Here is a 144,179-nt window from a genome sequence, read left to right on the forward strand (position 1 = left end):
GGGAACTGACTCATTTCAATGGGAGTTATGAGGAGGTCCTACTCTATGCTGCTGTATTCATCAAGAACATACTTTAGTCTCTGTTTAATCAATATTTTGATAAATGACATTTCTGCTTTAATTGATGTAAATTTCAGTGAAACAATCCAAGGGAATGTTATTTACTTCTGATCATTGAAGTGACATGCGAATGAACAACACACATTTTTCATGTCAGAGTTGCATTTATTGATTTTCCAAACAAACTAATTGTTACCAAAATGAGACAACTTCCATGGCTGACTTGACAGAAATTTATCCCTGCAGGTTTAACCTTTCCTGTTTGTGTTTTTTGCTGATTGTCACATGTGTCCAGAAACAATCATCAATGAATGGAATTACCTAATCCCAGCTAATCCATATTGTGTCATCATGGCCTTTCTATTGGACTGAGACACATTACTACAGCTAGCTGAGTATACTTGCCAATCTAAATCTAGGTCCTCAAGTCTTGATGGATATTACTGGATGCCGATGAAAGAGCTTGGTGAGAGATAATTACCTCCGCCAAGGGAGGAGGTTATGTTTTCGTTACCGTTGGTTTGTTCGTTAGTTAGTTCGTTTGTCCGTGTGCAAAATAACTCAAAAAGTAGTGAACGGATTGGAATGAAACTTGCAGGAAAGGTTGAGAATGACACAAGTACCAAACGATTAACTTTTGGCAGTGATCCGAGAATTTTGGAGGGAATTTATGAAGGATTTTTTATATTTTGGCAGGTAGGGTCAATGAACTTGGGAGTTCAGGCTGCGCGTATTTGAGGTTTGCATGCGCGCACTACAGTGCGTGCCCCACTTTTTGCTAGGGCGAGGCGCGCAATGCAGCTGAGGGTTTATGACGTAACAAGGCTTCTATATTGGGAAATTTTTCAGCATGTAGACCTATGGGTGGAAATCACTTATCTCTATGGAGGAGCCCAAAGAGCTTTTCCCCAGTGGTAGACAGGAGAAAAAAAAAATCTCTTTTGGAAGAGCAAGATCATCAGTGGAAAGTAACTGCTTGGCGGAGGTCTGCGCTCTCAGAGTGCTTTTCTAGTTGTTTATTTGTTCATTTCCATCTGAGAAGATGGCTGGATAGCCCATATTCAGCTACGCTGGTCTTCCATGGGGTCCAGTTGGATGTGAGGTGGGACCGCTTCACTGGGTTAAACACCCTGCTCTTTGCGATGAATGAATGAAGCGGGATCTTTTACGTGCATGAGTTGTGACTCTCTCATACACGGGACCTCCATTTTATGTCCTATCCGAGGGACAGAGTGTTTTGCCTCTTGCTGGAGGGGACGATATGTTAACACACAATATTGCTCAGTCCAGACTTGGGCTCGAACCCGGGTCCTTAGGATTGTGAGGCAGACCCGCTACCGACTCTGCCAACTCACCACCCTCTACGTCCATGGCACACAAATGGTTGAAGGATACCTTCAGGGTATCATTGTCACATGTTAAGATAGCACGTAATGCATTTCTCATGTAATTTTCAAGCAAGCACATAAAATTTATGAGACTTTATCCATAAGATCGTACAGAAGTATAAGACCATAAGGAGAGAGTGAGGCCAAGGAATGTAAAATCTTGAGCTGGGCACTGCTTTCCCTAATATGAAGATCAAGGTTGCTCAATTCATGATTATGTTTCTATTTCCATCATATGAACATGTTTTGTATACCTGGTACCACAATTTAATAGATAAGTACATTGAGTCTTCAGCAAATATTCATGACATCATTATCATCATCCAAAGCATAAGAGAGAAATGTAAAGTTCAGGGGGGTGTTTCATCAACTTAGTCAGTGCTGACAAGTTGTCATTTTCTGACAATCACCATGGTAACAGTCAGTGACCAGAGCATCTCAGCCAATCAAAACCAAGGATTTTGCTGAAATTGTCAGTGCTGACTATATTGATGAAACACCCCCCAGGTCTTCAGGCAGTTGTTATTGTTTTCTTGTAAAAATCAGGCCTTATGATATGAGTTTACCATGCTTTCCACTACACTCTACACCATTACACTTACACAGATGTCACTCCAGGAACATCCACTGTGAAAGGCGCATATTTTACACCATTCGAAAGTTGTACACCACACACAAAACACCAACACAACTAAAGAGATGACCACTATGAGAGGCACATTATGACACTAATTTGTCTTTCACAATGAAGAAGTTTCTTTGTACATGTACACAGTGTGAACACTGCTGTTACACCGGTGTAACACCGCAACAGAAATGCTCACTATGGAGGCACTTTGCAACATTTCGTCCTTTGTCACCAAACACACAGAAGAGAGGAAGTGGTAAAATGAAGATGTGAGAGATGAGGTGTTCTGTGTACATGAGGATGTTCATATCAGCAGTAGAAAGCAATGTTATGACAGGTGTCATACAGCCTCAGTAAACATACATTATCTCTTTTCATCAAAGTAAGCAATCTTTAATGCGAATACATCTGTACCTTTGTGTTGTATCATATAGGCAGATTGTCTTTAATGACTTACAATACATCCATTACTAAAGCACTAATCAAATGTGAAAGACACATGTCAGCTTCTTCGCAGATATTTCCAAGATCCAGTCTCCTACATCCAGAATTTGACTGCAAATTTTGGGCTGTTCATGCCATGCACATTATGCAATTCATCTCGACTCTAGCCTGGGGCATTTATTCTGAATGAGAGAGGGAAAGAGATAGAGGTAGATAGATGGGTAGATAGATATCTAGATAGACAGACAGATAGAGAGAAAAGAAAGAACAGGAGAGGGAGTTGGGGGGGGGGGAGACTTCTTCATTTATGAGAGATTCTGACTGAAAAACTTTGGGTTGGGGAAGATTCATTCTTTACCGAGGCAAATTATGTTGTTAGAGTCTCGCTCGATTAAATCATGCGACAGCCACCTAGAGAGCTGACTGCACTGGTGTACTGACATGCTATTGACATGAGCATGCTAATCTGATGAATGAGTTGCCATGGAAATGTGGGTACAGGCAGTATATTTACACATTACATCACATTCCTTACAAGAGTATGAACATATGCTAATCAGCAGATTTGATATACATTGCTTGGTATTACAAAATCTTAAATTAATACTGACATGATGACACACACATACACACAAAATGAAAAACTATATTATTCAAATACTAACATAAATAACTAATATTGATGAAATAATAGTGTAACTTGGCGACATATTGTTTTTCCTTATTTCTTTCTCCACTATTTGGAAGATGCAGAACTTTTTACTAGTGGCAAGTTATATGATATGATAATAATAAAAAAACCTAGGACATTTAGGTATTGTTGCTTATTTCCATTTGAATCATGGTCTGTTTTACATGACCACTAATGACTTAATGAATGCTTGTTGGAAAAACAACCACAGAACTCATGGCTTTAAAGGGAAATTCTATCCCAATAGTTGCTTTATATCACAAAAAACAACAACAACCAAGTAAATCAGTGAAAATGCATTGAAGTAAAAATGAAGTGACAGTTTGTAAAGCAAAATAAAATTGGCAACTCATTGTGATGTATGCGTGGAGCAGTTCTATTTGTTTTGTACACCAAATTTCACTAAATTTCCCTATAATGTCTTGTATTTGAAATGACTGGACACTGTTCAGGTATCCAAAATAATTATCATTTTGGAGCTGAAATTGTTATTTTTTCACCTCACTTTTAGTAGGCAGGATGAATATAAACAGTTCAATGTTTGTACGCCTATTCATTTTACTAGGACCCCTTTCTACATGTTCAAAGCAAATGAGCAAAACAAGCTTACATAGAAAGAGCCAAGAGTCAGTTATTACCTTATTACTTGATTAATCTTGAAAAATCTAATTTCCTGTTTTGGTAATATCATTTCCTGTTTTTGTAAAATTACTCCACCACTTGATATAAAAATATCTACCCTGTGGAATCAGCTCACATATATTATTCATTGTCTCAACACTTTTTTTATCCTTACACTGAGTCGACAGACCCACAAAATTCTGTGCTAGATAAAAGGTTCAAGTAAACAGTGACAATAAAAATAAAACAAATGAGAGGAATAGAAGAAAAAAACAATAAGACGAAAGAAAATCCTTGAAGATCATAACTATCTGCAATATTGCACAGCATAGTCTATGCATTATGGAGTGCAAATAGAATTTGTAATGGTTTCTTCCTTGAAGGCAGAAAGTAGAGCAGTTCAGGGCTTATCAGCATAAGTAGCACACTTCAAATTGGAGAACGTACCTTTGCTATCTCTTCTCTCTCATCCCATATCTCCCCCTCTCTCTGTCATCTTCTCTTCTTTTTCCTCCTTCTATTTCCTTAGCTCTCCCTCTCTATTCTTATTCTTCTATCCCTCTCTCCCTTTTGCTTTCACTAGTCCTGTTACTGTTTCTTTTATCTCATTCTTCTTCTCCTTCAATTCATTCCCTTCTCTCTCCCTCTCGCTCTGTGGGACACTATCTCTTTACGTGTCATGGTGGAAACCCCCCTACGTGCCACATTATTCTGAGACAGCAATGTTGTCATGCTATGAGAAAGCATGCTGTTTGTCAAATCTATGTAACTTTTATAGATTTCTATTAAATTGGGCATGTAGTGAGCGAAGTTGTAGAGGAAATGCAAAGCTTTGCTTTGGTGTAAACTGAGTGATAAATCTATGAGCTTTTTTTTTCTATCACATGACCAGTAGCTACATTACCGTTTAAAGGCATGATTTTTGCACACAAAACAGTAACAGAAACTTGCCATAAATTTCACGCAAATTGAGTTGGGAACACCGCTTGCTGGTCAGTCCCCACATAAAAGGTAAGCTAAAAATGAGAAGAATGGAATCACGAGAAACACTTTCATTGCACTGTGGCATTTGGTGATTTATTGATCCGTTTGGGCGAGTTTGTGCGTTTGAGCAGAATATGCAAAGTTGGCATGCCATCCACTGAGCTGGGAGTGTGAACATGGCACTTAAAGAGCTAGATTATAATGGTATAGTTACACTTCATGCGACATCAGAATCAGATCACTGAGCAAATACATAGCAGAGCATGACATCTCTTAATCCATTGAGGACCGACTGATTTTGCTACAACATGCATTTCCCATAGACATCTGCCTTAGTATAATTGTGACTTTTCCTCAATGGACAAGTACAGCATTGGCTCAAAATGGCCTTAACCCGTTGAGGACGAGTCCCGAGTATACTCGGGTAGGTATCTTTGGGAAATGCGTGTTGTAGCAAAACCAGTCCATCCTCAACCGGTTAAATAACCCTGTCAAAGTACAATTTTGCTCTTTATTAAAAGTCAAAGGAAAGAGACATCAGTATGACACATCAAAAGTTTGTACCAACTAGAAAAAAGCAGCATATCATACTCTCAGGACATTTTTCTCACGAGCAAATATAGAATCACATACTGAAAATACAATACATTCGCAGCATGAATTTTTGCAAAATGGAGCTGACAGCCTTTTTTGCGGCATGAAATTTTCACGAATAGCCACTGGCATTCAATGCATATAGTGCAGACAAGAACTTTTGCGTGCATTTAAATTTCGCGAATCTTGGCGCTCGCGAAATTCGCGAAATTAAAATGGATGCGAACATTCCTCATTTTACAGGAATACATTACAGATTTTCTCTTTTTTTGCAAATCTCTACTGATGTTACTTTAATCTCAAAAATCTATCTATACCTGAATATCAAAGACAACATATCTACCTCCCCCCAAAAAACAACAACAAACAAACCAGTTTTTTTGCACTCATTTACAAATTATTTTTAAAGGAAAACTTACACTTTAAAATATTTTGCACTGAGTCAGTGATATGAAATCAATCAACTGATGAAAGGTTGGTCAAAACCTTAAAAATTATAAAGAACAAGAAATCCCTTGCACAAACATATCTGTAGTATTTAAGTGAATGCCGTTTTGTTAACATTCCAATACAACACATTTTGCTTAACATACTGATCCATGACACTAGATGTATTTGCTGCAACCTGACTGTGCTAGACTGCTGGTGCAGAAATAAAATGTGTAAATTTTAAGGGATAATTCTGCAACAATTTTGGATTATTAAAGGGAAATCATACACAAGAGAAGGAATTAGTATTAGAGAATTTATGCTTCCACTAAACTCCGCTTGCAGAATCAAGTTAATTAGGTCCATTTTGTGACTTGTAATGTCGTGTTTTGCACAGTGCTTACGAGATATCACGCAAGCATCGTCCTGGTTTCCAAATGATGGGAAAACTACGGTGAACACATTTGAGAACTCTGCTACGAATGATGAGCTCGTCATGATACCACGGCATACCACAGTCCACTAGAGAACGTGCAAATCAAAAAGTCCCTAATGTTACAGTCACACCACGCACATAAAATACTCTGGGATGTAAACGCAAGCCATACAAGCTGAATGATTGCCTCTTATGAGGTACCATTTTATATTTCTTTTAATATTTTGATGAAATACGTTCACTCCTCCATTTCTTTTATTCGACCAGTCAGTCAAGGTAGAGTGTAACTCATTTTTGCAAATTGATTTTTATCGTGACTGCCACTCAAGAAGTCACATAAACTTCCTTTAATATTTTGATGAAATATGTTCACTCATGCATTTTTCTCCTTGTTCCGCCTGTCAGTCAAGGTAACTATTTAGCAAATTGATTTTTGTTTTCACTCTTTTTAGCAAATCAGTTTTCCCTCTTTAAGTGGTGCTGCTCACATACCTGAGTAGTTTGGCATTGAGCCAAGTTTTGCACTCTCATCTAAAGCAAACATAAAGTGTGTACGCTCGTGATAATCTAAAACAATATGCCGAGATAAAATTGATTAGCATGGGCCATTACATCATATGCCATCCTTCAATCAAGGAGTATGCATTGCACAGAAGAAAATTCTTCAATATATAAGAAGTAGATGCTGAATTTCTTATGTTAATAAAAATTTACACTGATGAAACACTCAATAAGAACAGTAACAGCTTTAAAATGAATTGAATTCTGGGTAACTTTACAGGAAGCATCCTAATGTATTGACATTCTAAATAACAGCAGACTAGAGTTGCCAAAAGCTGTAAACATCTCAGTTCTGTCCGACATTTGACCCCATCTACTGAAATTCTTTTTCCGTACTGACCAATAATTCTATGCATTGCAGAAAACACCATCATCTGGAAGGAAAGGAAGAGAAAGAGCAAATGCATTTTGCCATCTTCCTTACCACAAAATATTGTTTACACTTTCTCGTGGATCAATATTTTTGTGATGCAAAAAACTCGAGGTAACAACAACAACAAAAAAAGATTCCTGCCATTCAGTGGAACAACATCTCTATGCGTTGCCATGGTATTTGACCCACTTGACATTATTATTCTAGTCCGTTAGAGCTAACTCATTCAGTCCAGCCACACAGCGCATCCCCATTGTGACATGAAGGCAGTGATAATCACGTCACAGAGCCTTTTCACATCTTCTTCTACAGTTCACATGCCACATCAACCCCGGAAAAAAAAAAATTTGCTGGGGACGACACATAATTCAACCTTATTTTTACAGCACAGACTCCTGCACTACTGTGTCATCTGGAGCTATCCTTCGAGGTGCGTTTAACTCGCTTATAATTAGGAACCTTTCCTAACCTTAAAGGGATGGTATGGTTTTGGTTGAGATTGGGATTCAGATTTTCTTTTTCAGTTTTTGTCAGGTAATGAGAAATTACTTATGACATATGTAGGAGCATATTCATCAAATGAATCACTTATAAACTATGAAAGAGCATAAATTTCTAAGAGGAATTCAAAGTTTACTTGATGGGAATTGGTTTTGAAATGGTTGAGATATTAAAAAAGAAAGTAGTGTGGTACCCACCTTTATTTGGACAACAACCAAAATTATACCTCCCCTTTAATACTGGAGAACTAGAGATTATCAATTCAGACCCATGAAGAATTACAAGGAAAGATTACATATTTCAAAGTGACTTTGTGTTAGTGAAGTACCTTTAACAGCTCAGCAAAGCTTCATCAGTGTCCTTGTCAGTATTTTCAATCAAGCATGCATCAATCTTACTGGCTGCTGTGTCACTGTACTTCAAGATCAGAGTGTTTGTAATTTGTCAAAACTCCAGCTAAAAAAAGTCATTTGTTTCTTTCTATACAGGTTTACATATCTATATTATTTTGTTGTTGTTATTTTATTTTTCAACACAAGTCTCCTTTACTTGTACAGAATATCATTAAACCTAATTCTAAAAGCTTTAATAGCTTTGGCTATTCAATGATTGAGGGAAAAGTCATCAAAAGAACTGTTCTGCCATTATTTGAATGGTCATCCCATGAAGAAAATGTTTGATCGTAGATAGTAAAACTTAAAAGTGAAAAAATTGCGCAAAGAAAATGGGATTCCATCAGGTTGCATTTATGGTTGGTTTTCCTATGTTTGCATTTATATAGTATCTTAAACTATAATATTGTGGTGATGAACAGAATGTCCACTATACACCATGTATATCTATGGCATGTGTAGCATCAGCTATCAATAGTGCATTTAATGTTTTTCAAATTGTCTTTTCTCTCCTAAGCGTTGCCGCTGATGTCAGTAACTCTACCAGACATGGCATTTCACCATCTACATTAGATTACAGGCTGTGCAACTCCATGTGCAAATGGTAGAAATTCTGCGGCATTTCTAGCTGTGATGTATGCATTGCACATTTTGATACTGAATTTGTCTGAACATGACAATGTACATGTAAGACCACTAACATCTTCCTCAAGATACTCCTTATAGTTTTGTTCTTTTTTTTTTTTGGGGGGGGGGGGAATAGGGGCAACAATGTGTTCAACAGGCACTGTGAGTGACTCTATACTTGTGCATGAAATATGACATTCAACTAATGTCCATATCCACTCAAACATACAAATGATGTGCTTTTGTGGCTCAGTGGACCACAGACTATCAATCACAAGGTCTCTGGTTCAAGTCCCCTGGCTGCAGAAGCTGTGCCCCAGGCAGGCCACTTTATCATCACTGCCTGGGCCCCGTTGCTAGAAACTTTGCGTTTAAACGCAACTTGCAACTGATAGTCACTGGCCAATCAAAATCAGACTTGCATGCATGTCTTCTTAATAGGGCAGACCCTGAGCCAATCAGAATGGTTGTTTCAAAACTAGCAATTATTTGCAATTGATTGCAACTTTCTTGCAATGGGGCCCTGGTCTTCTGGAGGGATTTAAAGGGATAGTATAGTATTGGTGGAAATGAGGATTGGGCTTTTAACTTTTTGCAAGATATCAAGAAACCACTCATGAAATAGTACAGAGTATACCATTGTAAAGAGGAATTCAAAGTTTATTTGATGAAAATTGGTTTTGGAATGGCTGAGACAGCCAAAAACAAAGTAAAACAAAGCATTTGTAAAAAAGGTGGGTTCCACCTTTTATTAGGATTGCTCCATTTTGGATATCTCAGCCATTTCAAAAACAATTTTCATCAAATAAATGTTGAATTCCTCATGAAATTACATGGTCTTTCACATTTTATTATAGGTTTCTCATTATCTCACCTAAAAATGCTAGAAACCTGAAGTTAGGTCTCAACCATAACTACACAATCCCTTTAAAGCCGGTTGTCCCTTTAGCAGCCATATTGATTCCCTAGACCGTTTCTGTAATTTATTACAATTTATAGATATTTCTTTTCCCTTAACAGCCTTGTATCGAAGCAATTCATGCACCTACTCCTTCTCACTGTCAAAGTTCTTTAGGTAGGAATTCACATAATTGTTGCTAGGTTGGGCAAGCCTCCGGCAAGCTTTGCTGTTGTAAAGGGAAACTTTTATGAACAAAGTATGCATAAAATCTGAATATATTACAGAACCCGTCTATTCAATTCAAAATGGCAGCACAGTGGTACAGTGGCATAGTGGGAATGACTCGGGATTCCAGAACAGTAGACCCTGGGTTCATATCTCAAATGGTACACATATATGTACTCGGATGAGACGTTATATCCTGTAGGTCCATCTTCAACACACATATTAACAATTTACCGTACTTGGCAACAGTAGTAGGATATGTATCAACCAGTTGAGGACGGACTGATTTTGCTACGACACACATTTCCCATAGACACCTGCCCGAGTATACTCCGGACTCATCCTCATCGGGTTAAAGTAAAGGGTCCTCCGGGAGAACAGTAAATTGTACTTTCAATACACTGGAGAGGTTTCCCTGGATATTAAACCAATCCCATATGCCATCCAGAGACTAACATACACTGTAGGAATACTGCTCAAGCTACCATTTGCAAAATTATGCTTCTTCAGGCATTACAACAACAACAACAACAACAACAACAAAACATTGTTATGATGCTGTGTAGCAATAATTAGAGATAACTCTGCGTATTTGCATTGTTGTTGTTGTTATTTGGTGACTTTTGTGTGTGTGTGTGTGTGTGTGTGTGTGTGTGTGTGTGTTTCTTCAAAATAAATAACAGGAAATCTATACTGTTTACATCTTACCAGTTAAAGAAGGGATTTCACCCCTCAAAGGTTACGGTGTAAAGAAAAAATGGTTTCATTAGGCTTATTGCATCAGATAATGTGATCTAAGGATCTTCATGTGTACATCACTTCCTATTTGCAGACAAGAATTATATGACAGAATGGAAATATTAAATATTCAAGAAGCTCCTTTTGCAGGAATATTTCCTGGAGTAGAATCCTACATATCCATCAAAACTAAATGCAAGGAATTGGGTGTAATACATCACTTCAATTCTTCCATTAGAACTGTCAAAAACAAGTTTTCATCCTGACGTATATTGGATATATTTCTGTAATTCACAAAACATTGAAAGAAATGGTTAAAACATAATATACACATGTAGTTCTGTATTATCTTGATCTTGATAGGCAGCGCAGCTCAGTGACATCATTTTGATATCATATTCTTCCATTTCTCATCCAATGTGGGTTAGAAAAAATAACCGTATTCATAGAAGCCAGATTACTCTATCGATCACTGGAAGAATCCTTCCTTCATCTCCATAAAAACACATCTAGTGGTGGATCTATGGGGGGGGGGGGGGGGGGGTGTTAGGGGGTTTTAACATCCCCCCATCCCCATGGGCTGTCAAGTGAAAATGTGATCTGCATAGAAAATGCCATCTTGTGTCCAGACCCTTACAATATGTTCCAAGCCCTCTGCCTTGGGCTTAACCTCTCAGACTCTTGCATATATTAAAAGTAATACACAACAGCCATACATTTCTGCATCCCCCCCCCCAACTCTCCCCAACTCACTGCTATGCGGCTTTTGGACATCGCTCCACATCTTCACTGGATCAACCTCCACCCCCCTTAGCAAAAAGCTACATCTGCCCCTTGTACACCTTGAGATGTGACATCTTTGCCAAGTCCAGCTACTACAGGGTGCCTGAAATGCCAATGAATTTGTGATGTAGAATAAATGAATGATGTATTTCCCAGTATTAGGACTTTCTAGCAATCTGCTGTAAATCTCACACTTTGCATAGAAATTAGAACCCACTCCAAGATATCATCATCTTCTTCTTGATATTATGTATATATCACAAATACATTGAATAACACTTCCTGAAATGAAAAACAGAGTCTTCAACAGAGAATAGAGGGACTGCATAGTTCAAAAAGGGTGTGCTAGTTTCCTGCATTATCACAACAGAGTTTAACTTAACCTTTGTAAATTACTCACAACTTATTGACAACTCCTGGATACTTGTCTCTTTTTCAACATTTGAAACTCTAAGCATCAAAACCACTACTACTTCCCTAACCCTCACTGTGCTTTATTCAGCAACTGGCAGACACACTGCTGTAATTTTCTCACCGATTAGCACTGATGTCTGGTAACTAAATTAGTTGTCAATCAATACAAAGTATGTAATCCCCTATTAGCCTTACTGTGTCGCCTCAGCCTTCCTGTTGGTTTGAGGCACATTTGTACACCTGAGTAGACAATGCACCTTTGCAACTGCAAATGTTAAGTTTGGAGGAATTACTGGAAGCTGATGAAAGAGTTTGGCAAGTTTAGCTAAATGTCTAGGCAGATAAAGGGATTAGCAAGTCTACCGAGTATTTGCAAAGATATTTTGGCCATCAAGAAACATGACTGCAACAATCTAACTTTGACGAAATTATTACTCTTGACAAAAAAAGAGAAAATCATGCCCGTGTTTGACAGACATCGAGCACTTGATGCATGGGTTGTTGCACGTGAAACAACCCACCAGCATAAGTGCAGAGACAGTATCGTATTTCTATCTGCTTGTAATATAACACACACAAAAAAGGATTATACCCTGCTATTGAGTGACTATTCCCTGCTTGCCTGGTAATCACATTATAGTTTTCCTTGAATTTTTGCTACCATGAACACTTTATCAGTACTGAGGAATAGATGGCTGGGTGGTGAATGTTGCCATCACACCCAGCTTGTCTGTTTGTTCAGCTCTGCACTACCCATACGTCCACACTCCGTATGTAGAAGTTCAAGTCAGGTCACTGCTTGCTGTGGGTACAAATTATTGAATTTTCCTCTCTTATCCATTCAAACGGACACACAACATGACCACAGAACAATCTCGGTACATAAGTCAACACCCTCTGACACCACAAACCAGCAACAGACTGAACTTTGCCAGAATCGCACACAGCACAACTTCTTTGGTATATCCATGAACCTCATGCAAAGCAGTCATTATGGCCTGGACTTTTAATTCTATTAGCGACGCCTGACTTCTACCGAAAGCAATCACCCTAAAGTCCCGAGGTAATTCATAATTTTTGCAAAACAGCATCTGTAGCTGGCATTCTGTGGGAGAACACTCCTCTGACATCGAGTTAAAGCCAATTTTGTTATTAGATACTGAGAGAGTGTTGATTCAATTTGGTTTATCCCCACCCTCTCACGTTCTATTACTTAGCGGTCTCTAACAATAAGTACTTTAAATACAGAATAAAGAGTTCTGCATCTTTTCAGATACTAGGGAGCTTAAAGATAATATAAAGTTTTGGTACCTCAAAAGTTTCCCTGAGGTTCCTTGTCTTAGTTTGTGTTTCAGGTTAAAAGTACCTTTCATATAACTAACACTGTGAGACTTACTCGCACCAAAGTGCTCTCATGTCTTAGTAATCATGCAATAATGGTTTCGTACAATACGTTGTCGCGGTACCGCGTCGAGTCAAATTAACGGCTCGTTCAAATTTTTCAGAGCGCGCTCTGCTCTGGTACGAAACCATTATTGCATGATTACTAAGACATGAGAGCACTTTGGGGCGAGTAAGTCTCACAGTGTTAGTTATATGAAAGGTACTTTAACCTGAAATACGAAACTCAGGGAAACTTTTGAGGTACCAAAACTTTATATTATCTTTAAGATTTGCGATGTGGACGTTTAGACAATGACTGCATTGGCCGTTTTCTTCTCTCCCTGTGCTGTGATGCAAAGTAGCTTGCTTTAGATTGCGCAAGGATGCCACAGATCAGTGGGACGCAGCCTATACAATGTAAAATGGCGCCCCCATATGATCATTGCATCATGTAGCTCTCTGTGTAGTGAATTTGAGCAGACGCTACAATGGCCCAGACCCGATTGTGAAAACTCAGACAACGCGAGATCAATTTTGATAAGCAATTTTTGCTCATGCGCAGAACAGGTATTTCTCTTTCCTCTGAATGTCCGTGTCGTGAAAATCTAAAGCTCCCTACTACATTTAAAAGGGCAAACGACCCCTGACGACATTTTGCAAGATCTTTTTTCACGCTTAGCCTCGCCAGTGAGCTGGTTTGCAGCAAAGATGCATCGCAACAGAGCTGATAGAAACAGCCAGGGTTTGCTGCATATGAAATTTATCCTTCCCGGTGATAACCATCAATCATTGGCATGGTCATGAAAACATTCATTACTCTCGCTACTCCACCAGAGCTCAGATAAGAAAGAAAGGTGACTTGACCCTCCCCTTCCAAGATATGTTTTTTCTTCATAGACTAAACCTACCAAACATTTGTTTCCCCACAAGCTATGGGTTAATCATGTGGGATATCATTGAGTTCATTTCTCCTTTTTGAGTCCACAGACAATGCAACTGATGAGAAATGAGATGTTTTTTTCCATTGTGATCACGGAAGGAGATATGGAAATGTCACTTACTTGTAACTTGACTTTCGAGCCATCAATGTCGACAACTTTATTCTGAAAGAGCAAATGGAAAAAAGAACAATCACGCATTATGCTATGTATTGTAAGACATTAAAAATCTATCATTTTTTAACTGAAAGAAAAGATGAATTCAGGTCAATTTCCAAAGACATCATATCTTCATTTACGACAAAAAAAACCCAAAAACCTACATACAATATAACTTTTAATCATCTATTGATATCATATTCATACTCCTTAAACAAAGGACAAAATTTCTCTTTGCACACTGATGTCTGTGAACAATGCATCTGGATATCATTCCTTCAGTAGCAAGGGGCTAGGACAGATCAGGGAGGTTACCTTCCTAGACAGATAAAATCTACACAAAAATAGGTTTGAATTTAAAGGGAAAATCCAGTCCAAATATAGATTAATCTGATAAGAAAGAGTAAAATATTACCAGTTCAATGGTAAAATTTTGATCAAAATCAGGTGAAAAATAAGGAAGTTATGACATTTTAAAGTTTCTCTAATTTTTCAGGAAACAGCTCTTGAACAGTCAATATGACACTATGCAAGTGGCAAAGTGAGCATGTCATACCCTCACAACTTGCCATATAGTTTGTACATTATATACATATTTGAAATTTCCAGTTTTTCATTCAAACTCGATTATGCCCGAGGCTCAAATCCTGGTATATCCAACTGATCACTATTCTGAAGTTATTCAATCCGGAATAACATCATATTTTCAGACTTCAATTACAGAAACACTGAATTTTCATCATTTTTTTTTTTTGTACAGGATCAATCGAAAATTGTGAGGTTATGACATGGTTAGCTCACTCATTTGCATATTCATATCCACTGCACAAGAACTGTTTTGAAGAAATTAGCAAAACTTCAAAGTGTCTTCCTTAATAGCAGCCACAGAATGATCTGTTTCTCACTGCAGTGGGCCTGTCGAGCCACACAAAAATGGGTCAGCAGTGCAGTGAGGGCATACAATGCATGCCAATGATGTGGGTGTCTGTCCACGCCCCGGCCTGCATCGAGCGTGCTACATTGTACGATGCATGAATGCATGCGAAACATATAATCGTGGTGCATGCTGTGGGTCAGGCTGAGGTCATGGGTCTTCCCCTTGAGTGGACTAGTCGAGAGGTTTTACGTCTTCCTGAGAACAGCTGCCCCCCTAAAATTGATGTTTCGATCGCGATTATTCAGTACAAATTTTTGCCTCGTTCGACCAGTGATCTGAAAAATAACATTCGGATCGCGATCCAAATCTCACTAGTTTTGCCGTCGGAATGTGCCCAGCATCATGTTGAGGGGGGTCCGGGCGTTCTGTGCTTGGCCTAATCAATACCTCAACCAGCCAGCCCCCTGGAATCTCCAATGTCTGATGCCAAGAAATCACATGTTTGTACTGTCAACATCAATCAGAGTGAAGAGTTCTGCTGCTCCCAGCTACGTGTTGACCTAGTCACTTGAGATTGCACGGCTTAGCTCCAACGCGGCCACTCAAATTGCTGTTTTCACTTTACCACGATCCCACACCTCTTACGATTCTTTCCCTGCTGGCCTAATTACCAGGAATGTCAACAGTTTGGTAGCAAATGTTTGACAGGTGACTAAATGTCAAAGGTCAACAGTGTAAAGAAAGTTTTGTTGATGGATAGTCACGATACTGTTGCTTTGCAGATGCACATTCACAATAATGAAACTGTTTTTACCTTTACTATGCATTGTTTGCCAATTGGCACAAATATCTGGAAAGAAGTTGTCAGCGAAAAGCGATTACCCCGATTCCCCAAATCCTTATTGTGTCACCACCATGGCCTTATTGTTGGGCTGATAGAGGCACTTTGCTACAACTGAGAGGGCCTTGCTGCAGGTATAACTTGTAATTAGATTAAGTTTGGAGGGATTACAGAATGCTGAAGAGAAAATCTTGGCAAGTTCTGCTACATGTTGGCCACATAACAGGTTGATGAGATAACATCAGGAAGCAAATGAGAAAATTCAAAGGAGACGTCGCAAAGAAATGAAAGATACGTTCGAGGATATATTCATGGTAAAAGCAAAAAATAAAATGTGACAGTTGAACGAGTGAAGGACTAACAGAGTCAGAAAGAAAGAGAGAAAGGAATTACAAGTAAAAAAAAAAATGACTTGATAGACTTAAGAAATACAATGAGAGATTGACATATGAACAGAGAGATGGACTAGACAGAAAACAGACAGATAGACAGATAGGCAGACAGACAGACAGACAGACAGACCAGACAGATGGATACGATAAAATGGATGAAAGGGCAAATTGTCTGATGGATAAATGGATCTGTCTGAGAGAGATACTAATGTACAGAAGAAGCAACAGTGAGGTAGGTATAGAGACAAACAACGCTGGATTGGGAATGATTACTGCAAATAGAAACGAAAACAGCAGGGACTGCAAACGTAAATCAGGAGAAACGATCCGAACAGGGGCGCAGACTAATCAGAGAGGAATTAGAATGGCAAACTATTACAGGTGATAAGATGGAAGGGTCGGGAGAAGTGAGCTCCACCTGCAGTGCAATGGTATGTGAAGCTATCATTGCCATAGAAACAGATACCCCCCCCCCCCCCTGCAAAACTTTCAAACCTAAATTTCACATCTACCTCGGATTGTTTACATAAACACCTGTCAAACAGGACATTAATCCTCATTCCTCTGTATAGAGGGGGGAACAGGCATGTATTATTGAGTCTATTTGCGGAAGAATTTTCTCCGCATGTCTTGCTGCTGCCTCTCCCTGCTGTCGGATCACATTACCACGCCGGGGCAAGCAGGCACGGTGTATTTTGGTCCACTTTGAAATGTCAGGGTTGAGTATTGTTGATGCACAGAAAAGGACTTGAGTGTGCTAGAGACAGAAAGAGAAAGAGAGAGAGAGAGAGAGAGAGAGAGAGAAAGAAGGGGGGGGGGGCTGAAGGAGAGAGAGAAAATGAATGTGTGCACAAGATTTAACAAACGGGTTACCCTTGCCTATTGTGATTCGTCTTCCACATACTAATTGCTCGCAGCTACTAATTAAAACTGATAATGCTGGAGGGTGCATTTACCAGGGATTTGAAAAAAGAGAGGAATAGATATTACATGTATATGCTTGGTTTGAATATTTGAGAGTCTAACTTCAGAAATGTTATTTTTGGGAGGGATAGAACACCAACTGATCAGTGAGAGCTGGAGCAAAATTAGACAAGTCAGGAGAAATTTATCGCTGTTTCAACACACCAACAAGTCGTATAAATAGCATCCAATGAGAGCTGTAAAGTGGCCTTTTGAGTTCATGTGCTCATGACACTTTTTTATAACACTTATATCATAGTCCTGGAAAATCTGACTTCCCCGGTCTTGAATGGTGTTGTCAAGTGTAGAGTCCCCAGATGCGTATGTATCTTGAATAGAACCATACAAGAACTTCACCGAAAAAGAGAAGCCACTTCAGGGACATTACAGCAATAAACCGTATGAGTAGCCCCCGGCGATTGTAAGCATCAGTCATTGGACGGGAATAGTTGTTAAGCTGCCCCATTACGTTACCATGCTTTACTCAATGTTCTTCAAATGATGGCTTTTTGCTCAGGGAAAAGAGAAAAGACATCGGATGCAAAAAGACATTAAATTGCAGTCAGGAACACTTTCAAGAAATATGCCAATGTTTCACATGCAGGTTGAAAGTAAGCTATTATCTAACTCAGACCTTTATTGAACCATTGCTTTTGGGTCTCCATCTTTTTTAGTCTGATTAATTCTTCCCAAGGGGTGCATTTTTCTTTACATTTTGAACCACATGAATATGAATCTATTGTACATCATAGTGTTGGGCATTTCTGCCCAGGTCATTTTTTCTTTTCTTTGAATTTTGATACAATAAACTCTAAGTGGACACACACATGCACACATAATTGTACACACACATGTACAAAATAAGAAATATCCTAAAACCTGTCAGGAGATGGTAACTAAAACAGTGGCATCACCCCAAATGAACAACTTAGATAGAAGAAATCTTGTATTGACATTCTACTGTTCATCTCACAAACATATCAACCATTCTTCATTCATTTTCACTTCTTTTTCTGTCCTATCTATCCATGCTTCCAGTACATTGCTAAATACACCTTTTTTTTTTAACATCCTACCTTTTTACACCCTCTTTCTCATTTTTTCTCTGATTTTTTCCCCCTTTCACTTATCCCAATATCATCTGTGTGATTAATCTTTCCCCATTCATATACTTCAAAGTTCATTATTTTTTCTACCATGTTTTCATTTGAGTATTCTAAATTCTTGTCTTTTTCACTTCATTCATTGCCCTTATTTTAATTCCTGTAATTTGTGAACATTTTTCTCACATTGTTGCTGGGTAGCTTCAATATGATTCCATTTCTTCTCTCCACCCCTATTCTACTACATTGGTTTTTCCATGACTATGAAATCATTAGGTGGTGACCTTTTTTAGCTGTCTTTGTTTTTCTCTCTCTCATTCTCCCTCCCTACAATATCTATCTTGCCCTCTTCCTTTCTTTTGTTAGAGGCTGTGATTGTGATCGTGCTTACAGAAATCATATAGTTTAGATTGAGACCCAACTTCAGGTTTCTAACATTTTTTGGTGAGCTAATGAAAACCTCTTACAAAATATGAAAGCGCATGTAATTCCCAGAAGGATTCCATGATTATTTGATGAAAATTGGTTTTCAAATGGCCGAGATATCCAAAAACAGAGCGATCCTAATACAAGGTGGGACCAACCTTTTATTAAGGTTGCTCTTTTTTACCCTGTTTTTAGATGTCTCTGCCATCACAAAACCGATTTTGATGTGGTAAATTTTGAATTCCTTTTACAAAGGTATGCTCTGTATTATTTCATAAGTGGTTTTTTAGTATCTCACCAAAAGTTAAAAGCCCAATCCTCATCTCCACCAATATCATACTATGCCTTTAACCTAATTTCTACATTTTCATGCAAGTGCATGGTGCGTCCCAGCCAAAACCTGACCCAATATAAATTGCACTCTTGACTTGACGTGATATACCATGTACTTTCAGCTGTGAATGATTGGCAGGCTTAAAGGAATGGTATCATTTTGGTTGAGATGGAGGATTCAGATTTCAACTTTTTGCAAGTTAATTTTGAAACTTCTTATGTAATATGAAAGAGCACACAATTCTGAGAGGAATTCAAAGTTTATTTGATGAAAATTGGTTTAGAAAAGGCTAAGATATAAAAAAAAAGTTTAAAAATGATCCTACTAAAAGGTGGGTCCAAACTTTTGATATTTGAACATCTTTGTTTCTGAATACCTCAGCCTTTTCAAAACTATGTTCATCAAATAAACTTTGAATTCCTCTTAGAATTGCATGCTATCTTACATTTCATAAGAGGTTTTTCAGTAACTCATAAAAATGTTGGAAACCTGAAGCCCCATCTCAACAAAAACTATACCATCCCTAAAAAGGTTAGTCAACCTTTCTGAAATCTTTCCCACAATTTTCCATCTTCCACATACAACGTAGTGGTGACTCAATTTGCCAGACCTCATCACATGCTTGATTAGTAAGGAAATGACTTTTGGTCTTCCTGATACACGTCTGATGAGTCCAATCTGTGTGTCATCATATTCCTGTCACCACCTGCCTTGGTTATACCATACTTGATTATACCAAACTCTGACCCATTAATTTGTGTGCATTGTTCGGTGATTGGCACACATTCAGGGGTGCTTTCTATGCCCATTGGTACAGACATCTGGAAACTCATTATCAATTAAAAGAGATTACCTAATCCCCCTAATCCCTTTTGTCCAGTAAAGTTAAGTCTTATTCCTAAATTCCATTTCCAATGCTTTGTACTGTGATTTAACCCGTTGAGGACGGGCTGATTTTGCTACAACACGTATTTCCCATAGACACTTGCCCGAGTATACTCGGGACTCATCCTCAATGGGTTAATTAACAAACCGTTGGCATAATCATAATAATGGATGATATGCATTCATATGCAATATGTGTACAATCTTAGAAGAAACATATTTAAAGGACAAGTTCACCTTCATAGACATGTCGGTTGAGTGAATGCTGTAATATGAATAGAACACATCAGTGAGAGTTTGAGGAAAATTGGACATTCCGTTCAAAAGTTATGAATTTTTGAAGTTTCTGTTCAGTCACGGCTGGATGAAAAGACTACTGTAGCTTGTGATGTCACATGTGTACGATATAAAGAAAGTATAAAGAAAATTCAACATATTTTCACTTTTCTCGCATAACAGAAGAACACTCAACTTCTCTCTTTCAGTAGGCAATGGGAATAATATTACCCTTAACATACGTCAGTAACAAGTCAAAGAAATGTGCACTTTGTTCAAAAAGTAAAGTTTTGTGAAATTCTCTTTTTATTTTCCTTATATCATTGTACGCATGTGACATCATACACTGCAGTAGTCTTCTCATCCAGCAGTGATTGCGCAGATAATTTAAAAATGCATAACTTTTGAACAGATTATCGGATTTCCCTGAAACTTTCACTGATGTGTTCTACTAATATTGTTGCATTCACTCAATCCACATGTATATGAAGGTGGATTTGTCCTTTAAGGGTAGGACAAAATGCAATGTCAGATGAAAGATACACTAGCAAATTGAAGGTATACTAGCAGTGTGTCACCATGGCCTTTCTGTTGGACTGAGGCACTCTAATACACCTGAGTGGGCTTCCAAACTTCACACAGAGGTCGAATTTGGATGGATTTCAGAATGCTGACAAAAAAAGTAATTAATAGATAGTAGATGGAACAGTTGATATGTCTGCTGCTGAATTGTAATACAACATTACAAACAACGCTATTATTATGGGGCATTATGCTTTTATCCTACTTCCCCAAGTAGACAACGGGCCAAGCGCAAACTCATTTCGCTTGCCTAACAGCCACATTTATTTGTCCTTGGCAAGTGTGAGTATGTTTTTGTAGCCCCCTACATGTAACATTTGCAAATAATTCATCATGGTGCTTTCAATCATCATGACCTTTCTGAAAATACTCTGTGCAGATTGACTCATGAGAAAGTCAACTGTACTAAAAAAAAATGAGCAGAAAGAAAAACCATTTTGAAAGCAGTAGAAGTTGATGACAGTATGCTCATATCTACTGCTGATTATAAAGAGAGCACTTCAAAATTGTGAGTGATTACAAAAGGGCGCAGCTCGGACGCAGGCACTGTTCCGCTACGCTTTGCCAAGGAAGCTTGCAGACAAGAAGGCCCTATAGTGTACATAAGTTGATAAAGCCATACATAAACATGTCATTAGCAACCTATTTCAGAACACATTGCATGTTTCTGTATGATTTATCTCCATGCAACATCTACCATATCATATTGAACATATACAGACACAGACACACACAAATATACACATTATGCACATAATGCACTTATATTGAAATATATGCTATCACACAGTTATTCCTGTCAAGTAGGCTGAGAGGGTATTACATAACAGAGAATTGACTTTAATAATGCTTGGTTGTGTTTACCTAGAACACCAGCACTTTGCACAGCTCTTTGGGAGAGTACATCTTCAAAGGTCAAAGGTAGAGATTCAAAGCAGTGGAACTCTATGAAAACTTTTCCTTGGAACACGGATGTTTCTTCAAATTTGGCGTGGACAACATGAATAAGAACACCCCTAACATGCCCTTCTTGTGTGAAGTACCACCTAACTCTTAAAAATTTTGCGTGGACAACATAAATAATAACACTTTTGATATTCACTTCAGGTGAAGTACCACCTTTATTCCTTTCGTTCCATTATTTTTCCACTAAATAAAGAAAGCATGCAGAAAGAGCAAATCATTACAACAATCCTTCCAGAAATTCTTGTCCTCTCTTGCAATGTCTGCCTGATTGACCTTGTTTTCCCCCCACGCTGCGATGAAATCCAATCCTCCACATCACTTCCTCATGATCAGTCTCGGGATACAAACACTCATGGCTGCCAAGGTCAGGACACTAATCGTCACACTCGCAAACCAAACAACCCTCCCCGAAGCATGTCAAGATATCCATACAGCAAGCCACCACCATATCAGAGTTGAATGTCAAAAACTCTCTAAGATACAAAAGGTAGACTTCACTTACATGTATTTCCAGGTCCTTTTCCTAGGAAGTGTATATTCAATGTATTCAATGGTATCAACAATCTAATAGTACCCATTGCACCCCATGTGTGTATTTGGGGTGGGGAGTTGGTAGGTTGGAGTATGCAAAGCAATATGGCATCTAGAACCCCCCTCCCCCCCCCCCAAAAAAAAAAAAAAATTAAAATATATACAGTCAAATCTGGCCACTAATACCGATTCAAGTGACTGTTCATGGTAAGGCGACGCCACTGGGGGCCAACACGGGTCGGCATGCGTGCTTGGCAAGGGTACCAACGGCAGCCAGTGCTTTTCAGCTAGCACGATACGCATCTGGCTTTGAGACAACCCATAGCCAAAACTTGTAAGCCCCCTATACAGAGAGGAGAGCACTGTCAAGATATCCATTTAGACAGCAAATAATGGAAGCTTGAGCTAGATATGGCGCCATCGTAGCAACTATCAGAGGTGTCAAAAAATTCTCACAGTCCAGGGAATCCTAGACTTCACTTACATGTATTTCCAGGTCCTTTCCTCACATAGGAGTACTAGGAAGCATATATTCAAAGTATTCAATGGTATCAACAATCTAATAGTACCCATTAGCACCCCATGTGTGTATTTGGGGTGGGGAGTTGGTAGGTTGGAGTATGCAAAGCAATATGGCATCTAGAACGTGCAGCCCCCCCCCCCAAAAAAAAAAAAAAAAAATATATATACAGTCAAACCTGTCTATAGCGGCCACCCAAGGTAAACAACAAAAGTGGCCGCTATAGACAGGTGGTCGCTATAGACAGGTTGGCGCCCATTTTGAATTTCAATACTTGCATTTAATAATAACAGAGAATACCGCATGTTATTCTTTAAAAAAAAACAACAACAACCAGCAAATAAGTTTGCATGTGCAGCAGTGCTATTACGGGGATTTTCGTTGTGCAATTCACTTCATATCATTTTTTTTCTTTGCCTGCTTCTGTTCTTTTGATGTTAAAAATAATATTTCAGGCCTGAGTAAGTTCTCTGGTTCATACCGGTTTGCATGAATGGGGTTCACGAGTGCTGAGTTCGATGGAGATTGATAATTATTGTGTGAAGCTTACGTAAACAACAAACAATACCCAGACAAGTACCATATTGTTCTTATAGATTGAAAGGGACTTCAATAGTAATTAGTCGGCATTTTGATGAAATTCTAAGATGTTATTAGGAGTTGTCTTTGCCTTTGTAGCATCTATTCAGGGCGGCATTACTGAAGCCTAGATCTAATCTAGTCAAGTTAATGGTAAGACGGGTTTTCGTGGCAAAGAGCTGTATCAATTTTGTCAATCTTGTCTGTGTGATTATGACTGAGCTAGGACTCGGTAGAAATCACGCAAATTAACGTAGAAGACATTGTACTCATGGCTGATTTGACGGTTCAGCTACATATTTGTGGCTGCTATACGTAGGTAGATATTCACCACGGGATACAAAATGGCCACGTTAGGCAGGTGGCCGCTATATAAAGGGTCCATAATACAGCAATTTCGTTCGGGGGATTTTTCAGTGGCCGCTATAAGCAGGTGGCCGCTATTAGTTTGACTGTATACAGGTTTGACTGTATGTATTTTTTGATATACACATAATTTAATGTCAATAAGTCTGCATTCAATATCTCACAACTACTTGAAGGCACATTTAAATTTCAGAAAAGACAAGAATGGACATATTGTATAGAAATTCAGATCTACAAGGCAGACAGAAAAAAAAAACTGTCTGGTGTAAATTTCCTTTCATACTTTGATTATGCTTACTAACAGCAAAAGTTGTGACATAGAAAATGAGATGCTAGCCACGAATCAAATACCGTCTACACTTTCTAGGGTATTTTAGCTTATATCACTTCTAAAATGCAACCCACTTCATTTTTTAGCTTATTTCATCAGTGGTGATGGATAAAATGATGGTACACAAAATTCTTCCTTTTCATTTCATAATGCCCGATTCCTTGCACTGATGTCATAACACTATCAGGACAAACCCTCTACTATCTAACTGAAGCACAACAAAGATAGATGGATTAATTGTAAGGTCTATCAGCTTTTGTGATACTTTTTGCAATTAGTTTGTGCCCCTGGCATTCTTGGAAAAGTATCCTGGGAGTGATCTAACTCCCACACCAAGAAGCAAAAGAAAAAAGGATTATAATAGGTGAGTGTCATGCAGCATTCAAGCTGTCATTTTCCTTCCCCGCTTCCTACGTGTTTGGGTTTTTCTTTTGGTGTTCTTGTTGTTGCTGCTGTGAGCGTATCATGTCCTGTCCCATTCCCAGATGCAAGTCCGTTTTCTGCGAAACAGTCATCGCTGTCCAAACAATGGGTGAGTTCTGAGGCAAAGTGCATCAATCTTTCAGAAGTATCATCAGGTAATATGTGTTGGGATGTGGGGAGGGGAGGGGACGGGAAGGGCATGGGGAATGGTGGGGGAGGAAAGGGATGAAAAGTAGGAGAAAGAAGAGAAAGGGGAAGGAAAGGGAGGGGAAAGGGAAAGGAGAGGGGGATATGGAATGTGAAAGAAGGGAGGATGAAGGGGATAAATTGAGAAGGGGAATACAGAAAAAGAACTGGGGGGAGGGGGCATCAGCAAGCTGCCTGGGAGAGAGGGGAATGTGATCGATACTGCCCGCCATTTCCTGGATCAGACCCGATCGCCAGCTTGATTGGGGATGCGGGGGAGAAGAGGAGCCCAGGCATGTGGTGCCCGGATGGATGGAGAGAAAGATGGTAGCCTGCTTGGTCGTTAACCCCTGAGATAATGAAATAAGCATAAGACTGACAGACTGGAGAGATTAAAGAGTGCATGGAGTATTTAGCACAGATCTATTGGTTGCCTGTATTCAAGTGTGTACATGCACATCCTAGTTGGTATGCTTTTAAAATAATTTGATATCAGAGCTAGACGATATCAGAAGCAGTCAGGTCACCAGGAATGCCAATTTATGTTGATGTTGTGTTTACAGTCAGCAAATCTTGGAAGTCTTCTCCATGGTGGCACAAGACACATTACCTCTTTTTGTACTTATCAGAATGCACAGGTACATTCAAAACTGCACTTGCGCCTGCACCAGATTACTGAACAACTTGTTGGTAATTAGTTGTGCAGTGCAAAGTATGGGATGACTGAAATGGTGTACTGTTTGTCATATGTATTTCATGAGGAGTTTACTTTTGTGAATTTTGAGAGTCAGGAGCTATTTGCGACTTAAACAACATGCGAAAATATTAACTCTAATCCCTATATGAATGTGACATACATGCATACATTTTTCCATTCATAACTGTACTCCACAATCGCAAATTCAATCACTCACACAATTGTTGGGAAGTCCTGATTTGAAAAAAAAAAATACTCGCTAAATATATGGCGTATACAGTATGTGACAACCCTATTCTTCTGTAGGTGACTGAAAGGCCCCTCAAAAGTCTCCTTATGTTCTAGATCTAGGTGACGATTAAGTTTCAAAGAAAATTTAAGAAAGTCACACTTCTCTGAAAAGTTTTGCCGATGGACATGTTTCTCCTGTGATTTTAATCTTCTAAATCATTTTCAAAAGTTCCTGTCTCCAGCTACAATGCAGGCTGAAATTCCCATATAGACTATGGCTTCACACTCCCTTCAATGCACTGATTAACTCTATACAGTGGACTCCCGTTACAACAAAGTCCTTGGGACCATCAGTTTTCTTTCGTTATATCAAAATTTTGTTATAACCGAAGAAATAAGCAATGAAAATATATAGAGTGGAAAATGTTGCGGCCTGAATTTTTACTTCATTGTAACCAGAATTATGTTATATCCGTGTTAATCATAATGGGAGTGCACTGTAGTTGATGGCTCGAATTCAAAGCAAAACCACTCTGGCTCTGCCTGTTCCTTTTATAAGCACCAGGAACCGAAGACCACAATCTTCCACCAATTTTTTTGCCCATCGGCCTTTCTCATAGAATGTTTCATCATGTACGCAATGAATTTAACATCAGTGCGTCTAAATGAGTCATCAATCTACACCTTACAGTACTAGATCATAGTCTCAGCCTACAGCTTTTGAAATTGGAGACCGCTACCTTTTGAAATTGCCTCCAGAAAAAAAAGAAACTAACAAAACAAGAGAATCCAACACCAGAAAGAAGAACATTTGCATTTTAAAACAGGGAAGTAGGCACACTGAGAATTTAAAAAAAAAAAAATCTGCATTTGCCATCATATTCATGGCTGCATTTCCAGTCACTTGATGTGGGCTTTGCTACAGTTCTTACCTTTGAAACTGATCTATTAAAGTTACCAGGTATTGCAATGAAAAGATGAGCTGGTAAAGAGTTTAAATTTATTTAGATTTTTATGTATATTCTCTGTTTTTTTCTACTTCATTCACATAAAGCTTAAAGATGAATATTGATAGTACAATGATTAGGTCCTACATTTCGCTGTCTTTACAGCCAGTTCTGTAACATAATTATAATTGCCTTGGAAAACTTTACTTGAGTTCACATTTGGGTACTATAAGAAGCCACGCAATATACTGCGGTGCACTAGTGAAGAGATCCAGATGTACGCATGTAAATTATTTCTTTCATTATTAAACTGTACTAAATATGTCACATCAAATTGTTACACATTTTCAGACATAAAAGATGACACTGGTATTTTCAACAGATTGTACTAGATTTGATACCAATTCATGGCTTCTTTTGAAAATAACCAGGAAATATAATTATACACCAAATATTATGCAAGCACAATCTTCTTGCGTATTACAGCGTGCATGATAAACTCACATGTGACTGAATTCACAATTGAAAACAGCTATCATCCCCTATCAAGACAAGTTCGATCCCATCTTAGAAGCAATTTACATCAGAATCTTTAATTTCAAGAAGGCATTATTTTCATGACTTGCTTATTTTGTGAACATCAGCCAATTTGCAAGTTTTACAAAAATTAAAAACACCACAAAACATATGGCACTTTAATACAGTATATCTCCTACTAGCACATAAAAATATCTACAATAACTAGAAGAACTTTTCTGCGTGTGATTACATTTTTGGGTCTTTTCCATTGCCTTTTAAAGTTAAACTGCCAATGTGAGAAGAAACTGATCTAAACCCAGCACATAAGAGTATTTCAAATTAATCTTTCCAATTCCTCATCCAATTAGCTCATACTGCTTTTCAAGACCTTGGGCTAAGGAAAAAGAGTGCACACAATACAGTAAGGCCTAGGTATACATATTGTAGATAACAAATGTTATCATCGCTACAAACTGATATAAAAAAAAATCACTCAGCATCATATTCTAACATCATCATATTATAGGCACTCTTTCCTCTTCCTTCAGATAATGCAAAGCAATTCATGCGGCCAGGAGGCAAAACTGTATAAGCTGTTATTTTCGCGAATTTCCCGAATTACTGTTGGACTGCGAATTTAACAACACGTGAAAATGTCTCCATGTGCTAGGGTAATAGTACATCTTATGTACATGTACGATTTCAATTTGGGAAAACAACATCTCGCAATAATGTCCAAGACCTCTTCATTCGCGAAAATATCTGTACGTGAAAATAACAGCTTATACAGTAAGTGTGGAGCCCACATTATTTCACAGCATTCCAGCATCCTTGAAGTGAATGGACTCCCCCCCACCCTTACTCACATCAGTATCTACCTGTCTGCCACTCTGGTATGAAGATGTCGTAAATCAGGGAGGACGGAGTGACAAGAAGCTCATGCCATTTGCATGAGGCCCCGAGCGCGCTGCCGCAGCTTGAGGAAAACACGTGGGCGAGACGAAAGAAAGAGAGAACTCTGGCAGGAGAATGATATGTATCTCAGGGTCTCACAGCAAGGATGATGGAATACAGTCGTGGCTAAGTGCAGACAAACCTGCACAACTAATGGCAGCATATACAATACATTTTAGTGAGTCCTAATTTCGTGCAAATTATTGGAACTTCCCAACAATTTTGCGAGAGGTTAAATCTAAGATCGTGAAATACAGTACTTTGGTCAAATGAATTGATGGGGAAATGTGAGTGTGCAAGTAGCATTCATGTCAGGGTCAGAGTTGATGTTCACATGTTGTTCAATTTGCAAATATCAGCCAACTTGCAAAATTTGCAAAAATAAAATATATCACGTACACAGTACCTTGTCAATAAAAAAGGAACAAAAAAAAAATACAACAGTTCCACTTCATATGTGTGTGATGGGAACAATTCTATGCAACGCCACAGAAAGTATTGTTACTATCTGTCCAACTTTATGCCTTGACACTGAAATCCCGGCAACATGGATTTATGTTTTTACATGTATGTTTGTTTGCTTTAGAAAAATGCAGCAATTAAATGACATCAAATCTAATGAAATTGAAATGCATGACTAGTTACTGCTCCCGATTTCATCTGTCATTAGACTTGAGTGTAAGTTTGAGAATATTGTGTTAGGCACCCTCAACACCCCATTCCCTCTGTAATGCTGCACATCCCCATACGCTATGTACAGTACCAACTAGATCCAGGACAGTAGGGGTTAAATGCCTTTGCTCCTGCGACAGAAGAACAGAAAAAAAAAATGTTTGTAATGCCACATGGATTCTCTGGGTAAGGCATTAAAGTCTTTAAATGTTTCATGCTGAGACTGCCTCAAGACTGCCTGAGAGGTTTTGTAGTGAGGAAGTGATTAAGGCCTTTAAATATTTCAGTTTGACTCTCCCGAGAGACCGCCAGCCTGCCTGAGAGGCTTCACAGAAAGAAGAAAGAGAGAGAGAGAAAAGCAAGGGGGAAAAATCATATCTTCAACCTTTCAGATATGACTTTAGGGTCATATCTTGTAAAATATTGATTTGAGATATTTGTTCATTATGCATGTATGACTGAGACACATCTGATATCAGATTGCCATGCGGTTAAGGCCATGAATTATTCAGAGTGTATGATATTCTGCATGGCTGCCTTCTACGTACTCTCAAAAGGTTGAAGATGGGTGTTTTTTTTTTCTGCTCATATTTCTATGATGTGGTGTGGAACTCTTGTAACCATCATATCAACTACACAGCAGAAATTTGAGAAATATGGGGATTAGAATCAGAGTATGATGCTGTACATTGAATTACAATGCTACATCCATTCGTCATGAACGACTGCAATCCAATGCTACAAATTTGACTTGAATGATCAGCACTCTGTGCAGCTAGTCTTTGTATTTCTGTCATATTTGATGTCCTAGAAAGTTGTATTTTCGATTTCAAGCATTTTGCTATGAGGTCGTAATCTGATATTTGTATGATAATATTACAGAGGACAGAATGAGACACAACAAACACATATATGCACTGTAATTCAGCCATAGATCCATGAGAGTAACTTTAAATGAGTATGTAATCCAAAAAGATAAGATAATATTAAGAGTTTGTTCGCAAAAACTGATAAGTTCATAGTTGTCAAATGGAGATATTTGCGATTAAAGGTCACGAAAAATAAAAATAATAAGAAAATTTTTGCCTCTTTTGACCATAACTTCAAAAATGTACCTTTATATGTAGTGACCAATATATCATTTAAAAGGTATTATTTTGTACTTTATGACAGAGACCGTACTTCAAAATCTTCAAAAATGGACTTATCGGTTTTTGCGAACAAACTCTTCATATCTACCCTATGAAACTGCTGTTTGCGATGAAATGCATGATTAGTGTATCTACAGCAGGTAAGGTACACGTATGAGCGTAGATAGAACAGTTAGCTCTATTGTCTTTTCATTTTTTAATGACTCTCCTCAGACGCCAATAAAAGGAAACCAGCTTGTTACTGAAGGACCTTATATTAGGGGTGTCCTTGAATACTCCTATCACTATCATCTACTGATGATCTTTGGAGGTTTCCCTCTTTAACTTGATTAAATTCCAGCCTGAGGCGGCTACGAGACATTACGGTCTTTTGTCGCCAGGCTAACTTTGGGGCGGATGTCATCAAATGTTCATGCGGCACCTGGCACGTAAGGGGGCAGGCGCGATGATATTAATACCATCAGCGCTAATTGAAAGGAGCAACAGCCACCCGCCAGAATAGTACAGTATGCAGGGTGACACTCTGCATCTGTGTGACTCACACATACATGACAGCTTTATGTTTAGGGGCAGAATGTAGAGTACCACATTCCTCGGCGATAAAGCTGCACTACCATATAAACTGCATCCTAAATTTGGCAACCAAAGAAAAAACAACAAAATGTAGGAATTTTATTTAAATTAAAACCTTTAGTGCTTTTCTGAATTTTGGTAACAAACTTCTCAATTGCAAAATGTAGCACTGTCTGTAATATTGTTCCATTCAATGGATGATATTGTATTGCTCATTAGCCCATACCATAGTCCCATGTATAATTATGCGTGTTGGTTTAAAAGCAGATGCTTCCCTGGGTTAGAAGGACCATGACTTGGTTGTATTGCAGTATAGGTTGCACTCCAAGTTTACTGCTTTATTTCTTATATAAATATGCGGCCTCATCAACTTTTTGACAGGCTTGTTGGAAATTCTCTCACTCTCTTTTTCCTCTCCATACAGATGTGGATGTCAGCCCATAAAGCAAGGCATCATGAAGTAGAAAAAAACAGCACTTTATGGCGATTTGTTTATGTCTGTCATACAGAAGCAATCCGATATATTCACAGACCCTTCAACCATTTTTTTTTTTTTTTGATAAGCAGGTAGATAGTGACTCCTACAATTAGCCACATCTCTTTCTCCATTTTTATTTCTTACACCTAGTCCCACAGGGAGTAGTTCAGAGGAAAAAAAACAGACACACACAAAAAAACTTATGGATCATCTGTAATTCAAGTTCATAGAGTAAGACAATTTGGCATGTTTGTGTGATGTACAATAGGTGTTGCGCAGCTCTCCATTCGTTTTGCACACCAAATTTTGCTTATTTTCATGTTAGTTGTTACTCACATTTTTGGGAACTGGCAGCTGAGGATATATGGCAAACATATTAATTTACTTTAATTATATACCAAGAACAGATGAATAAAAAATTTTCACCTGAGAAAGGAAAGTAACAATCTGTGAATTTTTGTGTATTTATAAGCCAAATGGAGAGCTGCTATTCCACATCTAAAGTAGATCACAGAGAGTTGTCAATTTTCTTACTCAGTCTCTAAAATTTAACATTTCATAACTTTTTAATCATCCAATTTCGCTTTTCCCCAAACTCTTCACTTATCTAATATGTGATTTTGCTGGTTTTATACAAAGCAACATAATATCAGGGTGACATTCCCCTTTAAGATGCTCAACAGGGTGTGTTCTTTAATACCAAGCTACCGTGTACATGACTAATACTGTGTCCCACCAGATTTGATTATGATTGATGGTCCTAAACCCATAAATTAAGGCAGCAACACACAATCCCTGACACTCTATAATATGCAATACGCTATTATGTCAAGGCCGCTACTGATGCAAGAATCATTATGTCGAGCAGCCTTGACCAACGAATGAAGAGAAAATAAAAACAAGGAATGAGACACAGACAATGCAAAAGGAGACAGAAAGTGAAATATGTGCAAACAAAAAAAGAGTACTATTCAAACCGCTATTTTTCAAATGAAAGATATATAACATGGAGAGGCAGTCCCTACACGGACATAAACAAAGATGTAGAGGCAGGAGCAACAAACAAAATGAGTGATGGAAAAAATGAAACAAGAGATACAGTGTAGAGAAGTGGATGTGGAAAGAAAAAAAGAATAATGGAGGGGGATCTTAGATCTCTATCATTGCCAATTCATGAATGATAGTGTTGAAAATATGCACTGACTTCAGATAGCATCGTACATGTAAGGTACACAGGTGCATACACACAAATATGTGCATACACAGAAACACACACAATACATGATACATATTATAGACACTCATACATACACTCTCTTATACAAGCTCACACTGAAGGAAAAACTGATAATTCATAATGTTGGCGGCATTCAATGCATAAACAAAACATGGATTATTACAGGCAATGTCACGCTAATATGTGCATGATAATACACAAGGTGTCTATCCAATGCTGCTTATAATATCCCTATACTGTAACTGTCTTTCAAGTGTAACCTTTATAATAAATATGCCCAAATAAATAAGAATGTATAGATCTGTGTACAGTATAATGTCCATCACATCTGTACAGTGGAATGCAGAATAAAGAAACCAAACATTGGCATGCTGCATACAAGAGCCTGCCAGAGCGGCTGGAGTGAGTTAAGTAATATGAGAAACCCACGTCTCCCCTGCCCGAGGGCCACCCACGCAGTCATTAATATTTCACGTTTTCAGTCCGGCGCAGCGGAACTGTGCTTGGGAGCAGCCATCTACGTTTCCCCATCCTGTCTGCCCGGCATGTGTAGCGGACGTGGAATGCATTTTGCAGGCATTGCTGCTCAGGAGAACATTAAACTCTCCCCCGGCAATGAGGGTAGTAGGTCATTTTTATGTCTACTGCCAGCCCTACAAGCAATGGCCAATGAACGAAACTCTTTAAATTTGTATGGAAATTGCTTCTGAAGGCTACGCCAAGCACACAGTTATTCTTATTGTTCAACATCATATATCTCTATGCACTAAAAATTGCTCCACACATGCCACTCTTTAGGATATCACATTTCCTTTACATTTGTTCAAAGCAATTTTTAAGGATATTCCTGTAAAGTGTCCTGTATCTTAATGGAGTGCTGCATTTATGCAAAATTTAGAAATTGATTTTAGTGAATATGTTTAAAATGAAGTCTCTGATTAATTGAGAGGAACATGTCTTTATCAAATATAAGATCTAAGAAGGTAGTGTGATCTACATGTAGATGATTCTTTATCCTTTGATAACAAAAATAAATGAACAGGGAAACATTAACTCAGTTTATTCTCCAATCACTAATCCGTCTCTAAGTGAAATGTCATGTTTAAAATACATTGCATGATTTCCCTACTTCTCACACAACTACCATAGAAATTGTCCAATACTATGTAAAAACATTAGTAAAAGTCACCATAATCTTATGCACTGATTAAATGTTAGATTTATGACTACACACATAAAGAGTCTTTCAGAACTAACATTCTGGCTGGCTTGTATACCAGTAGCAGTGATTTAGGAATTCTATCAATTCCAGATCACGCTACAATTCCTTTGAGATGCATAAAAACACAACATTTACACTAAGCTGTCTGCTCCGTCATTTCTGGGCTCCTCTCACATGGATATAAAGCTACTGTATAACACATCAAATGTGCATACATGTATGTTGTAGTCCATACAACCACTGATTACAATATATGTGACACTTTGACAATCTGGCAAACTATTTTACAATGATACTGTAATACAGCATACAGTTTTCGAGGTTTTCATTTTAACAAATTTTGCAAGTTTGGTGCTATTTATGAATTTACTGAATTTACTGGTATGCATTACAGGGTACTCTTATACATGTACATGAACAAAATAACACTGCACTCACGATTGTGAATTTAACCACAATGCAAAATTGTCTGGAAGTCCGAATTTGCAAAAAAAAAATGGACTTGCCAAGGATATGGTATGCAGTACATTCATACTCTGGTTCCTGCCATTTTGATAGGCTTGACACAAAATGGCTTCTGTTGTTGTCTCATTTTATAAATCTTATTTTGCATGTCTCTCTGAGTATCCACAAACTCCAACTGCAGAAATGAAATTTATATTCTTAGTGTTTCATGAGATCAAACTTCTTCCATACCTTGTCGAATTGTCCAACCTCTTTGATTTTCACCATGTTTGTTCAAAATGCTTACATTTCTCTTTTGAAATGCTGACATGTGCCAAATAGGTCAACATCTTCTTAAGACAGCTGCCCTGGCATATGGCTTGAATTTCGTACAGCTACTCCAGACAGTTACCACTAGTTATGCATTTTATATGATCTAAATACCAGTACTTGTTGGGCAATGACTTTTAGCGTGGTGTGTGCACAAACACTAAGAGATTATATAACCATACATGTATTGGCAGAGAGCACACAGTCTCACAAGGATATACCCAACTCAATTTAATTTCCAAACCTTGAAATCATAATTTGATTCCTGCATTAGTTGCTCTTCTCATTATGTTTATGGTGGTCCAACTTTTTCAATTATATTCCTTCAATACCCCTGACACTGTCGCCTAAATGCCAATAGGTCATCATTTACCATCATGCCTAGATTCATATTTCATCTGATTAAGTATTGCATAGACACACATATTTAGTTGCTTCAAATCACTACTAAATAATGATATCATTGATTTTGAACACATAAATTTTGGCTGGTTACTAGATGATGTGAAACAAGAAATACCGTGCTTTCATCTTTTCCATTCATTTGTTGAAGAATATTATATTCATAAATCAAGTTATTTTCCATATATTACAAATATAATGTATTAATGAATGCAGCTGTATCAAAGCACACATCAGCTGCAATGTTATGAAATAATCAATTACACATTTATGATTGTAGACTAAACACTGGAATTTTGAAATCTTATGATCATTTTGAAAACTTTCATTTGCATTTCAAGGCCTATTAGTGCATCCAGGGACCAACCAGTATCATAAACTGATCCGCTATGGAATTCTGATGCCAGTTCATCGCACTTTATATGATTATGCTTATGATGTACAGCTTACCAGATATTGTATTCCACACAGGCAACTAGCCTGCATTATATGAAAAAAAAACACACACAAAAACAACGAACATACAATATTTGTATGATAAAGTATGGTATAGTTTTCTCCCTTCTTTGTCTAGACTCATAACAATATCTACATATGGTCTGTATAATATACATCATACACTTATGAAATAATATTCCTCTAATATCTACCTATAACTTTAACATAGACATCATTCATCATTGCTTTCAGATGCTAAAAGTTGTTAAAGGTCTTTTCCATTTGTTCGTTTGTTTGATTTTGTCCTTTGGATGATACAGGCAAGTCTCATTTTGTCTTCATAAAATCAATTCTCCTTCTTTCCCACACGTTACAATCATGCATTCAATTTGGTTCAAGAGTCTTTAATCGCAGTCTTCAAACCTCCCTACCATCCCCTCCTTTTCTCCCTCATTCTTATTACACTCTCATCCATTCCCTCTTCTCTGTGAAGAGCCCTTATTCCAGATGTACCCTATCCTACCAGAATCCCTATCCCTTGCTCAGAACTCATCCCTCTGACTAGCATACAGTCCAACCTCGATTATCCGACCATCTCCTATCCGGACTTCTCTATTATCTGGACGTGTTCGAATGCAGTAAAGAAAAAAAAAATAGTGATTTCATGCTCAATTTAAATCTTTACAGAACTCACATGATTTACAAGAATATTCCAACAGAAACATGAATTTTGACTTCATCTTACATTGAAATGTTTCAATCTCCACAAAACAAAGCAAAATAACCTGGATTATAATTTGAAGTAGGCTAGCACAGATTACTCGATGTTGCCATGTAATCTACCTGCATATACAGTTGTAGCTACCACTGGTTGGCAGCTTCATGAGGGCCAGCATGTACATAAACATTGTTCCTCCCACATATCTGGACAGGCGCCGGTCCCAAACATGGCTGATAACAGAAGTGGGACTGTAGATGGTAGTCAATGTGCTATTTCACCCTCACTCTTTGATCAGGATCTTACACCCCTTTCAGTAACTCTCTTGGCTTGCAACTAAGTTGTAAAATTCTGAGTTTATGAATGGGTCGGGCCAAAGTGGCCTGCGCCAGGCTCGGGCTATTTTGGTCCTGCTGTACAGTAAAGCTAGCACCAGGAGCAGGCCAGGCTCGGGCCTGGCACTGATCGAAGAGTTTATGAATGATAGCAGCGCCAGGCTCGGGCCAAAATTCCTTGCACGGTCAAAGGTCACAATTACCTGGCCGTGCCTCTGCCGGAGCGCGCGTTCAGTTAATATGGTAGTTATCCCTTACGTGGCCGAGTTTGTGAATGGGTCATCGTAAAAGTAACGCGGCTCTGCTGTAGTTACTGAACACATCTATTGCTTGGCGTGGGCTAATTTAGCTCAGGCCATGAGCTGGCCAAAAATGTATTCGAGTTACTGAAAGGGGTGTTAGGTCGTGGAGTGTCTGTATACATGTAGCTCTCAGATCCACGTAATTTGTCTCAATTTAAGAACTGTGGTGTAGGTGGTATCTCACATAAATTTTCATCAGCACCACCATCCTCTGCTAGACAATGGAAGACTCTCTTCTTTAGTTTGACTCATTTACTCCTTTGACCAAGGTGCCCTTGATGTCTTACAGCTGTGTCCTCAAAAGAGGCATACGACTTATAATAATAATAATGATTGTTTTGGATATAAACTCCAAATTTTATTGTCAAAGAATGGAAATTCATTTTGCCCAATTGATCGTGGGCCCGGCAGCCACTGAGCAGCGCCAGATCGACGTTGCTCTAACCTTTTCAACTGTTGAACGGCAAACAAGGTAGCAGCAACTCCCATCTTTTAACGTCTTTTGGTATGACGCGGCCGGGGTTTGAACCCACGACCTCCCGATTGTGAGGGCAGCCGCTCTACTCACTGAGCCAACACATCGGTTATATGTGGTTAACCCTTTTTGTCCCCATGACTCAAACATGCACAGATTTCTAAGACATACTTATGGACAAGAAATCAATGCAGCATGCAAAGAGTTAAACAATGAGTCTAGGGGTTAATCGATGTCATTGATCTTCTCTGGACTTCTAGTGGCTCATTTGTAGACTAAACAAATGCAACCCATAGAGAGCATCAATATTGGATTGAGGCAAGGCGTTTCACCTTTGCTCACAATTCACTACCTTAATGTGCCATTACATTGATGGATTTATTATCATACATCCTCATTTATTGCTACTCTAAATCCTTCATCATGTACTTTACGCATGCTTGTACACACATACACCATGCCATAAATACTGTCACCGAGTCATTAAATGTCATACTGGTCCTGGTGTGAAAAGGAAATCACTATTTAATCAGGTAAAATACCTGAAATAGACTATTTTCAAGAGGCCAAAGTTTGATTTTGATGCAAAGTATCATGCCTAGACAGACCGGATAGAAACTGGAAGGGCTTATAAAGAAGGGCTACTGATGTAACATATAACCATTAGAAGGATCTCAATCTAGAAATTTGTCAGAGAGAAATTTGGTGATAATATAAATATTCTAACCACACTAGAGTCTCAAGTCATCCAGTCAAAGGCTATGTGAGCACAATATATCCAGATGCAATACACCATGGGGTTGTGTTTTGCTGCATGGTTCAAGCATCGGTAGTGTCCGAACATCTGATACCCACTCATCACCCACTGACCTTTGACATTCCAAGTGTCCGAGCATCTTTTTGTAATGAAGGCAATAGATTCGTCCGCATAGCAAAGCACAACTTAGGCATAGTGTGCACTCAGTGCATACAATGTACAGATCCTATATGTACAGTAGCATGAAGCCCATTTCCCACTCACTCATACACCAGCCATGTGAATCTCGCACTTTGCACAGACAGGTGGTCAAAAGCACAATCACTGGCACACAAATACCAGTACTGAATAATGAGAAACTACACGGATGGCGATCGCGATCGGTATCCCGCTAATTTGGCGAGCGTCCACACGTACCGAATTATCCCGCTAATTGCCGATAGAGACAACAACAAAGCCTGCAAACTGGGTCACACAGCGCCCTTCTCTATCACTGCTTGCGCGCACTTACCTTTGTCCATTGTCTTTTACGCGTCAGTGATGTGGTTCGCGCGCTGTTGTTGTTGTGCTCCAAAGAGGTGAAGGACCTCTTCGCAGAGGCCTCGCTGTTGTGATGTGCGTATTGCATGATGGGATGTAAAAACTCGAGATTGTAATCCCGACCGTTCACACGTACCAGCGCGCGGCCAATTATCCCGCTAATTGATGAACCAGCGCAAGATTTCTTGGGATTAGCATCGCGATGCTTATCCCGCTAATTTTCGGGTTTTTTCTGTCCACACGTGCAAAAAACTCGGGATGACGATCGCGATGCAAATCTCGAGATTTGTATCCCGCTAATTGGTGTACGTGTGAACCCGGCTAATACCAAACATCTGCTTGCTGCAGGATATATAAACTAAGAATTTTAGGTATGTGATGTAATGTATGAAAATGCAAACTGCCATTTATATTTATTGCTTCATGCATTTAGCATAGTCAACAGCTATGCTAATACTAAATTTAAAATATGTGATTTTTCATTTGGAATGCAGAAACAAAATTTAAAATGATATCAAACCAAAGAACATCAGTGCTCTTGTATGATTAACAGTCCCTCATATATCATCACTGTGAATGCAAAATCTGCATCTAGTGTATGAGCTGCCTGGTAATATACGAGTTCCAGGCATCTGTATGACAATGTACATTTCATATTGATGTATGGTATTGCATTTCTACCACAGTCACAAACTCTTACATCAGCATGAATGTTTGAATATATGGTGACATGTACAATGTACTCATCAGCTGCATCAAGAGTATTAAAGGGGTAAGACTACCGGTACCACAGAATCCTGTCAATAGCATCCTTTGATTACACCTGTAAGTCTCATATTACCATCAGTGACCTTATTGGCATGATGTCTTCGATGCTTGTGACATTTCGAGACGTTGGTATTGATTTGGTCAAATATGGCATGAAATGAGAAACCTACCTGTCTTTTCTGTCTTCTACTATACTACAGACATACAGACACACACAAAAACACACACACAAAGACACACACACACATACATACATGTAGTTTTGTATGCATACATTATCTACATACCCCACAAACAAAAACAGTTCTCGGCAATCTGGAGATAATTTCCCATTCATTTTGGAACTCTTTCAGATTGGCATTAACAAAACAAATTTGCATTTTTCTTTATTTTGGGGAAGGAGATTAGGGGTATGTCTGTTTGTTTGTGTATTTTTTTTTAAACAGGTTTCATGCGCCATGAGTACTACTTTTTTTTTTGGGGGGGGGGGGAGGGGAGGTGGGGCGTCTGAAAGCATACATTATTCTAGTCATGCCCCCCCCCAAAAAAAAAAAAAAAAAAAAAAAAAAATGTCTTTGATACCTGTCCATCCCAAATATATTTCTAAAAGCCACTATGACCAATCACATTCCAGAGGTTTAAATCAGTCCAATCGAGTTTGGCAGTACCAATAATTTGACTTACTACAAAGGTATACACTACCGAAGTAGAAAGTTTGGCCTATAAGTCTGTATTCACTGCTGTCAAAGATCACTCAGAGCAGGGAGGTTTTTGTCTCACCTCCCTGCTCAGAGGTACATTTGTATTGTACATATTAGTGCAAGGAAGTATACCAAGAGGAGTACACTGTATATTTGATTGACAGGCTATGAAGTTTGTGTCACAGCTGTTGCAGAGAATACATTTTGGAAGTAGCTATAGACTCTGGAGACAATATCAAAATCTGAATAACAGTTGACTCCCGTTATAACCAAGTCCTTGGGACAAGCAGTTTTCTTTCATTATATCGAAACTTCAGTACAGTGTATAACTGAACAAATAAACAATAACGATACATTTAGAGTGGATAATGCTGCCGCCTGAATTCTAACTTCGTTGTAACTGCAATTTCGTTACAACTGTGTTCGTTAAAAAGGGAGTGCACTGTACTATGTATAACTGTAACCAACTTTGGAAATGTGTTTCAGAAATGTGATTATGAAACGAGGTCTTCCTCAAGTGTGAAACCTCTAGTTGGTATCTTTACACACCTGCTCCGTCTCCCAGCGACAGGGGGCAGGGTAATTACGGCAGACAAGATTGCCAAATCTGCCCACCCTCCGCAGCCAGCCTGCATTCAACTATCTCTCGCAAAGGTCTGATCAGCTGTTGCTATTTAAAGTCGGGATGATTATCGCAAAGTCCAACTAATCAGCAAGCTAATTATTTACTTTTTTCCCCCTCTCTCATTCTCCCTATAAAGGTTGTCTGTCATTTACCTTGTAGGACTCTCCGTAATTAAACACACAAATCTGTTTCTTTTATATGAAGAATGCGTAATGACGCTTGCCTTGGACACTGTCATATGCAGAGTTTCACTTGAAAAAAAAACCCCAAAAACTCAAACACTGAAATCAAACCTACGTATAATCACGGGACTCAGACTGCATGAAAGTTATAGGTCACCTTCAAAGGTATTTAAAGGGACACAGTCCTCACGAAATTTAAAAAAATATGTTGTTGTTGGTACCTCCAATGAACTACTTTCACCAAAAACAAACTTTCAAATCACCAAATAAGCTCGTACATTTTGGTTGAAAAAGTGTGACTCTGCATGGTGAATATGCTAATGAGCAAGTCTTGGCGGAGAGTCATGCGTCATCGATGCACAACTCTTCCCAGCCGTGTTCTGCTCGTTATCCGTACGCTCCCTAGTTTACCCGGATGCATGAAGACGTCGGTGGCTACTCCGACTCGTATTTGACATTGTTTCTACGTTGTGTGTGTGTGTGTGTGTGTGTGTGTGTGTGTTTGTGTGTGTGTGTGTATGTATTGTGTATTATATTCGCACGTGTGGACGGTACAACTAGATGATAGATCTACGGTAGATACGCGTACGCACCCCGTACGCGGTTTGCCCTTCGCACTTTTCCAGTCTCAAGCGCAGCTGCAGCCCTGTCGCCGCTCATGCATGTTCTGTACGTACAGAGTGTACATACGATTCTACACAGGCCTGCTGCTAGTACACTATAGGGGCGACCGCATTCAGCGTCGTCTGGTCAGGCTATCTTACATCAGTAGTTTTGCTCGAATCGTGCAGAAAATTTCCCAGGAAAATCCTTTTTTCCGTCCCAGACCCACAAAAGTATCGTGAAAGGTGAGCTGTATGGCTGGGAACTATCGGTACAATGATGCCGAACATAAGAAACTTAGGGCCTACAAAATCTCGAAATCGTGTTGTGACCTACCTGTGCGTGGACAATTTGAGAAGCGATGTTTTTACGTGGACCAGCAGGCTGTGGCCCTCGGTTATAAACCGAGAAAACTCCTGAAACCAGATGCAATCCCGACCATTTGCACACATGAGTTATAAAACAGAAACACCTCGAGCATCGACTTCGAAGAGAACCGAGGGAAAAAAGCGTAGAGAGGTAAGGAAAGTAGCTAGCTATGTTTAATTTACCGTGGGCCTACAGCCGGGGTTGGACTGCAGTACAGTGCCACTGAGCTAGCTGCTGCCAGTACCGACTGGACATGCACGGCAAAGTGGAGCGAAATCATATCCCTACGATCCCCTGTGTTTACCCTTCCCGGCTCACATCATATTTTTTTTCGGGGAAAGGCGATTATCTGACTACTTACAGAAATATTGAGATACAAACAATATTTTCTTTGAGGAATTTGACTCTCTCATGCACAGGTTATCTTCGGTTTGAATGCCAAAATCGACTGGACGGAGTCGAGTGTACTGTGTATACATTGGTATGGTAAGGATTTGCGCGCGAGAGTGGTTTCTACGCTAAGAAGTATGCAACACGGACGGAAGCTAGAAAAGGACCGTCCCTATTTGATGTCAAGTTCATGGTATATTTGGTTTAAAAATACATATAAATTTATGTTAACAATATTAATTTTTCGTGAATTATATATATCTAAGCTTGAAATATTTTGTTTGAAATTATAAAACCACAAACTTTCACATTATATGATAAAATTGCAACTAATCATTTGAACACTTAAATTGGTTTTTAGAGGCACGGCTGTCAACTTGGTGAGTAGGGCATGCACTACGTAGCATCTTTTTGCCGGCTCTTACACGATCGCTTGCAGGAATTATTTTTCAAAAATCGCGTACGGAGACAATTTTTGATGTCCAAGCGTACAAATTGGTGAAAGTTTACATTTTTTACTCTTCTTAATTATCAGTACAGTGAAAATCTCATGACTGCTTCCCTTTAACTATTCAATTCCCATGAAGAGGAATACCCAAGGAGGGAACAAGGTGCTGCTAAGATCCTCGGATCTCCAGAAGACTCAGAGGAGACTCAAAGAAGGCATTGACAAAAATATCTTCATGAACATACAGGTGACTGATGAAAAGTCCTTGAGACCGGCAGTAATCTTTCGTTATGCATACTGTAAAACGAGAAATTTTCGCGTGCATTTTAATTTCGCGAATTTCGCGAGCGCCAAAATTCGCGAAATTGAAATGCACGCGAAAGTTTTTGTCTACACTACATGCATTGAACACCAGTGGCAATTCACGAAAATTTCATGCCATGAAAAGGGCTGTCAGCTCCAATTCGCGAAAATTTCATGCCGCAAATATATCATGTTTTACAGTATATTGAAATTTTGCTATGTATACAGCTGAAAAAAGGATGATACAGATCATATGTAGATAACAATTTTGAGACCTGAATTTTTACTTCATTGTATTGAGATTTCTGTTTAAACCAAATTTGTGAATTCGGGAGTGCACTGTATCTTGGTATCATTATTATTATAATATGAGGTTCATATTATGTACAACTATGTACCTCACTATGTGCCAATTGACAAAGAAAGCACTCCAGTGTGTATGCCAAATTTTCAAGCATAGTGAAGATTAATGAAACTTCTAGTAATCTCAATTTGACAAGATTGAATGAAGGCAATTGGATTCTTCTCACAGTTCGGTCCTGCGCATGTCTTCTCACAACCTTCCATTTATAGTCTTCTTTTCACAGACTTGTCACTATGAAATACGAAATATGACCATTTCAGAGTATGTGCTGGATGCCACACTTGGTGACATGTCATTTGCTCCTGCAACAATCACTCTGAGTCTTATTTTCTCCAAGGACTCAGGGTTTTAATCAGGGTTGTAGGTTTAGTTTCATGTGAGGATAAGGATTGGGATAAGGGTTATGTTTGTGGGTAGAATTTATGTTTGGCTTAGCATCCAGATATTTCACGGGAGCAGTTGCCTCTGGAGTAAATGTCATGGAACCGCCACACTTACCCTGAAGTCAATGCCAACTGTGGAAATGAAGCTGCCAGAGAGGAAAGCGCCATCTTTGAAGCGGACCAACAAGCAGGTCTTGCCTACTCCGGAGTCACCTATTAGCATCACCTGTATTGAAGGAGGGGGGAAGGGGGATGGGATGGGATACAAGGAGAAAAAATCATCTAAGCATAGATCTGTATTCTGAATGGAAAAATACATGTACTCTTAACAGTGCTGACAGTTAGCAACCGCCCTCATTTCCATGATTTTGTGAACATGTAAGAATACTTTGCATTCAAATAGAAGTGGGGTTAATTCATGCCAAGTGTATTATGACAGCATTCTTTATTGAATCCTCCCAGAATGAGACATCCCATATGTATGTGTTTCTTCACATGAATTCCTCAAAACAAATTGTGGATGCTTGAGAAAACATCTTCTATTGTAAAGTTGCAAAATTACAATGTCTATACATTCATGTGTTTTTAACTAATCAACAGGAATAACAATCTCAAGAGACAAGAAAAATACAAGATATTGATTTTCTGATAACACCTTTCAGCACTTTTGGGAGAACCTCCCAATACGAAGAGCAGTACATTGTATTTGTACTTTTTCTTGCAAAAGGACTAACTGCATCCTTCTCCCATTCTCTTTGCACACTACATTTGATATTGAATGCAGTCCACATTCTTGATTGCTGCAACTGGCCACCAGCCAATCTGGAAAGTAACCATTAAGGGAGAAGGAAGTACATGTACCATGTCCTGTTTTTTTTCCCCCAAAATGCAAAATGGCAAAATTGTTTATCAGCATACCATCACTTCTGACCATACAATCAAATTACACTGTAAAATTTGATTGCATTTTAGGATCATACATGGTTACATGATGCACTACATGTACCTAATGGCAATGTCTCTGCATTGTGTACAAATTGTACAGTCATGTATCAAGGTTTTTGCAACCATTTTGTATTGTTTTGTTTGCTGCATTTTGGCACAAGCACAGTCTTTTCATATGCAGCAAATAATAAGAAATGAAAAACAAATTTAGAATGGTGAGGTGTCTTTACTGTTCTGCATGCTAGCTCTTTAGGCGAGACATTATGCAAAGGTCAGCCAGATATCAGAAACCATTTACACTTGATTGTGAAGGAATACTGATAACAGCAATGAGGAGACTGCACATTTTGAAACAGAACCAAAAAAAAAAAAATATTTATGCCATTCATGTCCCCAAGGCACTAAGGCTGTTTTCTGAAATGTTAATGTCTAGATTTTAGCCACAATTGGGGGGGGGGGGGGGGTTCAATATGTCTAACAATAGTAAAAAATAATTGCTCATTGCATGTAACACATTGACACTTATCTTTTTCTTATACATGTAGGATGCCCCCCAGTTATAGCTGACAAAAGTTCGACAGTATTTTAAAACTGAATGAGTCTCTTGCTTGGGTCTTGCTTTTTTTTATGTAATGCATACTTGTCTGGACAAACATTAACATAATTTAAGAAATGCACTGAAGAGCAAACATGTCTTGAAGATTCATTTTGTCACATTTTGAAGTGATACAGTTTTGGTCTTGAAAATAAAAAGAATACTCACCTCACACATATTTTGTTCTTTTTTTACTGACAAATTCAGAATTGTATTATAAAGCCAACGATGTTTACGGCACCTACTGTACTTACTAAAATGATTAAAATGGGAGACTTTCAGTATACCTACAAGTAGGTATCTCAAAATCTAAAACTTGAAGATGTGATCTAAAAATACATGTAAAATATTAGAAATATTTCAGTCCAAACATCATGGCATCTTGGTCACCACACAGTGGTTCATCCACATGTAGTCAATGGGCCGAACAAAAACAAAAAGGGTTGTACTCAAGCAAAGCACATGTACACTGTAAGAATCTTGAGTTGATTAATTTTACTTAAGAACAAAAATTTTCTACACTCTGAACAAAATGTAATACTGCAAATGACAATACATACTCTATTCTTTTTCTTCCTAGCCTGAAGTAAAAAATATACTGTACATTGTACATCTTCCAAAAAATCAAGCATGTTTCAGTGTTTTGCACTAGGGCACTCTGATAAAAATGGTAACCTACTACAATAATGATTGCAATTACATTGTAAAAAGTAAACAAAAATATTCTAAATGTCAAACATACAAACTTATCACATTTCTAACAAGTAATGTCATCATCAGGTTTAATTGAACACATGTTTATTCACAGAGCAGGGCCCTAGAAACCTAATTTTTATATTTTGCCATTTAGTGCGAGGTGATTATGCTTCATTCGCAGATATAGTTGTACCTTTGGCATTATGAAAAGGTCAATAAGTAAGCTTTAAAAAAAAACAAGCAATATGGTGGCGGTGTTTTGAGAACTGATATCTAGAGCCATCTTTATCCACAGGTAATACCAACCAGTGACTGGCATTTGCAGTGATCTCCTATGACATTCAACTGTGGAAAAGATCTTCAAGATAACTAAATTTGCATATATCTTTAGAAAGGCTTTCATGCTCAGCAGAATACAGTACATACAGGCATATTTTAAAGTCTCTTCTCTTTTTGGTTTTTTCTTATTTCTACCCTTCAACAGAATTGACCGAACGTGGGCTTTAGTACAAGTGTACATGTACATGATAATGAAATAACAGAAAAGTTGATTCCACATCAGTATCCAATGCACGGTACACACTGTCACTGGTCTTTTCCGCATAATTAGCAGGGAGCTGATTGTTGTACAAGATGCAAAATGTCCCGTACCATTATGCACTTAAACACACGGTGTAAATTCATGGCAAGGTTGCCAACGTGCATCATAAACTGCAAGGTAAATCCTATATAAATTGTACTGTAACAAGGGAACCATGTATTGATGCATTGCCACATACAGGTACAGTCTCTTTTGAAAAAGCTTCATAATTCTTCATTGGACCGATTATTTCATGTAGAGTAGAATACGTGTGCAGTGGCAATCTCACGTATGATGATCACGTAATATGTACAATACAATCAGACATTTCTCACCTAAAATTTAATTCAACGACTTATGCGAAAAAAAAAAAAAATAAACGTTGTATATAGATGACCTTCAGTAATAACTTCTGGGTTAGCAAAAAAGCAGCTTCTCAAACCACCTTTAGAACATTTAAACTGCAGCCGAGGCTCTTTGAGGCTGCTAGAGCAAGCTCTGAAACCACCCCCAGAATCTGACCTGACTGGACCTCCTTAAATCTGAATTCTGCCTGTTTATACTTACATGTAGGAGCTTTTTTGAAAGGCTGCTTGAGCCTGCTATATACTGTAGGAGGCTTCAGAACCCCCTTTCTGCTTTAAATGGCATAAATGGGGTGAGAGTTTTCTAGCAGAAGTGATACTGAAAATAATGTCACTTTCAAGCTAATGCAACCAGAAGATGGTTCTGTATTTACAATGTACTACCAAGAAATGAAGGTGAAATGGATGTCAATGGATCTTTCAGTGAATGCAACATCTACTGTAAGGCCCTAATTCACGAAGGTGGTACAAATGAAACCAAGGTTTAAACCATGGACAAAAACCATGGAGCGCCAAGTGTCGCACGGAATATTTCGTTACAAAATTGGTCATTTCGTCGACAAAATGACCGTTTTGCTAACAAAATTATCACTTCGTGGACGAAATGTTCAGTTAGTTACAAAATGTTGTCATTTCGTTGCAAAATAATAATTTCATCGATGAAATGACAGATTTCATAACGAAATACATTCCATGCGACACTTGGCGCTCCATGGTTTTTGTCCATGGTTTGAACCATGGTTTCATTTGTACCACCTTCGTGAATTCGGGCCTAAATGTCCAGACAACTTTTTCCTCTTCTTCATTACTGACTAATTTAAACTTTAGTACAATACATTGATCAGACTACATGTAATCAGACAGAAATCTGGTCTGCTGAATGTAGAGCGACTTCCATTTTAAAGAGAAGTGCAGCCATGTCATAGCCTTGTACAAGCATGCTGAACTTGTTTTTACACTGTTATGACTAGGCCTACATAGATATGTACAGTACAGTATATGGCCGTATAAGCACTGACAACTGAGAAAAGTTTACACACACAAAAAAAGTGTGTTGTCCCTAGATTTGCAATCATGGCTAGCAGTCAAATTACAATGTAAGTAACGTCACGCAAAACCCTTGGTGATTCTGATCATAACGAGATTATTCAGCAAAATATCATATTTATATTGTGGTATCAATAAATTACTGCCTGGGCTCAGTGTTCAGCCTTGACCTATACAATCCACTTGCAAAACAGAGCATATGTACAATAACCATATCCAGCCTTAAACACTCCCTTTCTGAGATGTAAATTATACATGGTAATGTCCAAACGAATTGGATGCCTCCCTTGTACGAGGTCTAATGCAATGCAAATGGAAAATTCATAACAAGTCGCGCATATCCCTCACAGCAATTAAGACTTCGCAATAATTCATGCACCCCCTTGCATGGCATGGCAGTGACGATGTGATTTGCGGGACGGGCAGCGGCGGAAGGGCGACATGCCACATGCACGCAGCTTGTGGATGAATTGATTGTGATTTAATTGCCGACATCAACCGCCGTAATCACACATGATTCAGAGCCATCTGTGGATGTGTGCTCGGTATTCCATGGCCTGTCCTTCTTGCGCTCTGCTTTTAACGCTACCCTCACTGTGCTATCTATCCTTTATATGCAGTCAATAGCATCACAGACCTTACTATCGTTTACCTGCTGTGTGAATCAGCCAACCATGGGTGATTCAGCTTGAACACAAATCAGTCTGGTGTTATTGAATATACAGTATCATTACTTATTGTATCAACCTCCCACTCTGCAATTACTGAGCTACCCTTTTCTCATTTTTTTTTCTCATCCCCTCCTTCTGCCTATCTCTGCCTCTCTGTTTTTCTATAATTTCATCTATCTCTCTATATTCTAAATGTCATTTCTAGTCTGTCTCTTTAATACAATATGCTGTTCATGACTCCTTGTGTTTTTATCTCTTGAGCTTTTGTACACATGTGTGGTAAACTTTTGTGATTCACTTGTCTCATAATACTTATTAACACTAACAAAATAACGTGTTCCAAACCAGCAGTCCTTCTAAAATCACGCACTTATTTGGGCCTCTCATTCTACGCACATCTGATTCTGCATGGATTGCAGCCATGGTCGATAAATCCACAACTTAAAGCCAGAGATGGCATCTGGTTTTGTTTTGTGCAATCTTGTGGATACTGTGTGTAGTACAATGTACTTTGGGTAACCAGACAACATGGAACGCACATTAATTCTCAAGGTTTCTGGGACAAGTAGGCCCCTAATGAAAGGTGTATTTACGGAGAAAACTCCATTGAACAATGTTATTCAGTCAGCACTTAGTGACATGAAAAAACAACTGTGGAAAAGTTCATGTGTTTACATGAGAAACTCTTAACAAGACTCAACCGAGTGGCTATAGCTGTTTGTTCTCAGCCTATTTGCTTTGTTTGATGGAAAATATAAAAGCTACACTTTTATGTACAAGTGTATGCGCCTTTGAATGTTTCTGTGACAGATATATGGCGCCATACAAATGCTGTGGATCATCATCATGTCCACATAGATGCTGGCTATCCATCACATATGACATAATATCATGGGTATGATGACACAGCTCGTGTACGACAGAAAATGGTACTAATTTTGATGACTTTAATCTTATCAAAGTCGTCAAGTTACTTACATTCACTATCATAACATACGTGGTTTCTGTCTGTAAAAGCTGATCATATTCAAGACACATGTACATTGTACTAGTTACCAAAACAAAGGCATTTGACTCAGTGAATCAAATAATTAAAAAAAGTTGTATGCAGTAGAGGATCTTTACATTTGGCATTTGTACTTGGTACATACATGTGTACATATACTAAAAAACCCAACCAGAAATAATTTTCATTATTTTCCCTAAAGACATATTCTTCTGGAAAAAAGAAAGAAAGAAAGAGCTAAAAGAGTAAAATCAAAGATCCTATTGTCTCAAAAACAGGAATAATTGCTAAAATCTGTAGACCTTTTTTTTCCCGCTTGTCAGCTGAAGTGGAGCGAGAAAGATGAGCTGAATACATGTACCTTTTTTTTTTGCTTGTCAGCTGAAGAAACCCTGAAGTGCCACCAGAAGTTGCGCTGAAGGCCTTTTTTTGTTTTTGTTTTTGTTTGTAACTTTTGTAGCTCATGAAACCCGGAAGTGCCCCCCCCCCCCCCCCACCAACTTTTGAAAACATGGCTCCCGCGGTGCTGTAAATACCTCACTATCAATGACAACAAGTTTAAAAGGGATCATATAGTTTTGGTTGAGACCTAACTTCAGGTTTCTAACATTTTCTTTTTTTTGGTGAGATAATGAGAAACCTGTTATGAAATATGAAAGAGCATGTAATTCTCAGAGGAATTCAACATTTATTTGATGAAAATTGGTTTTGAAATGGCCAGGATATGCACAATAGAGCAATCCCCATATAAGGTGGGACCCACCTTTTATTATGGTTGTTTTATTTTACTTTTTTTATGGATGTCTCAGCCATTCCAAAGCCAATTTTCATCAAATAAACTTTGAATTCATCTTAGAATGGTATGCTCTGTACTATTTCATAAGTTGTTTCTTGGTATCTTGCAAAAAGTTAAAAGCCCAATACTCATCTCCAATTATACTGGTCATACCATCCCTTTAGAGCATTTCTAAATGTTTGTATTGAGATATTGAGTAAATCAAATGTTCTGTTGGTGGATCCCTCAATCATGATACAACTTTAGGTTTTCAAAGGATGTGAGAACAATCAGGTAGCATGGACTTCAAAATAAATTGGTAAACCACTTTCTAGTGGAAGACAAAAAATTTATCATGCTCCCTTTAGTATTCTCTCCATTGTTGACTTGGGAGGGAAACTTTGTCCCATCAAAATTACAGTTAAAGGTGAAGTCTTGGGCAAAGCATTTGTCTCACAGATCTTATCATGAATCATAAAAGCACTGTACATAATTCCAAGAAAATGTCATGTGGCCCTTCCTCCACTTTGATAAATAATCCTCTTGACATTTCCGCGGCACAATGATGCTTCATGCCACCACCATTATTGACTTATCCACAAAGAATTTTGGCAATCAAACAGACAGGGCCTGGAAGACACTCCAATGAATAAAAGCCCCACCCCATTCCCCTTCACCTCTTACAAATGATATCCACATGCGCAATTTGGATAAGAGTGTGCCATGCATGAACCTCACATTTCGATGCAATGGTCAAAGTGCAGTTAAGATTCCTGAATAGACTCCCATTTAAAAGCCATTCACTAATTCTATTCTGAGTCATACACATTATGAACAGTTTAACTTTTTTAAAAAAATTGTGCTAATTCTTGTGTCCATGAATGATTACTGGTACAATGTAATTACAAATACCGTGGTACACTATGCATGTACAACTACAAATTGTATGTGGAGTTATTGGCATTGTCCACCCTGCAAATATAGTTGCCTGCCTTATAAAATTATTATGAATATTTCAAATGAAACAAGGAATGTAATATTGAAAGCAATCTCTAAACCTTGGAGTTGTACAGACGAAAGACATTGCCAAAATTAAAAAATAATATCCCCATTCACTTGACAGGGTGTTTTAAACATTTTTCTTCAGTTGGGTGAGCATAAAAATACAAAGAAAACAGGAATCATGTAACCAGGTCTGCCTGTGTTGATATGATCACAAAATGCACTAAAACTGGAATACATTGCAACTCAAGGATGATTTTGATACAAGTGTAGAAGCCAAGCTCAATCCATTTTCGATCTAGTCAAATATAGCTCTATATAGTCTAGATGTTTTCTATCGGTCTTGGCAAGAAGTAAGCAAATAAGATGGAAATGAACATTTTTCTTCTTTCAAATTTGACTAGCAAGTTACAATTCAATTCATCAACAAATGATCAAGATTTGATTGCATCTATTTACAAATAGTATAAACTGCAAAACAAAAAGATCTGATAATCGCAATTTATTATTCTAATATGTATAATTTCTTTATCAACTGACAAGCCCCATGTACATGTATTTTGTGAAACAATACATACATGTACATGTCGAGGAGTCTGATAGTGATACAGAGCAAATTGTAGTGTGGTGAAAATTTTAACACTTTTTTTAATGAACTGTTAGATCGAAATATGTGATACAATTAAAACTTTCATGTTTATTTATCAATTGCAGATCACATTGGAAATGCTTCATATTCAAAATAGTAATGATAATACCGAGTACTTCAAACAAACAAACAAAAAAGAATATATGATGGGTACACAACTTTGTGAACCACTCTGATTTCTGTCATTTGGCTATCATTGGATGACATTAATGACATTGTTCAAAATTGGATGAATCTACAATGTATCCCAAAAATGAAATGATGTCATCAAAGTGTTCTGTGTAAATTAATGTGGAGGCTGCACAAAAAAATGTACATTGTACTTATACACTGTACATGTCTGAGGCAAATATTTTAACTTCCTATTTTCACTTACATTGTAATCACAACAGAGTTATCCTTTTTACATCTTAATCTGATGTTTGGAGGCTAAAATTGAATACAAGTAGTGGTCTTTGTTCTTTTCATTTATTTTTTTTTCACAACTTTCATGTACCTCTTGATTTTTTTGGTGGCATTTGTGAAGCAATTTCACATTTCTTACAGTGAAGAATAAGTAGGCTTATCCACACATGCACATGTAGAGCTCTGTAATAGTTATTGTATAGTGTGGAATCTTCACCTGTAATACAATGTACAAAAGACAATCCTTGTGGTTATAATGCTCAATGATGGTTATGACCAGTGTTGCATGACAACATGACTACTGGCCTTCAGTTGGTTTATCTACTTGTTGTACGACGCTATGCACAATAACAATAATGAGCAGCAATTCTACTGATTCACAATGCACACTTTTGCCTTCAGGGCAAGGTGCTCACTCATTAAAGGTAATTAATTTGAGCCACTCAACCAACCCAGCCATGTCACTCCTCATGGTGTGTGTGTGTGTGTGTGTGTGTGTGTGTGTGTGTGTTGGGGGGGGGGGGGGAGTGGATGGGGGGGGGGGGGCAATGAACCATCAGAATCTCTGTGTGAGCGAGAGGTGAGACCTTGTATTTGTTTGCTTGCAAATACCTGGCTACCCAAATCAAATAATAATAAATAACGAGACATGAAAACTCGTCACATTGAGGACGAGTTAGGTGATACGCTTGTGGTCATCAGATGACAGTCATCTGTGATCGACAAAGAAAAGAATGTGATATAGGCACCTTGAAGTTATATTGAGCGTGCATGCGAAACCGTTTCTGTAACCACTCGGCCACGGGTCATCCACGGAAATGGTAAGACAAAAAAACAACAACAATGTATTGATATAACGGGGGGAAAGTCAATGCCCACTCAACTAACGTGGCCGTGTGAACATCTATTGCATTGCTAGACGGAAAAGCGGCCTTGTAACGACTGAGGTCGCTATGCCATTTCTGGCAACTTGGGAAAAATACGTCCCGCAGACATAAAACCTATAATCGGCTGGTTTTGATACCTTGCCTTTAATCACAATTTTCAGTGTAATAACGTCATCAAATTACAAAACAATGACATGGTCTTGAAAGAAAATTGTTCAAAGTACAACACCTCAGTCGTCGTCATTACATACTATGATCGGTTTGACAAAGTCAACCTGCAAAATTTTGCTGCAGTCGAAGCAATGTGGTCTCCAACACACAAAAAAGAGGGATATGGCGTGTGTGTGTGTCTGTGTGTGTGTATAGGTGCGTTTATATACGAATGTGATTTCTACATGGACGAATATGTAATACAAAATTGAAGAAAAAAAACAGTAAAGTAGCTAAGTATTTTGTTTCGTGATCTTGTGGGGTTCGAACCCGCAACCTCAAGTCTCTGAGACGTCGCCTTTAACCACTCGGCGACACGTCTCGATGGGAAAATATGGGGAACGTTATGGACTTGATAGACAGTTGTTCAGTATATAACACATTCATCGTACGTTGTCAGTTTGCTATTGACATGACGATCTACCACATGAATATGAGGCAGGCATTAGTACCTGTATGAAATTATTATAGGCATGGTTATCAAATTGCCCTAAAATATCCTTATAATTGCCTTATTTTTACACACAGTTACGCTATCCCTTTAAACTCGTCACAGTTTAATTAGAATCATTAACATCATACATTAGTACCATATTCAGTTCCATAGCTGATCACGTTTGCTAATCAATTAAGAGTAATTGTCTAGAATGTGTCATATGGCCAACCTGTATACACACGTATATACACACACACAATGCTAAATGTATGTATCAAACATCTGTAATACAGCTTTGAACTAACTATAGGAATTATCGCTGCACTTATCATCCATACTTTTTATCACTATCTGAAACTCCACAAAAACCACTAATTGACAAATAATCATCAATACAGAAGACTGAATACCTTTTTTACAATGTATAGCTTGTTACATGTATAAATCAGCACAAAGTAACCACGACTACATTGTGTTACTGAATTGATATGAACAAATTTCATTTTGTTACAGTATACTATATCAGTTTGAAAAGCCCAACCTGCAAAACTATAATTTTGCAGCAGTTGAAGTAATGCAGTCTCCAACGCAAAACAAAGGTATACTGTGTGAGTGTGTGCGTATAGGTGTGTTTACTTGCAAACGTGATTTCTACATGGACGAAGGTGTAGTACTCCATTGAAGAAAAAAAGTTTAAAAAAAAAATAATTTTCTTTCGTGCTCTTGTGAGGATCGAACCCGTACGTGTGCAACCTCACGTTTCTAAGACGACGCCTCTAACCACTCGGCCATACGTCTCGACGAGAAAATTAGAGGAACGTAAGCTTATGTACGTGAAAGATGAATCAGGAATCGTTTGGTCCGCATTCCATTCTCATTTTCAGTTTTAAATTGCAAAATTGTCAACCTCATGAGGAGATTTCAAAGAATAAAATGCATGATTACTGCAGCTTATTGTCACAGCTACAACATAAATAAGTTTCAGAGGAAATGAAGCAAAATCAGCTGAGATAAAGGTGCTTAAACGTTGTCAAGTCAATGCATGGTTTCTAAAAAAATCACCTCCCATAGACATAACACGTAAACTTGTCCGATTTTGCGTCTTTACCTTTAAACACAATTTAAAGCATGATGACGTCATCAAATTTCAAAACCATGACATGGACTTGAAAGGCAAATGTTCAAAGTACAACATATCTGAATTTGGGATAATATTGAGCTTAAACAACAGAGATACGAGCAAATGAATGTCAGAAACAGTACCTCAAAAAAATTAATTCCACTTTTTTGATTTCAGATGACGATATGATGACGTCATAATGTAATTATGGAAATAATGATACTTGAAACGTCATGTCCAATTTATATGCTTTTGTAATATGCAATAAAAACATAGGGTCACCTGACGTTTTAAAGAGCTATGGCGAAATAAACAAAGACATGTTTTTTCACTATATTTGCACATAGACGCGCACGCGAAATTTGAACTTTGACGCAAGTGCATTGCTTTGTTATTTGTAGGAATCGATTAGAAATCAATGGATATTGTTGCTCAAAGTATCAGGAATCCAAATCTGTCAAAAAAAGTGTATTTTCATGTTGCTGACGCGCTGTGCGCGCGAAAATGCGCGGACGGACGCGCACGCGCAAAATTGTTTGAAACGCATAAAATTGTCTGAAACTTCGAGATTTCCCATTGGAAAGTTGTTTTGAGCCTTTTAAAATTTTGACGCGCGCTTACGCGCACTTAATGATGTCCTAGGTAATTAGCATCAAAAGAAGTAAGATAGAACGTGACCTGAACTTTATGTCCACAAAAAATGATACAGAAATGACCTTTAGTTATGAAGTTATGATCGATCATGTAACATGGTCCAAAAATCACAAAATGGCGCCTAGACGACGTCATAGATATGTTACTGTCATGAAAACCTTATTGTGGCTAGATATTGTCATGAGACATGTTCCCTGAAAATGTCATGTTATTCCGTAATGTCATTCTTGAGATATTGATGACACAAAATTGTCCAGAAAGAAAGAAGAATAAAAAGAAATAAAGAGAGATTTTGACAATCACAATAGGTGATACGCTGATAGCGTATCACCTAAAAAATGCCCAGCAACACCATCTGTCTTTATACTGCAGAAAAAGCTCTACAAGATTAATGGGAAATGACCGTCAATGTTGAATGTACTGTAACATCATGGGGTACTGCAAGATGATGATAATGATTACTATTATTGAAATTTTTGAAATATATATATTATCAATATCACTACATTATGATTAATGACATCTCAGGCAATATGTACATCTGCACATTTAATAAATGGATGAAGATTTTATCAGTGAATGAATCTATGTAAATAAATCTTCTTTTTTTTCTTTTTTTTTTCGGTGGGAATGATGTCTTGGGAAAGCTATTGGGATATTTATATTCAATACTCACACCTATCCTATACCTAAGATGTCACATTTTTTAGTCAGTACAGAACCTAAACAATGAAGAGTGGCCATAATATCAGGGGTGAAGTTGGGAAGGTTGTAGTAGTGTAGGTTTTCAATCCTCCTGTTGATGGGAATAGCATTACTGTAGCTCACATCGCACTGTGAATGATACCGAAGAAGGCAAGTGGTTTCTGATCTGCTTGTCTATCCACTATAATTAAGGTTTGTAAGCACATGAATCTTCAGATTTTTCTAGACGTCTAAACTTAAATATCAGAAATTTAATTACTTTAACATATCTAGAATTTTAATTCAAAATTATTTCATTTCAAATTCCAAATTAAACTAAGCTACATGCATATATATACTCTTAAAATAATGATAATAATAATAATAATAATAATAAAACAATATACTTTTATTATAATTGATAAATAGCTTTTTATAGTATAAATATATTCTGAACAAAGAAATATGTTGGGTTTTTTTTTCAAAAATATAATGCAATGTTAATTTTGAAGCCTTTTGAGTCATGAGCAAATTGCCACCCATCGCACCAACACCAGCATAATTGTGGTAAATCGAACACACTGTGGATATATCTCACTGTGGATAATCTCACTACAGCTAGCTACTGATCCTAGCCCTAAACAACAATCAATCACTGCATGCATTCTTCCGGCGATGCACCACCACCACCGAAGGTCCCCGCTCCAATTCAGTCCCAGGCCTGCATGTGTGTTCACACGTTCGTCAAACAAAGACAGCTCATTGATAGAGCTGTTGGCGAATGCTGCACCGTTTTCTAACTCTATTGAAGTAACATAGGGCACAGATTGCCTAAATGAATTGCAGCTATTGATATTACGGGAAAATTCGGCCTGTTAGCTGTCACACTTTTGATCTTTTGGTTTCGGGGGCCTGCGCTGCGGGATACCCCTCCCTCTCTCCACTTACCTTGCACGCGAAGTCATACTCGCCCCCGAACGATCCCGAGCGAACAACACCGTTACTTGCCACCGACATGGCGCAAGTTACTCCTGCTCTATCTCAACCACAGAAGCAGTAACTCCATGCAAGAGCGTCAAAAACACTGCTGAAAATCCTCTTATTTCCAAATGGAACAAGTTTGAAATATCCTCAACTCCTATATCTGACCTCAGCTTTAGTATAGGAGCCTCAATAATATCGATTTTAGGTGCTGTAATTGTGGTCCAGGCAGGTTGGGATACACAGTCGTCTGCAGGGTTCTGGAAATAAGCCGCCCGATAGTACACGTCCTGTGTGAACAGCAGCAGATGTTACCATGTACCACGGAGTGAGCCTCAAAAACCGCACACAGTGACTCTGAACGCGCACGGTAACCGCGACTAACGCACGGAGTTCAAAGGCAACCAGAAAGAGTACCTAAAGATAGCCAAATTGAGAGAAAACCGCACAAATAAAGCCAACAATGTTTTGTTAGCCGTAGCGAGATGCCCTAGTTGTGTGCTGCCATCGACGTTGAAAGCTACACTATACACTTTGAATCGCCAGCAGCATTGTTATCTCCGATGTCCAGTTCTTCAGGTGTCTTTTCCCATGAGCTAGATCTTTTCTCGATAAAAAAGAGAAATAAATAAGATAATACATTTGTATTTAACAATTGCAAGCCGCCATTATCAGCGACAAATTGTTTTTAAAAGAATAATTCAGTTGCACCTGATTCGTTTTCCTTGTGACACCGTGTAGATTCATCCACTCATTTTGAAATCTTTGTAAGACGTATTTCTACATTTACATGACTGTACAACATTGTTTTTATTAAAGAAGAGAATACGATTTGTACAAAGAATTGCATAAATAAAAGGTCACATTTGTCATGGAATCCCAATCAATGCATTAACTACACATAAGTTACCTCAATCCTGAGGGGAAAATCATTTATTACGCGCCCGTTTGGATTTAAACAAGAATGTTCAATTCACATTTCATGTGATTTCCTTAGTCTTTGACGCAGCCGTTGTTTCTGGTCAGGAAGTGCCTGGAACACACTTGTTTAAACAGTAAACATGTGACAGTTTGTTTTTATTTTAATTGCCCTGTTGAATAACTCCTAGATTTCCAAGGAACGGATCCACAAAGACATGTACAATAGTAATCATCGTGAGCTGTACTGCGACAACAAATACAGCTGTTTCTGTCACACGTGTTGCCATTATAATGCTTCTTTTGTAGTTTCCAAACATCTCCTATGATCGTCTCTCAACCGTACTGAACATTCCTATTATCTTGTTAGTGTGTGTGTGTGTGTGCGTATGTGTGCAAACGTAGGTATGTGTGACCCACACCCATGCAAAAGAACACTTGTAAGGAACAACTGCGTTTAAAATAGAATCCAAAGTACCCCTGTAACACTTATTATGACGACACAATGAGGCTACATTAATCGCCTGTGACGCAAAATGTAAACAAAGTCCGTCATTGTGACGATTGAGGTCAACGCACCCCCTAAATCGCACTGGAAATGTCTTCGCGTATCTTGCGCGTAACAATGAGGTAATACGCGCTCTCACCTGGTCATGGCAACAGAATCATTTGGAGGAAGATATGATATGGCGTCGGTATTGTACGAAAGCACAACGCAAAGTACAAATATGATGGGATTCATGTCAGTAAAATTTCAGTGACGGAACAGAGCCAAACTTCAAATGCAGGTAAGGCTTGGAGCTCTGAAGGTGTTATCAACCATCGTTTGCCGCCGAGAAAATGACCAATTTAGGTTCATTTTGTAATACGTTTTTTTAAAAAAATGTGGGTATCGGCAATGTTTCGCCGTTGTGTAATAGGCTTCTGTGCGTTCATTCAGGATCAGTTCAGTTGGCGCTCACGCGCGTTTTGCTGCGAGATGAAAAGAGATATCACATCAGACATATCTTTCCGTCGCCTGATGAGATTAACCGTTTGTTTTGTTTTGTTTTGTTTGTTTTCTTAATGTCATAGAATCTAGGAAAACCAGGCAATTAAAGACATTAGTTTTCTTGAGTCCAGTTTCTCCGTGGATCATCCATTTTCTGTAGGGTTGGACCTACTACTCATCGACCGCCTAATGTTTATTTGCTTGATAAGAATATTTAACACTGAAATTCACGTAAAAAACTTGACCTACGTGACTGAGAAAATCCAGCTCTATCAAATGCCGTTGTTCCCTTTTCGATTCGAAGTTTCAGTGCAAAAATATCGCCGACGAACTTGCGTGGCCTCGTTTCAGCTCCCCGCGGTAAATCGCGTTATTAGGATCGACCGCTGTTTTTGCATTGACAATGCACGCAAACCGAGTTGTATTGAACACCGTGTTGTAGAAAAAGTCTACGAAGCTTTTTAGAAACTTCCATAGACATTACATTGTGCTGTCATTACGATTCGGTGAAAATATTCATTCGAAATTTTGTCCTTGATTAGAACCATTAATGAACAGTGAATTTTCGCGTTTTCCCACACCATCCTCATCAACATTCAAAGCCAATCCATTTTTTATGTGCTTTGCGCGCAGTGAAGTGCGTACTAAGCGTTAGTGCGCCAATGAATACGCGGTCGGTTTAAAAGACGGTGGTCAATATGTAGTAGGGCTACTATATAAGAACTGTAGACCCTCTAGACCTTTTAATAGATGGCGATTATAAACTATCATTCTAATCTCACTAGTGGTAGCTAGTGGTAGATCTAGAAATGTATCATGAAATAAATTTACTTTTATAGTTTTCATATCTTCAAAGGAAGCTTAAAAGTAGTTAAATGCATTTAAGCTCTTCATTCTTCAATTCAATTAGAGTCAAACAAAAATAGGGTCTTCATAATAAGGTCTACGAAGGATTGTCAATTCATATCGTTTAACCATTTGAAACAAGTCATAAAGTATGATACAAAATCGATTCTATGTACAGACAATGAGAAAGCAATGGACACTTTGCGATGGTCATAAAAAGTATGCTCCCTTCAATATCTTTTGCAGGCATACTTTGCAGAATGCTCCTCCTGCTTGTCTTGATGTCTGTCGTCGGTGGTTTGGCTCAGGTGTCCACAGTTCCTAGTGCTGGTAGGTTTTCTAATCTCTTAGATCTCATCATTTCCTGGGTGTCTCCTTCACTGATTTTTGCCTCACCACTCTCATAGAAGCTAAAGAGTAACTTATATCAAACAGAACTGATATAAGCCTATAACCGTCCTAAGTTATTCTATATTATTGCTCAGGGTAAGGGACTGTTTTGATAATTTGACAGATATTGTGCTTAAACGACTTCAACAGCCATTTTTTTACTCATCTGAGGGTCAGTATAGTTTGTATTTATGCCTAAAGAAATGGTTCTATTTCAAGAGCCTGATCCTATAAGCACATGTAGGGGCTACAGGCGGATGACTCAACATTATAATGACATAGGCCTATTATCTTGAAACACTTGCACGTCGAACATTGTCGAATATACCGATAAAGAATCACTTGTGGCAATGGTCAAGTAAACTGCATGTCTTGATGTAGGCCCTATATCCATGTCGCTGACATTATCTCTCTGTCCGTTTATCTATGTCTATATATCTATCTATCCATCCATTTTGTCTGGTTAATTTTTCTTCTTTATTATTATTATTATTATCATTATTATTATTATTACTATCATTATCATTGTTATTATTATAATTATTATTATTATTATTATTATTATTGTTGTTATTATTATTATTATTATTATTATTATTAGTGCCTTTGTTTCTGAAAGAGTCAGAGGCTGATATGCCACTGCTTGCTGAAATCGGGCAACCTCGGATGGAAAGCGCCCTCTTGCTGTTGGAGGCGAAAGAGCGAGAGCGATTTGTGTCCCACTGCATGCGTCCCGGCAAATTGTGCACCAAGGAAGAGACCGGGGAATTTCTGTGGCAGAACAGGAACGTTCAAACCCTCGGCGAGGTATTGATAATGTTGTTGGAAAGAAACCGCATTATAACTAAGCTTATATCTATACCTTTTGGATTGATACATACTGTGAAGCCCTGAGTGTGTCCTAAAATCTAACGTAATTAATTTGTTGATAAATTCTATAGACAAGAGTGGGGAGGCAACGGGCTGGTTGCTATTGTTGGATAGGAATGTTGTCAGTGGTGATGCTACTGTTTTTCAACGCCAATGTTTTCATGTGTTGTCTATGAAAAGTAGGCGGCATGAGTCATTCATTCAACAACTCACTTGAAAGACCCCAAGTGCTGTCCTCCGAACATTTTGTTCTAAATCACTTACGTTACCTTAAAATTATGCTAAACGGTGTGCGGATCTATTTTTTGCCAAGGAAAATGTCCGATGTGATGCAATTTTCACGACAGACACAGCATTTTTTTTTCCCTGAATTATTTTCACATTGCTTTCGATGCTAATCTTATTCCGTTTTATATTACTTTTTAATCATGGTTATTGTACTGTCTGTGAGGATGATCGCTTGGACGTGATAATTTTCGTAATACAGTTTTAACTCAGTATACGCTGTCCATGGAAAACGAGATTAAAACACCCAAAGCGAGAATATCTCCATTATGTAATGGTGTCCATCGTCCTTTCCCTACAGGAGTGGTTCTGGCACACCTATCTATGCTTACGGAAGGAAGATCCACTCCTCTGTCCTGGTTGGTATTATATAATTTTACTCAGCTACACGATACTGGCATGACTGGTATAGGTATAGGGAACATGAAACTGATTACTTCAAATCAATGTCTGTCGTTGTGCTTTAATTATACATGCTTCAATGGACAGTGTGAATTTGCTGTCTGTAGTGTATCTTGGCACACAACTAACCCGATTTTTCCGAAATATTGAATTCACCGTAGAGTTGATACATGGTAGACTTATTTTCCATTCGTAATGTGTTAATGCCATGCAAGTCATTATTCTTAAAAAAATAAAGATCAAAGAATAAAAAAGAGTAGAGATAAAGAGATTCTTTTAAAAAAGATAGGGTCATAATCATTTGTCCCATAGGCCTACTGCTAGTATGTTGAACACATCTGCATGAGAAACTCCTCAGTAATCATAATTGTATTTATTGCCTCCTTGTGATTCGTGCACAGATCATTATCATCAGTCTTCGAAATATCTTTATTACTCTCGTGATTATGGCGATTACAAATGACATCGACACCCTCATCACCACCACCATCATCTTTATCACCTTCTTCACTGTCCTTATCACCATCGTCATAATCATGAATACTATCTTCAATGTTTTTCTATACATTATTGCCTTCAAAATGATTACCACAACACTCATCATCACCTCTATCGTCATTAATACCGACATCGACATCATCATCATCATCATCAACATCAACATCATCACCTTTTCCCTGTCCTCCCTTCTCCCCACTCATCTGTTCACTTGCCCTATATACGACCTTCCGAAACGTCCTCCCCGCTCTTTCGGCAGTCGATGGAGGATGGACGCACTGGGGCCCGTGGGGAAACTGCTCGGTGAGTTGTGGACGGGGCACCATGTCTCGGCTTCGGCACTGCTCTCATCCAACCCCGCGGAACGGTGGCAGAGCGTGCAGCGGTTCGGCGATTCGGGTCACTGCCTGTGAAACACATCTACCGTGCTTACATGAAAGTACGTTTATCAATCTTCTTCATCTTTCCTTTAGACAATAAAATCAAAACCATACTGGTGAAATGTAGTATCATTCATGCTTACAGTCACAATTGGTTTGATTCTATATAATGACACCAACTTACACGGACGACTAGAAACTAATTATTATCACGATAATGCGACACTTTTATATCATATTTTCATTCTTCATTCAAGTCTAGGGGCAAATCTATATCACTTCCATCGACAGTGTTACTGTGACTTTGATGAGTGTTCTCCTTCACGAAGAAATTATAATTATGCAAAACGGGGTTGCATGTTGTCCACCTCCCCGTATCGAAGCTACCTCTTAATCATGGGCCATTTTCTGTAATTCGTTCTTTCCTATGTCTCCTTAGTTGTTGACTGCAAAATAATAATAATGTATTTACAATAAGTATCTGATATATTTCCCGATTTGATCAATGCGAAGCACGCCTTGTTAAAACTTCTCCACTTTAGGACAAGACGCCCACAGAGAATACATTTCATTTCATTTCATTTCAGTTTATTTTCATATTTCTCACATGTCATATATCACATTAAAGTATATAAATACGAAAATTATTCAAAACATAATTTAGACGAGACTTCATCGTAATGCACAGAAGTTTGATTTGGTATAAACACATGCGAATTAAACTGTGGTCATGATGCGAAAAAAATATGATGGGGCCTGCGTAAAAGCATTAGCTTGTATAGCCGCAGGTCCCGTGAAAAATCAGGGCCCCGTCTTATAAAGCCTTCAAATCAATCACAAGTCCCCAAATCAATCGCAACTTGCATTGCAGCACACAAAAAACTTGTGATTGATTTCTATCACAAGTCTTTATAAGACAGGCCCCAGATTAGGGGAAGTTTAAAATGCGGATTTTTTCTTCTTTTTTTTTAGACCAACTAAAACTGGGGAAACCGATTAAAACAAAGAAAAAAAATCCAATTAAATAAATGTCACTAAATAAAAATACATCGAAAACAACGTAGAATTAATGATTGATATAAAAACCTTACCTTCATGATGTTATAGATTTCTTTTTTTTTTTGTTACTGCTGTTGCATGGATACTCTTTGCTGGACGCAGATCACGTGATGAGAAACGTCACTGAAAATCTCCTGGCCAACATGCTGACGTACCTGCAGCCCTTCCACACTGCCGACCCTTACCTTGAGAGGGCGTGCTTCAAGGACCATTGCAGTTATCAGGAGGTACTCGGTATGATTCGACCTGTCAAACTGGCGGTAAGAGTACGCACGCTGTTCTTGCTTTTGTGTGGTGGTTGTGTCTGTGTGTGAGATTTTGATTGCTGTCTTTAAAGTTATAGAGCGCAGATGTAGCAATTTACTCATTTTAAGTGTTTTGTATTTAGTCTCAGTTAAAGAATGAATTGCGAGAACATTGGTAGTTTTTTTTTTTTCCAAGAAGGGTTTTGGTTATCATTATACACAGTATAATCATTCATGTATCACTAGCATGAGTTGATTTTAATAAAATTAAAAAAATGGGGGGATTTTCACAAACGTTAAAATGTTCTGGAAGACGTTACATTACTCGGCAAATAATACGTAGGCCTAATTTTTGTTGGTACTACTGTTGTAACTGTCAATATAATTGTTCTTGTTATTATTGATTGAATAATCGACATCATACAACCTTATCCTCATTGATACCTATCTAGAACAGCTACTGGTCTCGCCTGAACTGCTACAAGTATCTTGAGGGATGTCCAGGTGGGTATAAGCAGACCTACCTGTTTTTATATACTTGCTGCTTAGATGGATTTGTAGTTGCGACGAAAACTCTTACAGATAAGCGTCACAAAGACTAAAATTGATGTAGATACCTTCCAGAAAATGAAGTCATATCCAATGCACATTTTTTTTTTTGTTCAACATCGCCAGAGTTGTGTCTTTGTTATTACCTTGCATTTTGTTATCATTCAATACCCTCATCTTAGCAAGCATGCATGAAAACACGTCTTTGCCTTGCTGTGACGCCAAAATCTTTTATCTTGATTATGAGGAAGTGGTCGATTTTTTTTTTCCTGGACTCACACCAAAATAAATTTCATCCTCAGTCGTTTTTCTTTTTCTACACCTATAGTCGCTGGAGGCTGGTCTTCTTGGAGCAGCTGGAGCCCCTGTTCCTCGCAGTGCGGTACCGGGCAAACGTTCCGCAGCCGCCACTGTGACGACCCGCATCCTAGCAACGGAGGGGTGCAGTGCGTTGGGGACGCAGTGCAGGCGAAAGACTGCTTTCAGGACACGTGTGACGAGACAGGTGAGTTACTATGAAGTCATCATTCCTCCAGTATACTCACACACTCTCACCCCACACATACACTCATGTGCGGTATCACACACGCACACACACACACGCACACACACACACGCACTCACACACACACACACACACACACACATTCACACACTTTTTAAAATGATTTTAATACAGGGATACACACAGTCACAAACAAGTAAAGTCTCCAAATGTTTCTTCGCACAACTGAGAACTATGAAAACAACAGCAACAACAAACATATATCATGCGGTCTGATCCTGTCGAAGAGCGTTTTACCATCATAAATATCTAGCTCAGCTCAACTCTTCAACGTTGAACGCAAAGGTCTTTGCTCTGAGGCATTGTTTGTTATGCTGTATGATTCATTTCGTACTTAGTATTTCTTTGACCATCTATTCCCAAAAGGAACGAGTATCCACAGTTCTTCCGTTACAATCAATATCACGGATTTGGTCCCCTTTCTAGATCTTCCTGACAGGAAACAAAACAAACAAACAAACAAACAAACAAGGACAAAAAAAAAGCGAAGCAAGACAAATAAACATACAAATCAATTAATAAATGCATGCAGAACTGATTGGGAGGGCTGATTATTTTCGTCCAGATTCTTGCCCCTGATGCATTGCAAAGAATGTGTCACTCTGTCAATAATTCTAGAATCTACCATAGTGTGAAACAAAATTGCGTCTTTTCTTGATATCCATCCAAACTTTCCGTAATACCCAACACAGTTGGAACGTTTCTCACCCCCTGGTCTCCGTGGTCTGCCTGCTCTGTTGGATGCGGACAGGGAGTGAAGACGGCCATGCGCCGTTGTCATGGCAGCGAGACCTGTCCAATCGGAGTGGGCGACAGCAAGCAAGACGTGCGCGTGCTGACGACGAACGCTCCGTGCATGACAGAATTGTGCTCGGGTGAGTATAGCCGTAGCTCTGCGAGGGAGCGAAGCGACCGAGCCCGAGCGAGCGGAGCGAGCGAGGGGGGGAGGGTGTGGGAGGGGGGTGTCCCCCCTCCTACGGTAAGAACTTTTTGCATTTTGATGTTGTAAATGGTGCAATTTGATGCATGTTTTTGCGCGTTTTATCGACGTGAAACAGTCCCACTTGTTTAAGGTAGCAGTTTATTTTGATGTCGATTATTATTGAACAATTTGCCTGTAAAATGGTATAATTTAAATACACTTCTTGTATCAATTCTTTTCACTGAATCATGAACGCTACTGAACCCGAGCGAGCGGAGCGAGCGAGGGGGAGGGGAGGGTGTGGGAGAGGGGTGTCCCCCCTCCCACGGTAAGAACTTTTTGCATTTTGATGTTGCAAATGGTGCAATTTGATGCATGTTTTTGCGCGTTTTATCGACGTGAAACAGTCCCACTTGTTTAAGGTAGCAGTATATTTTAGTGTAGATTATTATTTAACAATTTGCCTATAAAATGGTATCATTCAAATACACTCTAGTATCAATTCTTTTCACTGAATATCATGAACGCGACTGAACCCGAGCGACCGGAGCGAGCGAGGGGGAGGGGAGGGTGTGGAGGGGGGTGTCCCCCCTCCCACGGTAAGAACTTTTTGCATTTTGATGTTGCAAATGGTGCATTTTGATGCATGTTTTTGCGTGTTTTAACGAGTTGAAACAGTCCCACTTGTTTAAGGTTGCAGTATACTTTACTGTAGATTATCATTGAACAATTTGCCTATATTATATGGTATGATTTAAATACACTTCTTGTATTAATTCTTTTCACTGAATATCATGAACGCGACTGAACCCGAGCGAACGGAGCGAGCGCTGGGGGAGGGGAGGGTGTGGGAGGGGGGTGTCCCCCCTCCCACGGTAAGAACTTTTTGCATTTTGATGTTGCAAATGGTGCAATTTGATGCATGTTTTTGCGCGTTTTATCGATGTGAAACAGTCCCACTTGTTTAAGGTAGCAGTATATTTTGGTGTAGATTATTATTGAACAATTTGCCTATAAAATGGTATCATTTAAAAACACTTCTAGTACTACTTCTTTTCACTGAATATCATGAACGCGACTGAACCCGAGCGAACGGAGCGAGCGAAGGGGGAGGGGAGGGTGTGGGAGGGGGTGTCCCCCCCTCCCTCGGTAAGAACTTTTTGCATTTTGATGTTGCAAATGGTGCAATTTGATGCATGTTTTTGCGTGTTTTAACGAGTTGAAATAGTCCCACTTGTTTAAGGTTGCAGTATATCTTGATGTAGATTATCATTGAACAATTTGCCTGTAATATGGCATGATTTAAATACACTTCTTGTATTAATTCTTTTTCACTGAATATCATGAACGCGACTGAACCCGAGCGAACGGAGCGAGCGCTGGGGGAGGGGAGGGTGTGGGAGGGGGGTGTCCCCCCTCCCACGGTAAGAACTTTTTGCATTTTGATGTTGCAAATGGTGCAATTTGATGCATGTTTTTGCGCGTTTTATCGATGTGAAACAGTCCCACTTGTTTAAGGTAGCAGTATATTTTGGTGTAGATTATTATTGAACAATTTGCCTATAAAATGGTATCATTTAAAAACACTTCTAGTACTACTTCTTTTCACTGAATATCATGAACGCGACTGAACCCGAGCGAACGGAGCGAGCGAAGGGGGAGGGGAGGGTGTGGGAGGGGGTGTCCCCCCTCCCACGGTAAGAACTTTTTGTATTTTGATGTTGCAAATGGTGCAATTTGATGCATGTTTTTGCGTGTTTTAACGAGTTGAAATAGTCCCACTTGTTTAAGGTTGCAGTATATCTTGATGTAGATTATCATTGAACAATTTGCCTGTAATATGGCATGATTTAAATACACTTCTTGTATTAATTTTTTTCACTGAATATCATGAACGCGACTGAACCCGAACGAGCGGAGCGAGCGAGGGGGGAGGGGAAGGTGTGGGAGAACTTTTTGCATTTTGATGTTGCAAATGGTGCAATTTGATGCATGTTTTTGCGCGTTTTATCGACGTGAAACAGTAACATTTGTTTGGTAGCAGTGTATTTTGATGTAGATTATTATTGAACAATTTGCCTATAAAATGGTATCATTTAAATAATCTTCTTGTATTAATTCTTTTCACTGAATATCATGAACGCGACTGAACCCGAACAAGCGGAGCGAGCGAAGGGGGGAGGGGAGGGTGTGGGAGGGGGGTGTCCCCCCCCCCCCTTCCCACGGTGAGAACTTTTTGCATTTTGATGTTGCAAATGGTGCAATTTGATGCATGTTTTTGCGTGTTTTAACGAGTTGAAACAGTCCCACTTGTTTAAGGTTGCAGTATATTTTAGTGTAGATTATTATTGAACAATTTGCCTATAAAATGGTATCATTTAAATAATCTTCTTGTATTAATTCTTACACTGAATATCATGAACGCTGTCTGTTCAGCAATCAAACAGAAAAAGCATGCACACGAGGGTGTAGATAGGGGCATATCCCCTCCCACACGAACGTGATTTTGCGTTTTCAGACCTGAAATTCAGCGATCTGGTGCACATTTTTGGTGCAATACTTTTTCATCGAAGTGTTAAAATCACGGAATTTAGCTCTTATTCCGAATGTGCACCATCTGTGTGTATGTATAAAGTCTAGTGAGGTAGAGCTTAGGGGAAGGGGGATTTCCCCTCCCGCTCGCGGAGCTTTTGCGTTTTTAGAATTGAAATAAAGCGATCTGGGTATAGCCACAGTCTACTTCTATGCATGGCGGAAGGGTAGGGGGGGGGGAGGGGCGGGCGAGCAGGAAGAAGGCGTGGGCGAGTGTTATCTCCACCCTTCCCTTCCGATGGAGCTTTTGCCTTTTTAAGGTTTAAATTGAGATATCTCGTATACGCATATTTGATGGAATCAACATTTGGGAAATCACAAAAAAAAAAAAAAAAACTGATGGGGGGGGGGGGGAGACTGAGGGAGGAAAGGGTCGATTAAAAGGGGAAACTCCCCTTATACATGAGGGAACCTTGAGTTTTCGGAATATAAGTGATAAGTCTTGTGCACTCAGAATTATTCATAATTTTTTTGCAAATCTAAAAAGTGTACTAAGCTATATAGGGAAAGAGGCACAGAGGGGGAGGGTTTGGGAGGGGGTATCCCCCTCCCAAGCACGAGAGATTTTGCATATTTTGAATTGAAATTCAACGATCTGGTGCACACTTTGAGTGAAATATTCCGCCTCCCAAATCCCCGGTCCAAATCTTAGGGGGGGGGGGGGCGACCGCCCCCATCGCCCCCCCCCCCCCCCCCCCCCCCCCTGGCTACGCCAGTGGCCGTAGCGGCGCATGATACGCGCGTCTGCCGAGAGTGATTTCTGTCACCACTAAACTTTTTTTTAGACCTTCCTGATAAAACAGATGTAGGCCAATATAATACATGTATAGGCCTAGGCCTACAATGTAATGGATCTCGAACGGATATTCCAACTCTCAGTCGCGTGGTTAGAGATATCTAAAGTGCAAGTATTAACATTTTCGCTGTATTCTCATAGCCAAAGCACTGAATTCATACACATTTGCGCATGATTATCCATCTAAGATTTTGTCTCACTTATCTTTTTGTTTCCCCAATCAAACAAAATGTCACAGTTACTGGCGGATGGGCACTGTGGGGCGAATGGAGTATGTGCAGCACGGTGTGTGGTACTGGGTACCGCATACGAGTGCGAGCATGCAGCAATCCACTCCCCGTGGGCATCGGGAGCGAGTGTGCAGGAGAAGGCTTCGAGAAGGCTGCGTGCACGCACGCGTCTGATGCATGTCAGAACGCTCCGTCTGTCGATCGAGGTATGCTGATGGGTTTTGCGATACACATTGCTTTTTTCTTATTGTTTTATCGTTACAAAAATGGTAATTTCATGCCATGCAGCTCATCCTCTCACATTAGCCATAATCATCACGTGCAAATCCTGCTTTAGGAAAGACCAGCCACGTAACATATGGTAGCGGCACCAGATAACAAGACCTCGATATTCTTTGTTACTTCTGTGGAGTATAGAAAAAGAAAATATAAAAGGAAACACGTATTAAATACATAAATAGGCCTGTTTACTGTTGAAAACCTTTAAAAGACGACCACCTAGCCCTTGACGCGCGTTCACGAAGATCGCTATCTCCATAAGATGTAAAACAATTTACCTGAAATTCAACAGTATCAATGTGGTATTGTGATCTGCCCTACCAAATTTACGCACAGTAATAAAAAAAAAATGACAAAACACGAGCTCAGACACATGCTGTTGTTGTTTTGTTCCAGTGTTCCACGTCTTACAAGCTTGGCTTTTTTAGTGGAACACTGTTTTCCATCATTGTGATTATTTACTATTTTTGTTGCCATGGCAAAGTGCATTGTTTCTTTTTTACGACATCATTCGTGTATAATATACTTTATATTGTATTGAAAAAAATCTTTTATCAGACGAGTGTAAGAGAAATGAGAAAAAAATTGTATCACTTTGGATTATGTCAACTTTTTCTTTTCTTTTCTTTTTGATGATGGAAATAAATAAACTATTAAATTGAATTGAATTGAATTGAATTGAATCCAAGCGCATATGTTGGATAGGCACACAGGAATATACAAGCATATCTACTGACCTCGCTTACCTACAATTATCATAGTAATATTCTATCACATAAAAACATAAAAACGGTTTGAATCAAACAATGATAAGGCCTCAAGATTGTGTTTGTTAATTAAAAAAAGTTGCGTAAATCACCACCAGGTTCTAATGTTAAAACAATTGGGAATATATAGTAGGTATGTGTTCTAACAACATTGTCGAAAGTCCATATTACACAAACCAGAGACGCAGAATTCTCACCGTAATCGAGTATGTGACAGACGAGTTTAGGGTTGTGTGTCTTTTTTTTTTTCACGTGTATCAGAATACGGTCTCTGGAGCAGCTGGTCGCAATGCAGTGCCCCCTGTGGTTCGGGTGTGCGACTACGACATCGCTCGTGTATCGACCACCAGATGTACGAGTGTACTGGGCCGGTCTACAATATCTGGCCGTGCAACCTCAAACTACCATGCCCTGGTAAGCTGTGTAAATGACAGGTGCATAACTAACTCTATTATCATTATACATCGATATACCAAAATCTGTGAGAAAGTGTTTGCGGGGGTGGGGGAACAGAGGTCCGTGGTTTCGGTCGGAAGACGTTAACGGACACGATGAAATAATTCTCTCGTTGCGTCGAGTTTGTTGTTATTATTGTTGGTGATGTCACAATGATTTGGTGAAAGATTGATGATGTTTGTAACACTTTTTTTACTCGACCACAGATTCTGGGAGCCAGTTTATAGGTCAAATACATCTTAAGCAAATTTTCACTTTGCAACAAGTCATAGGAGTGAATTATATTATGTACAACACAATGAACAAATCAAATAATATAATGTGTACTTTCATAAGTAAGACTATGATGGAATGGTGCAATGCCGAGATAACACTATTCCGAGTTGGTTGACGTTCTGGTACCTTTCTCGCTCTCCGAAGTGGACGGAGGTTGGGCCGAATGGTCATCGTGGACGCTCTGCTCGGTCACGTGCGGCAAAGGATTGACGGAGCGATATCGCCTCTGCGCCAACCCCAGCCCGCGGCACGGGGGGAAGGACTGCGAGGGAGATCCGACAGAGACTAGGGCCTGCAAAGACAACGACTGCCCCGGTAAGTTTATACAAGGATTGGATATATACTTGTTTTCATCTTATTTCAGCAGAGTAAAGAAAGATGTCTTTGACATGGAAAGGAAAAAGCAGAAGAACAAGCAGAAAGGGGAAGAAAGAAAGCAGAACTTGGAAAGACGGATATCCAACCTATAATGACGCTTTCACGGAGATCGATATCTTCATAAGATGTTAAACAATTTGCTTCGAAAGTTAGCAATAGTGGTGGTAATGTTTAATTCTGAAATATTGATGTGGAAAGGATTTTAATTGAAATCAGATGTATTGTATATGGCCAGTAAAAGGCCAACAAATACGAAACAATTACCACGAGTCTATGCCTTTTGTTGAAGAGATAGAAAGAAAACCTTTTGTATATTTCGATAGCATGGTGACAGAATTTAAAGAAAATGCGGATAAAGCTAACTTTCAGCGTTCATAGCAAAAGAGTCGAGGCTAAGAAACTTGAAAAACAGCAACAAAGAGTTAAAGAGCGACCTTCGTGTGAGGGTCAACTAAGAGATTTGTTTTGTCACCTGAACATCTCGTCACTAAACACTTGTTCACAGCAAACACCCCGCAGTGGGGATCGTGGGGTGCGTGGTCTGAGTGCTCTGCGCCGTGTGAGGGCGGTATAAGATTTCGGCAGCGGTGGTGTCTGATCAACTTGCCAGGAGGAGAGCGACAGGTGCGGGCGAGAATGAAGAACAAGTGCGCGGGTGAATTCCAGCAGTACACTGCTTGTAACACCCAAATTTGCCCTGGTAAGTCCACTGAAGCGAGTACTAACCATGTTCACGCAGACTCAGATTTTATCTTCAGTCTTCTTCGAAAGATAGGTTGGTGACTTTCTCTGTGTTTGTCAACATCATCAAAAGTTGCAATACACCTCGACGCGTTCACATTTTTATCATACATAAACGTTTGGGAAGAAAACAAATAACCTTGCCTTTCCAACCAGTCTTATGCTGTTGTGAAAATCGCCATGGAAACGAAGTTTATAAATGATGTTAAGAACTTAGAATGTATTCAGTAATCATTGCAATAAGTATGCTTGTTTTCCCCGAATCGTGCATTGGAAAAACCAATCAGTAGATTGCTACTACATTTTTTATCCTTGGACAACGGCTAATCGAATGTAGGCCTACATTAACCAAAATGCAACGTCATTTAAATCATAACATCATTCTTTAAAATACAGTTGAGTAGATAGGACGATGATATAGAGGCTTGGCCCTGAAGTCCAATCGGATATCCAGCCTCTACAGTTTTATCAACTTTCTAGTCGATGGCGCTTGGGCTAGCTGGAACTCGTGGTCGCCTTGCTCGAACGATTGCGGCGAAGGAGTGAGGATACGGGACCGGAGCTGCAGTGACCCTGCTCCAGTCGGCTGGGGAAGGGTTTGCGGGGGTTATGGAACGGAGATCATGCACTGCTTCTCAAGACCATGTGCAAGTGAGTTTCTTTCCTCTCTTTAAATCTTTCTTATGCAGCTTTTTAACTTCATCAGCATTGTGAAATGACTTCATTGCAGCTTGATTTAATGGTTTACATGTCATACCTGTCACAACTTCAATAACATAGGTACAACATTGCATTGGCATATGCTCCAACAACCAATCTCTAAAAGGAGAATAAAAAAACTAAATGAAACAAAGCGAAACAAGAACTTATAGTTTCTCAAAATTTGAGGTGACCTAGCAAAAAAGGAGAAGAGAAGTTGCTACAGAAAATGATTTTATTACGAAGTTAGCTTTGCATGTTTGATTGTGGCGGATGTCACTATTTCGTGGAAACATGCAAAACTTTAGATGTCTACATTGTAAGTCCGTCGTGTTTTTTTTTTTGACTTTATCCTGATCAAAAGGCAACTTGAACATGAGGACATTAATATTTGGTGGAGTTTTCTATGAGAACTGAAAAACTGAAGACGTTTTCTCCCATCAGAACAAGACAGCGTGTTGCTACGGTTCGACGGCTCCTCTTTCCTCATCTACCGCCGCGCTGCCCGCCCGGCCCACAATCTCCTCCTCTACCTCAGCTTCTTCCCCGAAGACCCCCACGGTCTACTCGTCCTCCGGCGCGAGGAGGAGTGGACCCAAGTCATGATGATGATCCGCTTGGTCGACAGCCACGTCAACCTCTACGCCGAGATCGGACCCGACGTCGTCGTCGACTTCGTAGGGGCAAGAGTGAAGGTGACTCTTTGTTTTCTACTTTCTATTGTTTGTTGGTCACATAGTGGTTGTCAACGTCTTCGTTGTAGGCTGTTATTTCATCGGTGTGTTCTTGTGTAACCGTTTGCCTTACTTTCGGTGTGCACATAAACTTGAAACTACGGTTACATCACCGCTGTACTATAGTGTGTTGCTTGTATGCTGCATTTTTCTTGCTGTTTTATCAATGATGAAGCATGTCCTTCATGTTATGTCTTGTAATGATGTGTAAATGCAAAAAATAGAATGAAATGAATGAATAGATCGATGACTATAGGAAATATTTACGTATATATTTTTATATCAGGAATGCACAGTCGTTTTAGTCATCATCTCTTTCGTCATGGTGTTGATATTATGCTCTTTATGAGATCGAAATGATACTCACTTTAGCGACTGCTATCCTCATTCCTAACTGCATCAAAGCATCAACAACAAGTACATACAACATCAATAACGACAACGACAAAAGAACGTTGTAGGCGTATAGTCGTTCAAAGATCTAAGACTGCCCGGGCCTGTTATATCTTTAAAGAGCTAGATGATAACTTAGGTCGTTCAATAATGTATCATAATGATCAACCTTTGATTAACGTTTGATTCCTATCTCAAATTAAAAAAATAACTCTAAATATGGTATTGAGTAATGCACTGATTGTTGACATCAGTTCATTAACTTCGAATTTAAAATCTAGGTCAAGGTTTCGTTGTGTGTCTTCATGACTTGTGTTACACGGTTCGTTCACAAAGGGTAAAATCAGACTGCAGAATATGACTTGTTAAATATTGTAAACATTTAAGCCTTTAGATACTGCTAAAACGCAAAAACTTTTCAAAGTTCTAAAAAACCTTTAAAAAATTTTACAGCTTGGCAAGTGGAGCTGTCTCGAAGCCGGCATTAGCGGTCGGGAGGCGTGGCTTCGAGTTAATGATGGCGACGTCATGTCATTTCTCGTCGGTCACCCAATCCCGGAAAAGGTGGACTGGGACCTGCCCATGTATGTGGGCGGGGCCCTGCCAAATCTGTTTCCAGAGCACTTTGAAGGCATCGGAGGTAAGACATTAACTATACTGTGACTTCCACTTTCCTTTATTCTCAACAGCAGTCATCTTGCATGTCTTGCTGATTTTAGATTCATCTAAAGACAATTTAAGTATACAGCGTATATAGATACAATTCTTGTCGAATATGAGTTCGCTTTTATTGGATTTTATAATGATGGCTTAGAGTGGCTATAATGCATCGATTGATCTCTATTGAGTACGTAACTGGTCAATGTTTCCCTTGCTTTCCTTATGAGAGAAATACAATAAACGAAAGACTGCAAATTATTCCAAAGTTCCTCAGTCGTATCAACGATTTGTAAAGTGCATTGATAGCTAATAACGTAGTTCAAATATTTCGTGTTTAATGAACAGCACGAAGAGTTAAGCGCAACTGCTGGAATCGTAAAAAAAAAATGACGTAATTAGGAAAATATTTTACATGTGTAAAATATTGAACATGGCACAAAATATATTTTTTGCTGGATTCACTGTGAGAAAGATTCACTTTATCAGCTAATTATTATGAACTATCGATCTTGGTATTACATGCATTATAATCTTTACAGGGTTCACTGGTAAGCTAGGAGCACTGCGAGTGAACTATAGAGAGTACAGCCTACATGAGACGGAGGAGTGGGAAGGAGGAGGTCTGCCTTACGTCGAGTTTAATGTGGAAGAGGAAGTCACAACAGGTTGGTGACATCTGCTTTTCCCTTGGAGATAAACCACTTCTCAAGTAAAAGTATGAACTCAGGCCTTGGAAGTATCAAATTTTAGACCTGTTCATGTTAAAATCAGCTTCTTGTTGATTTTCAGGTCCTCCATCTCATTCTGACTGGTATTTCTGTTCTCTGTCTTTTGGCAAAAAGAGCTGGAGTGTACATCGTGACATATTATTGACATGTGTTGTCTTCTGCAGACATCACATGGAGTAAACACACACAAAAAACCTCTGAACATGCTGAACAAAAACCCAAGAAATAAGTGTTATGTGATTATGTCCCATATCTGTGTTAATCTTCCTTCAATATGACATAATATGTAGTAGAATTCAAAGAGGCCAGTTTAATCAGAAAAAGCTGATGATTTCTGCAGCCAAATTACACCACAATTTCATGAATTGAACAATTTGGATTAACAGATATCGACTCAGAACTACCCACGTTCACCGGTCAGGAATACGCCTTGGTGCCCTGTCCGCCCGTGACGAACACTACCGCACTGGAACCACTCCTCGTCAGCATGACAGTGCGTCCCGCCAGCGGTGAGGGCGTGCTATTCTATGTGATGGGGGAATACCGGGGGTCGTTCTTCGCGCTCGCCCAGCGAGACTCCAACCTCATCTTGACGTTCAGTTTGGGCCAGGAGCAAGAGGTGGTCCAGCGAACGAGTGATCCACTAGAGGTAACATTCTACACTATGCGTTAGAACACGCTCACAGAACGTTTTAGTCCAGGCCTTGCTTTATGATTGGATGTTGGTCTCATACAGAATAAAACAGTTAACTGAAACTTGAGATTCCACATTGGGGTAGCTCAAAAAGTCGAAAGGCCTTTTGAACCATACATGCTATGGCGTGATTCGTGGTGTATTACCAATTTTGGTGCTGAGTCGCTTTAACGTTATCATCATCTCACGCAATAGGCAGGAAATGCTATCTTCAAGGCAATTCCCACACAAAACCTTTAGCCTTTAACAGACATTATATTTTAGTGTATTGATAGTTCACATGTTTCCCCATCAGCTAAACAAATGGTCTCTAATTGACGTGCGCATCGAAGGCTTTAGTGCCGAGCTGCGCATCGGCAAAGGACCCGCCACACAACTGACCTCGATTGGCCACGCCCCTTTTCGATCATCTGCAAGTCTGTACGTTGGGGGCGTCAGCCTCATGGATCGAGCGGACGTGAAAATGAACGCTGGAATATCACAGGGATTCGTAGGAGAGATATTCGATGTGACGGTTAACTGGATGGATTTTAAGATTTACGAAACTATACTGACTACGGACATCCTCGTGAACTCCGCCTCGGCAACCACTGCCGGTAAGAATAAACGGATTGAAAAAAACCCCCAAAGAAACAACAAGAACAACAACAACGATGGTGACGACAACAAGCACAAAACCAACAACAACAGCGACATTAACAACAACGACAAACACAACAAAACGCATATAAACAATTGATTGTTATTGTTTGATTTTTTGCCAATTCGGAATTCTTCTTTGTCATTTCTTTTGGTCATGTTGGTTTTGCTTTTACGATTTCTGATTATCATTAACGATGATGCCTTTTGTTTTCTCATAATCATATTTTCTTGGCAAAAAAAAAAAAATGCACAAGTATTACTGTATGCTACATAAATTGTCGTAACAACGGTATTTGACCACATGGAAAACAAAGATGAATTCTTTCCTTATTACTTCATATTCTGATTATAAAATTCCCTGTTTCTGATACTTCATATATCACACTACTCTCTCTGTAACAATGCCTATTTCGTTCTTCTGATACTACTATACAATCTGTTCTCCATCAATTACAACTGAGAATCGTACTCTATGGTAGGTCCAACTCGTTTTTACTTAATCCATGGCTTTTAATCAAACAACTACTCCCGCTACTTTTCACATTATTACTGAAATCTTATTACTAATGTATATAAAATCACATTTGGAATACTATGAAGACTCATATTATTGTAAAACATTATACATGTCTTACATATATTTGCTTTTGATGTTTTGAATGTCATCAGCGTAACTGTTAGCACTTAAGGCAATTGCGCACGAATTAAGTTTGTACGTTCTGAGGCGTCTTCCTTCAGCTTTATGTGTTGTCACTCTCCAGCCCATTTCCGCGACATCTCGGCTCCTCTCGACGCGTCGGTCCTCCTGCGGTGTCAGTACGGGCATCTCCTGGCGGAGGTGGAAGATGCGCAACGGTGGACGCATGCGCAGTGGCTGTACAACGGAGATCGTCTGCTGGAATTAGGTCCCCATCGAAAGATCATAACACACGTATGGACGCATTACGTCAAATGATTTAGTAATTATACTTGTCGAGTTAGATGGAAAAGGCGAATGTAAAAGACGGACTTAAGTGGCAAGTACGCTGAAGAACAGCCTCCCGAATAATTAGAATTGATTATGTAGTTCTGACTACCAGGCGATCATTTACAATTGTTAAAGTGAAGGGGCACTGTGAAAGCTCTATCGTTAGGGTTTTCGCAATAGTTTCCACGTACGTCTAGTCGCTCAGATTGAGTTAATTATCTCACGTATTAGCAACCTGGATGAATAAAAATCTACAATGACATAAATGATACTTGTTGTATGCCTTCAAGTAAGTGAGAAACAGTGACGTCAGTAAAGCAACAAAGAGAGATTCTCGTATTTTACGCAATACCGTTTTAATTTTGCCAGTACCACGATGATCCAACACATCGAGTCTAATTGTGGCTAGAATATTTTGACCCATATCTTCTCTAACGGTAGGCTGAGTCGGAGAGATGAGTAAGTGAAACGAATACTGTAGTACGTTTTACTCACGATCGGATGGATGGAATTGGGTTCCATCATTTTAATCGACTGGCAGCAGTAGCCTTGATAAAACGCGTAAATAGATTGGAATAATTTTCGTGACATTAGAAATAGGTGGTTATACTTAAGTGCGCTGTCGATGCTCTGCCAATGTTTCTGTGATCACAAAAAAAAAAAAAAGAAAAAAGAAAAAAAAACCCGCATTATTTTCAACTGCGGCAAATGCTTTCCCACACTTGCTTCTGTCGCCTTGGCAACCAAACAAAGCGGTAAGAGACAGCCTGAGGATATCAAGGCTGCTTTGTCTCTGATTCATTACGGAGGTCAGTACATTATAACAGTTGAACTCCGGGCTTCCAATAGAGGCTTTTAACGCAATTGGTTCTTTTCTCGTTGACCGACATTATGTATAAGTGGAAAGCGCATGATTGCAAGCGTTTCTGCTGAGAAAGTAATAATGGGTTAGGCTTAAAACACGTTAAAGGGGAATTCATTCCTGATATTTCGTTGTTTTGGATGAAATCGGAAAAGTAGATCAGTGAAAAATGTCGGAAAATCAGACACAGCAGAACAGTTATGAACTATCAAAGTGTATAGAGCAGGACAAATTGGCAACTCTGTGTGACGTAGATGTTGAGCTGCTCTCCTTTTGATTTATACACAGAAAGTTACTAATTTTCTTTTTATCACGAGAAAAAAATTCAGATCAGTTCTTGGTATATGATAAAAGTAATTCTTTTTTTTTTGGCATGTTCTCTTCGCAGATAAGTGAAAGTAGTGAAATTTTGCGTACAAAACAAATGGCACAATGGTGAGCTGCTAAACACCTATACGTCACACAAAGTTGCAAATTTGTTTTACTCTCTAAGCTTTATCAGTTCATAACTCTTTTTGCGTGTCGATCTTTTCCTCCAAATTTCACTGATCTACTTTTCTGATTTTTCTGTTTTCATACAAAGGAAAGTGCTATCAGGATGGAAGTCGCCTTTAACTCTTTGGGTCCCATGGGAGACATATCTACATACAATGTCAATGTGATTTTTAGCCCCGTGGTCCCGAGTGGAATACCATGAATTGACGATAATTTCTCCATTCCCATTACGTCACTCGGAAAGGAGCCGGAACATCCCTACAGCGCTTCGCTCCTACTCACAAACGTCCAGAAGAGTGCCGAAGGTTTCTACGCGTGTCAGGTCAACTTCCGGGGCGCGAGTGTCATCACGCATGCGTTTTCCCTCATTGTGCGAGACGATGGAGGTAGGAGATACGAAATAAGATGCGGGGATATTTCAAAGTCACCTTAAGTTTTGTAAGATGACAACTAAGAGATGTAAATGAATCCAACATGTCGGTATAACCTTGTTTTTAATCTTATATCGTATACAATGATATCTAATATTATTTCGTCTTCTAAAGGACACACACAAACACCCCACACACACCCCACACACACACACACACTCACACTTCTGTTGAGTACACATTTTTTTTTAAAAAGTGCGTTTCCCTGGAACACATGTACGAGGGAAGGATGGACATTACATTAAAAGCTTGATTTCTATACACTGTATCTGATACTTACTGACGCATGCTCTCAGCAGTTGTGTTCCAGATTTATAACACACACAATCACACAGTCACAAACACCACTTAATTACGTTACTTATTAACAGTACTTTCATTTGTAGCATGGAGTCATGCCGATTTCATGATCCCATGTATGCGAAATTGACGTCATAAGTGGATTGAGGTCCAGAGAAGATGAAACGGACTGGAACCGTGCAAAGAGTCCATGAATAATTTGCAAGGGTTTGGTTTTGTGATGCAAAATACTGTACTCCATCATTTCTGACACAGATGAAATTCAATCAAATTTCTCTCCCTCTCCCTATCTCTTTTCCTCTGTCTGTCTGTCTGTCTCTGCCTTTTGAATGGTCTGTTTCTGTTCCACAAAGTGTGTTGCACTTTTTTATGCCTCCGCCACGAAGTGGTGCCGGAGGCATTATGTTATCGGGTTGTCCGTCCGTCCTTCCGTCCGTCCGTCCTTCCGTCCGTCCGTAATGAATTTTGTGGACAGCGTAACTTAAAAACCTTTAGAGGTATCCTAATGAAACTTGGCATGTATGTGTATTAGGGGATAAAGTTGTGTCTATCAACGTTTGGGTGCACATGCTCAAGGTCAAAGGTCAAAAGGTCAAAGTCAAATACGTAAGATTTCACTATTTCCACCATATCTATGCAATGCCTGAAGATATTTTCTTGAAACGTAGTGTATCCATGTATTACCAAATTTAGATTCTCTGGTGAAAGTTTGGGGTCATGAGGTCAAAGGTCAAAGGTCAAAAGGTCAAGTAAAAATATTAAAACTTCACTTTTTCCTCCGTACCTTGGAAATTGTTCAAGGTATCTTCATGGAACATAGTATATATACATGTACTGACTGGGAGTGATTATCTAGAGAATTTAGGGTTCATGGGGTCAAAGGTCAGGGGTCAAAGGTCAAAGGCAACACTTCAAAGTTCTATTATTTCCATCATATTTATGCAATGCCAGCAGGATTATTTTTTTTTTTACACTTGGTGTATGCATGTATAACCTAATAGAGATTCTCTGGAAAGTTTCTTTTTTTTCTTTTTCTTTTTTGCCTCAAAGGTCAAAAGGTCAAAGATCAAGTGAAAGTGCTGAACTAGCTTTTTCCTCCATATCTCAGAAGTGGCTCAAGTTATCTTGAAACTTATTACATATTTATGCATGTTCTGCCTGACAGTGATTATCGTATGAATCTTAGGGTCAAAGGCCAGATGAAAATGGTAACAATTTACTATTCAATACAGAAATTGCACTTTTTCTCCCTACCTTGAAAATTACTCAATGTATAACCTTATGAATGGGTCAAAGTCAAGTTTAAGTCCTTAAATCCCCAAATACATGCTCTCCTATTCATCCAATTAAACCTAGGTTAAGGAAGGTGAACATTCAACACATCTGTGACAAACTTGTCATTTTAATATTTTGCCAATTTTGTGAAAATGTAATCACACATTGTCCACATGTACTATAGACCTATTAGGAGAATCATGCATTATGGCGGAGGCATACCAGTCGCCATAGCGACATTTCTAGTTGTGTTATTTGATTGAGTTTATTTAACCTGTCAATCCCATGGAAAATGTTTCTGCAGACATTATCATAGAATTATTGTTGTCATTTTAATTGACAACACTGAATTGACAACTCTGGATTTGGAGAGGATTTCCACAGGATGTAAAAAAGATGAACACCCGTAACGCTTTTCGGAAATCATTACGAAAGTATAACTCTTATTTTTTTTCAAGTCTTTTTGTGCGCTTAGAAACATTAGTATAAAGCGCCTTATAAATGCAATTATTGTTATCATTATCAAATTTATGTATAAATGAGCCCCTAACCTGTAATGTGCATATAACATTGCTTCTGTGAATACTGTAAATCCGTTATATAATTTATATCATTGAAAGGACTGGCCTAGACTAGCCTGAACGCTATTGCCGGTTCTCTTTATGCCAAAACTGTGCTTTAACTATTAACTATTAAACTGAATTCTAAGGCATATCTATCATCGTATCGGAAGGTTTCATGTAACTGTTAGATTCTTTAAACTCGCACAAAATCAGAAATAAGTCTTGCAAGACTCCATCAAATTATCTAATTATTGATAACTCTGAGTTCTAAGGCGTATCTAAAATTGTAACGACAGATTTCATAAATCCCTTAAATTCTTTAAACTTGAACTTAATCTGAAATCAATTTAACAAGAACTCCACCAATTTGAGACAGGAACTCTGATCATCTCAATTTTGTGGGTGAATTGCCCATTTAAAAAACATCAAAAACTTCAGCAGTTAAAAGGGTTTTAAAAAAGTCAAACCAAACAGTTTTATATGAATATCAGACAGCTGAAATTAAAAAAAAAAAATCTTAAACTCTACCTTAGTAGCACTTATAATGAATAGTGAAACTTATAACAAAAAAAAGGTACAGTACCAAACCACAGAAAAAGTTGTTTCTTGGACATGACGGGTCAAGGGCGCTGTTTTATGTTTACGGTTGTCATGGTTGTAGAAAGTTTGAGCTGCCCGAGCTTTATCCAGTGTCCCTGATACTGTGTAGAAATGAAGCTCGGAAAAATTACACCAACTGATCATTGAAAGCTTCGAAGAAAGGTTCTACTTTTTCCACTTTGACGGACCATTATTATCTGTTTATGTACTGTTGATTGGCAGTTATAGATGTCTTTGCTAATATATAAAGTAAAAATATCATTTTCAAAGCATCTGTTTGCGTGGGTGTTTTCTCATCCAGTCAGGTATCATCACCAATAGCTCAGTCGGGATAGCTGGCACTGTTTCTATCTCTTTCTCTCTCTCTCTCTTTTCAATTGAGCCACTGCAATATCCAACGGTGGGCAAGTGGTGGGTATTGTACTCAACAATCGTTCCGCTCTGCTTGCTTTTTCAGGCGCTGGATCGGCGATCGATCGCTTAATGGACATCGTCATTGTCGCTTCCGTGTTGACGTTTGTCGTGGTCGTAGCACTCGTTGTCCTCATGTCCTGTTGTGCACCATGTCGACGATGGTATGTACCATAAGTAAAACTGAAGAAGAAACAACAACAACAACATGAACAAGACCTCATGTTCATCAACGTGTTCATGTTGACTTCAATAAATAGAATAAAATCAGACAAAAAGAGCAGCAAGAAGATTCAGAAGTGAGAAATTTATCTATTTGATGTAGTCTTGAAATTGTTCCTTTTTTATACGAAAAGGCAACATTGGTCTCGACTAGATTATGCAAATCATAACTCTACGTTGAATTGCGCTAAAGATATAATTTGTAGATCACGATCGATCACTAATTAAAGAAGCTATGTCATAGTGCCTTGTTATCTCGTCACAAAAATGAAACATTTAACTTTTCATGACTTTCTCTGCTTTTCAATCAGACTTTCACTCCTCCGTTTATTAGGTTTTGACGTATTTATGGAAAATCGGCATAAAAATGGGATAGAATTTAACTTATGGCCTTTCTGGAGTCTGGACACGCCTTAAGCAGTTAAATGTACTCGAGCCGGGGCCTGTGGAAAAAGAGGGTTATGACATGTACGAGAAAATACGAGATGGTATTAGTTGATCTATTCAGCTTTTAAAAACCTGTCACTTTTGTTCGAATTTCCAAATGGGCGTCTTTGCACTGCTCTTCCGAGCTAGGATAATTAACATCAATGCGTATAAAACAAACACATGGTAAATGCTCCTGCTAGAACGAGTTTGTTGGGAAATCGTTCATACATTGTGAGTCATGGATTCGCCATTGTGTATCAAAAAACAACCCCCCCCCCCCAAAAAAAAAAAAAAAAACCCAAAATAAAACGAAACAAAACCTTGATAGAAATCGGTCGGGCTGGTATAGTGTTTGACATACACACATGAGCCAATAAGATCTTATCACCGAGACTTGAACGAAAACATTCCCCGGATGTTTAAACGAGAGAGAACTACGACATGTGCCGAAATTATATATCACTGCAGCTACATGAGAGATTTGGCTATCGATTACTTAATCTGAAGTAGCTAGCGAGACACAACGGAACCGTTGATTGCCACACAATTTAATAACGAATTTTAATTACACCCAGGCAAAGCAATTTGAAGCGGTTGAAAAACATGATATTTACGTCGATATGAAAAGGAAACTGCTCATTTCACCTACCCTTCAATGACAGTTAAATAAATCAAAACGTAATGAAAACATGACATGTCCATATGATAGGATGGTCTTTTTTTTATGCCTCCGCGACGAAGTGGCCGGAGGCATTATGTTTTCGGGTCGTCCGTCCGTCCGTCCCGTTTTGTTTTTGTCAATATCTCAAGAACCGTGTGGTGGTTTTACATCAAACTTGGTATGAGGGTATATCCTTGGGGGATAATACTTTGTGTGGATTTTAGGGTCACAGGGTCAAAGGTCAAAGGTCACAGGTTATTTTGTGAAAAAAAAAATTGAAATTTCATGTTTTTCTCCATATCTCGCAAATGGTTCAAGGTATCTTCATGGAACTCAGTATATATGCTTGTACCGATGGGCAGTGATTATCTAGGGAAGTTGAGGGTCATGGGTCAAAGGTCAGGGGTCAAAGGTCAAGGTCAACTCCTCAAAATATCACTACTTTCCTTAAAATGCAATATGCCTGAAGGTTTTTTTTTTTAAAACTTGATGTATGGCATGTATTACCCAATATATATTTTTGGGGAAGTTTCTTGCCAAAAGGTCAAAGGTCAAAAGGTAAAAGGTCAAGTGAAAGTGCTAAATTGCACTTTTTCCTCCATATCTCGAAAGTAACTCAAGGTATCATCATGAAACTTACATATTTATGCATGTTCAACCTAACAGTGATTCTCTTTGGAACTGTGAGGTCAAAGGTCAAAGGCCAGGTTTAGATAATGCTATTTTCCCATTTGATACTGAAATTATACTTTTTCTCAATACCTTGAAAATTACTCAATGCATAAACTTATAAAAGGGTCAAAAGTCAAGTAAAAATCATCAGTTCCCCAAATACCTGCACTCTGACATTTTAATCATTCATCCAATTGAACCTAGTTCTAGGAAAGTGAACATTCAGCACATTTGTGTCAAACCTGTCATTTTAATATTTTGCCAATTGTGTGAAACTGTCATCACACATTGTCAAGACATTGTACTATAGACCTATTAGGAGAACCATGCATTATGGCGGAGGCATATCAGTAGCCGTAGCGATATATCTAGTTTGCTTTTCTTTTCAATAGTTTTATGAAGTCTAAGTAAATCAAAGTGACCTTTTGACATGCGACGGAGGCGGAACGCTACCAAATAAGTGGAAGTATAAGTGAACAAGGTGGAAATCTCGTTCTTTTTGCATTCAGGTCGTATCTGTTGGATCTCCTGTACAACTCGTTGGCGCACTGTTGCAGCTGCGACTCAAGGGAAGGGCTGCCGCACGGACTAACGTACGCCCAACTCGCCGAGGTAGACGCCACGTATGGCGGACGTTTCTCGGCACGAGAGGAGAAGATGAAGCTGGATGCCAGGCTGGAGCGTCGTCAAAATCGAGACGTGGGCGGGAGACAGTTTGAAAGAGACGAAGATGAGACTGAGGAAGATGATGATGACGATGACGACACTGGTGAGGAGAGTGAGGAATCACTCACCGAAGATATGGAGGATGGAAAAATGGAGGGGCTACCAAACGAGTACCAACGTGTAGAGATGATGCCTGGTCGACAACGGGCGCAGGAATCAAAGAGGGAGAGAAGCAGAGGAACAGAGTCTGAGACTCGAAGACGTCAAACTACTGTACCAGTCAACAGGTCAAGGATTCCCTCAGAACAGAAAAGGCTCCCCTCGGATAGAAGGGGTCCATCACAGAAAATTAGGGAAAGCTCCCCGTCAAGGAAGAACCCTAACTCACCATCGAAGCCGAAACAGGAGCCAGTCTCCCGCAGAAAGAGCTCTCCTCGCAAATCCGATAATGCTGTCCTAGAGAATCGCGCCAGGAGAAATCTTGAGGCAGAGTTGATGCATGCAGAACAGTCAGTGAGTTCCTCAGAGACTCCGCAGAAATATTTAGATTACCAACAGGGAAATCAAAATCAACTCTCAGAAGCTCCGACGGACGGGGTGATGACGAAGCCGTCCCACGTCCAACCGATGCTTCCTCCTCCTCCTCCTCCACCGCCTCCTCCTCCTCTGGCTCATGAAGATGGTGAACCATGGTTCATGTCTACTCCAAATGTTACCGCGCCAACACCTGGATATGCCGCAGGTTATGCGGATGCCTCCATATCATCTACTCCATACATTCATCCACCACCAACTCAGCCTCCTCCAGCGATGCCACCATTAATTCCCATAAATGAGATGTCAACAGGAGCTCACCACGTACCCGATGGGTCGCTGCCACAAAGTCACCAAACTCCAGGCATCGACTTCCCTGCACCCTATCGACAAGTTGAAAAGTCAACTGGAAGTTTTCATTCCGTTGCCTCGCCTGTGAATCCAATGTCGCACATTCCCAATGAAAGAGAAGAGACGATGCACTCTAGACAGACTCATATCTCTGCAGTTACAACTGAAGGAAATCTTCCATCATCATCACTACCGGCGCCGTTTCATCTTCCGCCATCATCTTCCACTCTACACCCCACACTTATGGGTACAACCCCGACAGGTAGTCCTCCGATGAATGATGCTCCTGTGTCGCAGTTAGCTCCACCGCCACCACCGGCAGCCCCGCTGCCAATTCACCTGTCAACATCCTCTCTTCAACCACCACCACCACCATCATTACTGCCTTCAGGGCCACAGACACCACCACCGCCGCCGCCTCCACCAGTTATTGCAACTCCACCCCTCGGTGAGGCAACCACACATTTGCCCCCTCCTCCGAGCACTCCTGTGATACCACTCGAGCAGTCTTTGCCGCCCCCTCCCCCAGCCGCTCCGCACCCAGTCGCTGTCGGCGACCTCACACGAGCCAAGCTAGAATTAAACAGGCAGCGTCGAATGAGTACTGGAGCACGCCTTGGAACCCTGCCCCACCACCAGCCCAACTCTAACACCAACACAAATAAAGTCACAGATAAACGTAACCATGGTGATGATGAAATGTCAGTGCACTTTGTCACACAGGGTGCCGACAGCTTACAAGCCCGCCCTCTATCGATGGATCTGTCGCTTCCTGGTGGAGACTTCAACATACACGATTTCTCCAAGACTTCAGGCGAGAAGGATCCCGGACGCTTGTCTTCCCACTTTAAATCAGAAGCAGGCGACGAGACACTCGGACTAGGCCTGGCTTCAGAATTGATGAACGACATTAGCCAGCTGGTACTCACGCGCAGAGAGAGAAGCGATAGAGACGGTCGGAGAAACGGAGTCACAGGTTCAAGCAACGATGATGCGTTTCTCTGCGAGGACTGCGTCAAAATCCAAGACTACATCCGGGGCACTGGGCCCCTTGCTCGAGATGTTCTGTCCAACGATGAAGAGTACGCATCGTGTGCGGATAACTCGCCATGATAACCGAAATATATTGTGGCAGGACATAAAAGTGTGCGCTCTTGTTTCTCTCCTCCTGACCATATACACTATCGGAAAGTTTTATATGAATGTTATCGATTGTAATAAACCATTCTATGCTCCAGGATTTCTATCATGATCACTTGGCATGTGTCAGGTTTATCACCTTTTTTCACGGTTCCTTCTCTCTCTACGTCAGTGTCTTGCAACCGATTCTCGGCATTTTTCTCTAAATAACATGATTACAGCTACATAAATGACACAGCATACAAATTGAATATACAATGTATGAATCAAAATAAAAGGACAATAATAAGACTATTGTATAAAGCTTTCTGAACTCGTAAGATAAATTCGTGGATACTTAATACAATAACGTGACAATTCATTTCATCTTACTAAAAAAAAATAAATAAGAAATGCCGGAGACAAACGTCGTAAACATGGTAAACAAAGCTTGACAATTAAGAATGGTGGCCTCGATACAAATGAAAAATGCACAAGAAACTTTTATTGGTAGTATAACGCAAGATCAGTTGGGGTATGTGTGCATCTCTTTGGTGCGAGATAGTTTTAAGAGACTAGAGTGCGTCGTTTGTTGTTGTTAGTGGTGTGTGTATGTGTTTGAGTCAATTTCAATTTTCATTTTTCGACAAAACATATATGTTACACATATATGTTACACAACAGAGAATAAGGTAAACAGAACAGTAGGCAATGAAAAGACTGTACAATAATTGAGGACCTGACCGTAGAAAAAAAAACCAAGAAGTGGTCGAAATGAAGTACATGTATAACCTTGCTTAAAGTGCGAAAAATGGAGAGACCCACTAAAAAGACAGAGTTTGCAGAATATGGGGCCCTCTGGAAAAAAAATCGATGGGAAGATTAATTGAAGCATCATAAATACAAAAGAAAAGAAGGAAGAAGAGGAAGAAATCTGGAAGCCCACTGAGAATTAGGTTTACAGATAAACACTTACTTTCATAGACGCGAACAAACATGAAACAAGACTAGACAACAAAGCAATGCTGAAGAAAAAGCTGTACGGGACAGCGGAATGGACAAGATTAACAACGCGAACAAGCATGAAACAGGACTAGACAACAAAACAACAACTGAAGGAAAGGCTGTACGGAAACAAAACGGAATAGACAAGACTACCAGACAGAAGACAAAATAGCAAACAAAAACGCACAACGGAGACAGCGATCTTCGGCAGAAGCATGCCAAGAGAAACAGATGATAGTTGTGGAGAAAAAAAAAGAGATGTTGTAATGCCTGAAAAGAGAAAAACAAAACAATGAAATAGAGGGACGTATGAACAGAAGTAACAGACGGAAATTTAACTCTGACACTTTGAGCAATAGCATAGTTATGCCACAGACATCCAAAAGATTACAATCTATTCTTCAAAGGGGAAAAAAGTGAGTAAGTCAGCATATGAGAAAGAAGACCAAATGGCTAGTTCAGTGCTGCAGAGTCATACGATTGCAATAGAAAGGACTTCAGTCTCCTCCTGAGAGAATATATGGATGGGCCGTTTTTTTATATCATGATTCAAAGAATTCCAATAATTTGGGCCTATATATAAATAAGTGTGTTTTTAGCAAAGATCGTTCGTAAAAGGGGTAAATGAAATTCATTGGAACGCCTAGTGGGATATTCATGAAATGATTGATTTTTGAGGAACATAGAATCAAAAATGGACGGAAGCAAATTGTTGCTATACTTGTACATAAATTGCCCTAAATTATACAAAAACAGATCTTGAATTTTTAAGAGCTTGTTAGAGGCAAGCAACGTATTTGTATGAGAACGTACTGGGGAATGGCAGATAACGCGGAGGCTTTCTTTTGGAAGAGGGACACTCTTTCAAGTAAATTCTGTTGCCCCAAACTAAAACTCCATAATTCAAATGAGGCAATATTAACGACGAATATAACATGAGTAATGTTTTTTTTTTTTTTAATATAAAATTTCAATCTATTTATAACACCTATATTACGCGATATTATGTTACAAACTATCAACATGTAATTTCCTGGAAAGTTTATCATCTACAATAACCCCCAAGAATTTAATATTTGATACTCTTTGTAGATGAGAATCATCTAAAATTATATTATATTACTACAAATCATATATATTTCGTTTTTTGAGCATTGAGTGATAACTTATTAGCACTGACCCAGTTTCTCACTTTATTCAATTCGCTATTGATTTTGTGAGCGAGAAAATCAATATCATTACGGGTAAAAAATACATTTGTATCATCTGCAAAATGAATAAAAGAGAGATCATCAGATGCACAACAAAAATCATTTATATAAATAATGAACAGTAACGGCCCTAAAAGACTTCCCTGTGGGACGCCACATTTGACTTCTCTGATAACTGAATCATTATTTTTAATTGTAACAAATTGTTTTCTATCAACTTAATTACTCTGAACCATTCCAAGGCCTTCCCACGTATTCCATAATGCGATAACTTATAAAGTAAAATGTCGTGATTGATGGTGTCGAAGGCCTTGGAGAAGTCCAAGAAAATACTAACTAAATGAGAATGATTATCAATTGCGTTAACTACTCTATCAATGAAAATATTTAAAATAGCATGCGAAGTACTATGTTTTTCGCGAAAACCAAACTGAGAATTCGTAAAAACTTCATGTACCTTCAAAAAATCGATCATTCTCTTGTAAATAAGTTTTTCAAAAACCTTAGACAGTGAGGATAATAATGGAATTGGGCGATAATTACTGACTACAAGTTTATCGCCTTTCTTAAACATTGGGATTACTTTAGCCAATTTCATTTTATCGGGATATACACCATTAAGGATTGACAAGTTAAATAAAAAGAATGAATAAGTGGATCAGCAATCGAGGAAATAACACCCATAAGTATATAATTATCTATCTCATCATAACCAAAACTTCGTTTGTTCTCAAAAGAGGAAACTATATCAATAATTTCAACTCTATTAGTTGGTGTAAAATATATAGAATCAGAGTTACGCTGGCCTAAAAATTCAGTAAAATGAGTTTCTGTTGCAGGAATATTTTGAGCATAATTTTCACCTATTGAAAAAATAAGAATTAAAAATATTTGCAATATGAGAAGGATCATTAATCAATTCGTCATTCCTTTCAATTTTGTCAATGAGTTTTTACTCGGAACATTCATGGCCTGTTTCAAAACTGTCCAAATATTTTTCATATCAAACTTATATCTCGAGAATTGCTTGAAATAATGTCTCTTCTTTTCAGAACGTAAAATCATTGTCAAAGTATTTTTGTATAATGTTTATCTTTTCTTCGATCGCTCGGTTTTTTCCAGCTTATATTTATATTTATAATACAAACGAGTCTATCTGTGTCTGTGTGTCTTTCTTTCATTACAAAAAAAAAAAAATCATTTTCATTTGTTCAGAGTACTTATTGATAGGAGATATATGCTTTGTATATTTATTTTAAATTACTTTTTGAACATCTGTATACTTGTTTCCCTGAACATTCAAGTAGAATGATATACGCGTACTCCCTGACAGGAGAAATTATGTTTCGTATATTCATTTTGGTTAAGCATTCAAGTAGAATTTATAGCAATGAATGAAATTTAAATAAAGGTAAAATTTTGAGAAAAAAAAATAAGGCTTGATATAGGGTCTCCCGTTTTGATTGCAGCTAGAGCTCTAGAGGGAGGATGAAGGAAGGCATTCTTTAATACGGGAGTGGAGGTAGCCCAAAGAGATTATACCAGATTATACCAAAGAGATTATATCTCTTCTAGGTATAATCTCTTTGAGGTAGCCCAACACACCACGAGCACTACCCTCAGCTCCACCCCTCCCCAACACACTCGCTCTCTCTTTCTGTTTTTTCTCTCTCACACACACGCAAGCGCGCGCGCGCACACACACACACACACACACTCATACTCATGTAAAGGTACTGTTTACCATTGGGACCATCGAGATATTGAATTTGATGCATAATGTGTGGGTCAGTTGTATCACAAAAAAATCCTATACCATGTACAAAATTCGCAATAAAGCCTGAAATATGAGGGGATATTACTATTTTTCTCAATAAACCATAACTGTAGACAGTTTAATCTAGAAAATTTCTATAATAACTAGTGTTCACATTTTGTATCATTAACAATACTTAAAATTAATTACACTGATTCTAATTTTTTTACGTTTGTTGTTTCTATCCCTCAATCTCATTTTAGAACTATTTTGAACAGTCACTGAAGCTGAGTTTTTGTTTCATCTACAAATGGTAAATTATGCCTTTAGCAACGTTCCGCAGAGCCCTTACATACAAAATTTGGAAATTTATTGATGCCAAATGAAAGATTGCTTACGTGATTTCATTCCGTATTAGTTTTCACTTCATTTTCATTTATTCTCTACATTCAAATACTAAAACATAACATTATTAGGAAGTAACAAACTAAAGTGAGGAGGGCCAACATTACTGTACCATTATCATTACTCGATGGACCCTATATAATCTTTGACATCTTTTATCTTTTTCATTATGTTGACGTATTGGTATTGATTATTTACAGTCTGTCTGTATTCGTTTATTATAGAGTATGTAAGTCTATCCGTGGAGTGTGACCGATTATAATTATGAAGGAATTTCCAGGATGACCCAACCCCCCCCCCCTCAAAAAAAAAGGGGGGGGGGGGGGTCTTTTAAGCAGCTGTGCAGCGCGTTTCAACGGTCGATAGGCTGTCTTTTACCCATAGTTTTCCTCTAATGATATTACCTGCTGAAATGCATTATAAAAATTTGAATAGGAGCAGAAGCGCAAAATATTTGTTCGTTGCATTTGAAACCAGCAATAAATTATGACGATGAATTAATGAACACCACCGCCTGCACCCTAGTATATTAATTATTGTAATTCTTGCTAGGTAGATTGCTGTCCTTGACTCTCTTTTTTTTCAATTTCCGCTTCAAGTCATCCTCCGGTCACCATGGGAACAGACGATTATTTGCGACACCGTTTATAGGCCTACTTTCCAACAAACAAAATTAAACAGCCGTGTATATGGACAAGGGACATTATTATTGCCCGTTGAGTTATATCATGGTCTGCTGAACATTACGACAAGAATAGAATTGACAACGTTGCCGCGATGATAGAATTGCAGTTTTCCAGCTCATATACAGCGTTCAGGAATAGAACTGTAGGGGAAGAGAAGGTATGTTTACAGCTGTGTAGTATCAACTATAAGGATGTTATAATGTTTGATGATATTGCTGAAAATAAGATATTGTAACGCTCTACCATACTGAGAATTAATCAAATCAAATCGAATCAAATTGAACATGGAGGAACAGATTGGATGTGTACATAATTCTTATGGTTACTCATGGAATTTTAGTCATCCTTTAGTATGACCAGGGAGGTTGAAAAGAGATCTTTCCACTTCTATAATACATAATTATTTAGAAATGATTTCGTTAATTTTGATTTCAAGTTTCAGGCTGTTCAAAGCCCATTGTTAAAACTGTTTAAACAAATCCGTTTCACTGTAACGGTCGACGCTTTCACAATTCACTGCTCTCAAGTTTTACATTTTGTTGTCTTCACATATATGGCTATAGATGACCTTACTTCCTTTGTATTTCTGACGCCATCGAAGTAGTGTTAAGGTCATCTTCGGGTGTGAACAGGCATGTCACAAAGGCTCTACACTGCTTTCTTATTGGGTTACGGTCGTAACCCCACCGTGCGATATCTGTTATATAAACCACAATCAAGAGGGTTATGTGTTCCTATATGGGTAAAAGCGACTCAAAATGAAATGATACAGTCAAATTCTTTGTAATAAAACAAGGTGAAGCATGCTTTCAATAGTCACTCCCTTTCTTCACTATAAACATTACACAAAAAATTAAGACACAACACCCCCATTGTAGCCACAAGCTTCAATATGAATCCCCACGTAGGAGAAGCTATACAACTGCTTCCAGAATCATTACCATTGTTGAAATAGTAATGATAATAATAAAAAATGGTAATGACGATGAATGATGATATAACGATAAGTAATAATGATAACATTAATAACCATCATTTTATTTATTATTATTATTATTATCATCATTACACTGTATTATCATTATCATTATTGTTACTATCAATATCATTATCATTATCATCATCATCATTATTTTTTACTAAAGTTGACTTAATAGGGACGCCAAGGTCATTTAGCAAAGATGGGAATTTTCAGCCAAATATATGAAGGGTTTGTTTGCAAAAACCGATAAGTCCATTTTTGAAGATTTTGAAGTACGATCTCTGTCATAAAGTACAAAACAATACCTTTTAAATGATATATTGGTCATTTCATATAAAGGTATATTTTTGAAGTTATGCTCAAAAGAAGCAAAAATTTTCTTATTATTCTCATTATTTTTCTTGACCTTTAATTGCAAATATCTCCATTTGGTAAATATGGACTTATCGGTTTTTGCAAACAAACTCTTCATATCCATGTAGAGAGAGAGATAGAGAGTGGGAGGGAGGGAGAAAGGGGGTTATTCCTTTTGATATGGCTCAGTGCATGGCATTGTGATGAGTTAATGAAACTAATGATTAAAAAAATGCGCTACCTCCAGAACAGAACTGTCCAGAGGCCGTTGTCCAAGTCAAGCGATTTGTCAATCGATAACGGTGTCCTCTACCTCTATGATATATCATATTTATATTCCACATACTAAGAATGTTGCAATAGGATTGGTCCAGAGCTGATCAGGTGATGAAGCGTAATTTTGCCCATCACATCACCTGAGAAGAAAAGTTCGTTACACTCTATGTTGATAGTCCCTTTTGTTTCGCTGATCACCACACAGTCCACACAGTCCTAACGCAAGATGAGTACGCGCGAAAAAAAAGTGCGTTGCACTGTGGACTATCATGTGACCTAGGTCACCTGATAGTACACAGTGCAACGCACTTTCACTTCGGTGCCGCGCGGTGCGCCCAGCAAATTCATTGTTTTGTCTTCTACGCGCACACGTAGCCTAAGCCCTAAGGATACCTAAAGACAGCTAAAACGGTTTCAGATGTGGAATAAAATGTAAATTTCTAGGACCCTAGATGTGGAATATAAAGCAAATAATCAACTTTTAGTTTCAGGCAATGAGACAAACTATCACTTCCTCGGCGATCTGAATGTGTACGCTATCTTTTCTCAGCTGCGCTTCGGAAAGATAGCTACATCCAGATCGCCTCGGAAGTGATAGTTTGTCCCATCACCTTCACCAACGTTGATTATTTGCTTACTAGATTTCATTATATTCCACAAACTAAGAATCTTGCTATAGGGTTGGTCAAGAGCTGATCACGTGATAAAGCGTAGTTTTGCCCATCACATCACCTGAGAAGAACTAGGTCACTTGATAGTACACAGTGCAACGCACTTTCCCTTCAGTGTCGCGCGGTGCGCGCAGCAAATGCATTGTTTTGTCATCTATAAAGACAGCTGTTTGTTTTGCTGATCTCTGGCTGTCCATACAGTCTTAACGCGAAATGATCACGCGCGAAATAAAAGTGCGTTGCACTGTGGACTATCATGTGACCTAGGTCACCTGATAGTACACAGTGCAACGCACTTTCACTTCAGTGCCGCGCGATGCGCGCAGCAAATTCATTGCTTTGTCATCTACGCGCACACGTAGCCTAAGCCCTAAGGATACCTAAAGACAGCTAAAACGGTTTCAGATGTGAGATAAAATGGGAATTTCTAGGACCCTAGATGTGGAATATAAAGCAAATAATCAACTTTTAGTTTCAGGCGATGAGACAAACTATCACTTCCTCGGCGATCTGAATGTGTACGCTATCTTTCCTCAGCTGCGCTTCGGAAAGATAGCTACATCCAGATCGCCTCGGAAGTGATAGTTTGTCCCATCATCTTCACCAACGTTGATTATTTGCTTGATATCATATATTATACGGACGTATTAGTCACAAAAATATATTTTTGTAATGATACCTCTTGTTTATATTTTCATGACTTGTGAATAGTTTTGATTTTGTCATATTTACTATATATATATATATATATATAGAGAGAGAGAGAGAGAGAGAGAAATTGTTCACTTGTTGGACTTCGAATGTTATATGTATATATGTATATGTATGTATATATATATATATACATACATACATATACAATTTTGTATATATATATATATATATATATATATATATATATATATTGTGACGAACTCGCCTTCTCGTCGTGAAGTAAGAGAGTGTATTTGACTGTTTGTACAAATGTCTCCGCGAGCCGTGTCAGGATGGCCGAGTAGGCGGGGTTCGTTTTGTAGCAATTTACAACGATCCCTTTAAATTATTTAAACTACTAGTCTGTACGCTACCATGTATTATGTTGTGTCAGAAGCAGCTCACCAACACAGGCGGCACACATACCAAGTTTAGCATCACTTAACGTATCTCACTCCCAAGCGTCACTTGTAGAGGATGTCACACAACGGCCAATTTGCATGCCTCTCCTCCTATCGCGGAATGGGGAGGGAGGCAATCCCGCACGGCCGTGAGCAATGCGAAAATTACCCGCAGTATTGTTTCAAATTATTTACAATGTTGACGTGGTTATCGAATTCGTACAACCATTATACATTTGAGCAGTATCTCTTGTACATGGTTACTATAATTCGGCATGTATCATCGGTCTAAACCGGAGTTGGTATTAAAATAATCCAAACTTGCCCATGGCAAACAAGTAACCACATATTCAATAATAAATGTTAAAACTCATAATAATGCATTACCACCTTGAAACGTTTGTCCACCGTTTCGATATTGTGCCCCTTTCTATGTTATAGACACTATCGATCATAACAAATACTAATCGAACAGTTCAATCGAATCGGTTCCACCGACTTTCGTTAATATATATATATATATATATATATATACAAAATTGTATATGTATGTATGTATATATATACACACATATACATATATATATATGTACATGTATAAATATATATACATATACATATATATATGTATATATATACATACATATACATATATATATGTACATGTATAAATATATATACATATATATACATATATGTATATATATATACATACATATACATATATGTACATGTATATATATACATATACATTTATATATATGTATATACTTATATATATACATATATATATGTATATGTATATATTTTTACATACATATACATAAATATATGTACATGTATATATATATATACATTTATATATATGTATATACTTATATATATATATGTATATATATACATACATATACATATATATATGTACATGTATATATATATACATATACATTTATATATATGTATATACTTATATATATACATATATATATGTATATGTATATATATTTATACATACATATACATATATATATGTACATGTATATATATATACATATACATTTATATATATGTATATACTTATATATATATATATATAGTTGAAAGAAATTGGACTGAGGCGGGACGTTGCTCTCGATCTTAGTCTCCCTTTTATTTGTCAAGCTTTCGGCCCCGTCATTGGGCCTTCGTCAGGACCTACCAACAGAACGATTATTATATGAATAACCTGATGTGTCATATAATATATATTGCAATTTCACATATTACCAATCTTTTAAATCATTTCCTTTATATACACAAATCAATCATTCAATTCAATACAAATATCCAATCTAACCTCAAATCATCATCAGAATAACATCATATGTCCAAAAATATATATAAATAAATTCTTATATCATAATGCTGCCATATAATAATCATATTGTCTTAGCATGATGATCACAAACAGAGTCATTATACATATATATCCTATTCATATGTCTATTTGCATTGTGTATATGTATACATCCGCATACGCACACATAAATAAATTGTTATCATAATGCTGCCATATAATAATCATATTGTCTTATAATTCTTAGCATGATGATCACAAACAGAATCATTATACATATATATCATATTCATATGTCTATTTGCATTGCGTACATGTATACATCCGCATACGCACACACACACACACACATACATACGCACATATATACATATTCACATACACACAAGCAGACACACACACACTCACATACGCACACACACACACAACTCCGGTTGATATAATACTATCTAAATCAACATATGTTATTTTATTTCGTATAATACCGAAATATAATAGCGTCAACCCTGCCAAAAATATATCAACTCTTAGATCAAATGTGTAAACAACAACAATTTCTGTAAATTACCTGCGTGGGACTCGTGTGGTTATCGTGCATCCCAGCACCGTGTGCTCATATTCTGTTCAAAAATACAATAATCACCATTCAATCATTCATAATGCCTCTTATTTTGCAGATATAATCAAACATAATCATATTAAAACATCACAAGATCATATTCACAATTGTGAATCATATTGTGAATATGATCTTGTGATGTTTTAATATGATTATGTTTGATTATATCTGCAAAATAAGAGGCATTATGAATGATGAATGGTGATTATTGTATTTTTGAACAGAATATGAGCACACGGTGCTGGGATGCACGATAACCACACGAGTCCCACGCAGGTAATTTACAGAAATTGTTGTTGTTTACACATTTGATCTAAGAGTTGATATATTTTTGGCAGGGTTGACGCTATTATATTTCGGTAATATACGAAATAAAATAACATATGTTGATTTAGATAGTATTATATCAACCGGAGTTGTGTGTGTGTGTGCGTATGTGAGTGTGTGTGTGTCTGCTTGTGTGTATGTGAATATGTATATATGTGCGTATGTATGTGTGTGTGTGTGTGTGCGTATGCGGATGTATACATGTACGCAATGCAAATAGACATATGAATATGATATATATGTATAATGATTCTGTTTGTGATCATCATGCTAAGAATTATAAGACAATATGATTATTATATGGCAGCATTATGATAACAATTTATTTATGTGTGCGTATGCGGATGTATACATATACACAATGCAAATAGACATATGAATAGGATATATATGTATAATGACTCTGTTTGTGATCATCATGCTAAGACAATATGATTATTATATGGCAGCATTATGATATAAGAATTTATTTATATATATTTTTGGACATATGATGTTATTCTGATGATGATTTGAGGTTAGATTGGATATTTGTATTGAATTGAATGATTGATTTGTGTATATAAAGGAAATGATTTAAAAGATTGGTAATATGTGAAATTGCATTATATATTATATGACACATCAGGTTATTCATATAATAATCGTTCTGTTGGTAGGTCCTGACGAAGGCCCAATGACGGGCCGAAAGCTTGACAAATAAAAGGGAGACTAAGATCGAGAGCAACGTCCCGCCTCAGTCCAATTTCTTTCAACTATATGCATCCAACAATGCGGCACCGCGTACGTTCGGGACCCAGGGAACTATTTCTCACATTATATATATATATATATATATATATATATATATATATATATATATATACAGTATTATTAAACAAGTGTGGAGAATTGAAATTTACTGAAACTGAAACCATACGGGGAGTGGAATTCGTAGGATAATGCATTATACCCCTCCTCACCCTATCCTCTAATTTGATCATCGTCAGTGCGAGACATAGAACAGACGAGGGTATCATTAATAAAATTGATAGCACGATTAGAGATAGTGCTCGTTAGGAAGGGATTCATAATACTTAAGTGTCGTTTAATATGTCATTAGTCTAGAGTGAACAATCAGCTTTGTTGCTTTTCGTTACTTTCGTTTCTGCTTTCCTTGATGGAATTGAAAGTTGCTCCTAAATGCTCGCCCGATTTAAATAATGGAATCGGAAGCTCTGGAAATTAAAATTGGCAGTTACTAGTTTTGAGCAGTTGCTCCCTGCTGTACTGGTTTCCCATTTTGTAGCGTCTCCAAAGTTCAGGCGGATTTTCACTGGCGATTCGCTGTAGATTTCACGTATGAAAACTTGAAGTTAGGAAGGAATATTCTAGACTCTTCTTCTTCATTCTCCAAAGTTAAGGCGACTTTTCGCTGGCGATTCGCTGTAGATTTCACGTATTAAATTTTGAAGTTAGGAAGGAATATTCTAGACTCTTCTGAGGACTCTTCATTTCATAAAAAGTTGATATGATCAATGATGTAGCAGATCTTGCTGGAACTGCAATTGAATTGAATTGAATTGAATTGAATTGAATTGAATTGAATTGAATTAGACTGAATTACTGAAACTGCCATGGTCTTACACTCGAGACAGAGTGAACAATTCCAGCACGTTTATTTTCATATTTCACTTGACATCTATACATATATTTAGCTACAAAAATACAAACAAGCAAGATACAACATATGATATAAAGCGGCTCATGACTAGAAAGTGTGTCAGCATACGTAATTCCATTTACATAAAAGACAATTCTCTATAACATGTGAAATATGAACGAACCGCAAAAGCAAAGCTTGTAACCGCGGGTTCCGGGGGAAAAAATACCAATGTAAATTTCTTTTGCTACAGAGATAGGACACAAAGTACTTATGACGAAAATGAAGGCTAAAATAGCAAGGTACAAAGGGTAGAAGAAGTAAAAGAAAAGAGAAAGAAAAAGGGGAAAAAGGAACTGAGTGAAAAAATAGCATATAAATACCAAAGTATACAAGCATTATCTAGAATCAAGTTCATAACGAGTTCAAAGTATGAGTACATCACAGTGTACTTATTATACTTCACCTCCTTCAGCAGTATTCCCCAGGATAACATTCTGATTCCTTTATTGTATTATAATCAAATCTATATGAATAATTATGTACGTGGTACATGATGCATGTATGTGTGCATACATATGTCGATTTATTTATCTATCCATATTATGATTATGAATATATATGTATGTATAGGATGGGTACATTATGTATATTGTATGAGCATGTATATGTATGTGTGCGATGTGCCTTACCATTACTGCGTACATAAAATAAGAACGATATATTTCATTCCATATCAGATAACAATATGTAGGATACTTTGTATTCACACATTATTATTTTCATAGTGCATATTCGGTCATTACTCCGGCAAAGGCAACTGAACGTCTTAACTTTGATATCATTATCATATTGTATTTATCATCATTACTATTATTGTAAGGTAGTTGGAGTGGTACACATACACTCTGTAACTTTCCCTTTTCCCCCTACCCTTCCCTATTTTCTCTTTCTCTATTCCCTATTCTATCCAGAGTAGTTAAGCATAACATAGTCTCCATACCGTCAAGCTTCGGCTTATTTTGGAGACCCTTCTGTTTAAGTCCCATAAGCTGTTTGTATTTAAATGTCTTGTATAATTGTACTAAAAACTATGTATCGATATACTGTTTGTCATAAATGATATGTACATAATCATATCTGATGTAACGAAATTAAGCAGAAATAAATCAAATCAAATCAAATCAAATCAATACGGGAGCATAAACGCTGAAACCAGAGATAAAGCAAGCATACATTGCAAATTGATCCGCCATGCATTGAAAGGTAAAATAACAGGTTGAATTATTCCAATCAGGCAAGTTATACTCATTAAGTGGCATTAATTTGATTTTTTTTTGTTTGAAAATAAGCAGAGAAGAACATTTGATTAAATCTGCGGTTGTCATGGTGATGACAAGAATCCAGCTTCCTGATCGGCTGTTGCTATTGGAAGTTGCCACTCCAGCAATAGTTGCTATCCTGACATCTTTTTATGAAATGGAATCCAGAACTTACTCTTGGTTCTGTGGGATGAAGCGACTGTGAGCAGAAATGACTCTCCCTCTCAACGGATGGTGCATCAACCAGAAATAAAGAGGGAAATCCTGAATTTTACTGCATTTAAATATAGTAATGATGGTGATAATAATAGTACTTACAACAGCAATAATAATAATGATGCTGATAATAATAATAATAATAATAATAATAGTATTAATATTAATAATAACAATGATAACATTGATAATAATAATAATGTTAATGATAATAATGATGCTGCTAATAACAATGTAAAAATGACAATCATCACAATCATCATTACCATAGCGACAACAATCCGTTGGATAATGACATTATTTTGATGAAAGTAGCAACAATGACAATGAACGATGATATTAGTAATACATATCACTGTATGCTGAAAAAAACCCCTCCAGTCAATACCTGTATTCCATACTCTCCATATGTGTATTCTCGCCACATATAACATTGGACTTTCGCTTAATCTGTAGTGCGTCATTACCTGTCACGTGAGAGTCCATGCGTGCGTTTCCAAATCCGTCCATTTTCAGCGTGTCAATTATCAATAAGGTAACCTTTATCGCTACAGCCAGTCTCCTCCCCTCCTATCTCTCCCCCACCCCCATCTTTCCTTGATGTTGAGCACCAGCGGACCCCGTTTCGATACATTTCATTTTGTCAGCGTTAAGTTTTCGAGCGCGTTATATTACTTTGCCCCTCAACCAAGCAGAGTTGCCGCCTATCTCTGGAATCGCATCCGCTTTCCCTGCATGCGAGGTGTCGTTGGAGTACGGTTCGCGTCAACGAAAAGGGTAGTTCCTGCCATACTTCGTGGCCTTAACTTTGGTCCAGAACCGTTGGCAACTGGTATTGACATATTGATCGAACAAAGGGCTGTTGCTGGTGCTACCTCAAAATGGTGAGTTTAGTCGTTTTACATTTGTATCCTGTTTTCAATGATATCTCCCAAAATGGGATTTGGGTTTGAATAAAATGTAAAACGTATAGTACACAATGGGAAAAGTTGAAAGTACACAGTTACCAGGTACACTTAATGGGATGACATGGTTTTGGTTGAGATGGGGCTTGAGGTTTTCAACGGTTTTGATGATGATTTTTAGATAATGAGAAACTTCATGAGATATATGAAAGATCATATGATTCTAAGAGAAATTCAAAATTTATTTGATGAAACTAGTTTTGAAATGGCTGACATGTCAAAAACAACAGCGATTCTAATAAAAGGGGCCTTACCTTTTATTAGGATCGCTTTTTTTAACCTTTGGTTTCTTTTTTCATGTCTGAGCTATTCAAAACCAATTTTCATCAAACGTTGATTTCCTCTTTATATAGAACTGCATACTCTGTAATATTTGATAAGGTGGTTTCTAAGTACCTCTCAAAAAGCTAAAAGCTGAATCCTCGCCTCGACCAATACTATACCACTCTATAACTTTATAATCTCCAAGAATTTGCATTTCTCTTCCTGCTTATTGATAACATCTTGCCAGAGTATCTACTTTCCTTTACTAGGTTTGTCTTTGCGGCTGCTTTTGAAGATGAGATTGATCTGTAGGGCTCGGTTACATCTCGAAGGGTGCGAGATGTTAAGCCACAGTCATTAAGTTAGCTTCTCCGTTAACAAGGCAACCTCATCTTGGTTTACCTGAGCCTTGAAATCTTTACATTCTACACTTACATTATGGAGTGTATACATGTCGACATTATTTCTCTTTGTTTTACGTGTGATATGTCCTATTAAGTAATAAGAAACATAATAACGCAGATGATGATGATGTATAGTAATATAACAAATATTTTATTTTTTTAACTTTTGTTCATGTTTTTCAGTTCCTTAGGGGTAAAAAGCTTCACATAGAAGATTATCAATATGATTATCAATATGATATGCCACAATTCACATTATTTCAATTTTCGATTATTTGCGGATGATTCGAATTTATTTCATTCTTTTCCATGTGGAACTAAGAATATTGACTTAAGGGAAGTTGAACATAATTTACTAGACGTTATGAAATGGTGTAATGCTAACAAATTGACAATCAACACGTCCAAAACAAAGTATATAGTTTTTAAAAGTAAACGTAGACATGTGGAGATAAATGGAAATATTATGGTACGCACAGACATTATAGAGCAGGTACATTCGATTTTGTTGTTTCTAGGAGTTAATATAGACGAAAATTTATATGGCGAAAACATATTGAGTGTGTCTCTTCCTCAATGAGGAAAACAATTGAAATCATATTTAGAATTAGACAACTTGTGTCTAGACAAATCTTACAATTATCATAAGAACACCCTTATCCTTCCGCGTATGCCTTATGGACTAGACGTTTGGGGATTCACATACCACTCATATCTTCAATCTATATTTTTGTTACAAAAGAAAGTAGTGCGTGCAATCTGTTTCAAAGGACCTAGGGAGCATACTGGCCCTTTATTTAATTGTTTACAAATGCTGGATGTTTACAGACTATACCAATTTTTAATTGGAACTGTAAAGTTTGACCTAATCCATCATACTTTACCGCACGATATCTCCAATTATTGTTTTAAAATTGAGCATAATTATGATACAAGGTTTGAAAATAATATGAATTATAAATCAACAAAAATCAGATCTGAAACAGGTAAACACGGCTTGCCATATGCAGACAATATACAAGTAATTTGGAGAGGATTTCCTCATTATGTAAAAAAGATAAACACCCGTAATGCTTTTCGGATATCATACACCCCTTGATTGTACGTGAGGACTCAAGAAAGGTGAAATGGTTCAACCGAGTCAATTTTGAGTTTTCCATATTTTCTGAAAGATCTTTTCTTCGTCTACATTATTCTTGAGTTTGGGATCATAAATTGAATGGGAAAGTGGGTTTTCAGCAGTTTCTCTACGACCCCTTATAGAATAGTGTGATCATTGAGGCCCCTTTCATTTCTGTAAAATCCTTTCCACCCTCTTCACTTTCAACTCTGATGAATTTTGAAAGGATGATGCTATACTGCTTTGAAAGTTGACATTTATCATAGTCATAATGTGGTTATAGAGCATGCTCAATTTCAGCTTAATCTAATAATCCCTGTATTGATGTTGCTACAATGGTTTACATCATGTTTCTGTCCCATTCATGGCACAGGTAGCACGGCTTTAGTAAAGATTAAGCACTTGAATAGACCTGTACCCTAGAGCCTCTTTTCTCAGTTCACACTTTCTAGAGTGTGTGCTTTCTTTTCATTATTAATATAGGTTAAGATAATCCATTTGAATTCAGTTATACATCATCTTAAAGCTTAGAGTCTGCTCTTTCAAAATCTGCCCTCAACTAAAAATCCATGTCTGGCGACTTTTTGTTGGTTTTGTGGTGCAGGATCACATATAGTATAAATGATCCTCTATATGAAAATATGTAAATATGTACATATAACAATTCTTCGGTAAATATTGTAAATACGTAATATTATAATCTATATCATTGAAAGGACTGGCCTCGACTAGCCTGCACGCTATTGCTAGTTCTTTTTTGCCAAACTATATTTCAACTATTTATTGTTCTGACTTTGTTGGCGATGTTTGTTTGTTTGGTAAATAAATTTCATTTCATTTCATTTCATTCCATTTCATTTCGTTTCATTTTGCAACTTGCGAAATACTTTGTTTTGGGAGTGGAATTTATATCTCACAAGTCCACGTTCATGATTTTGATCCTTGGAAAAACACGTTTACCCATATGAGTGAAGTTCTTGAGTATTATACGTTTATCATCTTTATTTACAAACGTATTTAAGCATGCTTGTTATAAAAGATTTCAGTATAAGCTGCACGGTATCATTTTCGTTGCCGTCTATGCAATGTTTAACGTAAACTTTCATACCAGATCCTTGCATTTCAAAAAATGTTAGATTAGAAAATAAAGCGAGCTGCGTTTAGAATCTTTGTTTGCTTTATGCAAAAATATTAACGTTTGAATTTTATAGAATATCCATTTGCGTTTTCCTTTTTAAAATGTCGCCAAATTGCTCGAATTGCGACAGTGTCTGTCGTAGAGACTGTTAGAAATGCCCCAAGACATGTTTTTATGTACAGTATTCAAATATTTTGCACGTCATCCCTTGAATGACATTGGGTAAGAAAAGTAGCTTGCTTTCACAGTGAATCATTACCTTTAAGGCACTGCATATGGTTACTGAAAGAACCTCTTTATATGCTATGTCGGAGAACGATAAACAGAAAGGTAATGCAACCATCCACCTTTTGTGTCGCTTTCTGACAAAACGAACTGAATGACAAACGTGTTAAGGTATACGATCTGGCTCTGTAGTCATGCTGTAAATGGCAGCCGTCGATGGTCAAAGTAGAGTAATGGTTTTCTTGCCTTCCTAGCGAGGTCACGTAACAAATGAAACTCCATCTATGATGAAGTATCTTCTTGCAATTTTTAACTCTTTGACGTTGGGGCGCTGCAGCAGGTTACAATTCTTTATTCCGAAGGTTTGTTATTCCACTTCCACCTTCTCAATGATGAGATTACAAAATGATTGACAGTAAAACAAGAATGCAAAATATATAAAACCATGTCTTTTGATTGAAGAATAAAGAAGAAAAAAGCATACTTTACACAAATGTATATGGTCATATCATCTGAGGATGTCACAAGTAAATATCAGAAATATGATGGGGCCTTCATAAATGTTTGTAAAACTGCAGGTTCCCAAATTTATAGGCATGGAATAATACGGAGAACGGATATGTTTCTCTTGACCAACTAAAATTAAAATTCAATATGAAGAATGAACTAATGAACCATATGGATATCGTTCAAACCAGAATGTACAGATCTCGCCGTGTTTGAAAAAGAATGCTATATGTTTAATATAACAGTCCCATTAAATAACTTGTTGATGTGGCAAAGACAAAAGACTGGGAGTATAAAAAAAGGTGCTAAAAGCCTGGTAGAGTGTATTCACTAAGTAATGGCTGTTTTGATTGGCGTTTGAAGGTAAATAGGGATAAGGAAGAAGTAATATCTTGAGGGAGGTCATTCCAGTATCTGGGTCCAGTAAACATAATTGTTTTCTTTGCAAAAATAGTGCGAGTACGGGGAAGGGGATAGGCGTCACTCTGGCGCGTGGGATAACCGTGAATAGAGCGATTTATTTTGAAAACATGGATAAAAACAGATGGTAATTCATTAGTTGTTAGTTTATACATGAAAATTCAGAGATTGTAATAAAATAGGTCTGGAATTTTCAGAATTCTGTTTTGGTGAAAAAAGCAGTTGGTATGAGCAAAATAACCGGCGTGGTTTATGATTCTTATTGCACGTTTTGAGGTTCGTGGGTTGGTTCGTTGTCACCGAAGGTTCGTAATGAAATATGGTTCGTGATCGCGAAGGTTTGTTTAATCCGAAAATGAAATATGGTATGTTATTCCGAAGGCTCGTTAATCCTATAGTGAAAAAAATAAAGGTTCGTAAATCAGAAGGTTCATGAGTACGCACCTTCTTATTTCATTCTTGGATTTTCGAATTTTCTGAATGCGAAACATTTTATTATCATTATGATCATTATTATTATTATCATCATTATTATCATTATTTTATTTATTACTATTATTATATTATTTGTTATTATTATCCTTATCATTATTATTATTGTTATTATTATTACCCCTTTTAAATAGCGAGCCGAAATTCAGTTTAAGATTAACGATCCTTCGGAATTACGAACCTCATTCCATTTCAGGCATTCGTTTTGGGCATAACGAACCTTTGGAATAACGCCACAAATATTCGAATAAACAAACCCGTTTTCCCTTTTAGAATAACTGATTAATGAACATTCTCAGGTCTACGGAATTTGTGCTTTGGAATGACGAACTTTTGGAATAACGAACCCTATTTCGTTTTTGGATTAACAAACTTTCGGAACAGCGAACATCACCCATATGGTAAAGTGGATAAGACTCTTTTCACTTTCAATCGGAGGTCCCGAGTTCGAATCCTATCAAATGCCTACATCCCTTGACGAAATAAAAAGCTTTTACCCATCATGTCCCTCTCGACCCACTTGTATGAATGGTCACCCGGGAACGCCAGGGTCAACGAAGACCATATCATTATCATATTTTTTTTAAACCATCTTCCCGATAATGCTATACAGTGTCCTTCAGCTCTTGCTTTACACATTATGCTATAATTATTTGTCATGCTGTCAGAATTGTTAAAATTGTTCGTTAGAAATCAGAACTAATCGGCTGGTATTGAAAGGCGTCAGCGCGCACAAACGATGGCCTATCAAATACCATTAGATTGATTACATGCCGCATAATCTTCCATCGCTTACCTTGTACAGCAACTTCTGATAGATTGACGTTGCAAAAGGTACGATTGAGCATTATTAAGAAAGGTTATACCGAATCATTAAATCATCATGGCCATCATTACGTCCTTGGACAAGGTGTTTTTACCTACTGTACGCAAGTGTCTAGACGGGTACCTGGCAACGCTGGGGTAATAAAAATGGCAGGGCTTTTTAGTAGAACAGTGCCAACACTGAAGAGGCTACACTGGATAAAGAAGACAATTATTGTCGTTATTATCATCATCATTATGAGCATTATGAAGTTATAACAGCAAACAATCGTTAGTTTAATTTGAAAAAGGAAGATTAAAGAAGAATAAGAAATTGATATGGAAATTGGACACTGTAAAACAATAATCCTATATGTGCTTTCCGTCAGTCTCCATGCTGCTTTGGAGGTACATTGTATTACAAAAAAAAAAAAACCCACCTAACATGCTTAATGCTGTAATTTTCGCTGAATCATGTTCACTCGACTGACTGGTATGACGTCAGATTGAGCTCTTGAGAGACCATAAAACGGCTAGACTTGTAGAATAAATGTAAACATGGTAGACAGGGTACAAACGTATAGTCAATGCAAATAACACGATTTTACTTCCACATTTTTGCAGAAATCTGTATTTTACTATGGAAAAATATGCGGAGGAAGGTGGAAAATGAGATTACAAATCATAGTCAATTAGCTAAAAGCTTTCTCTTTAAAAGTATATACCTGCATTTCGCTAATGAAAATGTCTGAGCGGTGATATACCAATACACACCACAAGCGCAACTGAAATTTTCTGTATTTAAGACAGTTATTACGTTCTGCGCATTTAGTTTATAGATTTTTCAAAGCTGCTATTTTGTATTGCCCCGGCTTGCCGGCGGCGGCGATCATAAGATCAAAGCAGGGAAGAATGTTTAAAATGCTTTTGTGACACTTTTAACATAGTTAGAGACATGCATTAATTAACGGAATGATGAGTGTCCGTGTGTACAGTAGGTCCATGGTTCTACTTAAAGTGGGTTTTTACTCTGTTTTGTTTCCTTTCTTCCTCACCCCTGCACCTCTCACGTCTAGGGAGCCTCGAAGCTGAGCACCTGGAGGGTCAGCGGCCAGCACGCTATCCTGCTGCTTATCTCAGCTTCAGCAGGTTTGTAATTCAATTCAATTAAATTCAGTTCAGTTCAATTCAATTCAATTCAATTCAATTCAATTCAGTCAAATCCTATCCAAGTCAATTCAATTCAGTTCAATTCAATTCAAGTCAATTCAGTCAAATCCAATTCAATTCAATTCAATTCCATTCAATTAAATTCAATTCCATTCAGTTTAATGCAATTCAATTCAATCCAGTCCAATTCAATTCAATTCAATTCAATTCAATTCAATTCAATTCAATTCAAATCAATTCAAATCAAATCTTATTTCCCATATCCCATTTTTTTTTCGATACAATTGAAAGGAAAACGAACGAACAAGGTATTTCAACAACATATGGGACATACATGTATACGAAACTATTTTGTTCAGAACAATTACATTATTGGAAAAGAGAGGCCCCCCCCCCCCCCCTTGCATTGGCATGAAAGTCAAGCTTGATGTAGGCCACTCAGATTGAGTTTACAATAGAAAAAAGTAAAGGAACGGAAGTGCACACAGAGGTACAGAGACATGGGGGGGGGGGGGGGTTAACAAAGACGTATAGACAGGACCAACAACAAGAGATAACGGGAAGGGGCAGATTAGAGGGAGAAGGAGTGAAGGAAGGAAGGAAGGAAGAAAGAAAGAAAGGAAGGAAGAAAGGAAGGAAGAAAGGAAGGAAGGAAGGAAGGAAGAAAGGAAGGAAGGAAGGAAGGAAGGAAGGAAGAAAGGAAGGAAGAAAGGAAGGACGGAAGGAAGGAAGGAAGAAGGAAGGAAGAAAGAAAGAAAGGAAGGAAGGAAGTAAGAAAGGAAGGAAGAAAGGAAGGAAGAAGGAAGGAAGGAAGGAAGGAAGGAAGGAAGGAAGGAAGGAAGAAAGGAAGGAAGAAAGGAAGGAAGGAAGAAAGGAAGGAAGGAAGGAAGGAAGAAAGGAAGGAAGGAAGGAAGGAAGAAAGGAAGGAAGAAAGGAAGGAAGAAAGGAAGGAAGGAAGAAAGGAAGGAAGGAAGGAAGAACTATTGGAGGGGAAGAAGGGGGCCGCAGTACATGCAGAGCTATTGCCAAACACTATCCATGAAGTTATTTTGAGCATTAATTAAACTATTACCGTCAGATTCCATATTATGCATTATGTGAGCAAAACTGCATTGCCAGTTTTATTTATAGTTTGTTTTATTTCTCTACTTCTCCGGTGCCTGTAGTAATGAGTCATATGACAAACCTGCAAAATAACTTTCTCATCAAAATACAAATTATGAATACTTACAGGAATGAATATAGTGTAATCGTAGACAAGAGCATAAATCGTATATCTTAGGGTATGGTCTACAGAATAGAAGGAGACCGTAATTGATGATCAATTTGCTTAATTGTGATAACAGCCTCATGGCAATAATAGTAACTTGTATCTTTTTTTTAACCTGACAGAAAAAAAAACCCACACACATAATTATACACACATAAAGAATAGATAAATAGAACCTCGAGTCCATCATGCAATAACATTAGGCCGACGAAATGATATGAAAGGGATACGACTAGACAGAGACACGGTACTCTCACAGAAATATAGTGTAGAGCGCTCGATGCCTTTAATGGGTAATAACTGAAGGAATTGCATCGGCTTAATGAAAATATGATGTGTTCGCGGAACGAAATAATTGCTAAGTGCCCCTATTTCTCTCTGGACCACGTTGAATCGACTCCCAATCTGCAGGCAGAACAATTGTATATAGAAACATGAAAACGCACGTACACAGGTACGTGCATGAACGCAGTATACATAATAGACAATAGAGTATACCATGCACTATTCAACTGGAGTGTGATATGGACAAATAGAATGAGAAGAAACAACAACTATAAACTAAAATCTTTATTCCACTATGTCGAACTTGTATAGACGCTCATTTACTGTTTCATATCATGCACTTGCGGGGATGGCAAAAAAATAAGAAAATAAATAGATAGAAATGCCTGTGGTGTTGAAATAGAGAGGGAAAGATCAATCGGTGAACGCAAACTGAGGATATAAAAGGCATTATGTACCATTTGCAGACGAAATAAAAACCCAGTTAGTGCTTCAAAATAGTTCTAAAACGTGAGCTAAGGAATAGAAAACAATCAATCATCAAAATGATAATCAGTATAATCAATGTTAAGTTTATTGTTAGATATACAAAATGTGAACAATCGATATAATGAAATTGTTTCAAGAATAAACTTTCTGTAGTTATGGTTTATTGAGAAAAATAGTGATATCTCGTTGCATTTTAGGCTTTATTGCGAAATTTTTATATGGTAAGATGTTTTGTGATACAACTGACCTAACTGACCTACCATAACTATATGGCGCATATAAAATATCACAAAAATAGATTAATGTCTCTATGCGCATTGAAGGAAAAAGAACTAATAAATAGAAATAAGGAAAATAGACATGTGTGAGAGAGAGAGAGAGGAGGCAAAACAAGATGAAAAGTGACAGAGCTGTGATAAACATTGCTTAGTTTTAAACCTGGTCCACGGACATGTTAAAGAGATTGTATATTATGTTTTCAACAAACGTTTAAAATCATGTACTGTATTAGTATTGGTGGAGATGAGAATTGGGCTTTTAACCTTATGTGAGATACCAAGAAACCACTTATGAAATAGTACAGAGCATACCATTTTAAGAGGAATTTAAAGTTTATTAGATGAAAACGGTTTTTGAAATTGCTGAGACATCCAAAAACAAAGTATAACAAAGCGATGCTAATAAAAGGTGGGTCCCGCTTTTTATTAGGAATGTTTTTTTGGATATCTCAGCCATTTTAAAACCGATTTTCATCAAATAAACGGCGAATCCCTCTTGGAATTACATGCTCTTTCATATTTCTTGAGAGGTATTTCATTATCTCACCAAAAATATTAGAAACCAAAAGTTAGGTCTCAACCAAAACTATACACTCCCTTTAACAATTCACGGAGACAAAAAAGAAAACAAATAAACAAACTGCTAGTGAGTGGCAAACAGCAATAAGTTTATAGGCTACGTGGCATTTTTGTATTTGATTTGATTGCCACGAAATAGCCTTGGAATCATTCAGCAACTATATCCCAACTTCCCTTTCCACTTTTTCAGTGCTGCATTGTCTGTCACTTTTATCATACAGAAATTTCCCGCCTCCACTGATCGGGTCGTGCTGGTATTTTAATAAATAAAATGCAACCTATTACACTGTGATAAATTGACTTCGGTGAAACCTTCCTGTTTGTGTCATGAAATGGCATTATCCGGGACCTCTGCATAGATGAAATCATATTGCCTCATTATGATCACCAAGTTAAAAAAAAAAGATTACCTTATGCAACACCAATCACTAATTCAGGTATGATCTACTGCACAAAGATTAATATTCTCACATATTCTTGGCTCCAAATATGAGCTTATCGTCGAAGTGGAATTAGAATGATGTCAACAAGTTTCCATGGTAACGCATGTGACCAGATTACATTCATGTCTAACGTAAAGGTTAGAACTGCTGACAACTGTTGCAAAGACAAAATAACAAAGTCTATGATAATGATAAAGAGAAACGCAATATATCGTTAATATCATGGAATACTAATGTTGGTTATTGATCTTTACTCGGTGCATATCATGACATCTTTAGATATTGAAATCAGAACCTCAGATACCATGCCACAAGGAAATACTGATGATTGAAACGAAATATGAAACACTGCATTCTTTTACGGCGTCGTCTTGCAAAAGCTTATAGCAAAACTATATATTACAAGGTGTAGATGGCCAATATAATTATGACGCAGTATATCTGTATACTTCACAACGAGCGCAGAATGCTCCCCAGCAACATTTTTAGCACCACAAAAATAAAACCCAGCCAACAAATGCTGGGTCTTGGGGACGGAGGAAGAGCAGGGAGAGGAGGAGGAGGAGGAGGAGGAGTATATTACGCGAAGAGCTTCATGACATATTTTTGTCTTTCTGTTTTCACTTTAATAATGACTCAGCTTAATTTCAGGTTCATTATTATAATCACCTCCCCACTGACAATGTAAATTATTTTGAACTTTCCATGGTGTGTCGCAAACAATAATAGAAACCACTTCCATTCCTATCGTCAATCGCTCTTGTTTTTCGAAGAGTTATTGGCGATAAAAAGTCATGAGCATTCAACTCTGAATCCGAGTACTTCTAATCCACTCATCCGAACGATTCCCAGCACAAGCACATGAGTGAAATATTGTCGCTCAATTTTCTCCGTTTCCTTCAGAGTATGTGTACAGTACAGTAATCATGGTAATCAGGTAATGGAAATATATGAACTCTGCTTTGCATTTTGGTAGCGTCCTGTTATCGCTCCCTTTCCCTAGGATTATAGCGCGCATTATTTTCGATGGTTTTCTTTATGGTAAATCTTTTGTGAAATGAAATAGCAATGGTAACTGGTGTTCAAAAATTGATCGTTCATACGTCAGTGTAGTCGTTTACTATGTTTTCAAACGTTGTATTCTACTTACTATTGATTGTGAATATATAGGTATGTGTAGTATCCGTTGAAAACACAGACACGTTAATAAAACCAAACCTAGCAGAGCTAAATGTTTGCATCATTAGTTTTTTAAGATGATAATGAATGTCATTCAACTTGGAGCACCATATTTTGATTTTACAATCACATTGGGCTCCATCCACGAAACTCCAGTGGCTGTAGTCCCATTTTTTTCTGGTAGCAATTTCCTTTACATTGAGAAAAAGCAAGTTATTTCGTTGCAAAGAAATTCGAAAATTCAGGAAATTTACAGAAATTTGTGAGCCTACATGGGCCGAAAGCATTAATTCAAATTTTAGTTTCATGAACAATCAAAGGATGTGTGCGTTCCTATACCCTCGATATTCATGATAGTTTTCGAAATTATTTTGCTGTCACCTATCTAAGGGCTACCACCCTACCACCTTTGAATCCTGGTCATTTCTCAAAATTCTTCGAAACTCCTTAATCATGATACGGATTAAAAAACAGTATTATCAAATTATTTCCAAGAGATAGCAAATCTAACTTCCCTAATGCACCCTGGAGCTTACTGCTTTAGATCACGGGCTGTCAATCAGGGGGTGCCTGGTACGAGGCCCCTTCAGCAGCATCACTGCGGGTGCAGCGGTTGAGTCCCTATACACCGTAAGCATACAACTTTATTCTGGTCCTTTGGAGGTGACTTTACGCCAGTGGTCCCGGGGTTGCTTGCTGACGAACATTCAGTGCTTCTTTTAGCGTTAAAGTAAAACAAATCATGTTTAATGCCAAAAAAAAAAAAAAAATGTGGCATTTCTTGATAACATTTTGTTACCTGTTCCTTTCATTCTTTAAGTCCTGCATGCCGTCACGGTTTCTGCCGACCACCCCAAGTTCTCGCAATGTCTCAGTCGCTATGGCAGGAACTCTACACTTCCGTTGCGAAGACACTGTGGCATTGCCGTCGACGACGACGGGATGGAAGTCCAAATGGTTCTCAAGGTGGCACTTCGGAACAAGGTCGGCTGCGGCGTACAGAGACAGAGTCGCCTCGGAATCTCTAAGGTGGCTAGGATCTGCCGAATACCCGGTAGGCCCATTATGCTTTGCAGCCTGTCACGTTTCTTCATCCGCTTTGAGCATGAGCTAAAAACAAATAAAAAACCCACACAAAACAAAGTTGATTTTCTCGATTTAGCTCCTAGAGCTAGTGTACAAATGTAATCAATAGACTACTTTATAACTTCATTAACATTCATGCGCGCTTTTCACTTTTTCGCTTTTCTTACTAAATCTATGCCTAGCCTATACCTGGAAAACAGTTTCAGCAGTGTTCAGTGTATTGGTAGTTGCGGTATTCAACAGACTACTTATACATTAACATTTTTGAACGCTTTTCACTTTTTGTGCCTTTCTCACTAAATCCACTCCTTTACTTGAAAAAACAAACAAACAAACAGTTTCAGTGCACTTATAGTCTAATAGTTGCAATGTCGGGCCTGTATGCCTCGGACAAGCTTTGTGATTAGTTACTTTCAGACGGTAATCCTTAACCTCTATGATAAGCAAACTTCCGAGGATACGCTCTATGGGGTGCCAAGTGTCGCACGGTCGATTTCGTTACGAAATCAATCATTTCGTCCACGAAATGGCAATTTCGTCACAAAATCAGTCATTTGGTAGACGAAATGATCCATTTCGTCAACGAAATAAGTCAATACTTTACGAAATGACTTTTTTTCCTATCGAAATTGACCGTTCGACACTTGGCGCTTCATAGAGTTTGTCCTCAATTGACAAAGTTAGCTTATCCTCGAGGTTTAAGGATCACCGCCTGAACGTAACTAGTGTTAGTCATAAAAGATGGCACGAATATATGCATGGGATTTGAATATCTATGCTTATTGACCGATAGGCCTATATCAATCAGTGAACACGAGAATGCAATACCAATACTACTGTGGAACTACAGGTGCACCCGGTATTAAAAACTCCATGGCACCCTTTGTAAAGGAATTGTCGAATTAAAGAAAACATGGTGCACTCCGTACTACTAGAGGTATAATGTACATTTTGACAAAAGATAATCAAACTTTACAATAAGACCCGTGGAATTTAGGATTATTCATGCAGTGTATGAAGTGTACTTCATACACTGTAAACACCTTCTTCCCCACACACTGTTGTTTGTTGTGCTAGTGTGTTGTATGTGTATCTGCTCCGCGTACGTATGTATGTATGTATGTGTGTGTGTGTGTGATTGATTAGTTAATAATGTATGCCAGTTAACAAAAATCCACTAAATAGGCGCTAAATGGGAATCGTATACTGAACAGCCATTAGCCTAACCGCTGATGAGAGTATTTTCTCCCATAAATGGCCTTGAGCACAGTAACGTGCAAGCTATTGATCATCTTGCACTATATTGCATTAAAGTAATTATACTCTTGTCTAATAGTTATCTATGGTGTTTCATTTCAGGGGTATATTCAATTCACTTTTTATTCACTTTCGCTTTGTTTTTCTTTATGACTTGTTTTGTAGCGAATCGCAAGCAAAAGACTACCGGTATGTCCTCGATTACCTCCTGTCTGATTATAATTCTCCAAATTAATAGAATTGTATTCAAAATTTACCCTCCTCAAAAAAAAAAGAATAAAAAAAAAAAGCATATCAGGTACCTCCCACCCACCCCCCCCCCCATGGGTAGGGCCATATCACGGCGATCTTCACATACAGTATGTCCCCCCTAAAAAAAAACCAAAACAAAACAAAAAAAACCCCCAAAAAACAAAAAACAAAACAAAACAAAACAAATAAATAAGTAAATAAAAATAAAAATAAAAATAAAAATAAAAATACGAGACCCTCCGCAATAATATCTTTCAAAAATATTAAATCAATCTAAATACAAATTCAGGGTATGAAACTATAACTCATTGCCCACATCTTACAAAAGACTCCATTCGATTTGCTTCAGTGGTCAAAGAGAAACGAGGAATTTTGTAGAGGATGTCAGGAATCTCTTTTCTCCAAGTTCTGTCAATTGGATTCACACACAAGATCATCGAAGTGCTAAACTTGGAAGAATCCGTCTCATGACATGCTTTACAACAATCCACATTTCTCTGTAACAGCTTAACCAATTTGAATGGGGTTTTCTGCAAAAGAGAACTAAGATGTTATGTTTTAAGACCCTAAAGTAGCACTTAGACTGGTCAATCATAGTGGGTGTTATCAATTCGAAAATCTGATTGTATTTTTTTTGGGGGGGGGGGGACATACTAGAATATCTAAAAAAAATACAATCAGATTTTCGCATTGATAGCACCCAATATGATTGAATTGTCTAAATGCTACTTCAAAGTGTTAAAGAATAACATTTAAGCTCTATTTTGCAGAAAACCCCATTCAATTTGGTTAAGCGGATACAGAGAAATGTGGATTGTTGTAAAGCGTGTCATGAGACTGATTTCTCCAAGTTTAGCACTTCGATGATCTTACACGTGTATGTGTGAATACAATAGACAGAACTTGGAGGGAAGAGATTCCCGACATCCTCTACAAAATTCCTCATTTCTCTTTGACCACTGAAGCAAATCGAATGGGGTTTTCTGTAAGATGTGGGGAATGAGTTATAGTTTCATAGCCTGAATCTGTATTTAGATTGATTCAATATTTTTAAAGATATCATTGCGGAGGGTCCCGTTGTATTTTTTTTTTCTTGGGGGGGGGGGGGGGCATACGGTACAACGAACAATGTTTCAGCGAAGCGGCCGGCCGGTAGTTAGTAGTTAAAACAATGTTTCCGTGTAATTGTAATGTTTGTTTGTTTGTTAGTATATCAAAATTATTTTCTTCGCGCTGGGTGACGATGTACCCATTCTGTGTGCATGGCAATTATCCATCGACTCACTGACGCCGACTGAGCCCGTGTAAGCGGCCTGGGGAAGCAACAGGTTCGCATGCTCCGTAGATTCCCCGGAGCCAATATTGCAATATTGATCGCATTATCGCGATAAACCATTTTGGCGTTACCAATCCAGCACTAAAGCCTCAATTAGGACAAATTGGATTCCATCCACAGGTAAGTGATAATGTATATTGTCCGTCGGCAAATTAATTGGTACGCGAGTTAATCCCCTTGGATACCTAGAATGAGAGAAAATATATTATGGTGAATACCGCAACTTTTTTTTCTGTCTTTACTCGCCATATGTCTCACATTGCTTAGAAAAAAATGGCAGAAATTGTCCCCTTACTTTAGTTTACTTACTTGCTGCAGCTAAAACAGACGAATTATAAGAATACACATGGAGCTACAATGGAATACATAAACAAATCGTACACAGTATTGATCGTTGGATAATGGATAAGCACAGATCTGTTGTGATTAGAAAGATAAAAAAAAATGCATAGAAAACCAGCAACGTGACAACTACTCAATCTACGACATACTATTTTTTTTTTTAAAGTTTATAATGTATTGATTAGATTCGTTCGAGAATATGAAACATAATGTAGGTGTGCTGGGGAAATAGTGATGTTACTCTGAGTAAATTGTGGCAGCAGTTCCACATGAGCTGCTTCTTGAAATTCCTAATAAGTCATATAGGACATACTTGAAAAAAAGCGGAGAATAGTTACGAGTATGAAGTCATCATAAGCCGCGAAAGTATCTAGGAATGACATATCGGATACCCCAATCCTTTGCCCGTTTGCCACTTTGATGCAACAAGGTAGTCATGGTAGTAGGTTGGTTGAAGATCAGTGTCAAGTGTAATTTTATCCACTGACAGATTGCTGTAACGCAAAGGCAAGTGCAACACTTATCGTCACAAATATGTCTTTGCGTACTTCTTTGTATTTGTGTTTCTTTTCGTCGAAAGACCGGCAAATGCAAAAAGTAAATACCAAGAGCGCATACAGAAAATTGGTATGGACGATGTAATTTGACACTCGTCAGCTTGTAGCAGGCCTCTTCTTATGACCATTTCCAGGGACTGTTCATTAGGTTAGCTTCTTAACTTAAAGCTCAACTGTCGTTAGATTTAAAATTAGTTATCCTCAAATAATACGATTTTGAGGAGCGCTTTTTAACGCAGAAACAGAAACAGCGTGTACGTGGTATAATGGATAAAGCTCTGGATTCGTATTCACAGAGGGTCTTGGATTTGAATCCTACCCGGTGTGTTTATCCTTGGACAAGATGTTTAGCCCACAGTGTGCTTGATTGACAAAGTGCCCTACATCGACGTAAATAAGCATTGAATTGACCATTGTTTTAGTAGCCATGGCAAAAGAAACGGTGGGCATACATACTCGAGCAGGATTCGAACCTACGACCTCCTGACAGGCGTCTTATCCACTCAGTTATCCACTAGACCAACGAGCTTCCACCCGACAGCAAGTGCTGGTTCTGATCCTTGTTATGCTTGTAGCGTGCAGTTATTAACTAAGGTGCCTGGCAATGCTGGCGTAATGATAATGACACGGTCCCATAGACGTTCGCGCTCTAAAAAAAGTCACCATGGGTGAATAGCAGTAATATATTTCACGCTATATCCTCATTGCTTTACATTCATGTCAGGTCACGGAACATTTGACCCATTCTCAATCTTGCTTGCACCCCCTTCTTTCTTTGTCTGTCACGTCTACGGCGTTTGTAATGTCATTGGATGTTTCCCTTTACCTTTCAAGTCGGACATCACAATCATAATTAAAAAGATTGTCAAAGAAAAAAAGAATGGGGGGGGGGGGGACGATCAACCCATGGTTTTTCGATGATGTTATCAATGGTTATCGAGAGATATTGATTGCCTGTAGTGCAGTTCAAGGAAATAAAAAGTGGAAATGCATAAACGTTCTATGCTTTTCTTAATACGTCATACTTTCCACATTTAGTTTACCATTTGGAGCGGTGATTAAAAAAAAACATGTTCGAGATATCACTTTTGATGAATATGTGTAGATCAGTTGTATCACAAAATATCCTAATGTGTAAAAATTTTGCAGTAAAGCCTAAAATATAAGGAGATATCCCATTTTTTTCTCAATAAACCATAACTGTAGACGGTTTAGTCTCGAAACATTTCTATTATAATTATTGTTCAAATTTTGTATATTTAACAAAATAACAGTAATCACACTGCTTCAAATTTTCACATTGGTTGTTTCTATCCCTAACTGACATTTTAGACCTATTTTGAAGCACTAAAGCCGGGTTTTTGTTTCATCTGCAAATTACAAATTGTGCCTTTAATTGGAGACCAGATTGTCACCGGAAGCCGTGTGTGCATGGCCAGTGCGAGGAGACACTGACCGACTACCACTGCCAATGTCACCCAGGCTGGACGGGAAAGAATTGCGACAGTCACGATGATAGTGCAGGTGAGAAATCAGTAGAGAGAAAATCATTGAGAAGCCTGACCGGCTCGCAACTCTCTGGAGTGGAAAACGGGGGTGGAGGAAGTGGGAATGGAGCAAGGGGAAACGCCTCTTAGAACAACTAAGTTTTTTAATAAGACAGTGTTGTGTGCTATGTAATGCTATATGATCTGGCTTTCTCCTCTTCCCTTTGGATTAAAGGGATAGTACAGTTTGGATTGAAATGGGGATTCAGGTTTTAATTCTTTGTGAGATGATTGGAAACCACGAATGTGAAATATTAAAAAGCATACAATTCAAAGAGGAATTCAAAGTTTGTTTGATAAAAATTGGGTTTGAAATGGCTGAGATATCGAAAAGCAAAGAGGTCGTAATGAAAGGTGAGATCCACCTTTTATTAGGACCACTTTGTTTTAGTTTGTTTTTGGATATCTCAGCCATTTCAAAATCCGATTCTCATCAAATAAACTTTGAATTCCTCTTAGAATTGTATGCCCTGTAATACTTCATCAACAGTTTCTAGATATCTCGCAAAAAGTTCAAACCTGAATCCCTCATCTCAATCAAAACTACACCATCCTGTTACCGTTATCCCCGGTCTTGGCATTTTCAGTGTAGTGTAGAACTTTGTGTGCCTAGTGATTCAAAGATATACAAACGTGATCAAGAAGGACGGTCCATAACATTTTGTAAAGACCTGTTTGGCTCTTAAATGTCCTTGTACGGTTTACTATTGATGTTTCCAACCTGATGGTTTGTATTTCGGTTCTTAAACATAGAACAATATGTGTATGGGATACTACGGCCTTACTATAATATAAGACGAGACGTGTCCGGCGTGGACTGACATAAAACGACTCTTACATAGTTCTTGTATGAGAGCACCGTTACGCAAGCTTTGCTAATAGTGCATAGCGATCATTAATGAGAATTATGGTAATATCACCAAACACAGAATCGACAACGGAGATGCAGCTGTCTTCAACTCGTGAGTTCTCAACATCGGAAGTGTCCCAGACATCAACATACCCACCCTCGTCATCCTCATTAATACCTACATCGCTATCGCCATCGACGGTTACGTCGACTGCGATGATGTCCACGACAAGACTAGAGACAATTTCCACCACGACTGACGCTGCTACGACCCCGATGATGGATTCACTCACACTAGTGACAGGTTGGACCCCCTCCAAATAAAAGAAAAGAAAAAAACAGCACAGGTTACAATATTTATGATCGAGACATATATTATAGCAGTCATAGTCTGTCTGCAATGTTTCATTAATTAAACAAAAATGTGCAAAGAAAACGGGATTCCATCGGGATTCGAACCCGAGACCTCCGGATGGCTGGACCGCTTCACTTACCGAATGAGCTATGGAAAGCCCCACTATGTTTTCGTCCCACAAACTTAAGAAAATTCTCAATGCTCGAGTGACCAAAGGCCTAAATACTTAAACCTGACATGAGCCCGAAGGTTGGAAATCAACTTCGAGATACATCTTTCATCTTGTTGCGATATTTCCTACGTTTTGTCAGTGTATGAACTAAACAGGGAGCCCACGTCCCTGAACTAAACAATATATACTATTTCTAGCGCATGTACACTCATGTCTATAATAACATGCCAATACTTGTATATAAACAATTACGTGTATCTGTTTGTACATTCTTGTAATCATTTATTTATCTATGAATACATATACTTGTATATGATATCAATTTTGTTTATTCATTATTCCTTTATACACCCATTTTGTCAGTGTTTGTGTTGAGTCATTGGTCATCTTGGTGTTTGCTTAATAAAGTGTGAACACCCCTCTTATTCACTACATGTAGAGGAGAATGTACAACTACCGACGACAGACGTGTCAACCACAGTATCAACCACCTTACAGACGTCACCAAGTCCGCCGGCTCAGACTACATCGCCGTCAACTTCCTACTCAGCGTCATCTCCGTCATCGACATCACCCGCGGAAGAAGAATATACATCAATGACCACGTCTTTAGCAGCAGGGACAGGTAGAAGCATCTCTAAGGAGCTCACGCATACGTCAGCCGGACTAGCGCCAGTCCACTTCCGTTTTCCATAACCCGGACACATTTTGGTCAACAACTGTTTCATTCATTTTAATTCTCCCTATAAAGGGACATGGTAGAAGAAAAATCTCCGAACAAAAAAGAGAGTATCAGTTGTACGTTATAAGAAACCTCAATGATAATTATGAGTAACGTTAAGACGGTGATCCTAACCTCGAGTATAAGCTAACTTCGAGGATAAGCTCTACATGGGGCGCCAATTGTCGAACGATCGATTTCGTTACGAAATCGATCGTTCGACACTTGGCGCCCCATATAGAGCTTATCCTCAAGGCTAAGGATCACCGTCTGAACGTAACTATTGACTCACTCTCTGAGAGACAGAGAAAATCCCATAGCATTGTACGCACTGCCAAAAGTCCCTGGCGCAGAAACGATTGATTCCAGATTACGGGTCATTCACGGAAAACACTTTGGGTTTGTTGTGTTTTGCTATTAGGGAACTTTAGATTCGCCACGCGAACTTTTGAGACGACGATTGCGTTGAACTTCCACAATAAATGCACAAAGACTGCTACACATTTGCTAGATGAAGGTTGCCAGAGTGTTCTTTAATTTGTTTGTTCACAAGTTTCGGTGTATTTTACTTTCATCGTTTTGTGTTTTTCATATTTTATTTTACACATCTAGCTGCATTTGTTTGTTATCCTCTATGTCTTTTTTTGCTTGTTATGTGTTCTAAAAAATGGAATTAACCCTATTGTTTTTAAACGAATGGAATCTAGAGTCTAGCAGCTCCTCATTTTTCTTCAGAATTTCTTGTAGCAGGCACCTTTTTCAGAATACTTCCTCAATGAAATAAGTCTATAAATCGCTCATAATTTAACATTAACCTGTAAAAAATGGGTGAAGTTCGTTAATCCGAAAATGAAATGATGGCGCTCACTAACGAACCTTATATGGTTTTCGGATTGACGAAACTAAGGAATAACGAACCTTTTTTTTAAATATTTGGAAAAACAAACCTTTGGGATAACCAACCTTCGGAATTATACGAATTCGGATTTTCAGATTAACGAACTTTCCGAATAAGGAGCATTCAGAATAACAAACTGTAAACACAAAAATGAGTGAAAACAAACACATGTAGGCCTACTACAATGCTTTTGTTGTTGTTTTTTAAATCAAGGAATGATGGTAATACTGGTGACTGCTGAGGATGGCAGAAAAATCGCAGAGGCCAACCTCAACGACCTCGTGTTCACGAATCTCCTACCGTTGTCGGGAAGACCATTCTCCGTAGCCTTTGACAGCATCGAGCAGCGACTCTACTGGACCGAGGGCGGGGTTGCCGAGGTGTGGAGTGCAGGTTATATCGATAAGGCTCGGACGGCAGCGACAAGCAGTGGGAGAAGTACGGCATCTTTTTCGCTGGTTTGAGATTAGAACGTCATTCCGTGTTTAAGTTGACTCTACTGTATAAGTATAAAAGCGTCCATAGGGAGAATATATTTCTGAAAATGAGGTATCTTGAGGGAAATTCAGTCAAAAGGGGAAATTTTTGATTCCCCTTAAGATTTTGACAATGTTTTTCAAAGTCTTATAATTGATCTATAAAGGGCCTCAGGAGTACTCCACAGTAGGGCACAGATGGCATAGTGTGTATAGATTGAGCAGGGGCGGATCCAGGAATTCCATAAAGAGGGGCCGCGTTTACAAAATTAAAGGGGGGCGCACGCACCCCTCCCCCCATTATTTCTTTTTATTTCTTTTGTTTCAACAAAAAATAAAGGGGGCGTCCGCCGGTTGCGGTCCTCCCTGGATCCGCCACTGTTGAGGGCTGTACTATCGATACAATTTAGGGAAGATTGGCAGGGATACAAAAGAAAAATGGGTGCATACATTTGATGTGCATAGAAAACGGGTCATGGGAGGAATATAGGAATATCTGCTTTATGAGTTGTATTTTCTCATTAGCACACATAATTTAGTGTTTATAATCACATTATGATGCATTTTGTGCTCTTGTCAGTTCCATTCTGCATTGAAGCCATACTAATGCATACTTTTTCAAAAAGAGCAATATTAGCATTTTTCTGAATATTTTCATGCTTTTTTCATCGTAATTCCCACAAACTATCATTTATTCCGCATTTCTCCTTATGACTGGAAATAGCGTTATACATACACACTGTATATAATACACACAAACACACACACAGTGCACTCCAGTTATAACGAACACGGTTATAACGAAATTCCGGTTACAACGAAGTAATAATCCAGACCGCGACATTTTCCGCTTTTTGTTGGTTTTTTGTTTTGTTTTGTTTTGTTTTGTTTTGTTTTGTTTTGTTTTTTGGTCTATTTGTTCGGATATAACGAAATTTCAATATACCGAAAGAAAACGGCTGGCCCTGAGGAATCGTTATAACGAGAGTCCACTGCATATAGACCAGGGGCCCGTTTCATAAAACTTGTCATCAGTGACAAGTTATCATAGATGTGACAAGCTTCTGAAATCCTGCATCTGATTGGCTCAGAGCAAATTTGTCAGAGAAATGTGGCAGTTGTCACTGATGAAAAGTTTTATGAAACGGTCCCCCGTTCTGTTTGGATGTTGTTTTTTATGTTAATGTCTATTTCAGCAATATCTAAACCTAAACTTCTCAAAAAGTTTGGAAATCTGAGTTTGATCCATTGTTGAGCGCTCTCAGTTTAATATCAGTGTCACAGAATTTGCCCGATTTCCATACTTTTATATGGAAATAAACGGAACAAAGAAATTTTCATAACCTCTGAGAACTGTTGGCAGGCTGTAACTCATACAAGACGAAACGGAGGAAACCATGTGCATTCAGTTAACTCAAATGTTTTAATTGTCTATAACTGTGATTTCTGGTTTTACAGCAACTTATAAAAAGGAAAAAAACGAACATAAATTCTTCCTGCTCAGTGGCTTTCCGGCTCTTAGAATATTATGACATTTAACTTTAAGTGGAATTATTTCACCTCGATAATGGCAGTCGACGGATGGATAGCTTATGACGATGATGTATGACGAGATGGGTCGGTGACGTACATGACGATGACGGTGTAAGTCGATGACGGGGCCCCGTTACGCTGGTGCTGGTATAGACGGTCGCGTGGTCTGTCGTAGCCACTCGTCGCGATTGCCGTTCGCGTGGTCGCTCTCCCGACGGACGTCTTCGCGATGTTTCCTCAGCATCCAGGAATGAAGTTTAGTCGACAGTCTATGCTCCCTTACTGCGTCGGAGCTGGTCGACAGTCTGGATCTGGATCTGGATCAATACGCTGCCGGACCGTGTGGTATAGTGCAGCGGGGAGAGAGGGCGCGAACTAAATTAATCGTAACGAAGGTGGCTTTTTTCTATCTTGCTTCTGAAGACTTCTGGAGATGGGCTGTTGATCACTGTTGCTGGGAGGTGATTCCAAGCGAGGGGGGTGCTCACAAAAAATGAATGTTTATATTGCTCTGTGTTACAATGATGAACTTTAAACCCTTTATCGTGGTTTATCACTTGTCTTTCAAGAATATTCTCAGTTTTGTGATCTTTGAACTGTTTAATTTTGATATTTCTTTTAGGTCTTGTTCTGGTCAGAAAATTTTCAATGGGTAGACCCGGGACCAACCCCTCGACCGCTTTGAAGAAGGATGATAATTTAAGTACCTGCCTTCTTGATGCTAGGGTGGGTAGGTTTAGCCTCTGCCTCATGCTGGTGATGCAGCCAGGGGTCCTAGATGTGTAGTCTCCTGTGATGAATCGGAGAGCCCTGCGTTGTACCTGTTCAAGGTTGTCGATGTCCTTTTGAAGATGTGGGTCCCACACACATGCTCCATACTCCAAAACCGAGCGTGTTAGGGCAATGTATGCTGTTCGTTTGCATTGCTCTGGACAAAATTGGAGATTGCGACGGAGTAGTCCTAGAACTGCATTTGCTTTCTTGGTGGTACTGTTTATGTGTGGGGTCCATTTCAGATCATCACATAATGTAACTCCTAGATATTTCTCTTGGGGTGTTTGCTTTAGGATGTTACCGTCCATGCTGTAGAAGTGTGACGATTTCTGGTCAATACTCATCACTTGGCACTTTGCAGCGTTAAATCTCATCCCCCATGTACGTGCCCAGTCATGGAGTCTGGACAGGTCATCTTGTAATCTGACATGGTCGCGTTGAGATGTGATTGGCCTGTACAGGACACAGTCGTCTGCGAACAAACGGATCTGGGATTTGACAACATTTGGTAAGTCATTGATGTGACATAGGAAGAGTAGAGGGCCCAATACCGTTCCCTGCGGCACCCCAGAGGAGACTGCTGCTGAGCCGGAGAGTTCCCCTTCTACTACTACCTTCATCTGTCTTTTGGTGAGGAATGATGAGAGCCATTGGTGGATAGGGCCTTCTATACCATAAAGGCGAAGTTTGTGAAGAAGGAGGGAATGAGGCACGGTGTCAAAGGCTTTCTCAAAATCCAGTATGATGATGTCCATCTGGGTCTTTTTATCGTGGGCCAGCAAGAGATCATGCGCTACAGTGAGGAGTTGAGTTTCAGTGGAGTGGCCAGATCTGAAGCCATGATTTAATGTGGATAGAATGTTGTTATCTTCAAGGTGCTTACAAATATGGCGGCAAATAATGTGTTCCAGTTGCTTACATATAACTGATGTAAGGGAGACTGGGCGGTAGTTACAGGGTTGATGAATGTCACCTTTTTTGAAGATTGGCGAAATAAGTGCATCTCTCCAGTCAGATGGTAACGACCCAGTGCTTAATGATGACCTGTAGATTGCAGTGAGGCCAGGAGCAAGTTCAGCTGCACACTCCTTCAATACGGTGTTTGGTATCAGATCAGGACCGGCTGCTTTGTTGATGTTAAGATTGTTAAGCAGCTTTTCAACACCTGCAACCGTGATGTGTAGGTCTTGGATCTTTCGGGGCCTAGAGACATTTGGCGTTTCAGTCAACGACGCCTTCATGAACCTGCCTCTTGCAGTGCCAATGGGTCCTTGACCCTTCGGGAAACCCGGTGAAAACCCTTCAAATATTAAAATAATCACATTACTTCGAGCCAGAGCACTGAAGCACATTCATATTACATTCTCATCCTGACTGACGTTCAAATTACCTCATTATACAAATATATTCAGGCTCATGCAACCATCAATAACGACCATTATATTCTATATCACATATTAACTGGAGCGTGTATCACAATTCACTCTCATTTCCGATACCATTTACACAAACGAATTATTCCAATTGAAAATGTGAAAATTACAAAGATAATGCACTTACCACTATCTGTGGGTATCTCTATATTATACTGACTGGGGTGGCGGCCCCTGTCACCGTTACCGAGTGGCCATTTACAACGTGTCACGGAGACAGCAACACAGCGTGATGTCCCCTTCACGGCCTGATGTCATACTGCCGCTCCTTGCCACACATAGCACTACCGTGGCTCTACCGAGAGCGGTCTGGCATGTTTTCTATTGACATGTTAAACAGTTTGCATCAATTTACATGCTTAAGTGCTTATTTACAAATTCCATGCAAATTGACCTCAGTGGAGGAGAGCGTCTGTCACTCCACTCGTGACAATCAGACGCATGCCTGGTTACCACAGAAAGATCATCAAAATTCTCTATGAAGTCATATCCTACATGTTATTATTACGGCTTTATGGAGTTGCGGTGCTTTGAAATGCAGGATAAGGTCAAACTAATTGAAAAGTTGCAAAAAAAAACAACAAAAACCCACCACCCTCTATTTTGATAAGTCGCTTACTTTTTCTCCTTCTTGATGAGTGAGTTTCCCCATTATCTCTTGGTTGTTATGCATTCTCACATCAATATTAACATGAATTCAAATAAATGTGTGACACGAACGGAAAAAAACCACAACAACATTAAACAAACAAACAAACAAACAAACAAACAAACAAACAAACAAACAAACTCCCACACATGTATGGATAATTATTTCAAATAAGACTCAAACTATTTTAATCTCACAAAAACCTTCATATTAACTCCACATCAGAGTCTTACACCTTGTCTCACAGCCACATCCTTTCAAGATTCGATTCACCCTTAGTGCTTACACGTGGTATGATGTACAGCCTTGACAATCGAGTGCAGAATGAGCTAACAACCTCGCCAAGTATGGTACCACTATGTAAATTTAAATGATAAAATTAGAATGTGTTCAAATCGGCATTCATGGTTGGCCAGCTGAGAGAGAAAAAAAACAAACAAACAAGAGGTAATTCCATACAAAAGAACACGTTTTTAGTGACTGTCCATGACCGCTGCATGTTGTTCATTTCGCAACATTTAAATTTTACACCTTGTCCCATATTTAAAAGTGCCGCCCTTTACCCGGGGATAAGACAATCATAATAAGAAGGGTATCATTCTAAATATGATTGAATATTGATTTTTTATGATACCAAGAATACATTGATATTTACTAATAGAATAGAGAAATAGCCGATAAAACTAAGATTTCCAAACTATTATTGAGGAGTCTAGTTTTTTGTATTCATTTATTGATTCATATTTCATTTTCTACTTTTTTATTTTTCATGTTATTTACTTGAAATTATTTGTTATCATACATTCTGTCGATGTATTCATTTACTTACTTAACTGAACCCAGGGCCAGTCCAGGTCGCAGTATTCGAAGTCACCAGGACACTATTCGTCGTGTACACTGATATGTCGGCTGTAACCCACCTTGACATCGGCAACCCCGACTCCGAAGGAGACTTCGTGACAGGACGAACAAATATAAGGGCCCTGGCTGTCGACAGTGTGAGATGGTATGTTTGGTGCTCGTCACGAGTCCGACACCCACGAGTCATACAGTCCACAAGTCATGCAGCCCACGAGTCATATAGCCCACGAGCTTACCTATAGTGTCGTACTCGTGGGCCTTTCGAGTATTTGCCTATGTAATACCGAGCTCATGGACTGTACCAGCATGACAAAGGATGTGTTAGAGAAGGAGTTTAATCTCTATCCAATTTGTACTTATTAATGCGAAGGTTCCATAGCATGATTATTTAATGCTCAGCATTCCATTGGCTTTGATGTTTAATGCCCCAAATCCGCTCTTCCGTATAGAGTTTTGATATGGAGGCTAAATAAGAGGTTCTTGATTTTGACAATTTCAAGCTGAATATCAGAGAAAAAATTTAAATCCTGTGTGGAACTCTTTTATTGTTACTGAAGAAATCCTTTCGGTTTTTCTTCAAATATTCTTTTTATATGTACCCCAGGACTGAAAAGGAGCACTAGTCATGCTAGTAGAACCCTTGTGCATAAAAAGTTAGCATTTAACCATTTGTGCATCATTTTGTTTGCCAGGTTTAGTACCTGAATGAGAAATCTTTTGGATTGATTATTGGCTAATGCGTGTTTGATGGCATTGTACGATAATATTGGAGAATTACAATTTTAATTGATTTTTATTCGTGTGTCCTGTTCTATAAACACTAAGTAATTACTGCCAAAAATATTGAAAGGGACAGCGAATTGCTGCTCTCTCGGGGTTTTCTTTTTGTGAATGAGGATTGATGCATACTGAAATATTTGTCAATTGTTATTAGATTCGATTCAAATTTCATTTCATTCTTCGACAAAAGCATACAAATCACTTCCTCTGGTAAGGTAAGCAAAAAGATGTGAAGTGAAAAGAGAAACAATAATTGTGGAATCTTATGATAATTATACATTGTCATGAAAACTGAAGTGATCGAATTGAAGTAAACAATACGCAAAAGGCGAAAAATTAAAAGACAAGCTTATAGAACGTGGACCCCCAGGTAAACTTTCACTGATGTGTTCTACTGACATTCCTGTTGTCATTCATATCTGGGTTTTAACTTCCTTTAAGACGCAGTATCTTGCATGACTCATGAAAGCGTATATTACGTAGATTAAGACTCCTATCAGCTCGTCTTTATAAAGTGGATAAAAATGTACCTGTTTATTCAACTTAATGTTGAGACACGCATCATGTGTTTTTACGATTGCACGTCACGACCTCGACATCCACGAGCCATACAACCCACGAGTTATACAACACATGAGTCATACAACCCACGAGTTATACAACCCATGAGTCAAACAACCCACCGGTCATAAAGCCCATGAGCTTCAGAAACAGGGCCAATGCGCTCGACACCAAGTAAAGTAGACCCACATCGCAGGCTATACTGTCCACCAGCTCAACATGGGCCTATTATTCGGCTATAGGCGAATAAGGCCCATATGCTCAACACTAGGCAAACAAGGCACATTAGATCGACACTAGTCAACAAAAAAAAAAAAAGAAAAGAAAAAGATAGACCCACGTAACTAACATTACATCACCGTGTTTTATGCAGTACATGCAGTAGTGTCGATCTCGTGGACCTATTTTTTTTAATTTTTTTTTTTTTTTTTTTTAGTATCGAGCTCGTGAGCTCTATGAATCGTGGGTGTCAAGCTCGTGAGATGCCCCCACTTTTAGCCCCTTGCTGTTGTTGTTTTGTTTTGTTTTGTTTTGTTTTTTTTTACAATTTTCACAACTCCCCTTTTCCAACTGATCATGACTTATAGGTTTCTCTACTGGTCAGAAGTAGGAAGTATCCATCGCAAGGCCTTGAACGCATTTGACAATGTCACAGAATTGATATACGAAAGCAGTGTGCTTAAAAATCCGACTGGGCTGACAATTGATGATTCGGAAGGTAACGAACGTTGTATTACAGATCATTCACTGTAAATATTTACTGTGTTGTCACCAGATTGTGTTGCAGGAAAACTCCAAATTTAAATTATGAAAGAAAATGTTTTTTTTTTCCCTTCGAAAGCTTCGGTTGAGAATCAAATGAAGTCACTCTTGTCATTTTAAATCTAACATTTTGTAAGTTTTCCTTAATTTGTCGTTTGTTCGGATCTAATCCCGGATATCTTCCACTTTTGAAGAAATCATGTGTTTTTTGCTAGCTCTCCGCAATCTATACCACAATCTAGGCACCGATTTTTCGTACCCTTCTTGACTTTCGTACACTTCTTGACCTCTCGCCCATATATTTAATTTGTCATTGCTGAACGGTATAGTGCCTACTAGGATGAAAATCACTAAAGTTATCCCGATATATAAAAAGGGCCGAGAGGACGAACTGGGAAATTATCGACCAATATCGTTATTAACCTCTTTTTCTAAATTACTTGAAAAGATTGTGTACACACGTGTATTCCGATTCTTAAATGACTGTAATGTAATAGATGAAAATCAATTTGGATTTCGTAAAAAGCATTCCACAATTCATGCTATTTTACTCATGATAGAGAAAATTATCAAAGCGATCGATGCCAAGTGTCATACAGTAGGTATCTTTCTTGACTACTCCAAGGCCTTTGACACAATCAACCATGAAATATTATTATACAAATTACAACACTATGGGATTCGTGGGAGGGCCTTGGAGTGGTTTAGGAGTTACCTTACTGGAAGAACTCAATTTGTTAGTTTGAATGGCCATCTGTCCATATCACAGCCTATAACTTGTGGGGTACCGCAAGGATCCCTTTTAGGTCCTTTATTGTTTATTCTTTATATGAATGACTTTCGCAGTTCGTCCTCTCTGCTCTATTTTCTACTTTTTGCCGATGACACCAGTATTTTTTATTCAAATCGAAACCCTCATGTTCTACTGAATACCGTAAATACTGAATTAAAATCAGTATCTAAGTGGATTCAGGCTAATAAATTGTCATTGAATTTGATCAAGACAAAATTTATGGTTTTTAGCAATATAATCAATATTTTACCGGGTAAGTTGGTTGTAAATGACGTAGAATTGAACCAGGTGGAACATATAAAATTCCTTGGTCTCTATATTGATTGTAAGTTGACATGGAAAGTTCATGTTGATTCTTTGCGTAAATTATTATCCAAAAATGTAGGTGTTATGTATAAGTTAAAACAGTTTTTTCCTAAACATGTTCTGCATTCATTGTATTCTACTCTATTTTTGCCTTATATAGGTTATGGAATCCTGGCATGGGGAAACTGCTGTACAACTAGACTTAATTCTTTATTATTGATACAGAAAAGAGCTATACGGATAATTAACTTCGCCACATTTTTCGAACACACTAATGTCTTATTCTTTTCCAGAACTTAAGATCCAGGATTTATATCATTTTAATATCGGGTCATTTATGTATCAATTAAACTCAGGTGGTCTCCCTGATGTGTTTTCTTCGATGTTTGTCAAAAATACTGAAGTTCATTCTTACCCTACTAGACAAAAAGATTCTTTTCATCTTTCTCCTGTACGAACCGTATCTGCCTTAAAAACAATAACCACTACAGGACCTAAATTTTGGAATGAGTTGGATAGAGAAATAATCCAATCTCAGTCTCTTTATTCATTTAAACATAAACTTAAACTAGTTTTTCTGAATTCATATCTATAGCTATTCTTCAATCCTCCTCGATATTCTCTGTTCATACTTTACATTACTGACATTATCGATTATGTAACATGTGCCGCGCTCGCGATTTCTGTATTATCTCCTGAACTTCCTTGTACACATTTGGTATCTCTGCTATTGTACACTGCATCTGACTTGTACCTCGCTCGGGTGATCACGCAACACTCAAGAAGTCTGTGCCGCGGACATTGTTTTCATTGTTTTCTTTTTTCTTTTTCTTTTTACTTTTTGGCGTTTATATTTCTCCAATTCAAAAATTGTCATTCCTTTAATTACATACCCAAGTAAGAAATAATCTCACATCCGCATCTGGGAATCTACACCCTACAAGCAATGCTTCTATGTAGATTCCTCATATTTCACATGTTTTATTGTCTTATAAGCTGTACGTGACAATTCATCCAGGCTTTTGTATTGTGATGTTTATGTTTTATGTATTTGTCGAAATGTGGAATATGGAACAATAAAAAAACAAACAAAAACAAACTTTTATCATGAAATGTGTAGCTAGAAACGCTGCATACTGTACAAACGATGGTTAAGTTGCGGTTGAGTCCTAGGGCCAATTTGTATAACTTCTTTGTATTCCTTTTCATTAGCGTCATTCTGAATGTCATCGAAGACATGTTATCAGGGGCTGAGGGGTGCTGTTCGTTATTCCGAAGGTTCGCTATTCCGAAGGGTCATTAATCCGAAACACACAAATTCGTTAATCCGAAAATGAAAAAGGGTTCGTTAATCCGAACATTTGTGGCGTTATTCCGAAGGTTCGTTATTCCGAAGATTCGTTAATCCGAAAATGAAATTCGGAACAATGAACCTTCGGAATAACGAGTCTTCGGACCAAAGAGCCTTCGGAATAACGAACCTTCCGAATAACGAGCTGTAACCATTATCAGACAGGGTTATTTAATCAGCTCAGTGCTTTCGACACGTAAGAATAAAAGGGGAAAAAGTTAAGTTATTTATTCATTACCAAAATTTTTCGTGAAAAGTTACGATGGTCGCGACTACCACGCAAATTAGCAGACGCGATCACGTCAAACATGCATATATATTTCACTCGTGGTTTGTACACAAAGACTTTCATGGAAATCACATTATTTTTGATTGATGATGTAGAAACTGCCATGCGCTATCCTTTAAAAGTCTTTACTGCTTACCTACATGCGAAGATTTGAAAAGATTTTTTTTTCTTCCATTTCAATACGTAATATCAAACTCTGCGAATACTGTATTCGACGCAGATCAATGTGGAACTCATCAGTCACACCGCTTGAGCTGAGTTGCATACGTGTTTTACTGCGGATATCAATATCTCGTAAAACAAACGGAACTAAAGAAAAAGGCTAGATTCGTCTAATGACTTTCAAATCTTTCTTGATCTATATCAGTCTTGAGTTGCTTGTTTCGTTTCATTCTACTATAGTCAAAACAAAACGATAATGTTCCAATGGTATTTCCCTTTGAAGAGCATCACAAGAACGGATAACACGCTTTACCATTGGTTGGCTCACACTTGAGTGAAATCGTGGTCGAATTTATGTTTTTGTGTGTTTATTATTGCAGGAAGGTATTTATTCTTCAGTGATTATCAGAATAGGAAGTCGTTTTACAAGGATCTCGACGACAGTGCATCGACATCGACTTCGACTGCAGTAGCGAATCCACACGTGGATAGCAGTAATAAGCCAGTGGACGTGTTGTATTCGAACGGGACGGTGTACTGGCTCGGCAGAAATGGTGTCGTCGTGATGGAAAACTTTTCTAGCGCAGACCAGACGTTTACGTTCCATCCCTTCAGTTTGGCAAAACCACAGCGAATGACTTTCGCCTACGTCTTGACCTGACGGCCCTAGAGACAGAAATCTATTGGCTGGCCTCCGTCTTTAATTTGTTAGTTTGTTGTTGTTGTTGTTGATGTTTTTTGTTAGTTTTGGCTTGCTTTTATCAGCGTGGCGTGTGTCTGTATCTAAGCGAACATGAGCCTGGGTGTGTAAATCTACATCGGAGTCTGACAAAATGTCTGAGATGCAGTGAACGCCTGCACACTGTCTGGTTAAAACGAAATTCTATGTCGGGCACTTCGGTCTGTTCAACGAAAGAAAACAAACATAGGCCTAGAGCTTTACATGTCTTAACATCCCCACGATCTCAATCGCTTGCTGTCTTGATTCAGAGACACAAGTTGTAATATCTGATGTATAATGGTATTCATTAAAACTTATCTTTACTCTTCCTCCCTCCCTCCCTCTGTCTGTCTGTCTCTCTCTCTGTCTGTCTGTCTCTCTCTCTCTCTCCCCCACATATTGTCACGAACTTCGAACAAAAGCAACAACAACAACAACAACGACAATAACAACAAGATCACCTAAACGAAATACTAACAAACAAACAAACAAACAAACAAAACCACAGGAAAAAAAAAATTATCTAAAGAATAAAGCAATGCACATTCGGTCAAAGGGCAGAACACCCAGTTTAAAAATCGCTTAACATCCACGCATCTTTTGCTACAAAAACATAAAAAACACTCACAAATTCGAATTGGAAAAACCTACTAACGCCATATAAAGCTTTTCTGAATCTTTCTTTTCGGATGTCTCCCAGATTTTTTTTTTTTTTTGGGGGGGGGGGTGGGAGTGGGGGAGGGGGAGAGAGGGTCGTTGCCTTCATAGATAGTTTCTTAGAGTCTTTTTAAGTCGGACAGGAGGTACAAATAGACACAAAACTCATTCTTTTGCCTGTGAATATTAGTCGCATTCTTGTTTATCTCGACTTTGCTGTCTTGAGTGTTACCATGGTAACTTGAGGGCATGCCTCAAACACTCTTCATTATAATTTACTATGCATTCACAATTTGTGCCTGTTCTTTGAATTCAGAGATTGTATATTGTTTCATGAATGACATGATCACTCGTAATCTAATCGTATGATTTTTGTTGTTAATCATCAAGTGTGCCTAATATCCTTCATTGTGATAATTACAAAGTGACATGTGATGAAAAAAATTTTTGATTTTTTTTTTCGATTGTAACTCCTGTATCATGAACAGAGAGCTCAAATATCACGCATGTTGAATGGTTCCAAACGTGCTGGAATGTGAAACTAGAGAAATTGTGTCATTTTAATTCATTCATTTATTCATTTATTTATTCATTCATTCATTCATTCATTCATTCATTCATTCATTCATTCATTCATTCATTCATTTATTCATTCATTCATTCATTCATTCATTTATTCATTCATTTATTCATTCATTCATTCATTCATTCATTCATTCATTCATTCATTCATACATTCATTCATTCATTCATTCATTAATTCATTCATTCATATCCAAACATATACATGTATGCTACCTTCAACAAAATATAGTAGGCCTACATTCCATGCCGTATCATAGAAATACATCTTGCTTCTTAGAAGACTGGAAACAAAAATAGAGGGGCTGGCCTGCTGAAAGCGAAATTGTATGATGCAGTCTTATCAATTACATACAAAACTTATACAAAATAGGTAAACACAAAGAAAATTGACCTTTGCAAAAATACGTATTTTGTTTTCATGTCACTTGCAATATTTGCGAACGACATCTTTGACTAAATACAGAGCTGACCGCCACATTCAGATGACATCATAAGCCTGAAGTAAAGGCGCACAATCACATAAATTATTCCTACACTCGCAAGACAATTTTTTTTTAATGAAATTGAAGTCCGGAAACAAGAGATTATAAAGCAGAGCGGTGAAGATATGAGGTGTGAGTTATATACATACATACAAATTGAAATCTATCTTAATGTATTTGTTTTATTGTTATGACGCTTGAAAGTACGAAGTGCTTAGCTTTTTAACTTTATTTTAGAATGAAAAAAAAAACAACTTAGATGGTCATGATGAGGAGAATAAAGTGACTTATACGTATAAAGCCATATTGTTGTTGCTTTAATTAACTGTTATGATGGGAAGTGAGAGTGAGGAAGGAGAAAAAAACTGAGAAGGTGGTATGGCATATTATAGATGAGGGTGGGCGTGATTGTTGTGGAATCGTGGCCATTTCATGATCGTCCTTGCGTGTGTGTGTTCAGTTCAGTTCAGTTCAGTGTATTTCACTTTAGCACGGAGCCTGATTCAGCCAATGGCTGTTCTTCAGCCGGTCCGTGCCCAACAAAAACACTCTGTAGGGCTATCTATATATCATTATTCATTGCACATCAAAAAAAAAAAAAAACCACACACACACACACAATACAAACAGAACCTTAAAATACAATACATTGACTAAAATACAAAAGAAAAAAATCCGAGAAGTTTACCCTCTCCCATCCCCCGTCCATTCATAACAAATACTGAATATTCACATGAGTATAAACGTTATTCATCGAATATATTTCATAAATCTACACCATTTCAGTCAAACACCTAAACACTCATCTGAAATATAACAAATGACTTTCTTTTTTAATGTACAGGAAGCTGATTCCATCTTTCGAGGTCTTGATAATTCTTAATTCTTACTTATATTCTCAAACCATAATAGAATTCTTTAAGCACAAAATATTTCAGAAACTCACCAGGCATCATTGCGTGATATGTGTGTGTGTGTGTGTGTGTGTGTGTGTGTGTGTGTGTGTACATGTACGTGTGCCTGTGTGTGTGTGTAAGCTACACAAATTTCAGTTTATATAATACTTCATATTGACCTAATTTTGATGAATTGAATGAAAATCAGTTTAAAAAACACGGAAATGGCGGCTGACTACTTGTTATAAAGTCTGATCAGAATGCATATCAAGAAAACAAAATTCGTTCCCGCGTGATAGGTTCCTCTATAAACATAATATAAGTATATGAGATAAGTATACAATCAGTTGAGTAATTTAAGTTTCATAAAGAAATATTTCTCTAAATGTGCAACTGAGGTACTTATTCATGCTTTGATTTCTTCTCGGTTGGATTTTTCGAATTCGTTGTCGTATAATCTTCAAAAAAAAAAGAAAAAGAAAAATGTCACAAAACTTCAACGGTTGCAAAATTCTGCTGCCCGGTTGTTAGCTTTTACTAATAAGTTTGATTCCATATTACCAATTGTCTGTTCCTATACATTGGCTACCTGTAGAAAAAAAAACACATTATTTTTAACATTCTGTTTTTACATCTTTCAGTTCATTCTCTTTTTACCCTGTATATCTACGCGACTCTGTTAAAAAATACAGTCCCCCACACGAAGTCTACGTTCATTATCAGATACATTGTTATATACTCCAAACACCCAGAGTAAAACATGGATGGAGGGATTGTGCTTTCTCCGTTATGGGACCAAAATTGTGGAATCAGTTACCTATTTTAGTTAATTCAAGGCAACTGTCATCTATACAGAAACATTCGAATCCAAACTTAAACGTATCTGTTCCTCTCACGCTAAGGACTATAGGCCTTTATTTGCTGTCTATAATGTTTGGAACAATCGTATTCTTTATTTGATATGTGTTTGTTTGCTTGTTGTTTGCCATTTTCTTCTCTGTTGTCATGTTTGAACATGTATACAGGTCTACATGTATATATCTATTTTTTTTCATTTTTGAAGCGCCATGAGCACTGAAAGGTGCGGACCTGTGCGCTATACAAGTAGCCACTATTATTACTGTTATCATATTGCAGCAGTATGAGAGCATGCGCCCTAATCTAGAGATTAAGATGTTTTTATTAAAAGTGTAACGATTCTTTGGGGCCGTTTTGTTGTTATACACAGGTCTGCACATGTGATCCCAAGGTGGGATGCAGGGACATACCCGTCAGCACAAGAGTACATTACAACACTGTACTTTTAGGCCTGCGTCATGCGCCTGTTGGTGCACGTTTGTCTGATAAAGGGGAGAGGTATCAATGGAAACATTCAGTTATCCTTTTGATAGCAAAACTAATTAAAAAAAAATTGTTGAGTATAATGTTAGCCTATTCCTATAATTAGGGGAGGGGGTAATGTTGTATCATATCAAATGGAACATATTGATATACATCAATGAATAAAATGGAAAAACATGCTGGAAAGAAAAGAAAAAAAAGGTGTGTGTAAGTGTTTGAGTGTGGATGTGGGCCGTGGGGAGAGGGGGGGGGGGGGGTTACCCTAGCATTTGCCCCCCCCCCAGATGATTTGAACGTGTGTTGAAAAGTCTGCCTTGGAGCATGATAACAAAAAATAATGATTTATTACTGAGCTTTTACATCACCTGACAACACCTAGACTGTATATTTCAGGCTGTGTGTATAGGACATTGTATTTCTGGTTTCCCTGGAATCCCAGATGTGAAGAAAAAAAGAAAAGAAAAAGAAAACGGACATACAAATATATAGCAATTCAACAACCTAAACCAAACAGCAACATCAAAACAGACACACACAAGCAAAAAAAAAAAAAAAAAAAAAAAAAAAAACTGTTATGAGAATCCATACGTACTAAAGATGGACTATACTATAATTATAAACAATAACAACCACAAGCTAGCAGGCTAGCTAGCTGCATGCACTGGCTGGGGCCGGAGCTGGCTTGTAGCAAGGATGAACAGGAGGTCGAGGCCAGCATAGTGTGTATGTCCCAAATAGTAGGGTACCTAAGGGGGGGGGGGGGGGGGTCACCGTGCACCCCCCAGGACTCATCGACACTTACATTTTCAGGATTCTCATGACATACCAAAACATAATCAAGATGTTAAAGGCATAATTTATCATTTCCAGATGAAACAAAAATCCAGCATTAGTGCTTTAAAATAAGTCTAAATGTGAGTCAGGGATATAAACAACCACTGTAAAAATTTGAATCCATATAATCGATGTTAAGTGTAACTCGAATACACAAAATGTAAGCAATAGTTACAATAAGAATGTTTCCAGACTAAACCGTCTACAGTTACGGTTTATTGTGAAAAACACTGATATCTCCTTATATTTTAGGCTTTATTCCGAAAATGTTATATGGTTGGATATTTTGTGACACAACAGACCTAAACATATGCATCAAATGTGATATCTTGAACATTTTTGAAATCACTATTCCCAAAGGTAAACTGTGTCTTTAACAGGAACGAAGTGGCTGTTCTAGGTGAAATTTAATGTATTCTATTGTTTTTCATAATTTCTTATGTATTTCTTTGTTTTTCTATTGGAAATTGTCACTGACCACTTTTCTACCATAATTAGCACAAAACTAATCAATGAAAGTGATTAATTGTAAAAATAATCAGGTTTTCCATGACTTTCATGACAGAGCACCTGTTTTCCACAGGAAATGTACACAAAAGCACAAAATTGTGCCCGTTTTGGGACGACATTCCGTTACAAAAATGGGCGTGACTTCGCAAAAGTATGCGGGGAAGTTGCAAATTTGGTCTCGAAAGTTGCGTGAGACTTGAGCAAAACAAAGTCAAGTAAGTTTCGAGGAGTCCGGGGGGGGGGGGGGGGTGCACGGTGACCACCCCCCCTTAGGTTCCCTACTATGTATAGGCCCTACATGTAAGCACATTATATATTACATACATACATAGCACACCCTGTTGTCGTGGAAACAGAAGAAATACATTTACGTCGAACGCACCCACGAAGCTAAGTGACTTTCGACGGTTTATCGGAATTTCGGTTTTCGGAATCCGCCCCCCCCCCCCCTCGAAGTTTCGCGCTATAAATCTGTCGCGAGGCTTCTTGACTTTGTCTGTTCAAGTCTCGCACAACTTTTGAGCACTGGCGTAGCCAGGGGGGGGGGGGGGGTGGAGAGATGGGGGCGGTCGCCCCCCCCCCCCTAAGATTTGGACCGGGGATTTGGGAGGCGGAAAAAAAAATGCGTGTATACTCTATGCATGCACATGAAGCGGGTCTCCTTTGCAACCTTTCATCAAATAAGATTTTTTTTTTTGAATATTTCACTCAAAGTGTGCACCAGATCGTTGAATTTCAATTCAAAATATGCACAATCTCTCGTGCTTGGGAGGGGGTATCCCCCTCCCAAACCCTCCCCCTCTGTGCCTCTTTCCCTAGCTAAGTACACTTTTTAGATTTACAAAAAATTCTGAATAATTCTGAGTGCACAAGACTTATATTCCGAAAACTGAAGGTTCCCTCATGTTTAAGGGGAATTTCCCCTTTTAATCGACCTTTTCCTCTCTCAGCCCCCCCATCAGTTTTGTGTGTGTGTGTGTGTGTGTGTGTGATTTCCCAAATGTTGCTTCCATCAAATATGCGTATACGAGATATCTCAATTTCAACCTTAAAAAGATAAAAGTTCCATCGAAAGGGAAGGGTGGAGATAACACTCGCCCACGCCTTCTCCCTGCTTGCCCCCCCCCCCCCCCCCCGACATGCAAAGAAGTAGACTGTGGCTATACCCAGATCGCTTTATATATTTCAATTCTAAAAACGTAAAAGCTCCGCGAGCAGGAGGGGGAATCCCCCTTCCCCTAAGCTCTAGTATACCTCACTAGACTTTATACATACGCACAGATGGTGCACATTCGGAATAAGAGCTAAATTCCGTGATTTCAACACTTCGATGAAAAAGTATTGCACCAAAAATTTGCACCAGATCGCTGAATTTCAGGTCTGAAAATGCAAAGTCACCTTCGTGTGGGAGGGGATATGCCCCTATATATCTACACCCTCGTGTCCATGCTTTTTCTGTTTGATTGCTGAACAGACAGCGTTCATGATATTCAGTGTAAGAATTAATACATGAAGACTAGTGTATTTAAATTATACCATTTTATAGGCAAATTGTTCAATAATAATCTACACTAAAATATACTGCAACCTTCAACAAGTGGGACTGTTTCACGTCGATAAAACGCGCAAAAACATGCTTCAAATTGCACCATTTGCAAAATCAAAATGCAAAAAGTTCTTACCGTGGGAGGGGGAAAGCCCCCCTCCCACACCCTCCCCTCTCCGCTCGCTCGGGTTCAGTCGCGTTCATGATATTCAGTGAAAAGAATTAATACAAGAAGTGTATATGAATTATACCATTTTATAGATAAATTGGTCAATAATAATCTACACTAAAATATACTGCAACCTTAAACAAGTGGGACTGTTTCACGTCGATGAAACGCGCAAAAACATGCATCAAATTGCACCATTTGCAACATCAAAATGCAAAAAGTTCTTACCGTGGGAGGGGGAACACCCCCCTCCCACACCCTCCCCTCCCCCTATCTCGCTCCGCTCGCTCGGGTTCAGTCGCGTTCATGATATTCAGTGAACAGAATTAATACAAGAATTGTATCTGAATCATACCATTTTATATAGGCAAATTGTTCAATAATAATCTACACTAAAATATACTGCTACCTTAAACAAGTGGGACTGTTTCACGTCGATAAAACGCGCAAAAACATGCATCAAATTTCACCATTTGCAACATCAAAATGCAAAATTTTCTTACCGTGGGAGGGGGGGGGGGGGGGACACCCCCCTCCCACGCCCTCACCTACCCCCCACGCTCGCTCCGCTCGCTCGGGTTCAGTCGCGTTCATGATATTCAGTGAAAAGAATTAATACAAGAAGTGTATCTAAATCATACCATTTTATAGGCAAATTGTTCAATGATAATCTACATCAAAATAAACTGCTACCATAAACAAGTGGGACTGTTTCACGTCGATAAAACGCGCAAAAACATGCATCAAATTGCACCATTTACAACATCCAAATGCAAAAAGTTCTTACCGTGGGAGGGGGGACACCCCCCTCCCACACCCTCCCCCCCCCCCCCTCGCTCGCTCCGCTCTCTCGGGCTCTGTCGCTTCGCTCCCTCGCAGACTAACCGCCCCCCACCCTAAGATGAAATCCTGGCTACGCCGTTGCTTTTGAGACCAAATCTGCAACATCCCCGTATATTTTTGCGAAGTCACGCCCATTATTGTAACGAAATGTCCCCCCAAAACGGGCACAATTTTGTGATTTTGTGTATAATTATTTCCTATGGAAAACAGGTGCTCTGTCATGAAAGTCATGAAAACCTGATTATTTTTACAATTAATCACTTTCATTGATTAGTTTTGTGCTAATTATGGTAGAAAAGTGGTCAGTGACACTTTCCAATAGAAAAACAAAGAAATAACAAAAGTTGAAAAACAAAGAAATACATAAGAAATTATGAAAAACAATAGAATACATTAAATTTCACCTAGAACAGCCACTTTTCGTTTCTGTTAACATCTTGATTATATTTTTGGTATGTCATGAGGATCCTGAAAATGTAAGTTTCGAGGAGTCCTGGGTTGGGGGGGGGGGGGGGGGGGGGTGCACGGTGACCCCCCTTAGCTTAGGTACGCCTACTAAAAAATACAGGGATGATCATAGATACGCCGCGGCCGAACTATTCAAACAACGTACAATGTACATCGTACGTACAAATGTACGTTATCGATGTGGTAGTCATATCAAATGGCCAGATGTGGTGCTCCATGAGAAGAAAAACATGATAAAATGTCGGATAACGCCATTCCTCCTTCTAAAAGGCCCGTCAGAAGGTGTCGAAATACGTCATCGAAGCCATGGAAGTCAAAGAGACATGAAACCAAGGAAAAGGAGCGTGAGGTAGGCAAGATATTGTCGCTGCAAAAGCCCCTTCTTAGCCGTAATTTAAAGCATTTGGTGGATATTTTACAACTCTCTGTTGCCCCACATACTTAAATTTGTGTAAGTTCGGGTTGAGCAGTCCTTCGTACGGCTACGGCACGGGTTGTTGTTATCAATGAAGCAAATAATTCAAATATTCCGATTTGTCCTACGTCATCGTCAATCTGTTTTCATATTATTACCAATCACAGTAAACAAACAAACAAACAAACAACAACAACAACAATAGATAGGCATACTCGTGAAATAGGCCCCACCACTGCGTGTCCGTAATAAGTTTACTGTAAAAGTGGATATTTTCGCGCGAGCATAGCATCTTTCGTCCTGTCTTTCTTCTCGGAAGGACTCCCTAATGTCCCTCGACTAATTTAACGGCCAATTTAACCACAATTTCGGCACAAATACAACCCTACCTAACCCTAAACCCTAACCCTAACCCTAACCCTGGGACCTACCCTTGCTCGCTAACGCGTTGGTGCACGCGCACTGCGGTGGGGCCTATTTTACGATTTTGCTAATAGATACTACTCTAGGCCAGCCCAAAGCCAACAAAACTCGGTGACAGAAAATTTGCATTGTGTTACTACAGCACATGTCAGAACTTAGAAGTCAGAATCAGAACACGTTGTATGGCGGTGCATCCTATTACCGAATAATTTTTATTAATTTCTCCAAATGGACAACAGTATACATTACATGTAGTTCAGCTGAAAGATCTCCTAGTAGGTACCATCGGTAATTAAAATGCTAATGAGTTTAGCTGTAACAGTAGTATTACTATCAGGTACTTGAAAACTAAGCCACACACTAAACAAAATCCGTATTTCTAATAACCCATTCCACAAAAGCCGTCTCTTTTTACCGATGCAAATTGTATTGTATTGCGGAACGTGCGCCCTCTGCATTGGGAAATTTATGCATTGTATTTTTGGTCATTGTTATTATAGTGCAGTGCAGAAGAGCGAATATCAAAATTTTAGTGATTATTACTAAAATTTGAGGTAAATTTGTACTAATTTTTTTTTTTTTGCGGCAGTTT

The 144,179-nt window shown here is 38.4% G+C and overlaps 3 protein-coding genes across 3 annotated transcripts in view; 2 read left to right on the forward strand and 1 right to left on the reverse strand.

Moving 5' to 3' along the window:
• Positions 1–13,444: 13,444 nt before the first annotated feature.
• Positions 13,445–57,382, reverse strand: LOC139728687 (ras-related protein Rab-26-like). Its single transcript, XM_071639624.1, has 3 exons — positions 57,085–57,382; positions 43,525–43,635; positions 13,445–14,276 (listed from the first exon to the last, which is right to left on the reverse strand). The coding sequence occupies exons 1-3, from the start codon at positions 57,151–57,153 to the stop codon at positions 14,136–14,138; spliced, it is 321 nt and encodes a 106-aa protein (XP_071495725.1). The 5' UTR covers positions 57,154–57,382; the 3' UTR covers positions 13,445–14,135.
• A 3,546-nt stretch (positions 57,383–60,928) lies between these two features.
• Positions 60,929–87,654, forward strand: LOC139728677 (uncharacterized). Its single transcript, XM_071639613.1, has 21 exons — positions 60,929–61,069; positions 61,719–61,776; positions 62,577–62,756; positions 63,859–64,016; positions 64,454–64,505; positions 64,879–65,055; positions 65,808–65,990; positions 69,664–69,861; positions 70,963–71,115; positions 71,578–71,748; positions 72,317–72,511; positions 73,033–73,203; positions 73,696–73,946; positions 74,832–75,018; positions 75,578–75,703; positions 76,153–76,415; positions 76,756–77,056; positions 77,864–78,033; positions 79,671–79,812; positions 83,053–83,170; positions 85,500–87,654. Exons 1-21 carry the CDS (start codon positions 60,929–60,931, stop codon positions 87,652–87,654), a joined length of 5,550 nt encoding a protein of 1,849 aa, XP_071495714.1.
• Positions 87,655–142,953: 55,299 nt separating this feature from the next.
• The window catches only part of LOC139728674 (NAD-dependent protein deacetylase sirtuin-7-like), a 13,349-nt gene continuing 12,123 nt past the window's right edge, over positions 142,954–144,179 (forward strand). The window contains exon 1 of the mRNA XM_071639609.1: positions 142,954–143,098. Within this exon, the coding sequence (XP_071495710.1) occupies positions 142,988–143,098 (111 nt within the window). The 5' untranslated portion in view covers positions 142,954–142,987. The remainder of the gene's footprint in view (positions 143,099–144,179) is intronic.

Source organism: Diadema antillarum, unplaced genomic scaffold (genome assembly GCF_040938485.1).
Source record: "Diadema antillarum isolate AM-2024a unplaced genomic scaffold, OU_Dant_1.0 seq00000190_RagTag, whole genome shotgun sequence".
NCBI classification, from domain to species: Eukaryota; Metazoa; Echinodermata; class Echinoidea; order Diadematoida; family Diadematidae; genus Diadema; species Diadema antillarum.

Excerpts from the sequence above, each read along its gene's own strand:
- LOC139728687 (XM_071639624.1), bottom strand. The coding sequence starts at position 57,153 with ATGTCGGTGGCAAGTAACGGTGTTGTTCGCTCGGGATCGTTCGGGGGC. Across the intron at positions 43,636-57,084 it reads AGTATGACTTCGCGTGCAAG|GTGATGCTAATAGGTGACTC; the intron begins GTAAGTGGAGAG and ends CCTTCAATACAG. Across the intron at positions 14,277-43,524 it reads CAGTTGGCATTGACTTCAGG|AATAAAGTTGTCGACATTGA; the intron begins GTAAGTGTGGCG and ends TTGCTCTTTCAG.
- LOC139728677 (XM_071639613.1), top strand. The coding sequence starts at position 60,929 with ATGGAAAGCGCCCTCTTGCTGTTGGAGGCGAAAGAGCGAGAGCGATTT. Across the intron at positions 65,991-69,663 it reads CATGACAGAATTGTGCTCGG|TTACTGGCGGATGGGCACTG; the intron begins GTGAGTATAGCC and ends AAAATGTCACAG. Across the intron at positions 77,057-77,863 it reads CGCCTCGGCAACCACTGCCG|CCCATTTCCGCGACATCTCG; the intron begins GTAAGAATAAAC and ends GTCACTCTCCAG.